This window comes from Pyxicephalus adspersus, chromosome 3, assembly GCF_032062135.1.
Source record: "Pyxicephalus adspersus chromosome 3, UCB_Pads_2.0, whole genome shotgun sequence".
Classification (NCBI taxonomy): Eukaryota; Metazoa; Chordata; class Amphibia; order Anura; family Pyxicephalidae; genus Pyxicephalus; species Pyxicephalus adspersus.
Genome location: NC_092860.1, coordinates 35924059 through 36068237, shown reverse-complemented (window position 1 = coordinate 36068237; position 144179 = coordinate 35924059). Strand labels below are relative to the sequence as shown.

The 144179-nt window shown below is 37.0% G+C and overlaps 4 protein-coding genes across 5 annotated transcripts in view; 2 read left to right on the top strand and 2 right to left on the bottom strand.

The window, feature by feature from the left end:
• Positions 1-723, bottom strand: part of RIC1 (RIC1 homolog, RAB6A GEF complex partner 1) — a 60239-nt gene extending 59516 nt beyond the window's left edge. Inside the window, exon 1 of one of the 2 annotated variants that reach the window (XM_072404225.1) lies at positions 415-723. In XM_072404225.1, coding sequence (XP_072260326.1) covers positions 415-555 — 141 coding nt within the window. In that variant the 5' untranslated portion in view covers positions 556-723. The remainder of the gene's footprint in view (positions 1-414) is intronic. The other variant, XM_072404224.1, reaches the window with a different exon arrangement.
• A 33385-nt stretch (positions 724-34108) lies between these two features.
• CD274 (CD274 molecule) lies at positions 34109-88452 on the bottom strand. Its single transcript, XM_072403234.1, has 12 exons — positions 88232-88452; positions 74874-74944; positions 74202-74561; positions 73150-73440; positions 72304-72399; positions 70728-70862; positions 65266-65281; positions 50206-50270; positions 49582-49938; positions 47289-47567; positions 41778-41888; positions 34109-34918 (listed from the first exon to the last, which is right to left on the bottom strand). The coding sequence occupies exons 1-12, from the start codon at positions 88300-88302 to the stop codon at positions 34896-34898; spliced, it is 1875 nt and encodes a 624-aa protein (XP_072259335.1). The 5' UTR covers positions 88303-88452; the 3' UTR covers positions 34109-34895.
• Positions 88453-98847: 10395 nt separating this feature from the next.
• Positions 98848-123180, top strand: PLGRKT (plasminogen receptor with a C-terminal lysine). Its single transcript, XM_072404223.1, has 5 exons — positions 98848-99014; positions 102035-102115; positions 116637-116767; positions 117386-117495; positions 121820-123180. Exons 2-5 carry the CDS (start codon positions 102035-102037, stop codon positions 121939-121941), a joined length of 444 nt encoding a protein of 147 aa, XP_072260324.1. The 5' UTR covers positions 98848-99014; the 3' UTR covers positions 121942-123180.
• A 14130-nt stretch (positions 123181-137310) lies between these two features.
• Positions 137311-141519, top strand: LOC140326030 (relaxin-3-like). The gene is made up of 2 exons (XM_072404222.1): positions 137311-137626; positions 140591-141519. Exons 1-2 carry the CDS (start codon positions 137389-137391, stop codon positions 140959-140961), a joined length of 609 nt encoding a protein of 202 aa, XP_072260323.1. The 5' UTR covers positions 137311-137388; the 3' UTR covers positions 140962-141519.
• Positions 141520-144179: the final 2660 nt, after the last annotated feature.

Sequence of the window (144179 nt, the reverse complement as noted above, 5' to 3'; positions counted from 1 at the left end):
AGGATACATATAGGAGGATCCATATATATAGCAGGATACCTATATCCAGGAAACATATATTTACCAGGACACACATATAGAAGGATATATATATATATATATATATACATATATAAATAAAAACCAGGACACACACACATATATATATCAGGATACGTATATAACAGGACACACATATAGAGGGTATATAACAGGACACACATATAGAAGGATATATATATATATATATATATATATATATATATATATATATATATATATATATATAGCAGGGCACACATATATAACAGGACATATATATCTATATAGAAGGCTCCAAGTTATATTAGTAGAGCACAGAATAGTTGCACAGTGTAAGCTGCCCCCCATTATACAGGACATTGTGTGCTGTGGGGTCATGGAGCGGACACTCACCCTGCTGTTCCATATACTGAGCTGGGTCTGGGATAACACTGCCAGGAAGAGGCGCTGCGGGTCCGGCTGGATGTGGAAAGGATCCTCCAGATTCTTCAGAGGACACAGCAGCCTCTTGGGCCAGCCGCTAAGAAAATACATGACGTCTGTCAGTGACTAGGCAGCTGTGACTGGCCGAACATAACTCCCGGCGACAACATAAGTCCACCCCTCTCCCGGTATACGACACCCGGGACCCAACAACTACGGTATGTACCGGAAGCAGAGAGAATGCCTGTACCGTAACCCTGCAATCCACTTCCCTGCCGATCCCCGCCCACCGCTCCGTTCCCGTCCAATTGAAGAGCGAAGAACGAGCAGCCAGTCACAGTACGGGTCACAGAATCAAGGACGGGATTCAGACGCCGAATGTGATTGGTTGGTAAAGTAACGCCCCCTTTACTTTGGACAGAATAGTTTCTGCATGGGCAGAAGTTGGGCATCGGAAACGTGACGTCATCATAGATGAAAAAAGTTGATGTTAACGGTTGTTATATGGAGATCGTGCTGTGATTGGTCATTATGGGGCTGTGTATTGCTAGAAAGTGATTACAGCTTGTTGTAACAATACCTGGCACTCAGAGTTCACTGCACAGAAGTTAGACTAGTGTATGGTACTTCCTGATGTCATTTATTTCTATTACATAAGAGGCAAATAGAAATCTTTGTCACTGCTGCCTAAACATTGGCCAGGTGGGGTGTAGTACCAATGACCCCAGAAGATACCATCAAAATGTGTGATCTAGGGCAGCGGTCGCCAACTTTTCAGACCTCACAAACCACTAAATTCATAATATTAAATCCCGTGGACCATTAATATAAATGTTTTTAAAAAGATAAATACATTTGTAAAATAATAATCTTCCTAATGGTGCCTGACAAGGACCGTGGCGGCTCTGATTCATTGATCAGCTCACGACTAATTGAAGTATTACTATTGTTAGTATTATCATTAGTTGCATTATCATTGGTATTACTAAAGAAATGCAAAATATTTGTTTGCTTTTTCTCACTCATTATGGGTTTATTTTATTTGAATCTAAGACCAAACAAGAAATGATAGTTATTAAAGTCAAAGTATTTGATGCCAATAAATATGAGTTAAAAAAATACTCAGTTAAGGTCATACTTACCTAAAAGAGCATCTGAGAAATAAATAAAACAATCGGTTGACAATCATTATTTGTGGAGCGGGGTGACTGTTATAATAGTGGAAACAATACTGAAGTATATGGCTTGGCAACGGTTGCCTCATACAATTTAAGATTACACTGACACCACGTTGCGCCTCCCTTGTTTTTCCATCTCTAGTACAGTTCATGAATTTAGTGCAATATAAAGGCGAAAGTTGTCATTCAGAATTTAAGAATTTATTAAATGATTATTTTTGTTTTATTGTTAATAATACATGAAAATTTCATATAATGTCCAAAAATTTCTGCGGACCACCAAAATTTTCTCACGGACCACCGGTTGGTGACTGCTGATCTAGGGGAATATTCTAAATTGGAATATTTGAATATGTTTCACAACTCGAATACACCATCATTTGTTATTAGCACACAGTAGAACATAAATATTAGGAAAATCAAGGCTACAACTACAAAGCAGTGATGCAATTACTTCCCTCAATTCTCTTAGATATTACCTTTTCATAAACCACATTCTAGGAGAATTTATTAAATATAAAATACATGAAAATTTAAAAAAATGTTAATGTGCTTCAATGTTAGAATCAGCTAGTGTCTTAAGTATATATAAATGCATTTTCAAACAAAGCCCAATATACATCTATGGAGCTGGGGTACAATCTTTAGGGCTTATTGCTGGTACCACTGGCTGCAAACAAAAAGGGATCTCTGCAAATGTGATTTTATGGAGGGGAATGGAAGGTTACTGTTGGTCATCTGAAGGGAAAGAGATAACTGTACTTTGTTCAAAAGAATCCTCTAAAGCTCAACTTAAAAATCAGTTTAATTCAGCTAAATACATTTCAGGGGCATCAAAACAAAAGATGATCAAAGTCCTATGTTTTTTGTCATTTTTTTCAAACAAAGCAGAAACAGGGTTCCAACATATCCCAAAGTCATATATTCTTTAGTCATTAAGGGACATGAGATTTGCTGACCGCACAGCTCTGATTCTGTAAAAGACAAGCCAGATTTAAATTTAAAAGTTCCATTAGGCTTTAGCGGATTACCATAATAATAATAAGGACTGAAAAAAAAAAAAAAACAAGCTACAACAAAAAAAAAGTACTTGTCCCACAGTTTATTGTACAAAAGCATCAAAAGTACTTTTTTGCTGTGCTTTAGGGGTATTTCAAAACATAGAAGACAAGACAATTGCTGATTACCTAACCCCTGACCTTATTTGCAGAGAGCCTGACTGAGATTTAAATAGGAGTTGGCTCCCATAGGAATGAATGTATTCATAATAACTGAATAAGGCTGTATGGAACAATGTTTGGATATGTTGAAGTATATAATTAGGTCTAAGCATACATAGTAATTTTACAAAATTTCGACCACAAGGGATTAGATGTGGTATTCAGGCACCTAGAGATGCATGCAATAAATGCAAGTAAAGCTATTGAAACAATCCTTACAGGTACATGGTAGTGCAAATAATTTTATGAATGTGCAGAAACATCTGTTTTTTTTTTTTTTGTTACTCTCTCTTTTCCGGGAATAGTTTTGTGCTGAATGTCTGAATTTGAATTTACAATAAGGAATGTGTGATTTGCAAACTTCTTCAACATACATCAAGTAACCTACAGTCTTCTTTTATTTTTGTAATCACTTTAAATGTAAAACAATGAACAAGTGTTTGCTTACTTCTCTTCCCAGCCATATACATTTGTTAAAATATGTTCTATAACTATATCTATAACTAAGTATGTGATTCTATACATAGTATTACTAAGTTTATGCATTAAAATGGTGTTGACATTTAAAGGTGTCTTGTCCCATATACAGACGCGTTTCACCCTAGGGGGCTCAGGGGATAAGGGAGACACAAAGGTTGGGATTGTCAGTATGTATCATAGGAGTGCAAAATTCAATCAGGGACTGGTGTAAGAATCCGTTATAGGGTAATAGCATCCGGGAATTGCCTGGGTATTTATTGCAATTGTATATTATACAGTATAAGAAATAAAATAAAGCTATAGTGATTTTCTTGTCTACGGTGTTGTTTCATTTTTTTGCCTTTGATTGCACTTGGCCAACTGCCTTATGTTTTCTTGAAGGCATTATTACAGGCCAGAAATTTGTAAAAGAGTCCAAAAAAAAATATGTAAAAATCTAAGCAAAAGGCACACTGTCACTGAGCAATACATACATAGATACATGCATACATGCAAATATACCTCTGACATATACCTCAGTGCTGTACAAAGATCAGCAGTGCACTCACATGAGTCTGAGTCATATGTCTTGCAAGTTTGGTTTAAATGTCTCAATGCGTTTCCTAGTGATGACATACAGACATACATACATATAAATAGAGCTCAGACATATAGCACAGCGCTGTACAAAGATGACTGGTGTACTCACCTGAGTCTCAGTCATATGTATAGCAAGTTTGGTTGGAATGTCTCCATACACACACACACATACACATACATACACACACACACACACACACACACACACACATACATACACACATACATACATACACACACACACACACACACACACATACACACATACATACATACACACACACACACACACACACATACATACACACATACATACATACATACACACACACACACACATACATACACACATATATACATACAATTTTATTAATATAAAGAAGATATTACATATATTAAATAGACAAGAGGAACAATACATTGTTAACTTGTCATATTTGCAAATTAAAATGTATGTTTAGCTATTTTTTGGAATGAAGAGTAGAATGATTAATACCCTTGCCAGGTTTGTAGTGTTTTCTGGGGATCTCTAATAAAGATTTTTCCACCTTCCTTTCTTTCATATTTTTAACTGAAAGTAAGAAATAGAAAATCTTAAGGTGGGAGGTGGCAATAAAACCTGAGTTTTAATCATTCCACATTTTGTCCAAAACTAAAGCAAAAAAATGTTAGCAGAACTTCCATCCTGGATTTAGTGAAACACTGTTATTGTGTTTGCCACTTTGTTATTCCTGCATCATCCTAACACATGGGCTCTATCAGCCTCAATTATTTATTAACACTATTTTTACTTATATTGTTTTAACCCCCCCCCCCCTTCCATCCCCATAGTCCACTTTACAACATCACAGCATTGTGATGCCATGAGTTTCTGATTGGACTGTCATACTATCATATATCATCCATATAATCCTAAAACACCTGCAATCACCCAGAAAATACTTGAAAAAAGAAGATAAGTGTGAAAAAGGGGTGGGTGTAGGTTTGAGTACATTACTTACTGTATAAAACTTACCTCTACAAATTTAATATGGACATTTCAATACACTAAAGCCTCTTAATCTATTATCCTATTTATTGTACAGCGCTGTGTAATATGTTAGCGCTATATAAATCCTATTTAATAATATTAATATGGCAGCTCAATACCTTCATGAAATGCTATTTTTTTATCTTGGCTTTTTCAGGTTAAGCCTTTGTTCATGTGAAAAGTCTTCAGTAATTGAAGCCTTCTGTATCAAGGCTGTTGTTACAGCATCCGATTTGCTTTGCTTGTACGCCTTCATGTTCATGGCATCAGTCAGATGCTTCAGGGATTAAGCTAGTCTTGAAACTTTGTTGTTGTGATGCTAATTTTGTCAAATCCTTATTTCTCATTTGCTATTCCTGGGTTGGTCACTATATTTGGTGGTGGATTTCATATCATTTTTATTATTTGACATGAATATGGTTCTCCAAAAAGTTCAGCAGGTTTGCAGCATCATGGGTCAAGCCCTTCTGTTAGCTGTATATCATAAAGCATGTTAAGGGCCTAATTCTAACCTTTAAATTATTTTTTTGAGAACTTGTAGGACCCTAAAATGTTGCTCTGTGTAAAGCTACATACACACATCCAATGGTTCTCCCCCGAGAATCTTGTGTGTTTACAGCTCCTGTCGTCCATCGCCAAAACGACCGTGCTGGCAGATCCATGGATGATGGACGACGAACAATCCTAATGCAAGGGAATGGCAAAAGCGCGCAGCGGCGTGCCACTCAGATGTTCTCCCCCTCCCCTCTCCATAGAGCTGAATAGCGCTATATGTACAGCACTCGTTCATGCATTGTGCATTCCCTAGTTGTTGGAAAGGATCGTGAAAGATCCTTTCCACTGACTATAATTGCACGTGTGTACGCAGCCTAAGGGGTGCTTTCCAGATAGGCTTTGACAAATTATTAGATGAGCTAGGTTGTACAGTTTTGATTAGTAAGAAAGCAGAGTCTGACAAAGTTTTCAACTTTATGGTAAGGAACACAAGAAAACTTCAATGGCTATCTTATATATGAGATTCTACTCATGCTTACTAGAGTACAATGCATACCAAGACAAGTTCAAACCATATAACTTTCCTGTTCACATTACCCCGAGGAAACTGATTGAGAAACAATGAGGGGAAGGATGTTTACTATCAGGCTAAGAAACTTATTATTCTCTGAGAAAAATACTGTTTTTTGTTTTTTTTTAGTCCAGTGACCTGAAACTAGGTATCTCCTGTAGCATTCACACCTGCAGATCCAATTAGGAGTTGTCTTCTTTCTTCTGTGTTCAAGTTTTTCTATTAAACTAGCTGTGTTGCAGTACATTTGCTGGTGGATATGCTGGAGCAGCCAGATGATTTTCCAAAAACCAAGTCTAAAGTTCAAAGAACTAGGCAGTAAGTTCAATAAAAAGGACGATCAATAGGATATAATGTGCTCTATTTCATGTCCCCATGTGCACCAAAGAAAGTACTGCAAGACAAATTCAATAGTTTTGGTGTTAGAGGAAAGGATGTGGGTTTTTTGTGGGTAGACTTGGTATTGTGCATAGTCTATATCATTTTTTCTCAACCTTTTTAACATGGGGGAACCCTTTTAATAACTTTCATGTCATCAGGGAACCCCTTCAATATTTACTATATCCACAGTTCACATTACATTGGTGTGGCAAACAGTGCCGAAAATGCAACTTACATTGTTGGCCAGTGGAACGAATGTCAACCCCTACAAATAATCAAAAACAATCATTGGTGTCAGTGGTAACTGTACAGGGAGCCACACAATGCTCATTGTTTAAGGAAATCCAAGCAACCACTGGAGGAACCCCAGGGTGAGAAACACTGATCTATATGATAGCAATGCACCTAAATCTATATGGTAATGTTTGCACATAAATGAAAAATCTGTGGTTTCAGGGGGTAAGGGTTATTGATTTTACAATATTTTTTTTTATCCCCAATACCAAACTAACACTGATAAAACAGGAAAAAAAGTTTACTTACATTTTTTTTAATGAAACCTTTTTTTTTCAACTGTTAGATTGCTTAGGGTGATGTAAAAGAGTCAAATGATGTTTGCTGGCTTCATTCACACAGGAACTACTGTCTGCATCCAGTGATCTTTTCTTTTGCATACAGTGATCAATAAGGGGAATATCAGGTAATAATAAATACCATTATACAAGGCTTAGTGATAGAGGCAGACTTACTGTGGGATGATACTCAGTGTCACAAATTATACTGAAAGAAGATGATCTAAGTATGGACTGGTGATGCTTCTCTCACCTACCTTTTGTTCACCTATTCATTTCCTTCCTAAATTCCCCGTAAAGCTGTGAGTATTCCCTGGAGTTCTGCTTCACCAGGATGATTAATAAATAAAAAATTCTCTTAATATAAGTTAAATGTGTAAGTGATGTCCTATCCAAGATAGAATGATATAAAAGTCCTTCAACCATCCATTTAACCATCCTTCTATCTGTGATACCACACATTTTAAAAAGGAAAACAATTTTAGTGTCTTGGCAGCCAGAAATGCATTCCTCAATGCCTACCAAGAAATAGTTCCAATCATCTAAACTGGCTATTTTCCCAGGGAATTGGAAAAACTTCTTGCTTCTATGCTTTATAAAAATGCAGAACCTCTCTATTCCACTTACCCGCTGTCTACTTTTTGAACAGAGGCAACAGGTTTATCTTTAGATCAAATATGCACAGTTAATGGTTTGTTAGGTCCTAAACAATTTACACTGCACTAACTAAACATAGGGCCTAATTTAATAATGATCTCCAAAGCTGGAGAAGATATACTTTCATCAGTTAACCAGGGTGATCCAGAAAACCCCGGATGAATTTCTTAAACATCAATTGCTAATTATTAGCAAATGTTTCGAATCTTGAACCAGATTTATTCCAGGTTTTCTGGATCAACCAGGTTCACTGATAAAAGTGTGTCTTATCCAGCCTTGGAGAGCTTTAATAAATCAAGCCCATAATTTCCAGGAAACAATTTGGTTTTGTCAGGATAGTCATTCAGAATGTGGTAGCACTATAGGTTACATCTGACTTCTTATGTTTTGCTGGAAAAATCAGAAAAACTGATGAGTCTTTTCACAACTTGATCACTGGAACAGGCCTTATTCCCTTCTCTGTTTTTCCCTGTCATCATTGTAACTTGTGTTTGAACTTTTCACACACTGAGCCAGCTATCAGTGTTCTCACTTTCATGGAAAATTCCTGGACAGTCATTAGCGATTTCTATGTTCAAAGTTTACATTGGATAATATTACAGTATGTATATTACAAGACATTTTCAGATCTTGCCATGCTTTCATGGATATTGGGTCTAGGAATGTTTTGTATTGCCATTTAAGTATGTATGTCTATATTTGTATTGGCTTCTAGGGAACATTTACATATATTGTTTGCGATTATTGTTTCTTACGACTTTCTTTTTGATATTGTTACTGTTATTGCAGCAGTTGTTAGCTCATACTTTGAGGTTTGTTTAACTTGAATTTGGGGAAAGCATGAATGGGCTTCAACTATATCCATTGTAATTTACATTAAATGTGATTAAATTAACTTGTTTTATGTTAAGACTTTCAAGCTTAAAAGATCAATGGCAAAAAAATCACTTTCATTCCCTGCAAACTTACATTTTGAAATCAGCATTTCTTAAGCTTTTTTAACCTTGATTTCCCCTTTAGAACTAATTTGTATGGAGTGAACTCATATATACATGACGTTTCTCATCCACATGTAGATCACACTTCCCCTGTTCCCACTTTGACAGCCAGCAGCTGACAAGTGGCCGCTATCAGTTAGACCTGACTGTCACTGACAGCTCCGGGCTCTGCTAACTTGAGGAATCAATCAGAGTCATTCCTGACCACTAAATCAGATCTGACACAGTTATCATGTTCAGGCTAGAGGCTTATTTAATAAAAAATATGGCAAATTACTTTCTGCACTCTGAAGATGACAACATGCTTCTATTCATTATTCTAATTTACAGACAACTGTACATAAAAAAAAACATTTTGTTTTAAACTTTAAACAATCGTATTCATTTGTGAGTGTGCAGTGTGTCAGTTAAAAGCTTTTTTTTAATCTATTAATATTATTAGATTTATGTAACGATAACATATTACGCAGCTTTGTACATTAACTAGGGGTTGCAAATGATAAGACAGATACTGACATTGACACAGGAGGAGAGGATCCTGCCCTAAAGAACTTACAATCTAAGGGGTGGGGGAAGCACACTATGTCAAATTTGGTTAACCAAGCTGAGGCGGCTAAATTTGATCTGGGCTTAAAGATTTCATTACCTATGCCCAACAAAAGGGGTCAAACAAGTGCTTTAGCCAGTGATTTAGTGCTATGTGTGCCTAATTTGTACAGATCTGCATGCTAAAATGGTAAGTACATACTGAAAGCTAATGTTTTAATGTTTTAATGTTATGGTCTTCTTAGGATTCCTAGAAATGTCATTTGCTGTTTATTTTGGTAAAATCCAAAATAAGCCAGCACATATACAGTATATGAACTCAAATGATTGAAAGAGCAACCAGCTATGGGGGTCTAAGTCAATGTCTCTCAGGGTTCATGGGTTCCATGGACCTTTTGGGTTCCTCCAGAGATTATTATGTTTTGTTTTTGAGCAATGAGCAGTTTGTGACTCTCAGGTCAATTCAACTGATACCAATAATCTTTTTGGATATCTGTAAGGGAGACATTCTTCCTGCTGCCAGCAGTTTTAATAAATTATGAGCTGTGGATGTAATAATTATAGCAGGAGTTCCTTAAGAAATGAAAGATTATTTCAAGGGTTCATCCATGTTAAAAAGGTTGACAAATACTGGTCTAAACATTTAGTAAGGAAGAGCGAGCAAGTTTTTAAAACTTGATCTCGTGGCGAATTCAGCCATTGGCCAGAATGGCCAGTGTCAAATTCGCTGATCGAGGTTGAATTAAAAAAAAAAAAAAAAAAAAAAAAAAATTGCAGGCTTCACTGAATAATGAATGCAGCACCGGCTGCATTCATTGATCAGCTTTGTGTGCGATCCCCAGCACTAGAGGTTAAATGGGTTACAAGTTTCCCCATTCAAAACCTCTAGTGCTCTCTGATTGGCTGGGGAAAGCTTTACTCAGCCAATCAGGGAGCACTAGAGCAATCAGGGAGCACTGGGATACTTGTCCCCATTTAACCTCTAGTGCCCCGGGATCGCAAACAGGATTCCCAAAGCTGCAAGAATAATTGCAGCTCTTCCACTGCGATCCCAAGGCACTGGAGGTTAATTAACCTCTATTGCACAGGGATCTTCTCAATGAATGTGGCTGTGGCCACATTCATTGAGAACAGTGTGCGATCCCCGGGGCATTAGAGGTTTATTAACCTCTAGTGCCCAGGAATCCTCTCAATGAATACAGCCGCATTCAATTTCCTGGATCTTCCAATGGTTTCGCGAAATCGGTTCGCTGAAATTTCGGGGAACCATCAGAAGTTCGAGGAAATTTTTGCGAGAATGTGGGAGGCATTGAGCATTGAGATATAAAGACCTATATTTTAGATGTAGGGATGTTAGGATGTAGGGAATATGAAAAGAATATGGATAATGATAATTTTTTTATGATATAAAAAAATATCAAAAAAGCAGTATATAAAAAAAAAAAAAAAACAATTCAACCAACAACAGTAAATATAGCTTGTATCAATACAGGTAGTCCCCGGATTAAGGACATCTGACATACAGACACCTCCTAGATACAAACAGGGCTTCCTTGCTTGCTCCTGTACAGGAGGGAAGCTTGGGCGGTTTGCATGACTTGCAGAAGAAATCTTTTGCTAAATACAGCAGAGACTGAGCTCTTTCTGCAGGTTCTTGTAACTCTTTTTTGACCAAGACAAACTCTGCAGTTTACTTCAGAAGTTAATAAATGTCTAGGCTCCATAAAGATTTTTTTTGCTTTGTTTGTTATTAGCTCACAGTGAGGATTTTATACAGTAACTGACACCACGCTGCCTAATAATATGTTGAGACAAATATCTGTCCTAATAGCATTTATTAAAATACAGTACCTGTTCTGACTTACATACAAATTCAACATAAGAACAAACCTACAGTCCCTTATATGTAACCTGGGGACTACCTGTATTCAAAAGAAAATGTCACAATTTCACTGTTGTATGAATATTATTCCTTACTTAGAAAGTATAAGGCATTAAAAAAAGAAAGAACATTATGTAAACTAATGAATGACTTCCACTGGATAAGCTTTACCTGACTTTAAAAAAACAAGTTACATGAAAACAAGAAAGAAAACCGCAACCCATTCCTTTTAGTGCCTAATGCTACTTCTAACAGAACATTTCTCCTTCTGTTAGGAGCACTAAAGAAACCAATAGAAAGAAAAAAAAGCTATTCACTTTTTGCCAGCATGTCATAAAACATATCTAAACCACCTGCCTAATATTTTGTGTGTCCCTTATTCTGCCAAAACAGCTCTGTCTTGGGGTATCTGGCACCAAGATGTTAGCAGCAGATCCTTTAAGTCACATTGCCTCCACCAGTCTGCCTTCTTCCCACAATACATCATGCCATTTCTTTCCTAGATAAATGGTTTATATACACCTAGCAATTCATTTTATCTATAAAACATGATTTATTAGATCAAGTCATCGTATTCTATTTCTCATTGGTCTACTTGTAAAGTTCATATACCGCTGGTATGCACTTTTAACGCTGTGTACAGGAAAGCTGTGATGCACTGGGCCTGATTTAGTAAAGTTCTCCAAGAACAGAGAGGATACACTTTCATCATTGAACCTGGGTGTGGAATAGAACTGGTCCAGGATTGAAAATATTTGCCAACAAATACTAAATAACTTTAAGAAATCCATTCCAGGTTTGATGGATCACCCAGGTTCACTGCTAAAACAGTATCCTCCCCAGCCTTGGGGAGCTTTAATTAATCAGGCTTACTGTGTACAACCTGTCGACGATTTACTGTTTTTCCTGCTTTGAGGAATTTTCGGTAGGTACTAACCATTGCATATGAGCAATACCCCACAAGACCTGCCATTTGATGCTCTGACCAAGTTATCTATATTAAAATCCTTATGCTTTTCCTTTTTTCTTTTTCCAACACATTACTTTCCGGAAATTACTGTTTTGATTATATATACTACCTCCTGCTTGAAGCCTTTGAAATGGGATAATCTATTTTATTTATTCACTAGTCAGTTGTTTTCATGCTTTGCTAGTGTATATCCAGTTTCTGAAGTGGTATCCACTTTCATTGCAATTGAATACATGACCCAACAGAAAGCATCAGGCATCTTACTGGGTTTTTTCTAAGAACTGGAAAAGAAAACAGTAATATGCTAAAGGAGCAATGAGTTGAATAACACTAGGGATCAATTTTGAACAAATTTTCTATGGACTTCAATTGTTAAGCTTATTTACACTAGTATAGGTATGCTGATTCTGAAAGTGCAGTTAGTTTTCTTCTATCACTGCAGGTTTTTTCTCTACCGCTTATAATAATGTGATTACTGTAGCGTGGATTTGTATAGGCTATTCATTTACACGCAAGACAGTGTGGTCAGAGGTTGTGCGCTGCTATACGTAGTGAATAAGCAAAATGTATTTTTCTACTTACACACGTATTTCCTTTCTTTCAGATCATGTCTGGCTCTGCTGTTTCCCACCGTAATTGCCTAAACAACTCTGATTCATTTTGTTATATCTGTGGCCGTTTCACCATTCCCAGTCAAAGGGCGAACATCAGCACATTTGCACAGAGCTCGTGAGAGGCATTGGGTGGAAAGGAATTGGCCTCCAAGATCTGTCCTAAAACCAGATGGTCCAAACATTCTACATGAGACACTTGTCGATAGAAAGAATATTATATTTCCGCATCTGCACATGAAACTGGGTCTGATGAAGCAGTTCGGTAAAGATTTGCCAACTGAAGGAGAATGACAGCCGGTCATTTGAAAAACTAAAGGCCGGTGTGTTTAATGGTCCACAGATTCCGCAGCTCATCAAAGATGAACATTTCATCAGGACTATGTCGGAAGTCGAAAAGAATGCTTGGTTATCATTCAAAGCCATTGACAAGGACTTTCTTGGAAATACACAAGCAAATAATTACACAAAAATTGTCCAGAAACTTCTGGAGAGCTACAAAATGCTTGGTTGCAATATGAGAATCAAGGTGCATTTTCTGCATAGCCATCTTTCTAACTTCCCGGAAAACCTTGGTACAGTCAGTGATGAGCAAGGTGAACGATTCCACCAAGATTTGAAGGTCAAAGAAGGACGGTATCAGGGTAGATGGGATGTACATATGATGGCTGACTATTGTTGGAGCATCTGGCGGGATTGTCCTAACACTGAACACTCCAGGAAAAGCTTAAGTTTAAATTTTTACTTTAACTGCTTACCTGGTTAATTTTTATGATTTTTAACAAATGTTTTACTATATAAAAAAGTCATAAAGTAACAATAAATCCTTTGTACGAACAAAAGAATATTAAATAAACAGTACATTCAACTTATTATTTCAATATTGTTTCATTGTATGTAAAATTTGGATGTTTTTTGACAAAAGTGGTACCCTGTATCGTAAAAACTGAATGTGATAGCAAAAAACTGGGGTCATTTCTGGATTGACCACCCAAAAATTAGTAAAAAAACAAGTGTAAGATCTAACTCAACAAAAAATGCATTCCCCAGTGTAATTGATTGTGATATTGTGACTTAGGAAAGGTATTTGGTTGAGCTATCTTATATACAGAAAGCATTTAAATAGAAAGGAGTAGAGAAAGCATTTAAATGTAGTAGAGTATGTATTTGGAGTGTGAACAGTGTATTCAGATCCCTCTGCTTTGTTAAAGTGTGATCTTTAACCTATACAGAAATGAATGTATGGGGTGACACCTGTTTAATAGGCACTCTGTTGAAATGATTTGAAGAATGACAAAAATGCTTATAAAATCTAAACAAGGCAATTGTGTTACATAGTTTAAACTGGCTATACAACTGTGACAAGCAGTTAGTCATATTGCAGGCATTTCTTTATAGATATGCAGGCTGCATGGCAATATGGTATACATTACTAAAATTTATAACATAATATTTGGAAAGTCACTAACTTTTGCTCCTCTTGGGGAGATGAACTTCTATAGGAATTTAGTAGGAAAGGGACTGTCACTTCCTTTCTTCATACCTCTACAGTAAAAAGTTTTAGTATGTGTTTTAACTCCTGCACATTGGAGGGCTACTCACACGAAATGGCTCAGGTCAAGAGTTTAGGTGCATAGCTTAGTGTTCTTGATTTTAAACTTCCTAGGTACTGTGCATTTCTGCTTTGTTGATGAAAAATAGTTTCTTGCTGCATTGTGTTACTACACCCAGGATGATGGCTGAGGAGTGTGTCAAGAATCATGTTAAGAGATGCCATGGTCATGCTATGCACTCTTTACATATTGCTTTACATATTGTAGTTACTTTGGGTTTTGTCAAGGAGATGCTTAGTATATGGATCACTTTCTTTTGCTGTAAACTTCGTTCCAAAATAATATACTAGGAATAGATGAAGCACTAGGGATTTACTGCCAGAGTCACAAGGATTATTTTCACAGGGACACACTGACTACAAAGCACTTTCCCTGGGGTGATGTCTTATGTTGAATACACTGGATTTTCCCTGGGACATGCTAAACTCAAATGTTACTTTGCCAGAAACATGCTAAACACAATGGCAAATTCTGTGGGCAAGAAGAAGCATAAAGGAGTGAATTTCATGCAATTTTCTAAATGCTTTATTATTAATAATATTATTATTATTAATAATAATAATAAATAGGGATGAGCGAGCAAGATTTTGTAAGTTCAATCTCACGGCAAATTGGGCCGTTCTCGCTTACTGAACATTTAAGCGAGAATAGTCTTGTAATTCGCCATGAGGTTGTGTTCTTGCCGAACAAACGAGGAAAAATGCAGGGGGCGTAGATGGCGACTATTTCCAGAGAATCATTTGCTCCCAGGATGCACAGAAAGGCCCAACAGCCCAATCAGGAGAGATCTGAGCACAGGTATATATACAGGGAAGAAAGGAGGGGTTAGTCACTCCATCTTGTGTTCTGTGTCAGAGAAAGAAGCAGGGAGAGAAGCGCATTGTGACAAGGACAGGTTAGGAGCCTTCTGTATATTTAGAAATACACAGATTGTGCAGTTTTTGATGCTACCTCTTGCTATCTAGCAAAAAAGCAGAAACATTTCTGCCCTACTCTCCAAAACAGATATTTCATTCTGATAGCACTTGCTATCTATCAAAAAAGCCAGAAAAATTTCCTCCTGCTGTTGCTGCTGCCGCCTGTCAGTACTCCATTCACTAAAATTGTACACTTCTGGGTGGTAATGGCGACGCACTACACCCAGCGCTCCATGACACTTACCAATGCAGTCCCCCTGGCGATAGCTGACCAGAGGCCACACACTGCTACTGCTCTTGCTGACCCACGCTCCGTCTCTGGTCCTCCATCTTTTTGGCTAATGTCCTTGCACTACTTGTCCATAACTTCATGGGTGGCATTCCTAACACATGACATGCAGGTCATGATGCCAGCTAGCAATTATTATTATTAATAAACATGATTTAAATAGCGTAAACAAATTATGCAGCTATGTAAATTCATTAAGGGTGTGTACAATAAATAGCAACGTGTTTTCCTGCTGTTTTGACAGCAGAGACTGTTGCTAGTGGGTTCAGTTCACCCTTTCCCAATGTCCTAATATTTATGCTGCCTTCTGGACGCTGTCCATCATGCAAAAATCCTATTTGCCAGCTGTCACTTTGCCTGCCATTTTCTGGAAAACCACAAGGTCTTTTTTTACCTTTTAACCTAACTGTATTTTTCCTTTGTTGCCACTGTTCTCTTACACTTACCTAGCCAATTTGGTGGTTCTAACATGTATAGGGGCTTTGCTAATAATGTTTAAAGTCGGCCTATTGACTTTAATGTAATTCGCAAAATCAATTTGCCTAAATTTCGCGAAAATTTTGGAAGTTTTCGGAAATTTTCGCAAGACTGTCAGAGGCCTTCTCGCTCATCCCTATTAGTAAACAGTATTTTTATATAGCACTAAGATATTAGGCAGCACTGTACATTTAATAGGGGTTGCAAATGACAGACAGACACAAACAGTGACACAGAGGGAGGAGAGGACCCTGCCCCGAAGAGCTTATAAAAAATATAGCGCATATATTTTATATATATAGCAATATAAAATGCATTAGGGTTGATTAGGGAAATTAGAATTTTCATTTACAAAAGTGAACTTAGAATTACCATACTGCAAGGAATTATTCACTTACCTTAGAGAATGAGGTGAAGCTCTATTAGCTTCAATTAATTAGCGATGCAGTCATGTGCATTCAATCATTTTATATTTTTACATTTTCCTGAGCATAATTAGGTATTGTTTGGATTTTTACCACATTCACTAAGCTACGTTACTATACCTTGCAAAGTAATAATTTACTTTGCTAAGAGAACAGACAAACTCATTTAGTAAATAAACTCTTATGTGTATGTAAACTACTCCAGAGCTTCTGTTTGAATGGATTTAGTATATAACAGCTGCCATCTAGTGGAAAGGATGGACTACAACATAAACAGTCATTGGTAATGCAGAACTTTTTCCAGATTTGCTATTATTTCGAATAATGTCTAAAGAAAGTAAATTAACATATATGCAATTCATTTTAAATGAAAGAAATAGATTAGGAGGTCTATTTATTAATGTGTGCAACTAAGATTTACACAAAATTTACACCCTATTAGCAATTCTTCCTCTTTTTATTAATATTATTATTAATAATATTATTATTATTATTATTATTATTATTATTATTATTATTAATATTAATAACAAAAAAATAATAACAAACATGATTTATATAGCTATAACATATTCTAATAAAATGTTATGTGAAAACTAGGTGGATGTTTATTAAATGTTGGGTAAAACTTTAGTGAAAATATTGATGAATAGACAGCTGAATGTGCTAATCTACTGCACACCCGAAGTACCTAAAGTACATGAGCATGTTTTGTTTTTGGGTATTTTCCACATTAGTTGTAACTTTTTTAAGATTAAACTACAGTTTTGCTAATAAAAAAGCCAATCACTAAAAGTAATAATTATTGCTAAGAGGTTGGATATTTTTTCTAGGGAGGATTCTGATTGATAGGGGTGGGAATGGGAGCATTTTGGTCCTAATATCCCCAGTTTTTCCTGGTTGCAATTAAAATATTTTTGGCAGTTTATAACAACACAACATGGTTTGTGTAGCGATGATTTATGCACTCCCTGGCTACTTTGTTAGGTAAAACTTGACAGTCTTTTGCACTAAAACTGCTGAAATTCTATGTGGCAAAGATTCACCAAGGTGCTAGAAAAATACTTAATTGATTTTGGTCTATATTGACATGATAGCATCATGTAGCAAATTTGATGGCTGCACATCCAAGACTGAATGATGGAGATCTGGTGGTTGTGGGAACCATTTGAGTACAGAGAGCCAGGAACTAGTTTGAGATGATTTAAGCTTTGTGATACGGCACCTTAGCCTAAGTAATCATAGGGACACTGCTGTCGTCAAGGAATAGACATGGTCAGCAACATTATAAAGAAAGGTTTGGAGAAAAACCCTCCTTTAATTTATACTTTGATGATGTTACTAACAATGAATAGGTAAAAAAAGAAAAAAAAGTTCAAGGCTTTGTTCCGACTAATAATTAAGATGGAAAGAATGCTAGAAGTCCAAAAAAAAACTGCTACAGTTTTTAAATGTCCAGCTGAACCTTACCATTCTATACTACATTTGGATGAAGGCATATACTTAGGGCTCCATTGGTTTCAGAAATGCTGGGTTAGCAATCTTCAAATGTACCCCTCTTTACAAGCTATAAAAAAACACTAATGCAGATGCCACATCCAGGAACTGCAATAAACCTAAATATTTGAAATGTGGATCTTAAGCACATTTCTTTTTTTATAATAATTTATAATTTACAATTCTGGATACTAGTAACTTAAAAATACAAAATCTTTGTTAGTGCACCATGAATAGCAACCATTGCATATGAACACCATGAATGATTTCTTGAAGTACCATGTAGAAAAAAATACGTTTTAAAGTGCTACTGTAGCACAAATGGCCCTCTTTCAATTAAAATTATTAAACCACTGAGGAAAATATGGAGTAAGAGGGCTGGATATAACCTAAAAAACATCAGTTTGGTATGCCTGCAATAAACACCTCTGGTTTTTATTTAGGCAGGTTATATTGGTGGAAGCATTGATGTATTTCTCCAGTTGACTATAACTCTCAGATCAGTATAACTTTCTCTCACTGCAAACACAGCGATCATTAGGCTGCTGGTTGGTGCACGTACAGCAGATGGCACTGCTGTGTAATTGTTACCCTTCAATATGTAATGAGCCTGATTTATGAAAGATCCCCAAGACTGGAGAGGATAAACTATCATGGGCAAACCTGGGTGATCCATCAACTCTGGAATGGATCTGGTCCAATATTAAAAACTTTTCCCTGCTAATAGCAAACTATTTGTAAGAAATACAATTCAAGTTTGTTGGATTATCCAGGTTCTCCCATGATAGTCTCGCTTCTTCACTACTGGGGGCCCTTAATAAATCATGCCCATTGCACAAAGCCTTTCTATAATGTGCACTAACTAAACTAAAGTCTAATTACATGACAGGGCAGCTTTTTATATAATTAGATCCCATAAAGCAACCCCCCAGACTAGATTGAAAAAACTCTGCCAGGTCCATTCCTGTTGGGAGTTAAGTGTTACTATGTGAGTAGGTATTCTTATGGTTTTACAAATAATATTGACTGTATAGATAAATTATAACTTATTGGTTTTTAGGGATTAGTGAAAATTTCCTCAAGCTTCCGATGGTTCTGCGAAATTTTGGCGAACCGATTTTGCGAATCCATCGGAAGATCAAGGAAATTATAACAGGAGGATTCACAGGATTCCCTGGGAATCCTCCTGTTTATATAATAAAGCTTTCCTCAGCCAATCAGAGAGACTTGTCCCCATTTAACCTCTAGTGCCGGGGATTGCACACTGAGCTGATCAATTAATGCAACCGGCGCTTCATACATTGATTAGCAAAGCCCACAATCTTTTTTTTTTTTTTTTTTTTTAATTTTCCTTTTATTTCATATTCAAACTCGATCTGTGAATTTACACCGGTTATTCTCGCTTACAATTTCGGTAAGCAAAAACGGCTGAATTTGTCGCAAGATTGAGTTTTAAGAACCGAACTCATACCTATTGGTTATATGGTGTTGTACTTTGTTATAGATCCCATGAATTATGTTCCTGATGAAACATATTGATCTACAATAATTGAATCATGGAGACTACTATGATATGTATTGTACTATAAATGTTTGTAAGCTTTTTAATGTTTGTATAATAAATGATGGTTTTACATATCAATTGTTGAAACTGTTAAACACACATTTACACATCATGGCAGTTTTTTGTCAGGTATGTAGATTTATTTCCCCTTTTTTACTTTTCCCACTATTTGCTGGTAATGAATGTACTCTTTTCTTGTCCCAATAAAATGCAATGGTCACCATGTTGTGAAGAAGCACCACCATTACCACATTCTCTTTTTTTTCTATTTTTTTTTAGACTGATGCAGTCAAAATGCTCTTCGGAAAGAATGATTTCTCTAGAATAAACCTATTTCATCAATGTAAACGTGAAAGTTACTTTCATGTTTACATTGAAAGTAACAAGGGGGACTTGTTGGCCTTAATTGTGATTCATTTTGGCAACCCCTAAAAAAAATGCCAGAAAAAAAGTAACTTTCACATTTACATTAATGAAATAGGCTTATTCCAGAGAAATTGTTCTTTTCGAAGAGCATTTTGACTGCATCAGCCTAAAAAAAAAAAAACTAGACCAAGAGAACGTGGTAATGGTGGTGCTACTTCACAACAGGTTGACATTGCATTTTATTGGGAAGGGAAAAGAGTACATTCATTATCAATAAATAGTGGGAAAAAGTAAAAAAGGGGAAATAAATCTTTATAACCTGTCAAAGAAAACTGCCATGATGTGTAAATGTGTGGACCTGATAGTCTCACATTATTGCTGGCTTGTCTACCTTCCTCCAGTGATGCCAAGTGCTGGTATTGCCCTCCTTATCAACACTTTGTCACTGCCATCTTGTTGGTTTTTAATGTTTTAATGCGTCTTCTTTATTAGACTGTTTGTGGGCCACTAATTATGTAAATCCCATACATAGGCTTGGGATGTACCTAGCTCTGACGTCCAGCTCTCGGCATGCACCACATTCAGGAATACATTTTTTTTTTAAAAAGTTGTTAGAATTGATTCTTTTTTGGCAGAGATATGCAGTCTTTTGCTGTATAACTTACCTGGTAATGACCTGAATGAGGAAATTTGTATGGATAGAGAATTAGATCTCTTAAAGGAAGGATAGTATAAAGAGATTATTCCACTTTCTAAAAGATAAAACACTATTCTAATAATGACATTACTGCTGTATTACTGGCATATGTTAGGACGCCTAAAATGTTAGGACTAATTTATAGGCGGTGAGGGGACAGAAATCAATTTTACTAGATGCCATGTTTTCATACTCAAATCAGTAATTGATAAGGGCTACCAATAGTCTTAAAAACCTAATAGCTTTTTAAAAAATCATCTTAAAAAATGGTAAAAATACCCCTCATTTTCCCAAATTCAAAAAAAAAAAAAAAATGCTTCCTAGCAAACATATAATATCGGTGTAATGATATACAGATAATTAAATAAGAATACAACTACATTTTCCTGTATTTTCTTTACTTAGTTTTGCCTTTACCATATGTATGTGTTTAATCAATAACTCCAGTAAGACAATGCCAACCACAGAAACAATGGCAAAGTTATTTTTTATCTCAATAAGTCAATAACTAAAATCCAGAAATGTATCAAGTCCAAGTGGGGTAACAGGCATAAGAGGCATAATGAGTGACCCTTTCCTGTTTCTATGCCCCCATCAATACCTGTCTATAGAGGATGATGTAGGCTGTTTCTTGCTCTATCTGACATATCTCTCTAGAAATTTCTAGACAGCTGTAAAACTTTTTGTAAGTAGAAACTTCAGTTTAAGGGCCTATTTTCACTTCTCCACTTTTGTGCATTACATTGATAAACATGCATTAGGCACGTCGTGTTTAGTGTGGAAAGCGTTCAGGCGAGCTCATTTCAGCATTTTATTCTGTTAAATTCAGCAATGTTGAAATTTCAGAGCGTCACATCACATGGTAATGAATTGCCACACATCGCAGTGCATGTCCCATGTACATTGGAGGTGCATTACCTGGGTGCCATTCAACATAAATAGAGTTATGGTATGGTGAAATGTGTGTTACCAAGGCACAATAACCGACCAAAAAAAAAAATGTGCAGACTTTTTTCTAAACCTCAACTAACCCCAATACATGGTAGTGCGTTGGTATTGTGCATTGTAATGTGCTGCAATTCATGAAATTGTGTTTCATGCGTGGGTTTCCTCCGGGTACTCCGGTTTCCTCCCACATCCCAAAAACATGCAGTTAGGTTAATTGGCTTCCCCCTAATTTGACCTTAGACTACATTAACCACATATGACTATAGTAGGGACATTAGATTGTGAGCTCCTTTGAGGGACAGTTAGTGACATGACTATGAACTTTGTACAGCGCTGCGTAATATGATGGCGCTATATAAAAACTGTATAATAATAATAATAATAATAAAAATAGGGTGTCATTTAAAACAATAGGGATTTGTGCTAGGGTGGCAAATGGGCCATCAATGCACAGGAATGGTTCAAAAAATGGTCTGCAGTATTTTTTTAACACATGTTTATTCTGTGTTGCTTTAGTGGTTTGCAGGAATTTAAAATAAATGACACAACACCCTCACCCTGAAAAGTGATAGAGAGTATGTTCCTGTGGTCTACTTTGCACATCATTATTGCTCTTTGCGATGATTTTAAAGGTCAGATATGATTGGAATGAGATGAATAAGGTACTATACAAAAAAATCCATGTTTTGCAGTTTTTATTGTATTTTTATTTAGACCAAAAGTAATTACATAAGGATTTTTTTTTATTACTGTTGTGACCACTTGTGTTGAGTATGCATGTTTCCCACAGCAGTTTCCACATTCCGGTATTTGCAGATTTCATATTTGTAGAAGTTACTTTTCATGGCAAGGCAAATGGTGAGACAACTGTCTGTATACCACAGACTTTTTCTGAGAAGGTGAATAGGGTCATGCTGCTAATATACTAGCATCATTGCAACTATGATTTGGCCTAGTTACACTGTTGTAATGTCCTGGTTTTTGTCCTGAGGTCCTGATTTTGTCCCAATGTATATGGTAAAAGCATGTATGCTAAACAATATTGGCACCTACCCCCATTGCAATATCTTTGGGATTGTATGAAAGGTGGTGTATCCACAAAAAAAAAAAACATCATAGCAAAAGTTAGGTAAGACCCTTGGTGACATGGTGTTATCATGAGTGACAATAATGGGTTTTTATGTAAGTTGTAGTAGAAAGAACAAATCAAACTGTTTGATTTCATTGCATAGATGTTAGTACTCCTCCACACAATTATTAAAAAATACAAACTTCTTTTTTTTTCAGAAATACAAAACTCAATTGTTTTATTAGTTTGCATATAAGGCAATACATCTACTAAGACAGGCTATTCATAGACATACAGAGATACAATATCAAAAGGAACCTCTCAAATTTCTAATGAATAAGGACAAAAGAAGATTTGTGTTATATTAATTTGCAGACAGATATTTTATGTTTAATATGCCTTAACCTCCTGATGGAGTCCCCCAGGCCACAGCTGTTATAGTTATAGTAAGCCAGTGTCTTTCAGAGTTCCAGTGATGGCAGTTGACTGGAACCCTACATATTTTGCCCTGATCCTTACTAATGTGAAATAGGAAGGAAGAGGTAAATGGCTTTTAGGCAACGAAACAGAAACACTTACTAATTTAATTAGTAAATATTGCATACAGCATATTTAACTATACATGGTTCTACTATGTTTGTTCTACAATAAACTAATTATCAATTATCACAGGGAGTGTTTAATTCCCATAGCTCATATGAATACAATATAATATCATATCACTACTGAAGTTCGTCCTGTTTTCCAGACGCGTTTTGCACTATGGCTTCCTCAGGGGATTCTGAGACTTATATTGGTGGTAGTTGCTGGTGTTACTCATAATGAGGAAGATATGGTTATTGGTTTTAGTAGTAGAAATTCAAGGTAGCTGAGGTTTCCTTGGAGCTATGGGATTATACATTCCCTGTGATAATTGATTATTGGTTTATCCAAACATAGTAGAACCATGTATAATTAAATATGTTGTATGTAATATTTACTAATTAAGTAAGTGTTTTTTTCTTATTAAGTATATAAGTGTTTCTGTTTCGTTGCCTAAAAGCCATCTACCTCTTTCTCTTGCTCTCACTGGATGCCTTTAAAGTTGACCTACATGTTAACATAAGTCTATGTTAACAGTATGGCAAGTATTTTTTTAATACACGTACAATTCATAGAGAAAATGCTATTTATTGTCCTCTTCAGCAATGGCAAATTTTTGAAGGTCTTGAAACTTGAACACGTCATTTCTGCTGAAAGGGTAGATTTAGACTTTAGACTAGTTGGTCTTCTACTTCTTAATAAATCATGTGCATGAGTACCCAGGCTTGCCAACATGCACTTGAAGGCAATCGGAAGGCAAACTGGAGTTTCTCCAGGTAAGATAAGCTGGTTAGACCTTCTTTTGCTCTGCTATACAGTATACAAATCAAACAATATTTTCAACATTGGCTGCGTTCTAATTTTAATATATGGTATAGTGTAACTAAAGCCATTTTGCTCTTTTGGTTTGCATTCTTTTTTTTATATTGAAAAGAATACTCCTAATTCCCACAGCAAAAACCCAAACGCCAACTGAAATCCTCTCATCCCAGGGATCTAATTGAATGGGTTTCTTCTAACCCTAAATCCTAGTAAAAGAAAATACATATTTTGCCCTAAGATACACTTTATATAAGCATTTTTCAAAAATTGAATACAAAGACATAAAATTAAAAGATTAGCTGTTTTTTGGATAAAATTTGCTTCCTAACTTCAGTGGTGGTTGAATAGTTTAAATATTATGATGGTAAGCCAATAGAACTGGTTTGCATGATTAAATGAGGAAGAACTTAAAAAAAATGGAAATACCCATCTAATTCTGTACTGTTATAAAATAAATATTGGGTAATACCCATCCAGAGTGTGGAAATAACTGCTCATGTTTTTATTACTGTGGAAGTAGGAGGGCTATCCAGGAAAATATCATTAATATTTACAGAAATATGCAAAGATCATTTAAAAGTCTGAGAAATAACTGAGGTAAAGCATCAACTTTTTAAATTAGTTTTAACTAAAATCTGGAATGGAATGGTTAGAGATTTTTTATTGCATGTCCCAATAGGAAGTTTCACCCTATATTATGGTTCTGGTAACCACTGTTGTAAATGAAGAAAAGTGAGTGAAGAAAATTCCAACTTTTTTAGTTGTCAGAGAAAAGGCTGATAAGGGAAAACTTTCAAGATGAAACCTGTTCCATAACAACCCACCTGAAGACAATTCCACTAACCATGAAAGGGTTTAGCCCTTTTTAGAAGGCATTTATAATTACACAGTAACTCAGGTTAAAAAAAGACATAAGTCCACCAAGTTCAACCATTATGAAAAGAAAGAAAAGAAAATAAAAAGGCAAATTTTAGAGATAAATCTATATACCAGATTTAATTTCTTGGTAAAGAAATATCCTGCTGCCATCAAAATGTGGGCAATGAGGGTGTTATTATGTGCTTCAGATATTTCACGTATGGGGAGTCCTAACAAATGAGTAAGAAGGTCTAATATGATAGATATATCCACCAAGGTACTCAACAGGTCATTAAAGGTGTCCTTCTCAATTTTTTTTTAAGCTGGGTGGGAAGAAGCTGTGGTGGGTGATCAAAAATGGAGCGGGTAACACATGACATGTTCCCAGTTGTCGTTGCCATAGGAATCCAGTATAATTCTTTCAGCTTTCTAACGCCTCCCCTACCATGCTTTGTTCTAACTTGCCCTCCTCCTTAGCCTTTCCTGTTTTTTTCCTGTCATGTATTGTGACCCACATTTCTTGGGTCAGGAAAAGGAGCCCGCTGGAGGAGGCGCACCAGCCAGAGCCACACACCATGTCTCCTGTATGGAATTGCAGGTTTAGTGCGGTTGATGGGTTGTCTCTCTGAACACAACACTCGCCCCCCCGCTCTCCCATCGCAGGCTCAGACCTTTGATAATAGAGTGGGCAGGTTCTGGTATCATGACGTCACTCTGGGGGAAGTTTCTTCCCCTTTGAGTGACACCTAGGCAGGGATGTAGTGGAGCGGGCAAGTTTACATAACAATGATGCACATGCGTGTTACTGTTCCCCTTATACATTGACAGTACTTTGCTTCTTTCACTGCTCATCTCATCAGTGCCCTTCCCACCCATGCACTGTTCCTCTCATTCATCTTAGAGACAACTTTTCTTTAAACTGCTTTTCCTTTTCAATTAAATATCCTGTATTTTGCTCCCATATAACTACTTCTACTGATCCTCACCTCATACAGTTCCTCTTATCTACTTCCAGTACCCCCTCTACTCTCACCAACCTCCAATGACCTCTTCTTTGTACTGTGTCTTCCAGTTCCCCTGTACTGCTTTTTTTTTGCTTTCATTGGTCCCCATCTCTGTACTAGTTTCTGTATCATTTTCATCCCATTTTTGCTATTTCTCTCATTTAATTTTGGTACCCCCATCCTGCTTTTTCCCACCACAATCTCTGTCCTGCAACTCTCCTCCTTATAAGGTGCCTACTGTTTTATTCCTCCCTTTCCCCTCCATTTTACTTCCTTTTTCCTCCAACATCCCCCAGATTTTTTTCTCCACCTACAGCTTCCCCCTTGCTTTACGCCCCTCATTTCTCTGGTAATTCTTCGTTTTTTTAATATTTCCGTAACTGCCAATGTGTTACAGACTTATTGAAATGATTGCTTGTGTGGTGCACACATGTTAGTATCTACCTTTATTCATCTACCAGAGATCTGATTCCAGTCTCAAAACTTCTGAGGAAGCAAAGGTTTAATTATCCGGGGCCAGTATCACACTGCAGAACTACATGGCCCGGATTTTCCAAGATTTTTTAAAAGTTAAAAGTCTGCTGTAAAGGCAGCACCCTCCTCTATAAAAACAGTTAGTGCAGTGGCCTCCTTGCCCCTGATTACTTCAGTTTCTCAAGAACACAAAGCACTTTTCTAGCCAAATTGGCTTTCCCAATGCTTCCAGCAGATGTATTTATTTTTTTTTCTTGTCAAAAATCTGCAAGAAGTTTGTGTGTTCTCCCCATGTGTGTGTGTGGATTTTCTCTGAGCACTCTGGTTTCCTCAAATATGCCAAAACCTTGGAATTAGGTTAATTGGCTTCCCCCAAAATTTGTCCTTAGACAGTGGTAATGGCATATGACTATGGTAGGGACATTAGATTGTGAGCCCCTTTGATGAACAGCTAGTGACATGACTATGGACTTTGTACAGTGATGTGTAAAATGTTGCCACTATGAATACAAGAAAATAAACCCGCCTTGCCCGCCTTTTCTACACATGTATTATCACAAATATATTAACCAAATAGTTACACAATGACCAGTGTGTTGACTGTGCACTGTCACATAAACTCACATATTATCACAGCTTACTGGTATATTCCCATCTCTGCGAGTGCGTAACTAAACATTGCTATTTGATTGTGGTCCACACTACCACAAATAAACTCCCCTGAATGCCCTACCAGACCAAAGTTCTAAAAACATCATTGTTGTGACCTTTCCTGAAATTGGTCAATGGATTTCTCCTCCCCTTGCACAGTTTTAGACTCAAATATTCCAATAATTCTTAAGTATGTTAATATGTCATCTTGTACCAACCCATGCATCATATGAAAAAAATATGCTGTCTGTAACTATTAATGGCTAGCCTATCCCCCACCAACCTGTTATTCTGTTCTCTTTTCCCTCCATCCACAAGGGTGGTTTCCTAACAATACTGTACAGGGTGTCCCAAAAGTGACAACACGCTTACCTTTTTTTATTTCATTTCAGGTATCATTTGGAGAGACTTGAGGCAATCAGCATATGACAACTTAGGCTTTGCTCTATCTGTACTGACTTCAGGTTGTTCAAAAACTTCAAGTGGAAGATTATGATGCTTGTGTGGAAATGTGTGAATCACTCTTACTCCATTACCAAAATGACCCTTAGCTCTTGGAAAACATATGATTCAGGGATGAGTCTTTCATCTCTCTGGTTGGGTTAACCAACACAACTGTGGAATTTGGGGAAAATCAAACCCAGCAGAAATTCTCAAGCATGAACGAGACTCTCTGAAGCGGGTGGTTTGGTGTGCAATGTATGGCACTGGGCTGGTTGGACCATTTTTCTTCCGTGATGCATCCAGTAACCCAACCACTATTACAGGGGAAAATTACCTTGAGATGCTGCAGGAGTTTGCTGTGCCACAACTTCAGGCAAGGAGTTACCTTGCTAATGTCTTTTTTCAACAAGATGGAGCCCCTCCTTACTTTGCCAGGTTAGTCAGAGATTTCCTGAACATAAAGTTTCCCGACGATGGATCGGTCAAAAGGCTCCCCTTGAAAGGCCCCTGCGCTACCCTGACCTTACACCTTCTGACTTTTTTGTGGGGCTATATTAAAAGTAAGGTGTATGCCACTAAGCCCTGTAACCTGTCTAGGCTTGAGGAAAGAATTTGCACGGCCTGCAGCAAGGTCCCGGAAGAGATGCTGCAAAACATTGAAGGCTTGGCTAAAAGTTGTCGAAAATGGAGGCGCTCATGTGGAGGTATACAACTAGTCTTCAAGGTGTTTGAACATGAAGGCAAGCCTAGCAAGGTAAACTGCTGCTCCTTTGTTGGTGCTAAAAATATGAATAAATTCTGTTTCTTGTGAATTTTTTGTCACCGTATAAAAGCCACATACAGAATTGTACAAAAACAAAACAAAGGAAAAAATGACTGACGATGACAGGTTTAATTTTTAGCATGCATGTGAAAAAAAGGTGTTGCTACACCTCCATTTTGTGTCTTTCAGACCATAAATAACGTAAGCTTTCTGCATTTATGTTAAAATTAGTCATAGACTACTACACCACCTTTGCTACGACCTCATAAATGGTTTTGATGATTTATGGGTTTTCATTCTCATAAGGTGGTGAGATAATTTTTTTTTCACCTGACACTTTATAAAATAAGTGGTATAATATGTCCAGTTTAGTCTTGGATGTAGTATGTGTAGATTGTCTATTACTACAAAAGTTTCACCGATTACCTGAGCAACAACTCTCTCCTTGACCCTCTCCAGTCTAGTTTTGGAGCTGCCCATTCCACTGAAACAGCCCTCACTAAAGTGGCCAATGACCTCATTGGAGCTAAGTCTCAAGGCAACTTTTCCCTGCTCCTTCTCTTTGATCTTTCCCCTGCTTTTGACACTGTTGATCATCCCTTCTAATACAAATCATGCACTCTATTGGTATAAGTGACACTGCTCTTTCTTGCTTTGCTTCCTATCTGACCGCTCCTTTCAAGTTTCTTTCAATTTCTTTGGTAATTCCTCCTCTCCCACTCTCCTCCCTGTTGGTGTTCCCCAAGGGTCAGTCCTTGGACCGGTTCTCTTTTCTCTGTACACCTCCTCTCTGTAGTCTCATATCCTCCTTTGGCTTACAGTACCAATTGTATGCTGATGACACTCAAATCTGTCTGTCCACCCCTGACCTGTCCCCCTCAGTCCTGGATAAGGTCCCATTCTGCCTGTCAGCCATCTCATCATGGATGTCTGACCGATTCCTGAAACTCAACCTGGATAAAACAGAACTTATCATCACCCCCAGAAATCAAATCTCCCCCTGACATATATCTACCTGTAAACAACACTGTTATTCGGCCCTCCTTCAGGCACATTGTCTTGGTGTCACCTTTTACTCGGCTCTCTCATTTACCCCCCATATTCAGAACATTTCCAGGTCCTGTCACTTTCACCTACACAACATCTCCAAAATCCACCCCTACCTGTCCCCTGAGACCACCAAACTCCTTGTACATGCTCTTATCATTTCTCGTCTGGACTACTGTAACATCCTCCTCTCTGGTATTCCACTAACCCGACTCTCTCCTCTACAATCTATTATGAATGCTGCAGCCAGACTCATCCATCCTTCCCACCGCTCCTCTTCCGCTGCATCTCTATGCAGTTCTATTCATTGGCTTCCATTTCACCTTAGAATCAAATTCAAGCTCCTGTGCTTTGCCTTCAAATCCCTCCACAGTTATTGTCCCACTTACATTTCTGACCTAGTAAAAAAGTACTCCCCCAGCCGCTCTCTCCGCTCCTCCAATGACCTACTAATGACTTCCTCACTCATAACCTCATCACACGCATGGATACAAGACTTCTCTAGAGCTGCCCTAACTCTCTGGAATGGTCTTCCTCGTCCTATTCGGCTTGCTCCTCCTTGCTTTCTGCTCATTTAAAAGAGCACTCAAATTCATTTTTTCACACTTGCCTACCCGTCTTCTTCTGTCTTTTGAAACCATCACTACTTCCCACCACTACATATCTCTCATCCTATTGTGTGTAAATCCCCCCACCTACTAGATTGTAAGCTCTTCGGGGCAGGGTCCTCTCCTCCTGTATCACTGTCTGTATTACTCATTGTCATTTGCAACCCCTATATAATGTACAGCGCTGTGTAATATGTTGGCACTATATAAATCCTGTTTATTAATAATAATAATAATAATAATAATAATAATAATAATAATAATAATAATATTACAGTGGTGTCCAACCTTTTTTCATCTGGGGGCTGCTGTTGACATTGTGAACAAATGTTACATACATTAAAGATGTATGTTTAAAACTAGACTTGTTTAAAATGAAATGAAATTGAAATGTTTCTAGTTACCATAACAAACATGCACCTAATAAAAGGAATGACAAACCAAGAATTTCTCCACTCACCTTTTGATGCTCATTTTATTATTGAAAAATACTAAACTAAAGCTATCATACAGTGTTGGCCAGTCATAAATTTCACCCCACTAACCATTCTTGTATCAAAAGGGCTGAAACTACACCAATGTGTTCTGTCAGGTATAGGGAGCCACTAACTGTCTTTGGATACTTCCAGTGAAAAGCAATTATTGTGACAGATAGCCAACGGGGACATGTTCTTACTACTATATCTTCAGGTCCCTACATCTCCAAAGGTAAGTGGCCAGATATGTGTGACAGGGTAGCAAGGTATGACAGGTATAGTTTTCCTTATCTTGTGCCATAGCAATACAATTTTAGGGGGTGTTACCCACAAGAGTCCCCACTTATCATAGATTGTAATATACTTACAGCTCCCCTTTCAGGAGTAATTTAAAGAACATTAGCAGACATGACAGGACACCATGTTATAGTAGGAGTGATACAATTTTAGTGGGGGGGGGGGTCTAGTCACAAGAGTCCCCCTCTTATCCTACATTTTAATATACCTACAGCTCCCCTTTCAGGAGAAATTGGGGTTCAAAGAACATAAGCGGACATTTATATGTGACAGGGCACTATGGTATGGTAGGAGTGATAAATTTTAGTGGAGGGGAGAGTCCCCCATTTATCCTATATTTTACTTTATCTACTGGTAAAAAGAAATTAGGGTTTACAGAAGGTAAATTGTCAGCTATGTGTGACAGGGTAGCACAGTGTGACAGGTATAGTTTTTTGTATCTTGTAATGACGCCATAGTGATGTAATTTTAGGAGGTTATAGTTACATTTTCCTTTTTTACAGAGAGATTGTGGTTCAAAGAGAGTAAGGGGATTGCTATGTGCGACAGGGTAGTGTGATATGATGGGTATACCATTTTATTGAGGAAGGGGGGGGGGGGGGCAAAAGGAGTTTCATACTGGCTTCCACATTTCCAGTTGCTGACATTCCTCTGTTCCAGAGAAATGTGGGATTAACAGGAGGTGAAGTGGCCAGCTTTGTGTAACAGTCACCCCAGCAGCTGCTCAGTCCCTCACACCTCAGTGTCTGCGGATTTGATTCCAGGCGGCAGTGAGCGATACTGAGCATCATCCCCGAGCCAAGGTTCCCTGGCATGAGGAAGTGGTAACCACACCTCAATTTCACTGACAACCTGAATGCAGCATTTTGTTTTGTGAACAAGCAAGTATATATTTGGGGCACCACAGCACAGAGTGAATTGATAGTACCCTAATGCTCGTTGCCTTGGAAGTGGCCCCCGGGGGTCCCTAACATGCAAACTCATTTTGGCGACTCAGGTCTTGAAATAGCCCCTCCTTGATTGTTATTAGGATTTTATGCTTGTGACCCCATATCTGGCAACTTGAAATATGGTTTAGTACCAGCTCTCAGGGTCCCCTGTGTACCCTGAAAATTTCACAATTTTATGACACTGGGTGTTGATTGGTGACATCATTAGTACACGCCCAATATTGAGCATGCTCAGGACTCTCTCTCTCTTGGTAGCACGATCTCATAGAGAAACACAGGACATGCGCGAGCCCCATCCCCACAGGACAACGAGCAGAGAGGGAACAAGAAGTGGGCCGGATCTGGTAGCTCCGTGGGCTGTATGATGGACACCCTTGGTCTATTATACCTGCATGAGTGCAGGACCAATAACATGTAAAATGTCCATGAAATGTTCCAATTTGTTTAGGTCATGGTATAGTGAGTTGGAGCTAGTCATCTTCAACTGAACTTGACATTTCGACACATCATAATTCCTCCCAGTGGATTATATTAACCCCCCTAGCGTTCTAATTCTGTCATTTTTTGATGCAAAAAGTGATCCTATTTTTTTTGCGTAGAAATGTTTGTTTATATTGTGGGCCTGTAATTCTTAGGATTAACTCCCGGGTACAATTATTATACTTATTTATTATATTAGAATCAGCATCTGCAGTTAGATGCGATGCACCAAGCAGAAATCCTGCATGGTGCATCGCATCTAACTGCAGATGCATGCATCGGGGTGGTGGGGACCCGGGCGGTATTTAAAAGCAGATTACTCTGTAATCTGCTTTTAAATTTCCCGCCCGGCCACGCCCCCCCCGACGTAGAAGCGCCCCGCCATCACAGCGGGATCGTGAGATCGCCGCTGGAGCGCGGGGATAAGGTAAGAGGGACCCTCAAAAGTACCCCGAGTGTGACTCAGGATTACCGCTTTTTGCAATTTTTTCCACCCCGAGTCACACTCGGGAATACCGCTAGGGGGGTCAATCCACAGTTATAATAGGTGAGTGTATGGAATTACATGCGTAACCCATTCATCTTTATGTGTATGTACTGTCAACGTTTTTTTTAGTTTTGGATAAAGTACGAAAGGTTTATAGTCTCTGTTTTTATTGTTATATGCATCCACTCCAGATAGCTCCCCTCTTTTTTTTGTCCAGGGTGACCATTGTCATTACCACAGTGTGCTAGGAAAGCCATTTTAAAGTTATCAGCGAAAAAGCTCCAACAGGAACACCTGTTTCTTTGGCAAAATGAAAATTTAGTCTACTTTGGAAAGATATCTTCTCATTTCCTGTTCTTTATAGAAATCCTTCCTAAATTGTACCCCATAAAACTGTTTTTAATCTAATCCTTCACACAGTGGAGAACACCTGCTTTGTCAATTAATAAAAGACAATCGTCCAATAATAAAGTAAACTCATCATGGGGAGGTGAATGCTGACCACTCCCAATAAAGAAAACTAGACAGCAACTGCCGTCTTGACTTCGGTCAATCTGAGCCGTTGATCCAGGATAAGTGTGCAGTTAAGGATTTTAGTGTTACTGACTGCACACGTTCAAGATCAGTGGCACAGAAATGTTTAAAGCCAAGGACAGCTGAAACTTGTATTTTCAAAATCAGCAACAGCTTCCTTATTTATTTTAAAACAGATGACTTCTACATTCATATCATATGTTCCTAAAGAAAAACAGAAAATTTGATTTTGTAAACCAGGATTAAAACAAATAACCACAAATAATGCTTTAGCACAATATTTATTATTTTATGTTTTTTTTTTCATAAAATTTAGTATAATATTTAATAAATATAAGATAAATACAAGTATATTATACTGCTAACTCAATTAACTAAATATAATGCATAAATACATAAAACATGCCAGCAGAATGATTATTTTTAGTGTATTTTCAGTCTCGCAGTATTTTACCACAAAGTTTACAGCCCCCAGGATTATGTCAAACACTAGGGGCTCTATTTATAAAACAGGGATCAGACATTCCCTCAAGGATTCCCTCATAGAAATCTTCCAGGTCTGTTTCAATGGCAGTAAATGATTCCCACCAAGGAATGTTTGGGGGAATGTCAGATTCCATGATTTATGAATAGAGCACTAGGTATCCATGATCAGTAACAGGCTTTCACTGCTAGGCTTTTTCAGGCATATGCAAGCGGCTGCAAAGCCTAGCAGTGCGGTTCCTTTATTCTCCACCAGAAAATGGCCAACATAATATGCAGCGTTGTACACAGTCCATAGTCATGTCACTAGCTGTCCCTTAAAGGGGCTCACAATCTCATCAACATTTTGACATTACAAGCATTACCCATATCTGACACAATGCTATTATATTGTATTGTTTGAGTTTTAAACAACAACAACATGGTATTGTCATGGACAAAGTGGTGGATTGCAGTCAGACTGTCTGTGTGGCTCAGATAAATCTAGCAAAGGGAAGAGCTGTTTATTCAATTTAGGTTGAATTAGGTTTAACCTTTGCTACAATTGTGCTGAGGAAAATCAGTATTTTTGTCTGCATGGTGCATCATTACAGCAAGTGAAAGTTTGTGCTGAAATCTAAAATCAGTCAACCACCAGGCTTCCTCTGGTACTCTAACTTGCCCCAAAATTCCTCCTGCATCCACCATTAAGACATAAGTGAACAACATCCTGATGGCTAATGTCTGGTGACAGCGCCCAAGCCTAGTGATTACACTCTGCCGGCCCTGCCACAATCCAGCAATACAGCAATAATTTGTAGCAAAGTAGGGAAAGCGTTGCATGTTCTCATCAAAAAGTTCCACAATTTTTTTCAATGATTGCAACAGGCATCAAGGTGGCAATTAAAATCAGGAAAGGTAAATTAAAAAGAATTTGTCACTTTGGCAAGCAAAAAGCACTTTTCCATGTTCTCTATTCTCAATTGCTTTGCCATCCTAACCCAGTTCAAGCTCCATAATAAATGGTGATGAAGCTCATACAGTGCTGAAGTTGTTTTTCGCACAAAGGGTAGGAATATGTAGATTCCTTTAAACACAATTTTACTTTGGGGTGCTACCATATAAAAGTTTATTATGTTAGTATTCATCTTATCCCTGAGCCACTGAGCTGATGATTAGTGGGAGACATTGTGATCCTCTTACTTAAGGTGCATTTTGGTAATGATTTTAATGACCATCTTCCATGCTTCATGTTGTACATCACAGTAAAACTATAAAGTTTAGTGGTTTAACGGTTACATTATATTTTGTTGTAACAAATTAAAAATTAAATATTTTAAAGTGCAGTGCAATCAGAATAAAATACAATACATTATTCCTAGTACTGAAAACAATGTGCATAAATCTTTGTTTGAAAACAATGACATATCTATATTCTTCCTTTTATTCAGCTGTCCATATATGACTGTATTTGCAGGTTCTATACAGGATAAGATTGTTCACCTAAAAAAAAAAAATTCAGTTAAATCTTTTCTAAAAAAGTTTTATTTACTTACAAATCAGTTTACTTACTTTTGAGTATTCTCTGATCTCATAAGTATTTATAGCATACCACATATAAAAACACATACCACTAAAAATAAAATGTTTGAGCAGTAAAGGCAAACAACAATGATTTTGGATCAGATTTATTCAATATCATTTATATGTTATTCATGTTTTTTTTCGTTATTTAATATTTCTTTTTAAGAATGTTAAATGCAGGTTACACCCTGGTATCTTTGAGTATTATAGGGGTTCCAAAAGCAGTACCTGATTGCTTATACAGTAGACTTTAGTCTTTATAAACTTCATAGCTTTTTTTCCTAAAAGGCCAACAGTAGTGATCAAAACAAGGAAGTGTTACCCATTTTCTTTTCCGTTCACTGCACTATTTTAAAGTCATGTAATGACTTATTGTAAAATACATGTATAATGTAATAAAGTACATCCACTCCTCCTAAATTATAGTGGAAAACTTGCCTTAATTTGTTTCTTGACTGGTGTAGACACCTTAAACAGGTCCTTTGACAGGTTTCTGGATCTTTAGCCATCTTAGCCAACTCCCATACATGTGCATAAGAGTTCATTCATTCCCACCACTTAGGAATATTCAGGAATATTTCAGTGTACATTCTGCAGGTTTGCCAACAGACAGGAAAGTATGTTTTATAGGAAACATAGCAGGTCCCGTCTATAAAGAGCTGCTAGCTTGCTTTTTTTCTTCTTCTACCTTAAAATATTACTACAACTGTATGTATCTATGTTACAGGAAGAAAAAAAAGCTCTTTTTCTCTGTACAAATATGAGCTTATTATCACTTAAGCAATTCCCCCTGGTTTCCTTGTAACAGCTGATTTACCCAGAATCATTTCACAGTTTAGACATTCACAAGTCACAATCTGAATGATATATCAATACACAAATCGGACAGTGTCTGCAGTAAGGAAACGATATGTTCCTGGTGAATTTGTGAGTCATTACTCTTAGGAATGCTAATTGTAAATACATTTCCAGGCATTAGTTCATTAGGGCAGCTATCTTATGACTTCCTAGAACAGTGAGCTTTCCACAGAAGTGAAAGTGAAACAGTTTCATTTTGTACTATATGGGTCATAAAGTTTAGCAAAAAAATGTATGACCTTCCTTTAATTTCCATTCCTATTTGTTTAGAAGAAGACCACTGAACAATGACAGTAAAATGAATCAGGGAAATGGCCTAGAAGTCCTGTAGCTTTGTTTATTGCATAAATGGTCATAAAGCTTTACTGTATAAAGTAAACATTATATTTAAAGATTAGTTGTATATAGTTTAAGGGTGCCTAAAGGACGTTTACAGTTCAGGACTCATTCTGTGGTCATCAGATAGCCCAGTTCTCTTTTTGTAGAGCAGCACCAGCTTTGTCTGCTTAGTAATAAAGGTGTACATTGCTAACAAAATTGTGCATGTTTATTGACTAAATTCCAAAACAGAATTGCCCCTTTTTAAGATTCTTTCCCTTGTTCCTGCACAGTAAAAAAGTACACTGACACATGCATAAAGTTATATGTCCCTCAAACAGATTCAGTAATATGCAAATCATTTGGCACTAATAAACAAACCGATGATTGATTTAATGTTTTAACTCTTTTGCTGCCAAGAATCAGGTAAGAGTTAGGTTGTAACTCTTGTAACGACTAGTAAACACAATCCTGGCCATTACAGTTGCAGAGAGTGTGTTTATTCCTTAGCAGACTGTCCATGTTTATGTCAATGTACTTTACAGTCATCCAATCACATTCACAAGCTATTTAACCCCCTTGTGATAGCAATAAAGTTAATCTAATATTTAAACTTTTTTTCATTATTGTTTTAGCTTTACTAAAATAAAAATCCCCAATGCATACGTAAACAAATGCCACAACTGTAAATGCTTACAAAAATTTACATGTGCAACAGGTTTAAGACTTTAGGTACCATTGCACATAAAATATATTTTGGGGATAGGTCTCTTGGTTAGTTGTAGCTGCTTATTAGCTGCTTACCAATAAAAACTTTGAAAGTCTTGACCATGGACAATTTTTTAAAAGTATTTTATCACTGTTTCACAAGCATGCGTAATCCTAAGATTAGTTGGTAACTGTTTACTCTCAGTGATCTTACCTTTCTTATTTTTAAAATGGCAATTATATTGTGCCAAAGAGTATGTGTCAAAAACAACATTTTAAGGATTTTAAGTAATCTTCAGGCATGACATTTGCATTTTTACTTTGTGTGCATAGAAATAGCAGCAAAAGGCCTAAAGTGTAATTTTAACTAAAACTTTTTTATTTTCTTACAGTATGTTGGGAATGTTTAAAAAAAATTAGTCTGGATTTTGTTGTTGTCTCCATATGGAAAGATTTAACCTGAAAACCCAGCTGTTATAAGGTGTACGGGAACTAAGGGGAAATCCTGCCAAAAACTGTAAACAGTAATTTCCCTTCATTGTTTGTCACTTTCTACTTTGTATCTGGTACAAATAGGGAAGAGATTCAATCTCTAACTTGAATCTTCCCCAATGTGGAATTAGAATCTGGGCCCACATTTCTGTGGAAACTTTGCATCACTACCGATTCTATTCTAGTTAGAAATCTATAGCCCCAGTGCTAATTTTGACAATTCCCCTAACATTCAGGACAAGCTCACATTGGGAGCGCCCCCCCATCACATTAGGAGCTTTTCATTACATCAGAATTTTCGCATCAGGACTCCCCTCTCTTTAACATCTTAAGTGTCCTAAATATACATCAGAGTTCACCTTTACATAAGAGAATCTGTTCACATCACTCCCTTCTTCACATTAGAATTCCCACCTTTTACATTGAAATCCCCTTACATCAGAATCCTACATTTACAATCAAGAGTCCCCCTGACCTGTTAGCATGGACCCCCAGTAGTGTTCAGTAGTTTCACTGGCTTTTATTATTTAGTCTATTGTAAAATGGAACCAGCAGAGGAGATCTACTACTACTGTCTTCCTATGCCAGTTTCTGACAGATGATATCTAATGCAGAGCTAGAATGAGGAAGCCAATGGTAAAAGATATTCCCTGTCAGCTCTGTATACAATTGTCAGATAGGAGTCAAGGAGATAGGAGTCAGGACTCATTCTGTGGTCATCAGATAGCCCAGTTCTCTTTTTGTAGAGCAGCACCAGCTTTGTCTGCTTAGTAATAAAGGTGTACATTGCTAACAAAATTGTGCATCCGCGGCTCTGTCCGATGCACCCCTGAGCAGGGTCAGAAGGACCCTGCTGCCAGGACGCACCGGCGAGAGCCGCGGACCATGTCCCTCGTATAAATCCTAGGATCAGCGAAACTCAGGAAACTCCCATCACAGGCTCAGATCTATCTGCAATTGGAGATTGGACGGGGTTATGTCATCATGACCTCACTATGGGGGAGGATTATCCCCCTTTTAGTGACATCCTGCTCCCGCACATGTGCGGTCAGGAGCCGGTAATTTTAGTGGTACGCAGGACCAAAAAGGTTGACGACCACTGGTATAAAACATGGTTACATATACATACATATAAATGTTTGGTTTTTAGAGTAACACATGAACACAGATTTTCTAAGTTTAAGTTGCTTCAAAAGACTCTTTTCCATCATCAAGTTTAATAGCTACCACATGAGCTGATTTTTCTATGGTTAGCACTACTTTATTTTTATAAATGTGGTATTTGCTACCCTATGCCTTCCTGTCCTGATGACAACCAAACCCCATTTTATGTAATGAAGTCACAGAGACAAGAGTTAAGGGAGAATCTCTCCAATGTGGTCATATAAATCATAAAATAAAATAAAATAATAAAAACCTGGCAGAGATTACAACTCTACCCTACTTTATCTAAAAATGAACATTTGGGATTTAAGAACAAAATCTCTATGTACCTAACCCTTATTTTAAAAACATTACAACAATAATCTTTAAAGAACATGTGGCACAGGTATATAAAAATCTTTTAATGCTAATCCTTCTGGTCTTACTGAGACAATTCCTGAGTTTTTCTTTATTTGATTTAGTAAATATCTGTGTAGCATGCTGGCATCAAACATATTGGTTACAGTCTTGTGATATATAGAGAAGGGAAAAAAACAAGCTTGTAACTGAGCTCAGATAGGATGTAAACTTCTCGTTTATATGCTTGGCTGTGCTTTTGATCATTCAGATGTGACCTAAAAAGCTTTTTTTTTTCAAATACATAATGATGCTTTAAACAAGTAGCATGCTGATTAAATCAGTTAATCTGATCTGGAGTCATCATTGCGAGGAAGGTTTACGGAAGTACTTATATTACTTTTAGAAAATGCTTGCTTCTTATGTCAGCATAATAGTTTAGCAGCTTGTACCTTTATATTTTGAGGACAGGAACTGTTGCATGAGTGCAAGGTAGTTCTATTAGTTTAAGAAAATGTAAGAATGTAACACAGATAAGTATTTCATTGTACAAATATATAAACCATAGTAGTTAGTTAATAACAGCAATTAGGAAAATTAAAAAATGTGAATAATATACACTGAGTAATAATCTGCAGCTAACACTAATGAACAATGGTACAAGAATGCTTTCACTTGCAAACCGATTCAACTAATATTTGTGCGATTAGGAAGGATATTTATTTTCCTAGTGCATCACAGACTGCAGACATTCAGTGGAATGTATTTTGAGTTCTGTTTGGCCAGATGCCAGATACAGATGTCTGAGTAAAATTGTGAATAATGGCTTTACTGTCGTTTTATACTTCTGTGCATTTTAGTGCTGCTGATCTTCTGCAGCCTTTTCAGTTACTCTCTCTCTCTCTCTACATGCACAGGGCCTGCAACAAAACCTTATCTGCCTGCTTGCAAATTGTGGAATGTACACTGAGCAGCACTTGCCCCACTATCTGGATAAATGAACTCCCACGTGCACAGGCGGGCATTACATCATCACTATTAGGCCAGTCACATTGGCCGAAAATGTTAAACCCAGGAGAAGACCAAGCAAAGATGTTGGCCCTGAAAAGAAGCTCATAGACATAGCATTCTTTAAGCAAAGTAACGCATACTGAGACTTTGGTTCTGCTTTACTATTAAACAGGGTTTTTTAGAGCGCCAACATAATACGCAGCGCTGTACATTAAATAGGGGTTGCAAATGACTGACAGATACAGACAGTGAAACAGGAGGAGGAGAGGACCCTGCCGTCTAACAGTTTACAATCTAGGAGGTGGGGGAAGTAACAAACAATAGGAGGGGAGATGCTATGTTGCTTTTATACATTTTAGTGATCTGGTTTATAGATACTACAATTTAATTTAGCTTTAATATATATTATGTAACTGTTATTTTACTAATTTATATTCTGTACTCTTATCACCCAAAAAATCACAAATAAAACAAAATAATAAATTACCACATTAAGTTTATTACTTATTTTATTATAACTTATTGCAACTTATTATAACTTATTACTTATCTTATTATAACTTATTGCATTACAATATTATTAGGGCCTTTGACAACATGCTTTAACCCTGTGTTGGTTGCATTTGTTTAGCATGACTGATTATTCAGAGTTCAGAGTAATTCAGTTCATTGAAAGGTGCATTTGACCTGTTTTAAGGGGGTGTTTCCATTCTCATAGACTTGTATAAAATTCAAAACACATTTAAAGTGAACAAAAGCTTATCAATACAAATCAACATTTGGATTGCACCAAACAATGTCTATTATATAGTCACTCCCAAGCAGGCACACAGAATGTCCCCATAATTAATTGGTACATTAAAGCTCTTTTACAACCCAGGCTACCAGTAGAGTATGAAAACAATTTATGGTGTGGCTGTGCTACAGCCAACTCAAGCCTGTTAAACTTAGGATAGCAAGGGACTTCCCTTTAGAACTTTGACACATAGATTTTGGAACAGTGCCTTCCAAGTACAGAATGTACTTGGACAACCTTAAAATAAGGGTGTATCTGCTACTGCAGCTGATTTAACCCTCCTGCTGCTCCTACCCTAAGAGAATAGGCAGCTAGAGGATTCTGCACATTGTTATGGTGTTTTTGCATAATTCTGATTTAGAGCATCAAAAGATGATTTCCCAATAAACAGAAAATTGTTGATCACAACGTTTGTAGCATAGGGTGATAATTTGCAGATGTGTGTCATCTCATGAAAGACTATTCTAAATTAAATTTAATGCTAGATTTCAATATTATTTTGAAGTAGCAAGAAAGCAAATGAGCAGTATCAAATAGCTACAGGTCAATAGGGTGGACATACAACTTTTACCATGGACAGTGAACTCATACACAGATATACATTAAGTGAAGTCGAGTACGCTGAGCATATACTATGCGAGTTTGTCTTGATATTACTGAAAAACTTGCTTGATCTAACAACCAGTCAGCGACCTCCTTTTAGTTGAGAGATACATGTAAGGGTTGAGAGAAATGGATCACCTGATCAGGTATAGGCAACCCAAAATTATTTTGTGGAGACAGAAACTCTTTCAAAACTTCTTTGTTGGTCTCACTCTGTCAAAGATAAAGTTGGGGGGTTTCAAAGTTTTAGGTTGCCACTGGAACAGGGGTAGATGACATATCTTCCAATAGAAGAACTTTTTGGATCAGTGGGATTTCTGCTCATTTTGTAATGATTTCTGCCTACTTTCTACCCTAGATCTTTCTTGGGACAGAATGTGTAGGGAATCTGCCTTGATTAGCTGACACAGATGACGGTACAAACAAAAATATGAGTAAATAAATTTGAATTTCAGATGATGTATGCAATAAATACAAATAGATATGACATACCTTTTTTCCTGAAACTCTGAAAGCAAGTAAATAATATGACAAACACAATAAATAAAGCCAAGCATGGAATTAAAATTTTCATTATAGTTGACGGACCGTAATTATCAAGATCTGGAGAAAAAGTGAAAGGAAATAAATAATTAACCAAGTGTATAAACCGAATAACTCAAACAATGTCATGAATTTAGCCAGTCAGAAAGTCATACTTTAAAATGTTGGTATCTTTCATTCCTTATTAGTCTTCCCTTTCATAGATTAACTATACTTAATTATACTTTATTAAAATACCATTCATGACTTGGTGAATACCGAGGCACATACCACATGAAAAGTGTGGGAGTATCCACACTCCTAGCTAAATAGACATTAGATAATTGACATTTTTAATGATAACTTCTCCAGAATGTTGCCAGAATGTTCAAACATTGGTGCATTGTAATCATACAATTACAGGCGGACAGCAGCCAGGCTCTTGAATTAAAGTTGCAAAGCTGTATGTGAACCAGTTATCCTGGCAATTACTAAGTGATGGCCAGCAGGGTGGATACAGTGGTATGGTTGGCTCATACAACACACTGACTCTAGGACCAACGCATTAATCATGATATCACTTCTCCACCAGCATCCAACTCCCAGCCAGCTCCAGTTTCATGGCCCTCATCCAAGGTGCCTCCGGTTACCCCCTGACATCAGAACATTGACAGGATGGCTTACGTCCTAACATTGCCATGCAACTGGCTGGGTACAATGGAAGTCCTTACACTGTGCTCACCCATAACAGAACCAAAGAGTTCAAATATGTACTTTTTATATGTTTTTTTAATGCTTGCTAAGGAAGGAAAATACTAAAAACTCTGGTTGGTGGCTGCTAATACCGACCACTGAAATATGGCAGGGGACAATTTGTTTGCTAAATGTGAACACTTTGTGTGTGGCTAAAACATTTTTTTATATAAATTTGTGTTGTACAGTAATGTATACAAATAATCATTATAACCAGTTGTGGCTGTTATTATCAACAGAATGTGAGCTGTTAAATCCAAATCAAAACATAAGGAAGTTGGCTATTTAAATATGAGCCTGGCTTTCCCCATATTATTGTCTGTTGCCTATGACTAACTAATTTACATATATTATGTGGATTGTGGAATACCATAAGTATGCAAACATTGAAAGACAAAAATTATTCCCATTCAATTTTCAATATTACGATCAAGATGAGCAGTTATTTTTTACAAATATATTGTGTTATGCTATTTAATTTGAAAACGTCTTCTAGTGTACTGTTTTGTATAACAATATTTACCATTTTCACATTCTGTTCTCAAAATTATAATGCTATTTAAAGTGCACTTATATTTGCCTCGGTTTGCCCTGCATAATATTGGTGTATCTGTATTGCTTGTCCATGAATGAGATGGGAGATACAAAAGTACCTTACATATTTTCCTCCTTGACAGATTCTTACATTGGGGGTACAGTGTAATGTCATTTATTTGAGGCCGGACTAAACTGGAAATTTAAAAAAAAAAAAATTACACCTTTAATTCTGCAGATCCCTCGTTTGCGCTGGAAAAGTCCTCGATTTGGTCCTGCGCCGTCCTGGAATTCCTCTGTAACCCAATGCGTAGGAAGCGCCGGGTGCCACCATCTACGTCACCCGATCTGCACATATGCAAGATTGGGTGACATAGCCTACTGTAAAGGGGGGAAAAAGGTGCCAATCTCACTGTGCATCCGTGGGATGGTCATCTCTTTCCCCTCAGTGTAGGAAAACGTCCGTTCATGCCCTGAGCATGTGCAGAAGGGGCAGCCAAGAGCATCCTGGGATGGGTAAAGTAGGTATCCATGGTGCGGCGATCAAGACAGGAAGGAGAGAAGCTTCACCACTAGTTTTGTTTTAAATGGTGTTGCAGTCAAAAAAAAAAAGAATAATATTCTTAATTTATATAAAAGGGTTGTCTTCCATTTTATGTAAAGTAAAAATTTTAATTTAGGTCCGCTGTAAAACATACTGTACATGAAGGCTTTGAGGTTAGTTTTCATTTCAATTCCCAGAAGATCACTGGACTTTAGAATGGTGAAAGTAACATATTCAACACTACAGAAAAAGATGATTAAGGGAGAGAGGAATGTTTTGGATACAAATAATTTTTTTTCCTTGTTTTATAAGTATCGTATAAGTATATGGTTTTGGTATAAAAATGGAACACAGTTCACAGTATGAACGTCAAAAGCATGTAGGGTGTCAGGATGAGCAGGATTACATTATAAAGAACAAACTGTAATAGAGCTTGTCATCAAGGCAGGGGTTATATTGAAAAAAGGCATGAAATAGAAGAACTTGGCAGCCCAAAGCAAATTGCTTTGGTTATTTTGCATTGGCCATGTGAGAACCTGGGTAATCAAGCAAACCTGTAATGGAACTGGTTCAAGATTAAAAATATTTGCCAACTAATAGCAAATAAAATCCATTCATTGTTTGTTGTATGGCCCACATTCTTCAATGATAGTCTATCTTTATTTTTTGTTACCAAATTTTTATTGATTATGTTGGATGGTCTATCTTTTTTTAGTTTTGGAAAGCTTTAAAAAAATAGGCCCAAAATATATCAAGAAAATAAACACTGTAAATGTTTTATCAAATTAATTTAATAAAATAATAATTTATTTAAATGTAAATTTTTAATGTAAATGTTACTAAAAAACCATTGGGGTCTATATATAATGTTCTCGACTAAGAAATAATTCCCTTACTCAAAATAAGTTTCCAGTTTTTTAGCCCCTACTCTATCATTAGTTTTCTGGGGTAAAATCTCAATCCTACAACATACTTTGCACCATTTATAACTATGTTCCTTCTTGCTTTTTATTTAATTCTTGATCCAGAGACACCAGATACACTGTAAACTGCAGAAATGTCACTAAAATTAAACCTTAAAAAAAGCATGTAAAGGTTTTTGTACATTTGTTTCTTGGTTGCTTACAGAGCTTAATAATTGAAGATGAAATTTACAGGTAACTAACTAAGAGATCTGAGAACATGACAGTCATCCCTGATCAGGCTGTTTCAGCTTTAGGGGCGAGTGGCTTTATATATATATATATTATTTATATATATATATATATTTTTTTTTACTTTTTGCAATAGTTTTTATCAGTCACACATCACCCACAATGGATTCTTCTAAATCAGTGTTTTTTGACCTTTTTAACATTCCTTTTTAACAAGGGAATTCCTTTAAATAACTTTCACGTCTACAGGGGACACCTACTATAGTCACTATATCCACAACTCACAATACATTAGTTTACATTGCAAGTCAGTGGGAAGATTGTCACCCTTACGGATAATAAAAGTATTCACTGGAATTTGTTGAACCTGTAGTAACCTCTGGTGGAACACTAGAGTTCCACGGAATCCTTCTTGGGAAACAGTGATGTAAATAAATATATCTCTAGGGGACTATGTTTATTTTTTTTAACTCTAAATGCAAAAATGTTATCTTTATTTCTCTAAAACAAACAAAACAAAAATAAAAGCAATTGAAATAACTTCCGGCATGACCCAAATATATATGATTTATTGTTATACTCATAACCTGACATGACTACCATGGGTTTTTGGGTACTGGTGTTTTTCAGTAGGAGCTCTGGGATGGTAAATGTTAGTCCGAATTTGCCTTTATAGGGGTTTGCAACTGTGCTGTGGGGTACATATGAGTGCAGTTCAATAGAATTGGGGTTAAAACTACTGCTTTGTTTCATGTAACGGGCCTAGTCTGATACACCCCTTCCCTCCAATACAAGTATGTAAGGGAGTAGGAAAGTATAACAGGTACAACAAGCAGAAACCACACAACTTAAAGAAGCAGCAATGGGAGGTATTTTAAGTAATTTCCTAAACAATAATCACTAATCATAATATGGTGAGAACACATTAAGCAAAAAAAGTAAAAGATTTTAACTGGTCTTGTAAAATGTAGATACTACTTCACTGTAACTATCCTATGTGTTCTCTAAGGCCGTCATCATGGAAACTGACAACTACTCGTAAGGTTCATCTATAAAATTAACAACTCTGAAAAACAACAGCTGAGCAGACCCACTGGTTATCATAGATGGACCACTGAAAATACGTCTTACTGCTCTGATCCTGACCAGTCTATCACTGGTTTGCCAACATCCCCATCTCTTCATAAGATCTCAATCTATTTGTAACATGTTGCATGTTGGTTGTAATCAATATACATATAAATAAATATATATATATATATATATATATATATATATATATACACATACAGTGTATATATATATATATATATATATATATATAACTACATTAACTACATAACTACAGTGTACACATACAGTATATATACTAATTCTTCAATTCCTTCATTTTTCAGAATTCAGATATTAGTGGTTGGTATATTAAGTGCTCTAATTTTTGTTTCCTTATTGGTCTTGTAAAACTGATAAATAAAAATGAGCCGACAGTGATTTAGTTGGTTAGGTTTCCATGCCTAATCTAACAATAGTGATAATATTCTAATATTCTGAGTGTGCAATAACTCTAGCTAACTCAATAAAAATTTCATAATGAAAGTCAATCCGGCAGAAAGCTGATATGGTTGTTTGGCTTGTATTATAATATAACAGTTTGAGGAAAGAAACCCCTGCATTGATCCCTCACATAAAGGTGTAAGTTAATAGTTTTTAGCTTGTAAGTTCTGTAGGACTTTTTTCACCTCTTAGATGTTTTTATTACTAATTATATTTCTGCCTCCAAACTGAGCCGTGTGTTGCTGTTATATAGAGATCATGTAATCAATGTAATATATGTGATACATTTGATACATGTAATAAAGACAGTTCAGTGGAATACAATAAAGAATAAACAAAACTTATAATTAAAGTTCAAAATCATGTTTTGTGCCATCACAAGGTAGCACTACATTGCATTACCAAACACACATTAACGCTTGTTGTTTCACATGTTCACAAGCTATGCATTAAGGAAGCCATAAATTGGCTGGCAACACACCACATTGCAACTTAAACTGGGCTTGAAGCAAAAGTTAAGACCTTTTTCAGTGGCTCCATGAAGTTTATATGAACTACAACAAACCAGGCAACAGTATATAACACGTTGGACAACTGACAGAAACTCAGTGTACAGCACTTTGCATGAAGTACACATAATAAATAAAAAATCCAGATTTTCCTTATTTACTTTGGTCTTCACATTTTCATGCAAATATTGTCTACACATGTAACTATAAACGCAATTGCAATAAAAAGGCAATTCTTGACATGCTATTTATGGATCATTTTTAATATTTTTTTCCTAAATGCCACTACTACATACATTACCAACTGTGCAACCAGACAGTGCTTTCTGGCCTTATAGGAGTCACAAGGCTTGCTATTGCTACAGTTGCCAAAATATAACGTAAAGTAGTATCAACTTCAAGGTAAACATTTTTTTTTGCTTTCAGAAAGTACCTGGATATCTAATAGAAGCTCCTGTTGTTTCATTAAGTGCTTTGTTCCAGAACAAACAGCTGTATATTTTTGTCCTATCCATTATTTTGATTGTGCTTGTTGTATTATAAAAGCCATCCTCTGTCTGAACATGAGAAATATTTGCTGGAGAGTTTATATTGACACCATTTGCTGTCCAGTAGACATCTGCCTTTGGAAATCCAAGTGAATAGCATGACAGATATATTTGATTGTCTGCCTCTGATACATGAGAGGACATCTGAATGTTTGTGTATGGTGCTACAATGAAAATCAAAGAAAACATTGCAATTAAAAGTTGAAGTATATATTAAACATTTCCTGCAGATTTTACGATCCTACAAAAATTGTATGCATGGACAGTTGGCAGCTGCTGCTTATATTTACCAGAGAAAAGTATCATATCCTTAATTCAGCGTGTAAATACCCTAGAAAGTGGAACTTCTAATTTCAAGAACTCTTTATTAAAAGTAAGATTTATACAGAGGATTTTACTGTGTCATATCGAACTACAAAATAAGCAGTTTATTATCTTAAGTGTGAAACATATTTAAAATGAAACTCACCCACTCCCATCCCTAGATGCACTTTTTTATATATTGCAAGGTTTTTTTTAAACTGTTTTATACTCTGCATGCTGTTTTCTGAATATACTACAATCATCCTTATCCCATAAATGGTTCAAATGTTTCTGAATGATTTGCATAAAGAATAAGTTTATTGATAAGCTTGTTCCAGTTTAGCAAAACCACACTACATGTCTGTTTCTCTCACTTGTATCTGTTCTATCCAGTACATGAGGGAGAAGAAACTTCTGTATAGAAACTTTAGGAGTTTTAAGACAGATTCCAACTCATTGATCGGCACATTTTTTTTTTCAAAAACATAAATGGCAGGTAATTTAAATTATAGCATAAATCTTTCCCCAATATTTGAATAATTCACTACATCAATGATAAATTAGTACATTTGCTGACTTTTTCATGACAGCTGAAATTCTAAGAAGATTTTTTTGCCCAGCAAAGTTTGTTTTTTTGTGATTAAATTATGTGTAGTATTTTTTTTTCCGATACAGTTTTTAATACATTTTCAAAATAGTAAACACATACAATAAACATGACACACAGATTTACCATATAAACAAACAAAAAGTGCACATTATAAAACCATTATCTGCAAAAGTGGAATTTCTAAGGCACATAAGTCGCAAGGAGGTACATACCAGATAATATAGCATCTAGGGTATCCGTGTAATAGAGAGAATAATATGTGCAATCAAACCCAATCCCAGTAGGAATTCGATAATAAACATTCCCTCTTAGTGCAAAATAGCTATCTATACCCCTAGTACAGGCACTTACACTAAAAAACAGGAAAGACAAGGACAAGACAAACAGGTGGGAGGAAGAGAGTGGGGGAAGGGGATTGGGAAGGACCGGGTACAACTCGATGTGGACATAAAATTACCAATTTTACATTGACACAGAAGCAAAACAAATGGGGATAAAAGAAGTCGACCTTCCGCCCACTCATATGGTAAGGAGAGAACTATCAAATTCTGCGGGCATATAGTGTTCAATCCACAGATCCCACACCTTTCTGAAAATATGCAGACTGTTCTGGAGTCTAGCCACCATATTTTTGTTGATTAGATACCACTCTTCTTTTTACTTGTGCCACAGTGGGCATGCCAGACCACCAAACTTTAGTCAGGGTCTGCTTGGCGGCAGTAAGTACAAAGGCCATAAGGCGAAACTGGCACTTGGTGGCACCCTGGGGGCGTAACATCAAAAGGGCTTCAAACGGGTCCTTGCGGATACCTCTGCCCACTATAGTATATATAATTTGATAGACACCTGTGTAGTATTTTTTTTAATATATTAGCATATCAGCCTTTTCTTATTTTGAATAGATTAGGGGAAGTCTGAGTGTATGTCGGTCTTTTACTTATTTGTTTGTATTTGCTGGAGGAATTTCCTAAACAATGAGACGACAGAATGCAATGAAAATCTGACAGATATTCTAAACCTTTCCAAATCTATCCAAAAATGTAAAAAATCATAAACAAGTATGCCAGTCTGGCTTAGTGGATGCCATCATTTGACATATCTACTGTCATATTATAGAGGAAATTTGTGACTTTAGGAATATAAACCTTTGCATCAAAGACAATAAACTTCCAATAGACAATGATAATTACCTGTGATTGTTTCATTACTACCATGCACTGTAACAGCTTGTTCCATGATTATTATTTACACTTTTAACAACTTACCTTGAACCTCTAGTGTAACTTTGTGGTAGTCAGATCCTTCAAATTGTAACATACAGAGATATGTTCCTGCATCAATAAGTTTTACATCCTTAATTTGAAGAATTGCCTCTCCTTTTATCAATTCTTCTGTTAACAAAGATGCTCTCCCTCTATATGGATTCTCCTGGTTTATCGGTTCCTCCTTTCCATTGGTAAACCTTACCACTTGTGTTTTGACGTGTGCCTCATGATGTTGCCAAGATACTTTCAGTTCATTGATATCTTCATCTTTTTTAAATGGAAAGTGGCATGACATATTTACTGTATCCCCATATTTTACTGTGTAAGTTGATTTGGGAACTGTTACTACAAATAAAGCTAAACAGATAAAACAGAATAGTTAATGAAAGTTAAACCCGTTTCAAGTCTTTCCCCCATCTCATACAACAGTGAAAATTCTAAGTTTCTGGACTTTTCATAACTTTCTGTGCACATGACCCTGATCAACAGGATATAAATAAATAACTATATATATATATATATATATATGTATATATATATATATATATATATATATATAAATAGTTTAGCTATATATACAATTTAAATGTAAACAACATTAAGAGACATTAAATGATGACTTACCAAATATTACTGTACAGAGTTCAGGCATGATAAGAAGAAAAAACAGTGGATAAATCATGTTTTCACTGAAAAACAAACAAAAGAAATCATATTTTGTGAATTGTTTGGAGATATGTATCATTTTTTTAGAAGTGCAGGTTTCTTTCTGTGCGTACATACAATATGTGATACAAGAAACACAGGCTCTAAAATTTCAATATGGACATAAGAAAAGGAAATTTGTAACATATGCAAAGCAGCTATGATTACATTCAGACACATTCTTTGTGTAACAATAATTAATGAATTTACATCTGTCCTCCTGCTTTTGTTAGTAATAAAAATAATAAATACCCAAAAAACTCTATTATTTTGACCAAGTAAGCATTTATTTAAAATCTAAACTGTACATCAAAGCACCTACAGGAATTTTAAAAGGCATTGCCACTTAAAAGCCCCCTAGGTGCTTTGATGTACAGTGCATAGCTATTTATAAGTCCCCTAGGTGCTTTATTGTACTGCATAGATTTCATTCTGTTAGGACATATTCTTTAAAGTTGCCATAAATCAATTAATAAAATTTATGTGCCAGTAAATGAAATGTGATGCCAGGTATCTGTGTATCAGCAATAGTGTTGGTCAAACAGCTGAGTGTTTGATTCACCAGCTATTCGATCGAATAGCCCAATATTTGGGTGATGGAACGCCTAATTCGAATACCATTAAAGTATATAGGGGGGAAATTCATTTTTTTCGGGACTATGTAGAACTGCAAAAACAATCAGGGGAGCGGAGCTGTCAGCTAGACTCTATATCTAGTAAAGTGGGCAGCACGGGGGCTCAGGGGTTAGCACTCTGGCCTTTGCAGCGCTGGGTCCCAGGTTTGAATCTCAGCCAGGACACTATCTGCATAGAGTTTGCAGGTTCTCCCTGTGTTTGTGTGGGTTTACTCTGGGTACTCCAGTTTCCTCCCACAATCCAAAAACAGGTTACAAAAACACAACACAATACAAAAAGTTTAACTGGCTTCCCTCACAAACTGACCTTAGACTGTATTAATAACATATGACTATGGTAGGGACATTAGATTGTGAGCTCCTTTGAGGGAAGCTAGTGACATGACTATGGACTTTGTAAAGTCCATACTACTGTGTATTATTGATAATAATATCTAGAATAGATAGTGTAAATATAACCGGCAGCAATATCACACAAATCTGTATATTTTAACAATCAACAATGATGTGGCATCTAAAATATATATAACATCATATATTACTCCAGATATACCATGCACCAACAGTATAGTACATCATTTGCTACATCATACAACAGCAGTATATACCATGTAATTGTATGTTATATGGCACTTACAGTACTTTATAAAACAGCATCTTAGTCATAAAGTGATATGTATCCCTTCCCCCATTAGATATTAATCATGTCAATTCTGCCTACCATCTTAAACAAGGGAGTAAGGGACTAAAAACAGCTTAATATTGGCATGCTAAGTTTGCTAAGCTTGCTAAGCATCATCTGACTTCTTACATGGAGTCAGATGACAACGTTTGTGAAATTTGTGTTACTGTAACCAACACAAAATTGACTTCTTTGCTTTTTGCAAACAGAAGAATATCACCTAATCTCCACGATTAAGGCCTGATTTAGTATTTTCTGCTTTGGGCCATCCAGAGATTTGTGTATAGCCCTTTTTGAAAGTTTTAAGATTATCTCTCTTTCTGTCACTGTCTAAATGATAAGATTTGAACTTGGTCTTAAAAAACTTTTCCAGTCAAAACATTTGTTTATAGTTTTGGCACAATTCAGGGTAAATTGGAACCCCTGTTGGGCTTTTTCCACATTTCTACTTTTATGTTTCTTTCAGCTTAGTTAAGGAGATCAAAAATTGTGGGGAGTTTTACCCCAAGAAAATAATTTTGCAATCAGTTAAGAGCATAAATTCATTTAGTTGTCATCTTGATAAGCTCAGGGATGTCATGGAAACAAACTATTAATAACCATTAAATGGAATAATGGCAAGACTTGCCAGGGAATGAAGATTTTAGGTCCTTTCCTCCATTTTTTATGAGAGGAAATGTAATCCCATTTATTCTGTTTACAAGAATGATGAAAAATGTAGATGTTTACAAGTGTTTTCTGTTTACAAGTAGATGAAAAATATTTTATTCAAGATTCTGAAACACAGGACTATACCTCAGCACAATAGTGTTTAGTTTCCCAACTTGCTTTTCAATAACTGCCAAATGTAATAGCAGAACATCTGTTTGTATTTTTATCTGAAATGCGTTAGCAAGCCAGGAATAGTACTTGAAAAGTTACTTTGGCCTAATAAACCAATAAATAAAAGTATTGATTGTAATGGTTGGAATAGGTGGACTCAACTGATTGGCCAGATTAAAGAGTATTTATTCTGGTAATTAATAAGAGATACAATGTCTACTGAGACTTCAGATTTATTCTTAAATGGTGGAACCAAACCCATTTATTTACATTGTCAAGGAAACCCCCATGACTGTCATCATATGCAGCTGTTGTGAAAGCTTGCCAAAAAGCTGAAAAAGAGATTATTTGTGCATGATTTAGCTTCTGTAAAAGTTTGTAGTTCTTCAAAAAAGCCACCTCCAGATGTTTGCATTTGGGTACAGAGTAATTTGGGGACAAACACTAACATGTATGCCATTATATACAATTACATTAAGAACAATATAATTATCTTCCCCTCCACATTCTCCCTACTGTCCTAACCCCCCCCCCCCCCCCCCCCCCCCATACCCTCTTGTTTTCTTTTTATCTAAGTGTTCTCTAGCACTTTTATATACCAAATTATTTTCATTCTGTTGTACCAAGATTGTACTAATTTGTTTGGAGTATTATATTTACGGATGTCATGTTTCTATATTTATTTTGCTTTATTAATTCCTTAAAATATTTATGTTTACCCCTCCCTGTTTTTTTCTGTACCCTATTGAAAGTTTAAAATAAAGAATGTTTTTTTTTTTTTTTAAAAAAAGAACAATATAATTATTGTTGGTATTATTTCTTCTTTGTTTACTGACCATGACGTTCAGGTTAAAATTAGCAGCAAAATCCTAATCCTAACATCTATTCCTAAATAGATCAAATGATGAGAAAAAATACTACCAAGAACAAAGTAGTTGGCTGAGATTGAGGTTTAAAATTACTTTCCTGCTCTTTTTTCCTCTCTTTGCTGGCAAACTATTGTTAGAACTGTACTCTATTATTTTTCATTTTATTATAATAGTCTCTGGTATATCCTCTGCTACCTGTCTGTAATTTAGGCTTACTCTTGGTTGTATGGGACCCATCAGAATTTTTCTATGGGGCCCCATTTTTTCTCTTTTTATGCCTTTAAAATGGAATCTACACATGGAGTGCATCTTGGAAATGGCAAACTGAGAGCTGTGAACCACAAATGGTGAAGTGTGCCAAATGGTGTACTGCCTTCTATAAGAAATATAATATCTTTTGTACTATAATATATTATGAACTGATATGTCCTTTTTACTGATATTGATGTACTATATAAAACTGCCTTTCTCCACCTTTTTTTAGGGGGTAACCCTTAAATATAACTTTCATGTCCTCAGGAAACCCTTTCTGTATATCCGCAGCTCACAGTACATTATCATGGAAGTCAGTGGGAAGAATGCTTCTTACATTTCTGGACAGCAAAAAAAATGTCACCCTTGTAGATAGCCAGAAAATGATTATTGGTGTCACTTACACTGACCTGAGAGGCACACATTTTTCATTGTGCAAGGAACCCCTAGAAACCTCTGGAGAACCCCACTTGAGAAACACTGCAGTTGCACATGGATATAATTCACATGTAACTGATTTGTGTGCGTCACCTGGCAAATAAAGGAGGCAGTAATACTTCAGAAATTTCTGTACTGTTCATGGCTTGTCCTGATATCTAAATGCTTTATATTCTCCAATCAGTGTATATGGACATACAAAGCAGTAATGGGAACTGTAGCTGAACCTAGTACTCATAGGCAAAGCTAATAAAAGATGATGCATTGTACACATGACCTACAGTTACAGCAAACAAACTAATCACTGCAAACAACATCCATGAATCAGCACACTGTATTTATTTAAATCTACGCCTACACTCAGACTGTAAAAAAAATTTGCCCTTTGCTTTCATTTTTGGGGCGCATTTTAGGCTGTTTCTGTTATATGTTTTTTGTTATATGCTTTTATCTCTATGGTCTATGTGTCCTACTGAAGCCCTTATATCTGGGAAAAACAAGCAAATGCTGTAAACACAACAAAAGCCCCAAATAACTTGTTTAACCCTCACTCACAGATAAGGGAAGAATTCAATGCTGTCCATGTCTCCACTGGAGACAGTCTGGAGACAAATTTCCCATATTAGTGGCTGAAAAAATCATATAGTCTTTTGTCTATCCAAATCAAATAGGAAATTTTGATTCAAGTTGCATTTTCAGTTATTAGGTCTTGCTACATCTTTACGGCATAACATAATGAAAATTCCACCGAGGCAGAAAAATCCTTCATTTATTTTATTCTACTTGGTATTATATTTTTCTTTCAATACGCAGCAAAATCCTTATGTAAAAGTAAAAGCTAGTGATATAATTTGCTTCTGAGAAATCCTGCAACAACTTGTTACCAGTAAACATGTCATATAGTGTTAATGAGTTTATTTTTGTAACCTCTTCTTTAGTGTTGCTTGATTTTTAAGAAATTGGAGCTTTCATTTCTCAGGATGCCATGGGCTATTCATAAAGGTTACAGAAGTCACCATTGCCTAATGGTAACAGAAGTTGCTTTCAGCTATCCTGGACTGGGTGCCTCAATAATCCCTTTGATAAAACACACATCCAAAAACAAAGGTAAAAAGACAAAAACATCAATGATTAAATACTCTAGAAAGGAAAGCTCATTATGAAAAAACCTGAACTACATTAACATTGCCCAACTTCTCCCAAAAATTCACATTTTTAATAAAGAAAGTAACAGTTTTAAAGCAATTTTTGCCTAAGCATCTCAATAAATAAGAGTTGCTTCTATGGCAAAATTCCCTGAAGTTTGTTTAATGCAATTATCTGCTAGTGAAGTTTGTGGCTTTAGTATCTGGGTCAGTCCTCATATGACTGGCATATTCCTGTAAGGACCAATAAAGCATTTCTTCACAGGGCACATATTTTTGGCTTTTTGTTCACTGAACTTTGCCATATCTGGCATGAGCATGCACATGTGGGCATTATAATGGATTTAGCTGGAGCAGAGCTCCTCCTAATGACTGTTCTCTGACCAGATTACCTAGCTGTTGCTGCCTATTGACTTTGATCCATTTTTTGTAACCTTTCACTGAGCTGCAATTGAGAAAAATCAACAAATATCACTTCACTCCATAAAAAGGGGTTTTCTATAGTTAAATGATTATTATGACAACAGACATGTAAAACTTTGCAGCAGAGGGTACGTGAGTTGAGGAGTAAATGGAATAATTTACTATGGGGTTTAGAAGAGTAATTAGGCGCTAATGAAGGTGGTGAAAATTCACTTTGCAAAGAACATCTACTCAGGAGTAGTAAGTAAATGTAAAACAAGTAATGATTTTAGTTTATACATGATTGGATTGCTGACATCAGTAGAGCTTTGCCTTTTTCTATAAATTGAGTGTATTTTCTTTGCAGAGTAATAATTCACTTTGCAAAATAACAACCTAAACCCACACAGACAGATAGATAGATAGATAGATAGATAGATGGACGGACGGACGGATAGATGATCAGTAATCCATGATTTGATTTACTCAAACAGAAACAGACACATGCTGTAAGAGAAATATACAGGCTAACCTATTTCTGAAATGTCGTAATAAAATTCCAGCTCAACAGAAGTCTAACATTGCGGGTTAGTGGCTGAAAAAAAACTGATGTTTGTATTTAGCTTTTTTTGGTATGAAGGTCAGCAATGTCAGCCTTTGTATTCCTCTGTGGGTATGCTTCCTCTATGTGAGCTTGGCTGGTTCTAAAAAAGTGTCTTTGTTTAGTTTAAAGGTTGTTTAAAGGTTGTGCTATGCAAGTTTTCACTATCATGATAGACAACATTGAGATTTTCGACCAAAGAGAATATAATAAGGAACAAGCCATGGATTTCCTAATGAGGTAATTACACAGCTTTGACTTATCCCTTCTGTAAAAAAGGTCTCCATGATTGCTTTTTGTTATATGTTGGGATTTAGTTCCAGTTTACAACTGCTCTTGGGGACTCATAGGATTAAAGTATACATATACCAAAACTTTTAATGTTGTTTTGGATAAAATGGGGAAAGGGTACAACCCCTGTCAGATTTTACAACTATCAGGGGCTCCAGTAGAGAGATTTCCCCTAATTCCTGTTCTTGTGACAGCCATTTACCAGACAAGAAGTGGGGGAAACTCTGCAACAGTGAACAGACATCAAAACAAAACTAACAGCCATTTCCCTGCTAAACCTTACCTTATTTTGTGTGTTTGTTAAATAGTTTTTTTTTCACTTCCTGTTCTGACTAGACAACCTTTCAGCAGACAGAAAGGAAAGTTATATAGAGTATAATTAACATTAACTACATTATAGATACTGATTAATATTACAAATAACAGTAATGACTGTTCATACAGTGAGATATAGTGTCTTACAATGCAGTTTGTACAAATGAACCAGTTGTCTGTACTCAATATTTACTGAACGTTGTACAAAGACAATTGGACTGCATACTGCAAGGATGCCCAACCTATGGCCCGCGGAGCTACCTGATGCGGCCCCCTGCTCATTTTCTGCTCTGCTTACTGTCTTGTGGGGGATGGCATGCGCACTTCTCCTATGTTTCTGTATTGAGATAGTGCTACCAGGAAAGCGAGGGAGTGGGCATGTACTATAGACCTGGTAATCAGCTGTGGCTGCTTCCCGCCAACCTTGTACTCCCAGCAGCAGCATGAGAGCTGTGTCATTATCCTCATGTATAAACCTTCATATCTCCTACACTGAGTGTCATAGAAATGTGATGATTTCAGGGTACACAGGGGACACTGAGAGCTGCTACTAAACCAAAAGCCCCTAAACATAACAAGTTGCCAGATACAGGGTCACAAGCATAACATCCTAATAACAAGCAGGGATATTTTCACACTAAAAGGGGCTATTTCAAGACCTTGATTCCTAAATTCAGTTTGCATGTTAGGGACCCCCGGGGGCCACTTCCACGGCATGATCATTAGGGTACTATCAATTCACCCCTTGCTCAGGTCCCTCAAATATATACTTGCTCGTTCACAAAATTTCCAGACTGGGTTTAAACTGGTGATGAGGTTGTGGTGAGGTTGCCCCTTCCCCATGCCATGGAACCCCACTTAGGAGGAGACGCTCAGTACTGCTCACTGCCGCCTGGAGTCAAATCTGCAGATGGACCGAGCAGCTGGTGGGGTGTCTGACCACTTACCATCTGTGACCCTCAATTTCTCTGAAACAGAGGGATGTTGGCACCTGGAAATGTGGGAGCCAGTAGCAAATGCCTTTTGTCCTCCCCCTGCAATAAAATATTATACCCATCATATCATGCTACCCTGTCACACATAGCTATCACCTTTATCTCTATGAACCCCAATTTCTCTGTAAGAAAAGGGAAATGTAACTGCAAGTGCAGGACTCTTGTGGCTGACGCCCCCTAAAATGTCATCATTACGGGGCCATCACAAGATATGAAAAATTAACCCTTTAATACCGTGCTACCCTGTCAAACATATCTGGCCACTTACCTTTAGTGAACCCCAATTTCTCAGAAACATGTCCTCCTTGGCTATCTCTCACATGAATAGCATTTCTCTGAAAGTATTCATTGCAGAGATTTTGGAGTACAAAGAAGGTTAGTGGCCCCTTTTAACTGACAAGCATTGTGTGGTGTAGTTTCTGCTCCTTGGTACAGGAATGGTGAGCGGGGAGCAGTATTTGACCGGCCAGCACTGTATGATAGAATTAGTTTTGTATTTTTCATTATTAACATGAGCATCAAATGGTGAGTGCAGAAATTATTGATTCATCATATCCATCATTTGGATTTACTTTCATTTTAAATTAAAACTTTTCTAGCTTTAAACATACATCTTCAGTGTTTGCATTGTGGCTTGTGAATTTTATCTCAATGTCAACAGCGGCACCCAGATGAAAAAAGGTTTGTCACCACTGGCATATTTCATTTGATAGTGTACATGTCCTTGCACAACATTGGAAACATTTCTTTAGGCACTGTAAACATAATCAAAGGGTAGTGTTCAATTAAAACATCATTGCAGATCAATGCTGGGGATGTAGAGTAAGAGGATTTTTAAGAAAATGCCTGAAAGTTGTGCTAAATACAATAGTCTTTCCATTATCTGTCATAAAGCATGATTATTGTTCTTATCAGTAAGTAAGCTCTTCCTCTTCAGATATTTCACAAGTTTCCTCTTAATATTATTCACAAGGGAGTTTTTTTTTACCTAATGATAACCATTTGTATTGTCATGTTGTAACAATGCAGCTTTATGTTCAGATATATTTAAGAGTTGTTTGAACATTCAGCCTTGTAAATGATGAGCCACAAAGATATTCCCCCTGATAATGATTCATTTAGCTTATTTTTCTCTGGAAAAAAATTCCATGGTTTGACAAACTAAAAACATCACATGAACTTCATATTGCCAAGAGAGGAAAAACATGGAATTGTGCTGAGTAAGGAATCTTTCAGACAATAAACTTACAAAGGTTTAGATACATATTAACCTAAAAAATTTGGCCCATGCCCATTTCCAATGTCCTGCTGGATTCAAATACTGCAGGATCTGGCATAATAGGATTTGTAATTTTGAGTCCTCCCTGCAAAATTCTGAGAATATAGAAGTATGGAATATTTTTTCTTGCACATTTTTTCTTGAGTTGTACCTGCACCACTTAAAACTTTAATAATTAGGTAGGATAAACTATTTCCTTGTATGCAGCAATAAAGCATACATTGCATAATAAAAATGTTATACATTTATTGCATAATATTTTATTACATACTGTATTACCTGTATATTGTAAATTAAACTGATATTTGCTGTGTGACCTGTCAGTGTTCAGTGCATACAGCAAAGCCAAAATTACAGTCATATTAAGGTTTATTCATCTTTGACTATCAGCTGCATATTAAATCACAGGTCAGTCCCGGTGTTTATAGCTCTATCACTTAAAAAAGCGATTGTAATTTTCCCTTTCATTAATATTAGTGTCAAAATGTGCAGCTCTCCCCATATCCTCTCACTGACCACAGTCGCTTGTCTTACAAGCCTATTATGTCTTCTTTACATTATTTTTGATTATATTCAAACTGAACATTATTCCAGTCTCTTTTGGCAATACTCCCTGCTGCATGTAGCACTAAACACTGTTTAATCTGCTCTGATTTGTACACTGTCACAATGACCCCTCTGCCATACAGAAAGTAAACTTTCAAGCAGACATTAGTTGCCACCTGTCCTATCATAAATATACTATTGTGTATAATATATTCAGAAAGATACCCTTGTCAGAAGGCACCACATCTTTGGCTACCTCCCAGCTTTCATCGCAAGTGGGTTGTTGCAGGTGCAAACAAAGGCACATTCTAATAAAACAGACCTTAGTGCTGCAAGACATTGTACATTGTCATAAGGCATGGAAGAAACTCAAAATATATGGTTAAATAAATCCATATAGTATAGAGACTCCATAGCACATGGGTCAGATGTATGTAATGTACAGAGTAAATGGGCTAGGTGTATGTAACATAAAGAGTGCAGGGGTCAGGTGTATGTAACATTCTAAGCTATTGGCCTAGTTTTCCTTCTCTGCCTCATTTATCCTCACTCTCCAGTCTACAAATAGTTCATCTACTGCATCCCCTGTGGTTTTGACTAGTTCCTTCTCTGCCTCATGTCTCTTTACCCTCCAGTCCATGACTTGTTTCTCATCTGCGTGATTTCTTTACCCTCCAGTCCATGACCAGTTCCTCTTCTCCCTGCTAATTATGAGGAGCATGATCGGCTACTGATCCCTTAACACAACACTAGAAGTCACAAAAATCTTCCCATTTGCCAGCCCACTATGCTCAGCCCCTCTTTACTTAATTTTAGTTATTTATTTAATTAACAGTCACTGATTAAATCATGTTCAGCTTTGCATGCTCTGCCTATAATCATACAGAGAGCTCTGCCCATCACCATCTGCCTTCTCTCTCTGCACAGACTGCACAATACTTTGATACCATTGTACCATGTAACATTGTATTATTTGCTGTTCTTGCTAATTAAACATCTCTAGGTGTATAAGTTTTTATGTAATGTTGGTATGGGACTGCAGTGCAGATGAAATACCTCTTATGTATGCCAAGCCCAATGTTTTAAGAGATATATATGGCTAGTGTTAATATATACACAGTAGAAATTATTCAGTAGCAATATTCTTCACTGGATTTATTAATGTTAAAAGAGTCTATACAACCTTAATATTAATGAGAATCTCCATTTATCAAAAAGGTAAAAAGAAATATGTTACTTACCTGTTATTTCTGTTCAGTTTCTATTCCTCTAGTTACAGATCAGCTGCAGACATGTCTGTAGTGAAAATGAAAGCTTTTACTTATGAAACACAGGAAGATGTAATTGTGATACATACTGTTTTGAGTCTAGAGGAGTCACAAAGTTTTTTTCTTTTTTAAATGGCTGATAGACAATTGTGTGGCATCCTTTTGTATGTAAGAATATATTATTATGGAGGCAATAGAAAGCTATAAAAACAAATACTTGACACTTTTAATATGTGGACCAGAAACAGAACTGTACTGTGCAGCCTATATAGACTACCAGTACATGGTAAGTACGTCAGTTGATGCAAAACGCTGTTTGACAACAGTTGTATTTGAGTATTTACGGGTATTTTAGATTTAGGTTTAGTCCAAAGTTAGGGTGCAGAAGCAGGTAATCTTCCTATCTTTTCCTCTTTTTTTTAACATGCCAAAATATTTGAAAAACAGCTGTTTTAGCTTTTTTTTCCCTTTATTGTTCATCTGCATCAGCAACATTCACCATGTCAATGTGTAGGTATGGCCATCTGACTCATCAATTTCAGTCATATTAGTTCAAGCATACCTGCACAAGTGCCTAGTCAAGCCTGAACAATTACCAGAACATTGTTTCATTTTCTTCAAAATTTTTTTCGATATTTAAAATCTGTGGTAAGTAATAATTATAAAGCCATTCAGGAGGAACAATGCTTTTGATATATTATGTTTTACTAGTTATCTGAATAGGGGAAACACAGAATTTCATTAATGGGTAGGTTAGGACTTGCTTCCCTCAGTAAGATTTTATTACAATTCTATGTATCTCTTTTGGCAGTATACAATTAAGTTGTTTTTTTCACATATAATCAAGTACCTAAGACAAAATGATTCACAATCCTTCTGAAGTTACAGACTACTCTGCAGTTTTATCTGAGAGGACTGAGAAGTGCTAGCAGAAAAATGTAAAACAAACAGTCGCATTATCCCACTTTGTTTAGAAAGTTAGTGTAGGGCAAATTCTTTGTTCCCGATACCCATGGCACCTAGGTTGTTGGCAATGTAATTACCTTCAGTGTGCTGCAATAAAATGATACAACATGCTCTGGATTTGAAAAGCTGTACAATAAAAACATGTACAGATGCTTAAAATTTGTCATCTAAAGGATTCTTAAACCCCGTACAGATGGCAGACAGATATCAAATGGTTGTTGCTGGAAACAATCTTTAGTGATTGTTTCCTGTGCCAAATGAATAAATGAATATTGTACACTTAATGCTGTTCTGTGGAGGGGGAGGACAAGCTAGCCACATCCCACTGTGCTGTCCTCCATAGAAATGCACAATTGTTGATTGAGATCAGTTGTTCACTGAAGGTTTTTATTTAATAACCCATGATATAAGTATTCATCTGGGCAGGATGTAGAGGAGATATGGCTTATAGAGGCATTAGAGGTGGAAAAGTGAGAGCTAGCTAAGAGTATCCCAGTTGGAGACTTTTAGAGATCAGTGCAACAGATTGCTTCTTGACTTTTGTTTGGACTTGGATAATTATGAAAATAGGTGCCTTAGAAATAATATAGTCAGAATACTCAGCCTGCTGAAGGCTACTAGTCAAGACGATCTGAAAGTTACCCTCACAACTATCTTCAAATGCTTGCTGGGGAAAATCTGCTACAGAGCTGGTCAAGGCCCATCAAGAGATAGCATTCAAGCCAACCGACCCTCAAAGGACAAATTATGTCATATAAAGGGTAGACTTTTTTTATGCTTGGGAACAGAGCCCTAGAGACTTTGACAGAGTAGGTTTCTCTACTCCCAAATGTATCTAGACAGAATGTTCAGACGTGTAGACGTTAAAACCATTTCTGGACAAGCTGTGAAAAATTTTCCTTCCACCAGATTATCAAACACCAAGGATTTTACTTCATTTTGAAAATTCTGCTAGGTAACAGTATTTCTAGAATGTTTTGGGAGTTGTGCATTTGGATAGAGTAGATTGTATTTTGTCAAAGGGCTTATAAATAATCAACTGGTCACTCTCTTGTTTATTTTCTGAATATGGACTAAGTGACATTGTTAATATAGAATATTGGAGTATATTCTGGACCACCTTTCCAATTTTAGTTAGGGTATGATTATTCTTGGTGGAGATTTTAACTTTTTACTGGAACGTGGGGTCTGATACGTCATATAATGTTTGCCCTTTGTCTTTTTCTCCCCTTAAAAGGGTCAGAAAGTCTTTCATAGTCACCGGTTAGTAGACACATGGGACTGCTCCATCCATCCAAGAAAATACCTTTTACTCACCTCCCCTTTTAAACTTATTCTTGTATTGACTACTTTAGGAGTAAGCACTCTGAAATTTCTATTGTGTCCTTTGCAAATAATGAATATGTTATGTATTTGGATCAGGCACCTGTGTGCATGTAACTTACTGTTAGTCAAGTGTTTCATTGATCCTATCAGTGGCAGCTCAGTGAAAATCTAGTCAAAGCTCCCTCTTTTGAGGAGGAGCTCAGTTGTGAACTAGAAACCTTTTTCTCCCATAAAGGGACCGAGGACCATAATCCTTTGTATGGTTGTGAATCCTACAAGGTTTACAATTTATTAAAAGGGACTTCCACAGCAAACATGGGTGACAAATGTGAAAGGTCTTTTATGGCAAATCCACCTCCAGAAACCCAATATAAATGGTCTTTATTGTCCCATTCGGAGTGCAAACACCTTCTGCTTTGGGAGTGAGTGAAGCCCTGGCCACACGCACAGCTGTTTGATGGTCTGTTTACACCATTATGGGGGTCCATGTGTGATATATCTGGTCGAGCCATACGCAACACAATCAGCTTTCATGTAGATAAAAGACTTTACCTCTGGCCTCAGAGATCCACCTTGTTCTGTACTACATGGTTCTGCTGGCAGAAATTTCACAATGCTGAAGAATGAAGGCCTATTGTGTACCCCAGAACACCTACTCCTTTTTTATTTTTTTCCGTCTAATTTCTTTATTTTTCTACTTGCCTCCCTTGTGCCCCTTTCTTCTCCTAAATAATGTTTTTATTTCTACTTTTCTGATTTATTCTTTATTACATATTGCTAGTAGTTTTGCTGCTTTAAACGTGCACATACTCTTGATCATTATTGGTCAGAGTTCCCTAAAAAGGCTTCCACAGAGTGGACTGGGGTCACTCTACATTTATTTGGTCTGTGTGGTATTGTACTTTGGGACTTTGTTGTAGGGGGCTGATTTTTTTACATTATCATGGGACATTGGTCTTGTGTGGTCTAGTTTTTCTCATCAGCTCTTTTTTCCACGTACAATGTTTTTGTTTCTACTATTTGAGTAAATATTAACAATGCTTGATGTTTGGGGATTTGTAAGTACCCAGTTAATACAAAAAGACATGAACCTTGGTTTTCAATGTTTTGAAACATTTATTTCACTTTTAAATTACACAAAGCAACATTTGTATATTTAATTTTTATTGTACTATGTCCCTTTTGTACTGTCTGTTATATACTTTGGTCTGGTTTTTGCTCCCTATTGTTAAAAAAAAGTTTAGATTCATGACATGTAGGGCAATCTTTACTCTCCACACTGTTAAAAATGCTTGTTTTTAGTTGAAGTGGAAACTTGCAATGTAGCATTAGTCTTTTTTTTTCCACAGCTTTATTAAAAAAAAACAAAAACAAAAAAAAAAACAGGTTTAAATTGTGTACGTCTGTAGCACATATATATATATATATATATATATATATATATATATATATATATAAAAGATCGTAACAATATCCATACAAATGTTGTTTCACAAAACAGTTACAAATTTTTTAACATGTAATTATAGTGCTACAAATAAAAAAAGAACAAACAAAAAAAACAATGCAATACAATTGTATTACGGTTATCATACAACAGATATCACATATTTAGTGTACAAAATGTTCTGTTAACTAATCCAAACCATTTATAAACACATAGAAAAAGTAGGGTATCAGACATTTCTAAATAACATTAGTCTTTTAGATGAGATGTATGATGTTAGATGATTACAGTGGGCCTTTGTCTATACTCCTAGTACAAAACAATGACTTTGGTTCTTGCTGTGCCACCCTTGGATTCATGCAGTCAGTAGTGGGAGTTGTCCCATTTGATTTGTGAAGGGGATCCAATCTCCTGCAACATGTTTACAATTACTGACCAAACTTTATTATTATGTGCTGTCTCTTGGCAAAGTCAGGGCCACTGTAAACCATATAAGTTGATCTTCACTGGTCTGTGCAGTAGAAAGTCTTTAAATTTGTCTCAATTACTCATTATCATATTTAAATAAGTACAAATTTATAGATGAGAAATTGTCAATGTTCTGGACTCGCCAGCAGTATTCTGGTAAAATAAAGTGCTTAGATGCAGGTTTAAACGTCTTCCATATTTTATTCCATTCCATCTTCAATGAGATCCCAGCTATGTATTCTCTACATCTGAAAAATAAATATTGTGTGTCATTATATATTGTAAAATTTCAATACATTTTCTGGTTATACACTACTTTTTAAGCAGTATTAATATTTTTTCCAGTCTTGTGACAGTGTCATTAAAAATAATGCCAAAAAACAGTATCTTGGTGCTAACACTTGAGTGGGTCCTGTAGGACCTGTCCAAGTTTTAGGTAGCAGTTTGTGTATTGAACATTTTAATATTGTTTAACTTAGGTCCCTTTAATGAAAGAAAAGAACAGATTTAGGCCTCAGAAGGAAGGTAAGAATGTGGTGAGTCATTTGTTTTGATAAGTTTACTTTTTAAATAAGGCTACATATCATTATATAGATTTAGATATTTACAGATCATTGCAAAAACTCCACCCTTTTACACAAGCTCTGGAAGTCCCCATCATCTTAAGTAACTATTCTTCTAAGTAATGGAAATTTGTGGATCTGAAAAAAAATTCCAGATGATTATTTCTGAGGGGAACGGTAAGATATTCCATCAAACGGACCTCCTGGACACAAGCATGTAAGTCCTCCAAAGAGGGGGGCTGTGTGGATTTCCACTTGGCCGGGATTAAAGTATGGGCCACTACCAAAATATGTGTGATAAGCTTAGATGTGGTTTTTGGGAGGCCCCTAAAGGGCAATCCCAGTATATGGTGGAGTAGGTCAATGGAGAACCGCTGCTGGGTCACTTCTGTGATTATCTTAATAACCTTGTCCCAATAGCTATAAATAGTGGGACAGAACCAAAAAATGAGTTCCCGCGTCCTACGCTGGGAAACACATCTCCAGCAAAGGGGATCTGCGGCTGGAAACAGCCTGTGCAGCATATGCAACGTGTGATACCATCGGAACAAAATTTTGTACAAGTTTTCTTTGTAAAGTATGCATATGGAGCTTTTATTTGCTGCCTCCCGGAGCTTGGACCACTCATCTCCATCTAGGGCACGGCCCAAAATGGCTTCCCAGGTGCCCATATAGGCCAATTTGTCAGAAGCTCCCTGTGCAAACACATGAAGGAGGTGATAAATAAATTCAAATTCCTCACAAATTCTTTCAAAAGTGGTGAGTGTAGTAAATTTGGACGATTGTTGAAGGGAAAGGACATAATGCCTTATCTGCAAGTATGCAAAAAAGGAGGTTTGTGGGAGGTCAAATTTGACTTGTAATTCCTGAAAGGAGAGTAGTCTTTTCTCCACCGGGTGTAGAATATGCCTAATATGAAACAGCCCCCTTTTTAGCGAAGGGGTGTGTATAATGGACGTAAGTATAGAGGCTTGGGAGGAAAGACCATACTTAGTCTTATGCGCTCTCCTCACAAACACCATCAAGGAAACATCGATTAGGGTGAAGTGGGGCAATCCAAGCTACCTCTAATTCTCGGAATACACTGGGAGAGGATAACATAGTCCACGGGGGCAAGTAGCAAAGGTGAGTTGCTACATAATATTTAACCAGATCTGGGGCCCCAGGACCCCCCAATTCCTTGGGTGTACAGACCACTTATCTGGATAATCTGTGTCGCTTGTGTGCCCAAAAAAAATTCAGAAAACCAGCCTGCAAAATCACGACCCGGACTGGGAGAGTTTCAAATAAATATAGAAGCTTGGGCAAGAGCAATGCGTCCTAAGAGCGACAGTGAGTGACCTTTCTATTTATTCAAATAATTGTATATCTCCTGAAACAGTGGGGGGAAATTATTAGCGTACAGTTGGTTATAGGAAGCTTTGATCTTAGTTTCCAAGTAACTTAGAGAATGTTCCCGCCACATGAAGGAATAACTATCCTGTAATGCTGAGAATTGCATGGGTGGTAAATGTAGAGGCATGGCTTCTGTCTTTGAGGAATTGACCTTAAAACCCGAAACAATGCTAAAAGCGTTTAGTTCGGTCCAGTAGGGAGAGTAATAAAGGGCTGTGTAAGTGTGAGGTCATCATCCGCATATAGCGAGATTTTATAGGGGAATCCCTTCCCTGGAACACCCTGAATATTGGGATAAGAGAGTACTCTTTCCCCCAGTGGTTCAAAACTGAGGGCGAAGAGCAACGGGAACAGGGGACATCCCTGTCACGTCCCATTTTTGATGGAAAACATTGTAGAGGAGGGGCAACTGTAAAGGAAGTGAAATGCTCCCACAAAGGGGCCTGAGAACCCCATTTTAGTAAGTGTAAAAAACATGAAAGGCCAGCTGAGACGGTCAAACGCCTTCTCCGCGTCCAAACTCAAGACAAGTGAAGGAGTTTTGTGTTTGTTGAGGATATCAAAAACATTAATTACTGTGCGCGTATTGTCACTGGCATGACGGTATGGGATGAAGCCTGTTTGGTCCCTGTGTACAAGGAATGGTAAAAATTTGGAGAGCCGGTTTGCTAAAATTTTAAGATTTGAGTTCAGTAACGCAATGGGTCTGTAGTTAGTACAATCCATCATTCCTTACCCGGCTTGGGGATAACAGTAATATGAGAGCCTGACATGGATGGCGGGATGGCTTTACCATGAAGAAAATCATTAAATAAGTCCATTAACCCCCCTAGCGTTCTAATTCTGTCATTTTTTGATGCAAAAAGTGATCCTATTTTTTTTGCGTAGAAATTTTTGTTTATATTGTGGGCGTGTAATTCTTAGGATTAACTCCCGGGTATAATTATTATATTTATTTATTATATTAGAATCATAATTTATAAAATAATACATAATTATAAATCATTATTATAAAAAATAATGAAATATTAGCCCAAAACAATGTAATTTATCCAAAATACCCCGAGTGTGACTCGGGATTACCGCTTTTTGCAATTTTTTCCACCCCGAGTCACACTCGGGAATACCGCTAGGGAGGTTAAATAAGTAAATTCGGCAAGAAGGTTTTGTAATATAAATACGACAAACCATCTGGGCCAGGAGCTTTATGTGAAGGGAGATGAGAAATAACCGTGGAGATTTCTTCTTCAGTAATGGTGAGAGGTGCTCCAAGTGTTCTGTCTTCAACTGGGGGAGCTTCAGTTCAGCTAAATAGGCATCTATGGTGGCTTGTAAAGTTGAGCCCATGGAGCTATGCGCCTGGTGCAACGTGTGATATAGTTGGGTGTAATATTGTTCAAACCAGGAAGCTATTTGGGACGGGTCATACCTTAATATCCCCTTCTGGTCTTTATTGACCATAGGGGAGGAACTAGATTTATCTCTCAGTTTGCGTGCCAGAGGTTATCTGCCTTGTTGCCTTTATGGTAATAAAGCTGTCTAGTATGCTGCATCATCCAGCTGAGATTCCTCAGCTCCAGGGCCCTCAATTTGGAGCGGAGGGAAGTCACCACCCGTAGGAGGCCCAGTGACGGTCTAGCAGAGAGCTTATTCGCCGCAGTCCATAGTGCCTGTACCGTTAAGACACCGTTAAGCTGCAAGTTGAAGTCCCTTTTAAGGCGGGAGCTCAAGGCCACACAATGGCCCCTAACGACCGTCTTGTGGGCCTCCCAGAGAGTGGAAGTGTGCGCCACTGAACCCTTGTTCTCAGCAAAATAGTTTTGTATTCCAGCAGTAAGGGACAGTTTGGTGTCCATGTTTTTAAGAAGAAAATCATTCAACGTCATCGGGGCATGGTCTGACCACAAAATAGGGTGAATAACAGCATAAACACTGTTCCTCAGGAGTGGTAAATTGATGAATAGGTAGTCAATGCAGGTATGGGTTTGATGAGGAGGGGAGTAAAAAGTAAATTGCTTACTTGTAGGGTGCTGAATTTGCCAGCTGTCATACAGTTGGTGACGACTAATACGCTGCCTAAAAAACTTGGAGCATTGCAGCACAGTAGGAGGTGGAGGGGATGTATACATAGACATCCTATCTTGGGTCAGAGAGAAAATTGAATTAAAGTCTCCACCAACAATCAAATAAGTATGTGTGAATTCTTCCAAAAGGGCTAGTGTTTTAGTGAGAAACATAAACTGCCCTGCATTAGGAGCGTAAATGTTGCACATGGTTAAAGGGACTCCATGTAGGGTACCATGTAGAATAATGTACCTGCCCTCTGGGTCAGTAATAGAACGTACGAGGGAGAATTTAAAAGAGTCTTTAATCAGAATTGCAACCCCTGCACCCCTGCATGAGCATCAGGGTAATATTTAGAGACAAAGTTAAAAGGTACCTGTGCTGTCAAAATGCGTCTCTTGCAGAAATATACCTCTGCAGACTGGCGTTTAAATTCTCTGAACGCCAATTTCCTCTTAATGTTAGAGTTTAGTCCCCACACATTGAGGGATAAAACTTTAATAGCCATTAAAGTATTTTACAAAAAGAATGTAGCAAAGGCTTCCCAGGTTGCCAGATAAGTGGGGGGGGGGGGGGGGTAGCTTTAGGCTCCTGAGTATACAATTGTGGACAATGGAGGCACCCCATAAAGGGGAGAAGGGGGTAAAGAGGGAACAGAGAAAAATACAAGAACATAAACAATAAACTAAACAGAAACAGTCGCTGGTCAGCGACCAGGGGGTGTTCAGCACCCGCCGGTCCCTATGCCTCTTCTAAGGCGGACAGGGAACAATTGTACCTTGCAAATGCACCAACACTCCCAAAGGGACTGGAAGCCCAACGGTCTCCAGAATGAACCAAAATAATCTTATTAAACATTGCAGTTGACACCGCCTGGTAAGCAAAAAATTGGCCCCAGTAAGAGATCCCCTACTACGCCCAGCAGAGCAAGGCACGGTGTAAGACTCCCCCCCCCCCAAAGGGTCTGCAAGGGAAATGTAACATATCAACTTGAGGATAAAAAGCACTACTGCACATTGAAAAAATACAGTGGTTAAAGTGTAAATAGGGTAATAACAATAAATTCCAGCATGTCAGCGTTAGATCTAGGCAAAACAGCAGATTGATATAACGAATATAATTAAGTATCGCAAAAACAGGCTACAGCAGTCCCTGAGATAGTCCACAGAATACTAACAGTATTGCCATTCAAATATTTCCTTAGAAGGAAAAATCTACTGTAGCGGGTAAATGCAAGAAAACAACTATAGTGCAATCACAGAAACCAGAAAAAAAACTGTTCTGTTGCAATAGACACACACCAAATCACGGCAGAAGTGCAGTCACAGAGAAAACAACATTTGTATTAGTTTTTTTAAAGTCAGCTTAAAAAAAAAAATCAAAGCACCATATTATAAAATATCCTGTGCAGTTTATGAAACTATATATGTGTCCATGCTCAGCCTTTCCAGTTTTCTACAGGAACACTGTGATATTGGCAGGATTCTCAGATATGTTACAAGAAAACAAAGAATACAACAATAAAAGGCGTCAGGAAAAACTAACATCAATACACAAAACACACATGCAATGTATCAAGGCAATGAAAGTACGGATAATAATTAAACCAAATATGCAAAACATATGAAACCATATATTTATATAATAAATACATATTTAAAGAATTACATACCAATAACATTATGCTTAGAATTGTGCCCAGAATTTTGGTTTGTAGTTGATACAGAAATGTCTAAACTGAGAGCCTCATCTGAGTGTTCCTCCTTGTAATCTGTAATTCTTTTTTTATAATGACCTTTGTGGTGACCTAGGAAGGCATAGAAATATATATATATTGCAATCACAGAAATATCTTCTAACATTACTCATGAAATATAGTACAAAATATTTTTTTATTTGGAAAATCTTCAGTATTAGCTGTAATTCAATTGCATCAACGAGGGGTAAACTAGTGCTCTGGGTATGCGTTTTCAAGAATAAATATGTAAATATTTCAAACCTAGGGAAACTGGACATATAAGCACTCTCTCCTGTTCACAACACATTCCCTCAACTCACACTGCAGCCTAATAACAGAGACAGTAACATTGGGAAAAGTAAGTGAAAGTTAAGGATCTGTTTATAAGTTAGTGAATCTGACATTCACCAAACATTCTTTGATGAAGAATCAATTACCGTCATAAAAAATTAATGTACCTGGAAGATTCAGGCAAATTACCTAGTAAAATTCAGTTTTACTACTTTATAAATAGACCACTTAGTCCTTTCTTGCAATTCACAGTTCTATTGTAAACAATATTGGAGATACAACCATCCTATGTAACTTTTAGGTAAATAGGGATTACCTTGCAAAGAGTAACCCGTTATATTTTTGTTACATAATTTCTTTTAAAAAAATATAATAAAATAAATATATTATAAAATAAAAATATATTTAGCAAAGATTTTCAAGAGTGAAAACATTGAGAATGTGCCCAGGTAAGATTTCACATGATTTACAGAGCATCTCTGTAAATCTTATTGCTTTGAATCTTGATAAAAACGTAATAGTATATTAAATGCTAATTTTCACTGGGTTAAACTTTGCGGAAATGTATGGATGAATCCTGTTATTAACTAGATTAAAAAGTCTATTCGTTCATTTGCTATCAATTGCCATCCATGGTGCTGAAACTCCAAGGCTGGAGAGGATACACTTTCATCAGTGAACCTAGGTGATTCAGAAAACCTAGAAAGGATTTGGTACATGATTGGAAACATTTGGTAACAAATAGCAAATAATGTTTAAGTAATCAATTCCAGGTTTTCTGGATCACCCAGGTTTACTTATGAAAGTGTATCCTCTCCAGTCTTGTAGAACGTTAAAAAAATCAGGCGCTATGTATGCTAGTTGCATGTTATTGGTTTGCTTCTTCTTAACTGTAAAAAAAACTTTTTTTGTTTGTTACAACTTTTCCCAGGCAAACCACCTAGATAAATAGAACAAATTAAACCTTGGTTGAAAAAGGGGCAATTATTGGACCAATTTTTCCCTAAATGCATATCTTCTTTTCTCATAGCATATTTAACTGTTAACTGAGCCAGAATATTATATGTTAATTCAATGAAATTTCTAAAATAAACAGAATCAAATGTCTGCATAATGTTGTGCACTTTCAATAAATGTATCAAGCAAAACTGTATAAATAAAATGCAGGTTTATAAGTAAATACAACACAGCCAAAAAAAAAAAAGGCAGATTATCTTACCATATATAAAGATCAAAAGTGGAATTGACAGAATTATTAGCACTATTATAACAACAGCAGATATCCATTCATGCTGTCTATAATTGCTGACCATTCCTGAAACAGAAATGCAAGAGATGTAAGACTCCATATATAGTATATAGACTGTATATGAAACAGATCAGGTAGAGCAGACAGGTATAAAGTAGAAGAATACTCAGAGTATGTTTTCCCTAATATGACTGTCAAAGAATAAAGGACAGCATAGCTTCAAAAAATGGTATGTCCTATCTAATTAAAATATTCACTTGTTATGGGTAAAATAGAACTAAACCTAAAAAGCAAATAATTGAGTGCAGGTGGGCTCTTTATTGTACAAGGGCCATGCTATGTCTATTCTACAATAAAACAAACTTACCTGCCTTTTCATATTCTTTTATAGAATGTACACTGAGATGTACATGCTCAGCTATGTGTACGATCCCAGCATACCTGGGTGTGAGGAATTAATGGGCTCCCAAGCACATGCACGGGAGTTATGTCATTCCAGACAGGACAATATGGTCAAAGATCCCAAACCATTAAATAAAATAAAATGTGAATGATGGAAACCTTGTTTTTTATATACAATTGTTGTGTACTGAAATGTTTATTTGCTCATCTTTATGTAAATTAATTATCCTAGTTGCTCCATCAAATAAAGACATGGTCTTTGCATGTTAATATATTTCCTGTTTAAGACTTTACCTACTTACTACTTTTTTTTTTTTTTTTTACAAATCACATGTACACTAGTGCAAGCATACAACGTTTGTAAGGCATGTCAAATACACAGACCACACATAGATTATGAAATGGCATTTATACCTGTGAAGGTAAAATTCTTGGCAGGTGAATTTTGAAGTGCATCATTCCAAAATACACAAGTGAATGTTCTGTTAGTTGCAGACAAGATTCTGATTACACTTGTAACATTAAATAGTCCTTCAGCAGTTAACACATGGCTATTATTACTGATCGCACTGATATTTCCACTGCTGCTCAGCCATTTGACCTCAGCCTTTGGATATCCCACAGATTGACAAGTGAGCTCCTTTACTGTCTGTCCTGAGGCTGTGACCACATCTGTGACCTTTGTATTGATTTGTTCATATGGAGCTGTACAGATCATAAAAAAGTTTGCATTAAAAAACAGTCTGGTAGCAAAACTACCAAATGAGTATATTATACATGAATGTAAATACAGTAAGAGGCAAATAAATAGAAACAGGGGGGCAGAAGTCTCAGTTTCAACCAGCCTCTAGGGCAGGGGTGTCAAACTCAAATACACAGAGGGCCAAAATTAAAAACATAGACAAAGTCGCGGGCCAACCTTGAAATGCCTTGCTTTAGGGTCTTGGTACAATTTAGGAAGTTCCTCTTCATAACACCAGTTGCCACCAAATTCAAGATTTTATATTGTTTTCACATAGGCATGTGCATAGATACTGGGCCTGATTTATTAATGTTCTCCAAGGCTGGAGAGGATACACTTTCACCAGTGAAGCTGAGTGATCTAGCAAACCTTGCTAGCAAATGTTTTGAATCCTGTACCAGACCCATACCAGGTTTGCTGGACCACCCAGCTTCACTGATGAAAGTGTATTCTCTCCAGCCTTGGAGAGCTTTCATAAATCAGGCCCACTGTATCCACTGTTTAGATTGTCCACACTAATACAAGGGTTTCTTCACATCTCTTTTACCTATCAAGATAACCTTCATGTAAAGAGTAGTGGTATAAAATGAAAGAGGCTACAAAAAGTCACATAGCAAACATTGTAGCAACCCCAGATGGGATTTGACCATTTCTTTGAAATTACCCTATACTTCAAAGGCTATCCTGTATACAGAAAATGAATATACAAAAAAATTGGCATTACCTTGTACTTCCAGGCTGACTAGTTTAAAGTCAGATCCTTGTGAAGCTATGATGCACAGATATTGTCCGGCATCAGTCATCTTTACACTACTGATCTTTAAAATGGCACGGCCATTGAATAGTTCATCTGATAAAAGTTTTACTCGATCTCTATAGTCCTTGTTTTGTGGAATTTCAGCTTCCTTGCCATTGGAATATTTTGCAACCTCAGAAGTGCTCCCTTTTGGTATGATGTGTTTCCATATAACAGTTATATCATCGAAATTTGTACTAGATGTTACTGTAAAATGACACTCCATGGTGATTTCACCTCCATATTCTGCTGTGTAACTGGATTTGATGGCTTCTACTGTAAGTAATCCTGAAACAGAAGTTGTGAGAGCTTGAAAATTTTATTTTAAATTGCTATTATTTATGTGACAATAATCAGCAACAAGATAATTTAGCTCCCCTCACTGATGGAGACAAACATTTTAGTCCTTTCCCACACTCTCCAGCGGGTAGTCAGATTGACAGTCAACCTCCTTGTTATGTCTAAGAAAACCCTAAGTATTAGCCCATACAGGAATTTTCATATACATTGGAAACATGCTATGTAAGAAAATAAAGATAGAATTACAATTTAAGCTATAACTTGCAGAATATCATGGAAAAGAAGTAGCCAATTCCTTACCAAAAATTGTAGTAAAATATCTGCATAAAATGAGGACACTCAGAAGGTACCAAGATTTATCCATCTGAATTCTAAAATAGGAAATAACACATTTAAGCACAGTATAACAAATATTTCATGTTTTTCCAGTAAAAAAAATACATAGATATTCCAATCATTCAAACCATAAGCATATGTCTAGCCAATGTTTGCTTTCTATAGAGCATTGTAGGGTAGAGGTATTTAGTTATTTTTTGCTGCCTGCACCCTGAGAGGGACATTACCCTTCATCACACTTAAGGATATAGAAGAAAATGAGAGGAACGTTTATCTAAAGTGAACAACATGTTTATCCCAGAGACTTCAAACCAGAGCATGTGTCCCCCATTGTGATATTTACCATCACCCATAATAGTCACCAGGACAAAATACAGGTGTGTTCCTCCCAGTGGATGCACAAAGAACAATAAAAACATGAAAGAGGTTACAACCCTGTCCAGTTTTATTCACAATGAAAAACCATGTAAACTACCTACTGAACCTAATGAAGTGATCATATTGTGTATAAAACATACAAATGACCATTAGGAAATATATAGCACAGATGTTAGCATGAAGGAAATATACTGTGGCTAGGGATCATTTCCACAATGTTTTCCAATGTACGACGCCACTTAACATCTACCCTCCACCTATTTTCAGTACCCTTATTGTTTGCAAGGTTTACAGATGGAGAGAAACAATACACAACCACAAAACCAATAAGTGACAGAAATGTCAACAGAAAAACTTAACCATAGGTGGTTTTGATGTAGCTATGGCTACAGGGTATGTACCCCAGTCCTGCCAAAATAGGCATGTGCTGTAAGAACAAATATTTTACATGCCTCTAGTCTTGCACACAGTTCCACTTTATTTACTTTTCAAAATATACATTCCCTTTGCTAGGTTAAAACTCTCCAGTCCTTAAATAAATCAATTAAATTACACTTTACAAAATGTTTCAGACATATACAACACTGACGAAAATTTTAGATTCCTACCTGCTACACTTTGCACACATAGTCAAGTCTTAGCACTTTGCAAGGAGTCATGTACCCACAATTACATCACATTTCCTCCAACTTGATTATGAATAATCCCTTAAATCGATTAAATGCAAAAACAAAGATTTTAGCTAACTCTTAAAGTTTCAAAACGCCCCCATGGCCTATAAGTATAATAAGAAACTTTTTCCACAGACAAAACAGATTATAACTAGCTGGTATGTGATTCATTAAAAAGTCTGGTTTACTTAACCTGTAGTTTAACCTTGTACCTTAACTTTTATGATGGTATAAACAAAAGTATAAAAAAACTATACTGAAATCTTGGATTGTTAAGTTAATAATGATATGTTTATTTTTATACAATTCCTTTACCCATAATATTGGGGCAACAATGGGCATGTAATTACTGGAAATGTTGATATTCATTGAAGTGGAACATAATAAACAGAGGTATGAAAGCCTACTCAAAGTATAAGAGGTTAGTGCTGGCGTTCCAACTTGGGTTGTCCTTATATTTGACCCAAATATGGCTGTTCGAATTCAGACCCGAAAAACACGAGATTCAACTTCACAAATTTGTGTAAAAAATGTGTAAAAAAAAAAGAGGCTTTAATGTTATTTACTGAATGTGTGTGATTTGTGTAACTAATTTTTATTTTTTTACAGGTTATCCCACAATGACAGAATGATTCCCACGGCTTCATTCATTCATGAGCACAGCCGTGGGAATCTTTCTGTCAGTGTGGGATCCTGGGCCCCATTCATCACCTCTAGTGCTTTGTGGTTGGCTGATGAAAGGTAAACCCTGATGACAGCTCAAGCGTCACCAGGGTTTACCTTTCCTCAGCTCCCCTTATTGCTCTTGCAGCTCCACAGAGTCCCAAAAAATAACCCGAATCCCCCCTCCCCCGATTGACTTCAATGGTGTTCGAATTCGATGTTCGATCACCCGAACAAAATCCGCCTATTCGATCAAATAGCCATCGAATCGAACACTGAGATTTTCAACCAACACTATAAAAGGTAACAGGTCTGTATTTAAGACTAGACTAGGTGCCACACTGTAGAGCACATTGATATAAAGGGTTGCACCTTGTCGGGAAAAAAAAGTTAGAAATTTGCCCTGTCTTATCATGGACCATGGCCTGTTTTATGTAAATTAAAGTAGAACTTCCACTAGAAAGGAAAGTCTGTGTACCCTGACCAGACCACTCCTCAAGTCACTTGCAATATGTATATATTGTGGCATAGCACAGGGGGATGGCTCATGGTAACGGGGTGCTTACAGGGCAGATTAGAGGCAGCAGACTCCAAAAGTCCAAAATAACAGCAGTTTTTATTTGTTTAGGCAAGTGTTACAGCACACCCTCCAGCACATCGCAACAAAACAATAAACAGTGCGCGGCTGGGCCTCTGGCTACCTCACCTAGGTGCCCTCCCTCACATTCACTATATCAGTACTGTTCCACTCACAGTTTTGTAGTACTAATTGGCTGCTGGCTTTCCTGGAACCATCTGGCTCTCTCTCAGCCTGGAACACTCTGGGGCTCTCTCAGCCTCTTGCTGATCAATTCCCTCAGCCTTTTGCTGATCACTCACTCCTCTTGCACCTGAGTGCAGGTGCATATATTCCAGTCAGGACTGGGTTGGGCCAAGAACCCACCCTTTCACTTATTTGGCCGGTTCCATGGCCCTAAAGAACCTGGTTTCTTTTCTAAAAACCTACACACACATAACTACTCACTATTCCTGGAGCCTTTCTAACATTTTCCCTGACATTTTAGGGATACTCTGTCACATACATACCTGTGAAGGAATAAATTAGGAAAAATATTAACCCTATACTTGACTTCTGTCTGTGGTGCCTAAGTAAGGATGATGTTACCATTCTCACAGGTATAGGCCTGTGAAATGTAAAGCAGGTAAATTGTCATAAGAAGATAGTCTTGCAGTGAGCTAGCGCAGCCTTTCTTGATCATTCTAAAATTAGGGAACCCTTGAAATAACTTTCAAGTCTTCAGGTATTCCCTGCTATAATTACTATATCCACAGTTTACAGTACATAGTGTGATGGTCAGCCCGAAGCAACCTTTGGAGGCACTCTGGTTGAGAAACATTGAGCTAGTGTCTTCTCATGAAAACAAACCTTTGCTGTGTTCCATACATCATGCACAGTAATGTGGATGATGGGTGTAAAGTAAGTATGATCATAACTTCATCCTTTATAGATACTTTATAGTTTCTTTGCATGCGATCTTTGGAGTGGACCCTGCCAGTGTTAGCAAAATGTCTATTTTGGTGGAGGGTATGCTTTAGGCAACTGCTTTGTGATGCAGAATCTTTCATTACAATGTATAGAGACAGGCAGGGTTTATCAGGGAAACATTGGCAAAGAACTTATGATGCAGAATTATTTTTTCAAATAATATTGTTTGTCCCCTAAAAATGGTGTGTTTCTTGATGAAACACACACAGTCAAGTTCCTTGAGACTAAAGCCAAGCTGCTTTTGAAGTCCTTAAAGTAAACATTTCATAAGAAAAGCATGTGTTGCTATTCATGATTTCTCTATAGGACGTTTTTTTTCAACCCTCTCTTTTGCTGGTCTGGTTCAGTCATGCAATCTTCTGCATATTTGCATTGGGCAAGTAACTCAAAATGAACTAAATTATGCAAGCATAACAGTCAGACAACTGGCATTTTCAAAATTAGGTTAGTAAATTTTTTTTTTTGTTGTCCACAAACCCAGCTTTCCCCAAACTCCTGAAAGCAGCCTAAATGTTGGCACAATATTATTTGCACATATATACAAGTATGCATTTTAGATATGCTTCCTAAAACTCACATGAAATATTAGGCCTGATTTATTAAAACTCTCCAAGGCTTACACTTTCATCAGTGAACCTGGTTGATCCAGCAAACCTGTAATATATCTGGTCCAGGCTTGAAACATCTGCTAACAAATAGCAAATGATTATTCAGCAATTCATTCCAGCTTTGCTAGATCACCCATCTTCTCTGATGAATGTGTATCCTCTCCAACCTTAGGGAGCTTTTATAAATCAGGTCTATTGCATTTACTGCTATTGCTTGCCCTCCTTTTAATATTGAGCTTATACTTTATAAATGCTAAGGAATCACTCTTTTTACTAGCAGTATAATACAAATTTATAATCTAACTTAATACTATTTGGTCATTTTGCTTTATTAAAATCCCACTTTTCACTTAAAGAGGAAGTAAACTCAAACCTCGCCCCAAAAAAAATTTACTTATCTTCAATCCCGCAGAGCAGTCGATCGGTCCCCGGAGGTCTCTTGCGTCGCCCTGGCATCTGTCTTCAGGCCGGCGAGCCAGGAGTTGCCATCTTTCTCTCTTCTTCCAGGTTTTCCTTCTTATGTCAACCGACACAGGGGCGAGATCGGGTGACATAGATGGGGAAAAAAACTTGCTGGTCTCACGCATTTTTCCCCTTTTGACGAAAGAAATCAGTCTGTGCATGCCTGAGATGCTTGGATAGGCGATCGAGAATTAGGGGGCGGTGCTGCACCCTTTTAAAAAGAAAAACTGTGTTGCACTTTTTTACCTTACATAAAAGGGTTGTTTAGGTACGCTTTAACAATATGCTTTTACTTTCTCCTCATTATAGTGCGAACAGTTTGGTATTTATGACTGCAACATACTTTTTAATACTGCTCTTTTGAAACTCTTCTAAGTTTTGAGTCTATTCAAACCTCTCTTCCTTACCCATGTCAGGAATAGTCTCCATGTAATGCCAGTGTAATCTTGGATTTAAATTATTATACTAATCCAGTAATTTATAAAAAGAATGCTAACCATAGCAGAAATAAATAAATGCATAAATATACCTGTGCCATAATATAATTATCTTCCAGAAGACTAGGTTAGTTCTTAATTGACATAAAGAATTGCACATATTAAACCTATTTGAGAAACATCAGTCACTGTGATATGCACTGAACTGCCTTTAAAGTCCTAGGAACACATACGTTTGTCTATGTACCTGAAATTTATTGGCTCAAGCTCAGACAACCAAATACCAAATACCTATATTCAACTATTAAATATAACTTTTAATAAGTCAGAATGAATAAAACTTAGCCTGCTTCATTGCTCTCTTAGCTCAGCACATTCTGCTAGAAAACCAACCCTCAATTATTATAGCTCCATTGTACAGCTGTTTTTTGAACTACATAAACAATTCTGAGAATGTTACTTTCTATATAAAGTTCCTAATTTTTTATATTGTTTACTGGAAAAAAAGCTTAGTCTGCACTGGGAAAGTACAAAAACATATTTAGGATTTGCAGATCAACATTATGAAATATGATTCAATAGATGTAAAACCAGTGTGATTTTTTGTGGTAAGCATGGTAAAAAGAGACAGGTTTTCATTAAACAGTCCAGGAACAGGTTAGAGCACAGGGAACCAATGAACATAAGGAGAGTGGTTGATATCCATTCCTGCAAGCGCAGCAGCAATTGTTTGTGATATGGGATTTAGGTTTATGCAAGAAAAAGAAAGAGCTAGAAGGCTTTTAGGCACAAAGACAATATTTTACTAACATTAGGCATTTAAGAGTCATTTTATACAGAACTGAGCTACAGGTAAATATAGCAGAGTATATATAGTTGTTCAGGAAGACAATTGTGGGGATAGGTCAGTTATAAAGCGCAGTTATCTCATTTTCCCGACGCATTTTGCTAAATAGCTTTCTCAGGGATGTATGCAGACTTGGAGAATAGGGTCAGCCTATCATACACAAGTTATTCCAAAATGAAGGATAGGTACTTTGGAATCTGCAATTGTCAAGTAGAGAACTATGCATAGGAAACTTCAGATACAACATCCAGGGAGTTGGATGCCTCTAAGGGTTTCAGATGCAAAGTACATTAGTGTTTTTAATGTAAAGCACATTAGAGTTGTCCTATAAGGAAATCAGCAGCAGAAGTTCAGGTGGAGTGGAGTATAGTATAGTATAGGCCTAGTGGAGTACATATTGATTATGACAGGGCTTGGTAATCAAAATAAGTAGGAGAGATTTGGGAAACCTACACTACCTTATCTTTGAATATATATTCATGTATAACTGTTGTTATATTTTGTTGCTGTTATAATGTAAAATTTTGTTTTATTTGGCTAATAGTAAAATTTAAAATGCATACAAATGGTAAAAAGAAAGAAAATATCAAAGGGTAAAAGGGTAAGTAGGTAGATAAATATGGTTAAATAAAGTTTAAGAGCGGTTATAGAAATACCTTCTATTTGTCTACATTGGTAGGTTGGTTGAAACTGTGATAAATGATAAATCTTTAATTTGCTTAATTCAGTTACAAGGGATTTGTGCATTAAGCTTGTCAATACTATTTGTAGGGATCATGCATAAAGCTCGAAACAAAAAATTTATTGTATATATTGTTGCAACATTTTTATGAATGAAGACTGCAATAACTGTTTTTAGGAAGCATTCATACAACCTAAAGTCCACATACATTGTAACAATATTGTTATAACAAATTTGTGAATAAAGCCTGTAATCTCAGTTTACACATTTCTTTTAAAGAGGAGTTATTGTTAGTGTTTCTGATGCAAAGAGAAAGCCCTGCCAAGTGAGGACAGAAGGGCCTCAACTGCCTCTTTCGTCTTGCTGGAGTGCCTGAGGTAGACCTTACATGTATTTGGCTTTGCAAACACAACAAAAAATCTAGCTAATTCCTAGGATATCAGACCAATTAAGTAAGTGACAGTTAAAGTAACCCTATCACCAGAGTAAGATAGTAATTGAAGACTGACAATGTGAATTGCCTGTTCATTATGCTTCCCTTCTATGTTTGATACTCCCAGTCATTGAACTGCAAAAAATGCTAATTAGAAAGTTGGAAAAAAAGTTAAGAGTCCTTAAGTGGATGTTTAGCCAGGATAGAAACTCCTGGTATTTGATCCAGAGCAGGTAGATGGTATTTTAGTTTAGCAAACACTTTTCTACTTATGCTGCACTTTTGAATATATGTAGGCAGTGTTAATGAGTATGCACTTTCAAATAACAGACTGAGCTTTCCCCTTAAAGTTCTGCTGTTTCTAGAAATGTTAGGCTAGGTACACACGTGCCATTGTTCTGCAATATTATACGAGAATCTTGTGTGTGTATAAGCGCTCGTCGTCCATCATCCGAACGACCGATCCTGGCAGATCCACGGACGATAGATGACGAACGATCGTAATGGAAGTAAAGGGGGAGAGAATGCAGCAGGGTGCCGTTCCGTTGTTCTCCCCCACCCCTCTCCATAGAGCAGAACGGTGCTGTATGTACAGCACTCGTTCATGCATCGTGCAGTCGTTAGTCGTTGGAAAGGGTCGTAAAAGATCCTTTCCAACGACAATGATTGCACGTGTGTACATAGCCTTAGTTGCATTGCAGTTCAAGATTATAACACAGACCCCAAATACAATGAATTTATATTGTTTGTAAACACTCTCCTTTTAGAATACAAGATCATACATGTATAACAATGTAAGAAAAACTGAAGCAAATATTTAATTTAATAAAAAGAAATGTTTACAGAACATTTACCAGTCACACAGTTTCAGACATTTGACAAGTTACCAGTCACATTTACCCTATTTTTATTTTTGTTATTTCCATATGTGGCTTCAAGAAAATATGTGTTCTCACACCAGAGATGCAGACTGGTTATAGCAAATAACATTTTTAGGATGCTTTAAAAAGCTCTGGAAAGACACCTTCCCAAAGAATATAACGATTATTTGCACATTATTTAAAGATTCCAAAAATCAAGGAAACACGAGGTAAATAAAATGAAATGTAATAAATGATTTTTTAAAAATGTGTGTGGATGTTTGGGTAGTTTAGTCATTTTTAAAGTAAACCAATTTACCAGGGAGTTGGTACGTACCTAAATACTTTCCATGGGTGGAAAGTAGGTGGCACATAAACCAAATGCTGGCCCCTTTTAAGGACCCGAATTCTGAGTTCATCAGTACTAGAAACATCCCTTTCAAAGTAGGTACACCCATCCCAACACACATTTCCTTAATAGCTAAATATCAGAGGGATACATTAATAACACAGATTCCACACTTCTCATAGGAAAATACTGTGCAGGGGAAATGTTACAGTAACCATAATTTCCCCAGTTTAAAACATACCTTACATACAGGATGGGCACCTAACATGCCTCAATACATATAAAACATACATTGCAGTGCACAACACTGTCTTAGACATCTGTGTGAAGGGATGTGCTGAAGGAAATGGTGGGTTTTGGTTTCTTGTTTCCATAGTTTAATCTTTTTGGGATAGTGTTTAGAAAAGGGGTGCCCACACTTTTTTTTGGCTCTAGAGCTACTTTTTAAATGACCAAGTCAAAATGATCTACTAACAATAAAAATGCTAAACATGCTTTTCTCAAACTGCCTTGCATCCCTAACCCCCTCCCTCTCCAAAATCACCTCCCCAGACGAAGCTGCCACCATGTTAAACCTCATTTGCAATCCCTATTTAATGTACAGCGCTGCGTAATATGTTGGCGCTATATAAATCCTGTTTAATAATAATAATAATAATAATAATAAACATATATTTATTCATATATATAATGAGTATGACACAGAAGTGACTGAAGCTAATGAGACATTGAATGGCAGAACATTGCACAGACATTGCTCCACAAGACTATAGTGACAGGAAAGATACAGTTCACCTGTCATAGGAGAATGACGTGCTGTACAAGAAAAAGAACTGCTGCACAAGAAAACACCCAGCACTGCTCACCTCACACTGCCCTCTTGCCCTCTCTGCTTCCCTCCCCACAGTGTTGGGAGCAGGGAGGGGTAAGGCAGGGCTCTGCAATTGACTTGGGTTGCCTTTGCAATCCACTGGTAGATCGCGATCGATGTTTTGGGCACCCCTGGTTTAGAATGTATAGCAATGCACTAAAACAAACCCATACCAAGTGAGTGGTGCATACTCCTTAAGTAGTGTGAATATAGTCTATTTTTTTCATATTCCAGCATGCATATTGGGCTACCAGCATTGCAATGATTACCACTAGTGTTATATCAGTATACCTCATTGAAAGTTTTGTGGAGCTTAGTTGTCACAAACTTGCTTCTAAACCCAAATAAACACTAGTTTTTTTGTAGGATTAGAACATTTTGATGTTTACAAGTAAAAGGCCATGCAGCACATTACCAATGGATTTACCCAGCTCTTCCTCGTCTGCATTTGCATATTGGTGGTTTAATAGTGCACTCTAATCAGTGGAGGCGGTAAGAGATAAACCTTTATATCTTCCACACCGACTGTTGACTGAATGTGAAATTTTCAGGGTACACAGGGGACCCTGAGAGATTAAAGTGAAAAATAAAAAGATGACATCTTTATTTGCACAGATTAGGTTTGCATGTTGGGGACCTCCAGGGGCCACTTCCATAGACTGCCAATTATTTGTGCGCTGTAGTGCCTTAAATATAAATTTGCCTGCTCACCAAAGTTTAAGACTGCGTTCAGACTGGCGTGAGGTGGCGATGCGGTTACCCCTTCCTCATGCCATGAAACCCTGGCTCAGGGGAGATGCTCAGTACCACTCACTGCCACCTGGAGCCAAATCTGCAGACACTGCGGTGCGAGGGACTAAGCGGCTGGCGGGGTGCCTGTTATACATAGATGGCCACTAGCCACTAATATTGGTATATTCATTTTTTAATATATATATATATATATATTTGTTTAAATTATATTCTGAATACTATACCAATATTGTTAATATCTTCTAATAAAATAATTAAAAAGTAATCTGTCCATGTTTTTCAACATATAGTATAGTTTACCAAGATGGGGGAGCTATGAAATCCTTCCTTGAAAAAGTGGGATCTGACACAAAAAAGGTTGGGAAACTATGGTTTAGAGTAAAGTTAGGGAAATATTACCATTGGTGGTTTTCCCCCTGACAAGAATCAGCCATTGGGGACACTGTTTACTGTGTACCTTTACAAAGCTGTGAGTAAATGGCTGTTTGTTTTTAGGGGTGGTTTTGCCCTGACAACCATAAACCAATGAAAATCTTGACACCTATGTACACCAAAAATGTAATTTTGAATGATAATAATGATATAATGATATGATAATGGTGTTTACTTTCTTCCCCATGGAATCAAAATGATTGTCAGATGAGGAATTATGCTAAATTAAATAGTTTTATATACACTACTTATTTCTAACATTAAACTTGAAATCTCACCTTTTTTCTTTCCGGACTGCATTATTCTTTACTTGCTAAGCTAACTGAACAGTATACAGTATATACCTGTGTGTGTGAAGGCAGGGAAATTCAAGAGAAAGTACAACTAGGAAGAAATGTGTGTTTGGCTTCAGGCAATTTTTATCCTTTCAGATTCAGTAAATTCAGTAAGCTAGTTTAATCATCTTATGACGAAACATGAAAGCACAAATATCAAAAAAATCCCACCTGGTCATATCTATGTAAAAAAAAACATACAACTTTGCCACTATAATCCAAGTTAGGTTATGTTCTACTGGAAGATCAACAAATTTTTCTCTGAGTAATTCAATGACTCATACAGCATAGAATTAACACCAACAGTTAGGTAAATGCATTTGATTTTTTTATCAGTAAACATTATAATGTACTATACCACTACACTACTATGGCGTGTGTCTTTTTGGCACACACATTAGACTTACAATATATATCAACTCAAACAACCATTACTCTTCATTTTTCTTTCTTATCCTCATTGACATACTACATGTATGACTAATAACACATATTTACAACTTTTAGTACTGAAATTGATGTGCCCCATCAATCACATGTGATTCTTACTCCCTAATATACTTCTAACTGTAAGTACTGGACCATATCAGACGATATGTTCATGATTCCTTCACGAATACCACCATCATCATAAGCTTTTGATATCTTACCTAGTGTATTAGTCTTTATAGCATAAAATGTACTTTGCAAAGATATTTCAATGTAATGTCATATTTCTAGCAATACCTCCACCTCCTTTTAATAATAGTGTATTGCAAATGATGTTTTATCTTTTAAAAGCCAACACATATTAATAAGAATTGTACAGTGTTTTTTGTGTATATTTAAGCTTTTTGCAAGCTTTACACTTATATATACACATTTTTTTTCTGTATACAGTCATTGTTGGATGTCCCAAAGTCCTCTGAGGAAGCCTCTATAGGCGAAACGCGTGAGGACGCGACATCTATCTTTTCTCCAACTCCTATATACCTAATTCTGTGTCTAAACGTAGGAGTCAATGTCTAGCCTTTTGCACCATCCTATGGCAGTTGGCCTAGGGTTTTAATGAGAGTCTGTAATTTATACACTTGCTGTGTGATTCAACATTGTATAACCTTGTCTAAATTTATGTTGTTTAATACACTGCTGCATCAAAAATACCCTACTCTTTCTCAGTCTTTTCATGTGTAAATGCATTTGATGACTGTCATAGATTTGAAAAGTACTCCCAAATGACAAGAATAAACCCACAAAATTATAAGTTAAACTTTCTTGTAAAGGGTATGGAAACAAATAACACAAAACAGTAAATAAAAATTACAATTATAATAAACTGATTGCCAAATTTTGTCAGCTATTAAAGAGAATATTAAACACAATTTCTTGCCAGTGATAAAATAAAACCCTAAAAAGGATCATAGCAAATTCCACAAAAGCACAATTTTTAAAATTAACACAGTATGATCCTATTTCACCACAACATGTATGACAATGCTTTCATTCACCTGAACACGTAAGGGAAAAACGTAGTATGGTGTGATAAGGCACCTTACAATTTATTCTCCTAATTTGGCCAGGTTGAGGTTTGGGGAAACCCAAATGTCTTCAGTCTTCTATATCTGGTTCTAAATATTTAAATCCAACTCCAGGGAAAACATTTTATTTTTGGAAAAGGTGGAGAGGTGTCAGGTTTTTATTGCTTACTGTATGGCAAGATTTTCTCTTACTTTCTATCAGGACATAAAGTATCTCTCCAACCCAGGCAAGCAGACACAACCTACATGAAAGTGTCAATGCTGCTCCTAATTCAGAAACAGTTTTAACATTTTTTATTTCTTTATTTATTTATTTGGGATTTTAGAAGCGAGAGATACATTAATTTCAAGGTACAAAGAAACTGTAAAAAGAGTCACAGAAGATTCCAAACAGGTTTAACCAATCGTAGTTGGTACTGAATTCAGGAAAAGTGTGCCATCATTTCTACACCAGCACAGCATGAGGTGGACTTCACTGGAAAGTGGTAATTTGGGGACTAAAGGGAACACTGTTATTGTGGATCTCTTTATAATTAAGTGCCGCAGCACACATTTTTTATAAGAGGCCATAGTGGCACTTTAACTGAACATGTATAAAGGTAGAAGCACAGATGCACAACTTGCATACCAAAAGATAGATTCCCTTACTAATGCCCACAGCCAGAATTTGACAGAGATCAGACCAACAAAAGCCAGGGGTTGCTCATGCATCCACAGTGTGGATGGGTAGGTGTGAGCTTTATGGCACTTGTAGTCCTGCAGCCTGAAAACAAAGCATGGCTTGCCCTGTTGCTGGTGATAGTAAGGATTAATATGTAGAATAAAGAGAGGTTGGAATAAAACACTGAATGGTACAGAGCACTGGAGAGCTTATTACTGTTACTGCAATTACTGCCATTAAAACATATTCTCCACCAAATAAGGTTTCAATAAATGCAGATAACAAATGGACCCCATACATCAATGAATTGTCCCTTACTCCTATAGATAGACTTTTAGGAATACTTTTCCCCTTTTCCCACTATGCAGGATCCAGTTCTTTAGGTGCTCAGTCAGTACCAAACTGTGTTAAATGATAATCCTTTTTACAGTTGGGACATTGACAGCTCCCACTTTGTACTTATGATCAAAAACCACTCAAAGCATGGTTTCGGATTAAGTGAGCTCACGTTTCAGAACAACTTTCTTTCTCCATGCAATCACTTTTCTCAAAGAAGAAAATATATATTTATTTTGGTACAAAACATTATGTGGTTAGTGACAAAAATCTTCCTTTACTTGTTTCAATTTTCACAGATACATGCAAAATATCAAACTTTCACATTTAGTTGCCTGGCTGTTTTACTTGCACAGCTAAATGTACAATCAAGCAGAAAATATTTGCATAAGGAAACATGAAGAAGAATGTTAAGCTTTTAACTATGACATTTACCAAGTGATATAACAGATTTTAGTTTTTGTTTTTGTTAACAACTTACCTTTTAAGCCTGAGACTGTCAGCCACGACACACACATGATCTGTTCTAGTCTTCTTCATAGTTAGAAGCATATAAGTATAAATAAAGGAAAATTTCTTGCGTAATATAACCTTACAGGAAGTTACTGTGTGCTGTGTTGATGGTAAATGAGAAGGAAGACATAGTGATTGGATGATACACAATGATACCTGGAGCTGCTTCTGACTTTCCCCATGACAAGGAAGCTCTCCAAATGAAGATAAGTAGGTTACCTAATAAAGCCTAAATCAGCCAATGTAATGTATTACTGTAATCAGTCAGGTATCCTGTACAGCAATAAATATGCTTTTTTTTTTTTTTTTTTTACTGCTATGTGCTGCAGCAAAGGATAAATACATTGTGGTGCTAGTTCATATGAGAGTCAGTGGCCCATCTCTCCAGTTTTCCAACACCTTTGGCTCCAAACACTGATGAAATAAACAGTTCTGCTCAGGGAGTACTGTTGATTAGAGCAGTGTTGTCCAACTCTCCTCTGTGCTGCCAGCACATTGTATTTTTACCATTTGTGCTACTGTCAGTACTCTGCTATTCTGTCACTCCAGTACTGCTTTCCAGCACACAGAATGATTTGCATCCATCTGGTCTTTTGCTAGTTTTGTGCAGGTTTGTGTGCATGCATGCTTCCTAAAAAAAACTTGCCCTGCACCTGACTTCTGCAATACATTTATTCCTATATACTAATGAGTATATGACTAGTTTTATTTTTCCAATCACTTGCTATCTGAGCCTTCTAGTTTGTTTCCTGCCCTGATCTCTGCTTGACTTAGACCTCTGTCTTCTTGGATACCATATTTGGCTTACCATCACCTGCATATAGCCCTTGCTTTTTCTCCTGACCATTCTCTCACCTTTTTCTGATCATTGATTGGTTCTAAAGCTAAGAACTGGGGAACAGAGACTGGGAAATTGGTGCCCAACCTACAATGATACTGCCCCAAGGCATGAAAGTTACACTTAACACTTAGAAAACAATTGGACAACAGATTTATAACTGTATATACAACTCAACTTCATTATAGTGATATACATGAGGGTTCCCTATAGTACAATTGCTGTGACATCACCACTGATATTCCTCTTTGGAATCCCTTGATCCTGAGAAATCTGCAGCACTGGACAGTCTATAAAAAGTGTCCATGTCATTGAGGTAGTGAACACTTGAAGAAGACACCTATCTCATTGACCAAGCATTTAGGTGACTATAAGGGACATTATATTAGTTTTTTAAAGGGCTAAGGTGGAGCCAGAAGATCATTTGAAAAAGTTTACTTTACTTTACATTAGGTAAATAAGATCAAGTCACATGGTGATGTGCACTTGTGACACATACCAAACACCATCTGTGCAGTCTGGAGCAGTGAAAATGTAAGTCACTAGGGAAATTCACTTTAGTAATAAGGGAGAAGGAACAAGCTATAAACCATGATAAACTTAAAATTACCTGGGCAATCAAGTAAACAAAATTTGACAATGACATACAGAAAGGTTACATTTCATAAAAATGCATGTCAAAATAAATTGTGGATCCAAAGGCACATACAAAAATATGTAGGCACATACAAATTTACATATGCATCTGTATATGTGTACAAAAGAATCTCATTAGCTTTTACATTCTCGAGATCTACCTCCAGTCCACACTATGTCACAGGTGCCTAAACATGATATGCAGCAAGCTAATTAAATAGCATTGTAGCAATAATTACCATTAAATACTATTTTGGAAGACAGATTAGGGTTACAAAGAAAAATTTTCCAAACTTTAGTGAAAGGTTTGTTTTAAATAATAATTGACAGTGTTTTCATATCTGGTATATTAGTGAAATGCTACTTTCTTTAGATACATTAAGTACTTTAGGAGAGTGTTGTCACCCTAGCACTGGAAGTGTGTTACTGGCAGACTCACTAGGAAAAAATAGAGAGAAATGATAAAAAACAAATGCAGTTACTACATTAAAGTGTAACTATAGACAACCAAGCAGGTTTTTTTACAGCAGAAGGGACAGGTGAATAAATCGAACTTATTGGTCTACTCGCTGCATTTTTAAAAAAAAGTACGGATACCTGGCACATCCTGTCATTGAGCGCTGAGCTCAACATGCACAGGAGTTTTTTCATCCTGGCTCAGCCAATCAAAATGGGCAAAGACTGGAGCCAATAGGAGGAAAATGAAGAAGATGGCAGTGCCAATGACGGAACAGGGACAAGTGATTGTATTTAAAAACATTGTGATCAGGCATATAAGGGTATTTTAGTGCTTAAGGGACTTTGCCAGTCCCTTCTGCAATGAAGGATCACAGTTTTTTTTTGGAAAAAGGGTTTAGTTCTGCTTTAAAGGACTGGCAAGCCATATACATTATTTCTGTTCCTGGTTTTATATACCATTACGTCAGTCAGATTAATTGTTTTTTTCGTGTATGCATAGAACCACAAACGCAGGTAGCCATATCTCTGTACTTTTCAATTCATTTCCAAGAATTAAGGTAACTACATGAAAAAATCCAGACTTTCGTGTGAAGCTGGGCTTACAAGCATCAACAGAGGAATTGAAAACAGCACTGGGGTTTTCTAAAATGACACAGCAAATAATTCTGTGTATGTATTACAAAAACAGTACTGGATAGTGTTGCATTTAAACCAAAAACCCAAGCGTACTGTTATTAGATATCCAGTTATTAATTATTGATGTGTAATATTGTATATGCAATGTGTAATATTATAAGTAAGCTGAAACATTTAAAACCGATCTCCAGGCAGATATAAAAATTTGACATAAGGATAGGCAGATGTGAAATGAATAGAGATGAATTCAACAATATCCTTATTCCTTCAATGTGCAGTCATAATGTGAGGGTGGTGAGGACTGTAAGTGAAAAAAACAGCAGAAAACACTCAGGTCTTCTCCACTGTTAGGGCTGTTCTGTGGGGCAAAACTTTGTAAATCTCACTTGATTAAAAGATATACAGACATAACAGTTTTGGCAAACAAAACAGTTCTAATATATTTATTTTTTCTGTGTATTTAGCTGTTTATCTGAAGTGCAGATTTAAAGATGATGACAAACTAAAGTAGTTTCTTTCAGCAATTTTACACCTGCTATCCTGTCAGATAAGAATTGTTCCCCTGAATGTGTTTCACATAATATGGTAAGCAGTCTGTGTACCACTTGCTTCTTTACGTACTAGTCTGGATATACCGTATGAATTCAACTGGATTCCATCAGTGGTTTCAAGGTGTTTGCAAGACAACTCCATTTTACATTCATAGAAATTACATCCCTTCCTATCTTTGTTCATTTAGATGCCCAAAATATGAATGGCTGATATTATAATCTTACCACTGTCGTTTCCAAGCATAATTAAATAGATCAAAAACAGGAGACACATTGGATTGGTTCTACGTTTTTTACTGTGACACTCCCTGCACTGATCCCACATAAAGTGAACAGAAAGAGGGGGAAGTGTAAGCATAAACATTTAGTTCTGAATAGAAAGCAGGTAAAAGTTTTAATCTGTTAAAGTTAAAAACTTCTTTGTTTTATTATAAAAAAAAAATATATAAAACAAAATTGCTAACAAACAATTGCTAGAAAACAATTGCTAACAAATAGCAGTCACCCAGGTTCACTGATAATGATCATGTCAGCTTGTAACTTTACACCTGTATAGCTTTGTACATTTTGTTTTAGCATAAAACACCTTTTTCAAAGCATCTTCCCTCTGCCTCCTTTATTTTTTCTAGGGAAGGTAAGTTTTTACTCTTGTATAGAACAACTTAACTTAATGATGTTGTTGCATTAATCCCCTTCTGTAACAGCTTTGTCCATGACACCCTAGGCTCTGAAAAAGTGACCTGAAGGATGCTGGACATCATTTAGCCCTTAAAAGCAAAACCAAAGCAAAATGTGTTCCAGGGCCCCACAATTTCTCCATTTAGTAAAATGCAGCTGCAGCCAATAGTGCATTATTTTTCTTTGCCACCAATTTAGCTCTTTTGAAGAATATAGCTTGCTGAAAAACATTCAGGATCTGGCATTTCTAGGGGTGTCGGATAGCCAGTACTACTCTGGATGCTGTGGCTTCACCCTTCAGGACACAACTGTGATATAGGGGATAGCAGATCACAGTGCAGTGTCCAGTGGGAGGCCAGGCCATTGACACACCCAAAGGATTTTGTAGCATGCTTAGCTGCTCAACAATGTAAAGATTAGCAGTGCAGAATGCAGAAATGTAAATACAAATTCTTACAATTTTTTTTCGTAGTTACAGATTTAATTACCATAATAAAAACAGACTTTTCTAATAGTAATAAAAAAAGCTAGGGATGTAACTATTACCCCCACAATATCAGTAAAAGCAAGAAGGGGATGGAGGGCCACAGGCTGCAATAGAACCATCAATTATCCCTTTTCTTCTGATTCTCCCAGAACTGTGGTGAACACTGTGTGTTAGCACCACACAACCACTTGCCATATTACTTTTGGGCAAGGAAATTTAGGACCAATCCCCCAGGTTTTCATGGACAACAAATGCCATTAGCTCCTCCTGAAGAGGATTTTGCTACGCTGTCAGTTCCCCTGTATGGTATCTGCTGTGAATCTGTTTATATTTTCTTACAAAACATGAGATTTTCAAAAGAGGACTTGCTTTTTCAGAGGACTGAGGCAGTGGTTTATTTTTTTCCAGGGTGTATTTAAGATAAGAGTTTACTTTGAAACCTTCCTTGAAAAAAACCTTTCCTTGATTTTTTTTTCAGTGGGTATCTAATTTGGGTGTACAGGGACTGTGGAATTAGTAAAAATCCTATGTAACTATATTAAATAACTCACTCTGCCCCAGGTCTTTCACAATCCAAGTAATACACCTGCTCTAAGCATTGTTACATAGGCCCTGATTTACTAAAGTTCTCCAAGGCTGGAGAGAATACACTTTCATCAGTGAAGCTGCGTGGAAAGGATTTCCTAAAAGTCATTACTTATTTGTTAGCAAATGATTTTAATTCCAGACCAGATCCATTCCAGGTTTGCTGGATTACCCAGCTTCACTGGTGAAAGTGTATTCTCTCCAGCCTTGGAGAACTTTTTTAAATCAGGGCCATAGAATCAGCAAACCCTCACTGCTTCCATGTATTAGGCCAGGGAGTCAGTTGTATTCTATTGTAGTTTCAGGTCACATGACAACCCCTAACCAATAGGATGGCCTCAGGCCATGTGACTCCGACTCAGATTGCAGCTGGATGTTTGACAAATTCACCCCTTTTTGCTTCCTTGCCCTGTTGTTTTGGAACTAATATCTATTTTACTTTTTTTTTACATTGTGACTGCTTTAACCTGATACCACTGATTCTGGGTGGGGGGAAGCCATGCACTATGCTTCCACTGTCTAGTTAATTATGTCTCATATGGCTATTTGAACTGAACTAATTGGGGACCTACAGATAGTCTCACCTCTCATTTCCCACCAAAATTGTTATTTTTCTCCAAATAGTTAAAGCAGAACCACAATATTGGAAGTCCTGTGGGAAGTACAAACTAGGAACCATAGAGGGAACCATAACCACAAATTTAACCACAAAATAACCAGGAAATAGTGGGGTTAGGCCATGTTGGGGAAAAACAAAATGATGGAGTAACATAACAATAACCAGCCTAACCATGAGAACATTTATTATTTTTGAGATGGAAATGTTGAAACCAACAAAGGACATGTGCTGCATTTACTCATGGGAAAAAAAACATTCTACTTTACTTATGTATAACCATGTGCATCTTCCAATGTGGCAATACAGGCTTATTGAACTTTATTTGTCAATGCACATGTGTCAGATTGGCATCTTCTTTTTTCAATGACAGAAAAGTCCCTCCTGTGCATGACTGTTCTCGGAGCCTAAACTGCCTAGGATGTGTGATGTATGTATCCCAGGAGGCTCTGCGCTCCCATTTAGTCTTTACTGCTACTTCTTCATTTCATGGAACTCTGGCTTGGGGGAGACCCTCAGTACTGCTTGCTGACACCTGAAGTCAAATCTGCAGACACTACGGTGCGAGGACTGAGTGGCTGGTGGGGTGCTTGTTACAAATAGCTGGCCACTTACCTTCTCTGAACCCCAATATCTCTTTAACAAAAAAGAAAACTAGGATAAGTGGGTGATTCTTGTGGCTAACCCCCCCCCCCCCCACCTAAATATCATCACTTCTATCATACCATGGTTCCCTGTCACATACTGTATAAATGTCTCATTATGTTCTTTGAACCCCAATTTCTCCTGAATGGGGAGCTGTAGGTATAATAAAATGTAAGTTCAAGTGGGGGACTTTTGTGGCTAACTACCCCTAAAAAAAAATTTTGCGGTGCCATCACATCACAGCGAGAGAGCCGGTGGCCCTCCTTACACTGCTCCATAGCTAGTGACAGTGTGACAGCAGAAGTACAACCGGCGGGAACACAGGCAGCTCTCCTCACACTGCTTACACAGGAGCTGCTGAGAATGGCAGAGCAATGTACTTACACTTCTTACACTTACAATTGACTTACACTTCTCTGCCATTCCCAGCAGCTCTGCCACCTGACAGCACACCAGCTCTCTTACACTACTCTATTCTCAGCTAGTGTGCTGACAGGTAGTGTAAGCTGCACATATACCAGGCAGTGCCAAAATTTCATGTACTGCACATCATTGCTCCATAACAGTTAGTCATTACTATTAGAACAGTACTGTTTCATTTATCACATCTACTGTATCTAGTAAAAGATACCCATCTAGTGGTAAACTCTAGAAACTAAAAAATGTAAATGAAACCAGTCAGGACCAAAATATACTGTACCTAACTAGTAATACTTCTCAAGCTTAACCAAAAACAAAGACTGTGATGTATAGGGAAATAGGGTCTGATGTAAAGGGGAGCTCCTGATGTGAAGGTGTGATGTAAATGTAAAGGGAGGCTCTGCCTTCTACATAGGGCTGTGGCTGATACTGTATCAGGAATGACTTCAGTGCAGCCCCCTATAAAAGACAGTGCAGAGTTAACCAAGATTTTAACCATGGCACACTTTTGTGTTAGTCAAGGACATATACATATTTTTAAAAAAAGGATGGAAAGCACTTACTTGGTTAAAAAGGGGAACAGTACATGAGAGGAAGTACTTTGGGGGAAGTGCTTTTTTAAAAATATTTTTGTAAAACTGCTTAGGAACAAAATGACAGGAAAGTTAAATCATAGCAATTATGTAAGTAAAATCACAAAAATATTTCCAGTTTTACACGTATATACAGTTATACAAAAGCAATGTTGTAAAAAAATTCAAAGGTTTTCTCATATTGTGACTGTCAACCCAGTGCAATCACAGAAATTATTTCCAGTCATACACAGGTAATGTTTTTCCCTTAAGTGTATCTTTGTTTTCTCATAATATGTGTGTAAGCATGTGGACTCACAAATGGTGGTAGTATATAAATGTTATCATCAGGTCAAAATAGGATTGGCAACAGAAAAAAAGACCTTCACAAAAGACTGGTCACTAGTGGACCTTTGGTTCAAACTAAACATCTTAGGTCTGCATCTATAATTGACCAATCTATGGGTAACAGGAAATCACCAGTAGTAGTAGCAGACAAAAAAAGGGCTCATTATGCATTTTTTCACAAAGTAGAAAGACGCAGATGTCTCCTGGCCAAGTTTCACCCCTTGTGGACTGGCTGGCTTATTGATCATCAGTCACAACACGGAGATTAGGACAGTCAACATGTTATATTACCCTGGAGCCGGGTACCTCTGCTTCCTCCACAGCACTCATAAACATTCTCTCAAAAGCACCATTTTCCCACAAATCACATTTTCTGTTTGCAGACAGTTTTCCTTTCTCTGAGGAAATTGAAACAAGTAATTTGTGTGAACTGCAGAAAAAAAGAGCTGATGAAAAAGGGGGCTGTTTGAAAATGCATAACATCTATTGAGTCAGGGGAAGCTACAAGACAGAAGTGAAAAAGAAAGGCAACATATAAAATGACACAATTGTTCTTCACTACCGTGGTTCTGCAGATGCTTCTGCTCGTGACAGTAGTAAAAGTACAGTATTAAAAAAAAAAACAGATCTTGGGAAACAGCAGGTAGACAAGTGGCACGTGGTGTCACATTTTTGGTATAGTATGGTCTAGGGTCAGACAACAATGATGTTTTTCTTGGCTAAAAATGCGATGAAGAGGAAGGTACATTGCAGCAATAGCCATACCAATAAAAAAAGAAACACATTTTTCAAAGGCAGGGCTTCTCATAAAAATTGCAAGTCCCTGCAGATAATTTTTTCTCTTGCCCAACCATGAGAACAGTAAGTCCCGGGGGTTTAGTTCATAGAGTATCTCCTGTATGGGCATTTTTTATTGACCAGTCCTGATGCTGTATTTTTTGCTGTGTGAAACATATGTAAACACAGGGTATGCCGTGGATGAGCAAGCACACATTATTCAACATCTCCTCTCATCGGCACATAAACATACATCATCTGCTTACTTGGAAGAAACACTGCTTATAACACTGTGAGCAGCTAATCCCACCTTGTCCTTCCCATCCTCCAGTTCTTAAAATGATATAAAATCAAATGTTGGTGATGCTATTCCTGATGCTGCTGTTCCACATGTTGTATGTAGTCTGTGAGGGTCAGTTGTCATCAGGGCAGGAATTTTTCACTATACAGAGAGGGCCATTTTCTTTTGCTCCTCTTCCTGTTGTCATCAGTAATCCACTGGAAAATTCTTGGCCAGGAAACAATGGTATGCTCTGCTAACCATACTGCTAGTGGTATAATTACTGCCATACAAGTTTTTGAAAGGCAGCCCATTTAAACTACTTATGAATGTGCTCAGCCCCATTACCATTGGTCACTATTGTTTTTCAATGTATTCTGTCCCTGCACTTTATTACCAAGTAGCCTGTAGTGTGTCTACTTCCCCAAAATGTGGTCACTGACAACAGGATCGATATTGTATTTGTTTATTTTAACAATTACATGCGTTTTTAAAAACGGGCGTGTAGACCGAGCCTTACTCATTTTTCAGCCATGTATTAGTAATTTTCAAAAAAACTTAGCTAAAACTAGCTGTGAGTTTTTTTAAGATAGTTATTCTACAGGTAGTCCCTGAGTTACGAACAAGATAAGGACTGTAGGTTTTGTTCTTAAGTTGAATTTGAATGAAGTTGGAACAGGTACAATATTTTAATGAATGCAATTAGGACAGATGTTTGTCTCAATATTATTAGGCAGCGTGGTGTCAATTACTTTATAAAATCCTCACTGTGAGCTAATTTCAACGTAAAAAAAAAAATTTTTGGAGCCTAGACATTCATTAACTTCTGATGCAAGCTCTGCTTTGATATGCAAAAAAGCAGAGTTTGTCTTGGTCATGATAGGGTTACAATAGGCTGCAGAAAGAGCTCAGTCCCCTAAGATCACCCACAACCTCAGCTGTGTTTAGCAAAAGATTTATTCTGCAAGTCATGCAAACCACCCCCTCCCCCCTTCCAGCCTCCGTCTTGCACAGAGTGAGCAGGGAAGCCCTGTTTGTATCTTGGAGTCGTCAGTATGTTGGATGTCCTTAACCCGGGGAATATCTGTACTATGTTAAAGCGGACGTACACTTGAAAAAAACTCACTTACCTTTACTTTTGCAGATCTGTCAATCCCTCCAGGGGTTTTACTGCATCAGGTCCCACATCGTTCTAGAATCATCCTTCTTCCCGGCACAGAGGAAGCCCTGGGCGCCACCACCTTCTTTGCCCTTCTTCCGCCTATGTCACCCAATTTCACACTGTCCAGGTGTGAGATTGGGTGACGCAGCCTGTGATAGATGGTGGAAAAAGAGTGCAGATCTCACTGCGCATGCGTGAGATCGGCATATTGAAGAAAAAAAAGAAAAAGCTCCTTCTGTGCATGCCCGATTGAGCCGCCAGAAGCTTCCTGGGATGTGTGACGTAGATATCCCCGGAAGCTCTGTGCTCCAATTCTGATAAAGACAAAGGGGTAAGGGCTTTACTTTTTTACCTTATATAAAAGGATTGTCTACCCTTTTATGTAAAGTAAAAATGTTGATTTAGGTCCGCTTTACACTGTGAATTGAGCCTTATGTCTCTTCTATAATAAGGGCTTTTTTATTTTCCTCCTGTTATTCTTTAAAAGGTGGATTTCTGGTGGAATTACTACTCCTAAACCCTTCTACATTGGTGTATGATGTAGGTAAATCTGACAGGGATTTACAGGTGTAATGCCAGCCCTCCCTATGACCCAGCACAGTAATATTTAGAAAACAAACAAACTATAAATGACTCCTCTGAAGGAAACCTAGTTTAATTAGTCACATGGTCCACAGCAGGGAAATCACATGACAGAAAAGAAAACGCCTTGCAAGTTTGTTACGTTGGGGTGCTGCAGTTTTGGCAAACGGCCCATAGATGGCGCTCCCGCTCTGACAGACTATATTCCGTTCACAACAAGAGCTCCGCAGCCTATAGGCGCGCTCAGTGAGTTACAGACCCACCCTTCCTGTACTGCCGGGAACGCCTTCCATTAACCATTTACTTGCCTGCACTGAAATGTGGTTTGTACGTAAGGCACAGCATTGTAGGCTCGGGATGGGACAGAAATAGTTAAGAATTGAAATGTCATTGAAAGCCCCGGGTTTGACCTCTCGTTGGTAACGTGTGGTACTTGTAGCAAGCGGTGCAGCAGTGTGTGGCCGCCTCACAGCTGAACGGTAAATGTTTTTCATGTCTACAAGCAGATTTATGTGAGGTGTGCAATGTGCTAATATCAGAGTAGCAGATAGGACAGGGCTTGGTGTGTTAGGTGACAGGTCCTCTTCTGTCCTCTCTGCATGGCTGTTACAAACATTATAGAATAAAGGACATTTTTCCTAATAGTACTAAAATAAAAACTTCTCCCACATTTCTGTGCATATGTATCAAGAGATTTTATTTGTGTCCAGGGATAAATACAGCTGACATTCACCAAAACATTCCTAATTCTTTGCACAGGAGCCACATTTTCACTGGCAATTCACTGACAACAAAGCGCTCTGTGATTGGCTAATAATAATAATTGGCTTCCCTGATACTGAGCCGCCACTGTCACAATCATGGCAGAGATATAGCAGAGCTCTACTAATTGCCGAGGGTGAACTATGTCTCCATATGCACAGCATACAGAAAAGTGGCGGGGTACTGGAGGAGGTCATTTTTACGGTTATATATCCTGTATATATGACTACCTGTACAGTCCTTTAAATAGATGCTTTAAATAAATGAGAAGGAATGAGCAGGAAAGCACATGCAAGCGAGACCCAATGGCTTATTCTAGAGTACAGCGCCATCAGAACATAAACTGTACCTCCAGAAAACACTGAAAATTTGAAAATGTGCTCCGAAATCCATGCTGGAAATCTGAAGGAACCGGAATATTGATGGCCGGATTTTTAAATATCAACGTGTACTATTAGGTTGGTTCAAGTGATCTCTTGTGGCTCCTTGGTTACTTGCGCATTTAACCCTTGAACCCCATTTATTCTCTATGAAGCTGCTGCAGCTAGAAGCTATATGTAACGTCTCCCCCAAACCAGTGGTTCACTGGCATGAAGAAGTGGTGTTGGCTGGGCTGATATCGGATGAGAATCTTGTGTGTATGTATAGTGCTTGTCGCCCATCATCAGAACGACCACCCTGGGGGATCCATGGACGATGTACGACAAACAATCGTAATGCAAGTGAAGGGGAGAGAGTGCAGCGGGTGCAGTGCATTGTTCTCCCCCTCCCCTGTCCATAGAGCAGAACGGTGCTCGTTCATGCATCGTGCAGTTGTTTGTCATTGGAAAGGATCGTGAAAGATCCTTTTCAGCGACAATTATTGCACGTGTGTATTTAAATGGAAGGTACACTGGCTGGACCACACCTACCTTTTAGCTCCTACACGTTGGTGATAAACGTACTCGGGTCGGACAAAGTTAGGATTATTCTTATTGAAAAATACTCACAACCAATGAGTCATTGGCGGCATGGCCCTCCTTGTTTGTGAATATTTTTCAGTTTAATGAGACTAAGCAAGTTGCCAAGAGTCAGTGGCATTGCTTGTGCTGAGCAGTGAACCCAATGTTTCTGTATGGGGGGGAAATGCAGAGCAGATAAAATCTGACAAGAAGTCACTCTTTGACCGGAATGTCCTCTTGCAAGATTTTGCCTGCATTTAGCAGGACTTTATCTGAAAGCATGGGGAAGCCATGCACAGTCATGCATTAAATGGGGGTAAGGAAAGTTTTTTTTTTTTTTCTTAAAACCTACCTATTTTCAGAATTTTTATTTTCAGAATGGTATTTTTTTTTCATTTTTTTCGCAACATTCTTTAACGTAACAACATAAGCAGCTGAGATTTTTACACTAAATGCTGATTAGTGAATGCTTATGGTAAGGAAAGTGCACTACTGAGCACAGCAGATTTTTCAGAGAAATTAAAAATAAATCATTGATGAAATCAGTCATTTGTTATTTACAAATTGGCCAAGGTATCATTTTATTATCATATGAAGAATAGAAAATTGTGATAGAAGAATCTCAGTTCAGTTATTGATCAGGCTAAAGTGATCATCAAATGCACTTCTTCAATGTAAACCTTAAAGTTGACCTATCACCAACATTTTTACTTTACAGTTGACAATCAAAAATTCGACATCCTGTGGATGTGAGGAGCGCCGGATTTCTAAAATTCTGGATTTTTTTTATACTTACCTCCACACACAGGCCAGCCCTTCTCTCGCGGCACTGCGGACATCTGGCACAGTTCCAGACAGGGAGCAGGCAGCAGGGACGTCTCAACGTGTATTTAGTTTTGCACGCAAGACCTAACAGCTGTTTCTGCAGAACAGCGCCATCAAAACATTATTGGCCAAACAGTGTACTGCAGTCCCTGTATTGAAAATGCGATCTGAAATTCATGCCAGAAAACTGAAGGATCCCGATTATTAATGGCCGAATTTTCGATTGTCAACTGTACATAAAAGAGTAGTAGTAGAAAAAAAAGTGAAGCCTTCTCGACTTCTGTCTTTATGACCACAGTGATACAGAATGGGAGCGCAGAGCCTCCTGGGATGCCGATCGGGCATGGCCTGAAGAATATAAGACAATACATTACAACAATAATATTGTTAGGATGTATTTTAAATTGCAAATCAAGTTAATTTAAAGAGGTTTAAACTGTTCACTTAGCAAAGAGAAATATTTACTGTTCACTCTGCAAACAAAAATTAATTTAGCTTTGTGAATGAGGTGAAGCATTGCTGAATTCAGCCATTTAATCACTTGCAAATAAAATTTTTTTTTCTTTGAATGCAATTAGGTATTATTCCCTAAAGTGAATTTTCACTACATTTAAGCAAACAAGTGAAAATTGGGTTATAATTCACTTTGCTTGGTGAACAGCATACATTTAGTAAGCCAATCCTATTTTCTGCAAGCTGTTCGGTGTCTCAGGCACAGAGGTGGATGCTCCTGTGTATAACACACAGGAGCCTCCACCTCTGTGCCTGAGACACTGAACAAAACTTGACTGTAAAGACAACAGCTGGTCTTGCCCGTTCATGCAGACATATTTGCTGGAGCAGAAGTTCATTCATGAAAATTTTTATGATGAACATAACAGCCCAAGGTTTTGATGGTATTTAGGACGAGTTGATGTAGTTACTAAACATTCAAGGTGTAGAATAAGTTTGTCATATTTTTTATTTTATAGATGGGATTCATCTTCTCTAAATCAATGGATCAAAATCTAAAGAAACAACAAGAATTTATGCTGTTGAATGCACAGCTTCAGGTAAAGTCGTATGTGTGTTTAAAACTGTCAATTGTCTTTCTTTTAAAAAAACAGGGAATCACACATTCCCTCAAAAATTCCCTTCTGGGAATCAGTTATAGCCATTGAAACATATTGACCTGGAAGATTCTCAGGAGCGAATGTTTGATTCCGTCTTTATTAAATAGAACCCAATGTGGGTCTTTCTTCCTCGGTGGAAGGCTAAGATCTTTCAGGCCTCTTTGGTTAGGTGCAGATTGATGTCAGCAAATGTGACAATACCATGTATGTTCAATGAACATACTTTGGCATTTCAATAATGTACTTCAAGGACATATCTAAAAGCCAATATGGTACATGAAAGTGTAACAAAGTTTTGTTTTGCACTTTATTTAGGGATATATGTCCATTATATGTCCATTATCTTCCACGCTTCCTATTTCTGAAATTGGGATTACAAACACTGAATTTAATGGGGAATAATTTTAATACTAACACATTAAAAGAAATTGCATACAAATTCTTCTATATAGCCATCTTCTCCTAGGTAGAACAACATATATGTTGCTTTTTCTAGAGAATGAGCTTGAGAAACTCATGAAGAGTAGAGTTTGTGACTTTTTTTTATTTTTTTTATTGCTTACTTTGTAGCATTTTAACTTTCCTTATGCCATTTTTTATTTACTGGCAATGTGCCCTTGCTCTTGCCATGAAATTAAACAATTGCTTGAAGAGGCAATTTTTTTTAGTACTGCCAGGGTTGCCTCTACCTGCTGCCACATATTAGTAATTTCCTTACCAGGGAAGGAGTGAAAGGGAAGGTGTTAGAAGATGGTTATCTTGTCGGTGATCCCATGCTGTGCGCCATCACAGTATCAAACCACGTTTTTTCTGTCCAGGGATGTCACTTGCAGCAGCAAAGAGAACTAAGAAATAGATGTACTTTATTGGCATCCCTTGCACACACTCAGGGCTGTGCACAGCTGAAGAGGATTTTAGAGGCAGATTAGCTCTTGATCTATTCTGCGCTGTCACTGGCTGCTGGGACTTTATAGCCTTTCTGCACATAGTCCCCAGTACCTGTTGTAGCGTTAAGATAGGCTGACTTGCTGCTGGATTGTAAATTCAAAAGATTTACTGTTGCTGGCCATTGCCGGTTTCTGACCCTGTGATCGGCGCTGTCTGCACTAACCTTTTGCCTGTGACCCCCGACTCTGATTTTGTCTTGCCCTCGTATTCCTCTTCTGGTGGACGGATTACCTGTGAATGACCTGGCTTTGTATTCTAGACTCGTCTCTGTTGTGTTGGAATCTTGGTACTGCATCTATGGGCTCCTAGTCCTCTGTCAGTTCTTTTCCAGACACCATCCCTTGCGCACAGAAGTCCCGGGGGGCAATCATGTGCTGGGAAATGCAATCAGTCTCCCGAGGCTGAGTGGGGACTCGCTATAGGTGAAAAGTGCGACGTTAGATTGGGGGACTGGCATCTGGCAAGTACTGGTGCTAGACCAGGGTCTTACAGATAGCTATAGAGTGTTACTTGGGTGAAAACTTTGAGATTGCTGGGGCTGCTGACATCACATCCAAGATGGAATCACCCAGAGCTTTTGGATATCTACACAGGAGAGATTTTTACAGGTAAATAATAGAAGTAAAATGTTACATTCATATATAAACCTATTGGAAGAGAACTGCTAAAATAAATGGCCTAGTTACAGAATCTCTTTTAGTTTTAGATTAGATGCTGTTCAAAAAAAAAACAGTAACATATACATGTAAAGATGTTTTTATTTCCTTTGCTTTTGGGTAAGCTGCTTGATTGAAAGTAGGTCTTAAGCTTGGACTAGAGAATTAGTTGTTGTGACAGGGTTCAACATTTAGTAGTGACATTTATTGCTGCAGCTAGACATACAACCAACATAGAGTACATGAGTGTATTTTATTGTGGCTGTAGCTATCTGGAAGACTCACTGCAGTCGGACACCGTCTGGCATTTGGATTTGTTGAGCTGTATTTGTTTTAACGAGACAACATTGAATTACTGTATCCTTAAGTATAGTAAATGGTATGCTTTATATTATCGGCTGTAAGATAATCCATTGCTAATATATGTTTACCTAAACGGCATATGTATTTCTATAAATATTAATAATTGAGGTTCTCTTAAGTTTAAAAATAGGAAAATTACTATATTTATCTTGTTTTGCAACTTTTCTCATTAGAAGTTTTGTTTTTTTGTGAAATTCATTAGGTAAAGGAAATGCAATTTTACTTATGACTCTTCATAGGGCAATTTTCTCCTTCCTCCACATACAGATTGTCATTTGTAGAATGTGCCCAGTGAATAATCTCTTCAAAATGCCTCCCTATCATCACTAATCGATTTCAGGAGCATGGCTGCTCCATCCAGCTGTTCATTAAGTTGGCTCTTCTGGCAACTAATGAGCTTGCCCTGCTTCTACCTACTAATTGATCTTTGCCTTTACGCAATCAATAGATTGTGTGTTTGCCATAAACTAGCAAGGTTTTTTCCTGAAATGTCAGACTGTATCAGTATCATTTAAGCAGAAATACCAAAAGAGATAAAAGAAGGGTCAAAAGTTCTGTTTTCAGGTGTTCAAAATGAAGGTATTTTTCAAATTAACAAGTCATTACCCAATTTGTTTTGCCTGTATGAGCTTTAGATGTGTAGCATAAAAATATGGCTTATAATAGGCCCTAAGAGAAACACGAACACTCGTGGACTGGCTAAACAATAGTGCTAAAAGTCATTGAACACACACACAAACCCACATATATCTGTTTTACTTTTAGCTGAGAATGGAAAGGTCACATGTTGATGTAAGAGTGACGAACAGAGGAGAGCCTGAAACCAGAGGTGACATTCTTCAGTTATTAGTGCTGGAAAGCTTAGTCTGCACAGGAAACTCAGCAAGTTTGTAGGTTCCCATAAATAGGAGAATTGTTCACTTTTTTGTGTCAACTTTCTGTGAAGCATAAAATAATTGCTTGTACTTGTGTGTCACAGAGATCGTTATCTAGGTCCTGCTAATTTGATCGAGTTTGGCAGTAATTGTCCACATTTTGTCTTCATTATCCCTGAACCACAGATGTCCATCCTACGTAGTCACTCATAATAGCCATCATTAGAGAGATAAGTGAGTTGAAATACAGACAACCTAAAAAGTAAATAAAAAGCTCTGTGTCAAAGAAGTTCTTCTAGTAACTGTCCTAGTGGAATGTTATAATAATAAAGAAAAGAAAACCAAATGCAGGCTCTGGAACACCAAGCACTTTAGGTATACTGATCCTAATTTCATTACATTATATTTGATATGTAGCTCTGCTTCTATCTGTGGGGGGATGTGGATGGGAGCCACCGTCTTTTCTAGGACAGTAAGTGTCTGCGCATTGCAGTGTTGTGACACTAAAATAGGCCTAAGCTAGTGGTATAGCTCCTGGTTCGCTGCAAAATTTGCCATATTCTATCCAAAATGAAACCTTTGTTTCCACCGTTATAACTCTAACTTGCTCCTATACAGGATTCAGGCATATTCAATTGTTCACGGGGGCACATGCAGAAATCTTTTATGCTGCAGTTCGGGCACTGTAAACCTATCAGCCTGTTTATAGAGCATTTCACTGATAAGCTTCACAGACAATTCATGCTGAAGAAATTTGATATTTTGAAAGTCTGTACTGACATAATAAAACTAAATATGTAACGGTCGATTTTTATGTTGCATTTTTGTTTCAGTTTCTTGACTTTTAGCATCAGAAAAATGTAATAACTTAAAAGAGGTTTTCTGTAAAGAGCATTTTGCTTCCAACTTTTAGGTGTTTATTACTATGCAAAGGTGAAATTTAATTGTGTTATAATTAGTAGTAAAAATCGAAATAATATGGTACAGTCTATAAACACAAACTTGCTGACCTTCTAGAAAAAGCCCAGGAGATTGTGACCAAACAACAGAATGCTAAAGCTAGTAGGCAGAAGGGATATTTTTTGATTGTTATATTAAATAATTACTAGTTTTATTAGTGAGACCAATACATTGAGTAACTATTGATTTCTTTTGAATGTTTGAACCGCTCTGTGAACTTTTTTCCGCCCTGGTTGTAATTACAAAATTACTAACGCATGTTGTTAATAAGTGATGGTAGTGGGTAGCCTGGAAAAGAGAGCACAGAAAACATTTATTGTGATATGTTTAAAAAATGCTTGTGTTGGGGGTCAGAAAACTTTTATATTTCATACCACTGTCCAGTATGTGTTATATAGGCAGTGTGAAGCTTTAGCTAAGCAAAATTGCAATATATATATATATATATATATATATATATATATACACACACATTTTTCAGCTAATTAAGATTTTTTTCCCCACTGTGTTTCGAAGATGGACTCGGCTAACGAATGCATTAGTACAGTGGTTTCCAAACTTTTGGGGCTGGCGGACCACTAAATGCACGGACTCCAGACGTGGTCTCGGCACACTAGTACGTGGAGACGTGGTCTCGGCACACTAGAGCCGCGGCACCCTAGTACCCCACTAGGACCCTTGTAGTAGTGGATGCGCAATAACAAACTGCAGTAGCGTTGACCTGAATTTTTACTTTGTTTGGGCTAACGAGCGCAATTTAGGAACAAATTATCATCGTTAGCTGAGGTATCACTGTATATGGGACAGAGGCAATAAAAAAAATTATCCAAGTGGGACTTATATGGATCCAATGGTAATCCAAAATACCATTCTAATAACCATACTGTTGCAGTAAAAAGCAAGATTGAGGTATTTTGTTTGACCAGGTATGTACTTTTTTATTCTTTTTTTTTATTTATTCAATCTGTATACAGGTATTCCTTGTGTTACGTCTTACCTGTTTACGGACTGCCCGTACATACGATCGGTTTCTTGGATGAGTACACTGTACAAAACTGTACAGTGTACATCAACACAGCATCTCCTCCTCTGTCTTTTGGCCCCCCTGTCTTCCTCCTCCGTGTTCCTCTCATTCCCCGGTCTGCAGTCTGTCAGTGAGCTTGTCACTGACAGGCGCTGCACGCTGGCAGTGCTGCAGACCGGGGCTATCCTATGGTCCTTGCTCAATGACCGGGTCTTAGGAATGGAAACTGGTAAGGAAAGCAAGGAGTATCTGTACATAGTTTTTCCAGAGGTCTATTAGCAGCACTGCGAAGCTACCAGCTCTTACTGCAAGCTTGTTTTTACATGGAGCCATCATCATGCTGAGAGAGCATTACAGAGCTGCCGTACAGATTACTATTTGCTGCCCACAGAGAGAGAGCCCTTGTGTACGAAAATTTAGGTTTACTGTATAATTCTTAGTTCACATTAATAGTTCAAATTATTAAAACTTTAAAAATGGGTAACTGTGGAACAAATGGTTCAGTTTTTGTCCTTTTTCTCACATGGCAGGAGGCAGCAGAATTGATGCACGTTTTTCTATATACTAAGGCTACATCTCCAGCCATCTCTATAGACTTGAATTGCAACTGCTTTTCACCACTATAAAAGTGTTTTAGGCATTTTCAAACTTAAAAAAAAGCCACTTAAAAATGCATGAAAAGGCCTAGCAGTTACCTCCTGTTACCACTCCCCGGCCTGGCGGTTGCTGGCACATTAGGATGGGTCACATTAAAAGGGCACTGAAGTTTGAACAAAGTATAGGGGGTGGAATACAGCAGCCACAATATTGGGATTTACTAAATAATTATGGCACAAGAAACTGCGATATTGTTGCATTGTGCTCCACCTAATTTTTGATCACCCGGCTTAAAAACAAATTTCTGGGGAGAACACTGCAGCTTACTTCCCAGTATTCATACTATGTGCACTTGAACTGTCTACCATTGGAAATCTAGGAATTTTAAAGGGAACTGCTTAAACTATTACCTAAACAGCCTTTACATGCCGGGACGACTTGTAGTTTGACATTATTAGGAGAGCAGAGAAGCTGTGCTGAGTAACAGACAAGGCTGGTTACCTCTGACTAATTTATTAACACTATCACTTTCAGAGCCATTGACCTTTTCACCTTCTACCTTATCTGTCACTTTACATTAATTTAGCATACATTCATTCTGATATGCTGCTGTTTTCAAAAATCTTTCCATTCAATACAGCACTTTTATATCGGTCTTTAACAAGTTTTTTTGGGGGGGCTAGTTTTATGTTGTTTGTTTAGGCATGGCTTTCACTGATGACTCATGGCAGCACTATAAACATGACACAAGACACAAGAATTCTCCTGTTTGTTACTAAAGTTGTTATTTTCTGTGTGCGTAATGTATTTATTATCCACATTAAGCATTAATGTTAGCAATACATTTCTAAATAATGTTTTGCATGAGCAGGCATACATTTTTCAGTTAGCTCTTGAATCTGTAAAATACATCCTTTCAGTAATATAATATCCAAGTTATCCAAACTTTAACTCAATTTTTTTGTCCAGACAGATCTGTAAAGTTTGTTTTTATTGCTCTCCTTGCTCTCCCTCCTCCAGTAACAGTGACACCTTTCACATATAAGGCAGATCTTAGCATAGACGAAGATACAATAAGTTAGTGGTGTGTTATCGTTCTTTTTTAGGCCCTAAAGTTATTTAATGCTATCAGTATTTTTATACAGTAAAATTCTGCAAATTTCCTATAACTTACTGTCCTAAAGACAAGTATCAATAATGTTCTAAGGGGAAATCGCCCCTGTAGGAATTTAAATAGCATTCGGTTTCACTACTCTTTTATTCCACACTTTGGAATAAAAAACTTATTTAGTTAAGCTGGCCTTAAAAAAAACTTAAAAAACATTAAAATTATTGATTATTATTTGTCTAATGTGGAATCAGAAATAGCTAATATTTGGCATTAGCAATGTTATTCTTCACAAGTTTACAATTACATGCAATTACCCCTGATTTAACCACACATTTGGTTGGGTTGTTTGAAGACATTTATCAAGTGGCAAGTGGAATTTGTATGAGCTAAAACTGGAGACATTAGAAAGACAAACAACAAAGATCAATGAAATCTCTATGGAGAGAATTAAAAAATTAAAGGAGACAATAATGAGCTAGTGAGTTATCAGAACACAGATAAAATTTGTAGAGATAGGTGAAAGTTGGAGAAGAGTCAATTTATGGAGATATGCAAATAATAAAGTATAATGAGCAGCACTAATTCAGGTGTTACTACATCAATAACACTGCAGGTAACTCTTGCAACAGTTGATGCCAAAGTGCGTGTATCTACAATCAGAAAATGTGTCAACGTTAATCACATGTGAGGTGTGCCAGGAAAAAAAAGCCCAAAAAGAAAATTAGACTGAGACTACAGTTGGCTATTTAACATAGAGGCAAGATTAGGACCTCTGGAACAGTGGTCCATGGGCTGATAAATCAAGGACAAAAAGGTCAGTTGCTTGGTTACAATAACAGTAAGAATGTTTGGTGCAAACTGAAGACGGCAGATCAAGAGAAGAACCTCATACCAACTGTGAAGCATAGTGTTGGAGATGCATGGGCAGCTTGCAGTCATTGAATTGACCAGGAATCCTGGATCTTATCAAAATGTGCTTGATGAGAATGTAAGGCTAGCTGTTTGAAAGGAAAAGATGAACTGAAAATGAGCCTTTCAACTTAGTAATAATCTAGGATAACATTTTAAATGGAAGAGTGGTAAAAGTTTCACTGAAGTGATGTCAGAGAGTGGTGGGTAGTTATTTTGGATTCCTTCAAGAAGTCATCGCTCCTAAATACCTATACCAGCTTTTGAAGTCAGTGATGTCTCCACAGCACATAATTTCATTTATTATGACTATTAAATAGTCAGAAAGGCAAATTGTCCTTGTGTTTTATAAAGTATGTCATCATTATCTGTAAAAAAAAAAAGTTTTAATGTATACTTATTCATATATGTTGAAAATGCAACAAATTCTGTTAGGTATACCTAATTTTTTTCTTTACTGTGCATTTCACACTGTAATTTTTAACATTCTGACAAAATGAATCAGTTTTAAATGACTTGTAATCTTTATGTTTTTTATTAATATTGAATCATTGCCATACCATATACTGAAGGTGAAAAATAAAAGCAGGTCCAATGAGTATTCAGACAGGTGAAAAGGATAACTATTCAAAAGCATGTTTGCAGTCTCAGCAGCTGATACCCTGAAACGTATTTAATGATGTTTAGTAAACTTTCTTTAAAGAACATTTTTCACTAAATTGTACCTGTGCAATTGTGCTAATGAAATAAATTTTGTTTAGCACACAATTGGATAGTTACTCCAACGGCAGAGAACAGAAAAAAACTTTGTACATAGGTCATATTGGTTATACTGCATAGAATTAAAATGAAGGAAAAATTAAAACAACAAATATTTTTACGGATTTTTTTCATTATTCCTAAATGGCAAAAAAATAGAGTTGCCTTTTTTGAATAGGGTGTACTTGACCATCCCACTCGTCATTCTTCCTTTTTTTCCCATTCTTACGACATTGGTATTAGTACTATTCCCCAGAGCAAGATTACCAGCATTTTATTAATGGCCATGAAGCTGATATAGATTTATTTTACTAAAAAGGTTCATTGTGAAGAATTTGTTTTTGACAGGAAATGGATAAATATGACAAATATATAGTAAATTGCATCAAATTCTCCATTTGCCTTTAGCACTGTGCTTTGTGTTCTACGTAACCTCACTTTCATTAAGACAAAACATATGGGGAAAAAAACTACAAAGCAAGGAATGTGAAGTAATGATGAGAATGAGTTCCTATTAGAGGAAACATGAAACATTTGCTTCCTGACAGTATTGATTAGGGCACAGAGAGGTCCAGCGTGTTTGTCTTTTGACAGGTAGGATGACCTGCTGCATTTCAATGCAGCCCTCACACATTTGTATCATTTATACAGATGCACAAAATTCAACCTCAAATTAGGTCCTCTGAGGTAAGATTTCCGAGCATTAGTTGCTGCCATACTTCATTATGACGCCACTGTGTGATGTCGTCAGTCTGGATGGATCAATTAGTGCAGGTTGCGTGTCTTATTCTTCTTAATTGGTAAAAGGTCTTGACAAACTTTCTGCTTGTGTTTACCAAGGACTTTCTGCTTGTGTTTACCAAGGAGTCTGTACATGTAAGTGTTATTACAGTGAATCTTGAAATTCACTGTAATAACACTTTGGTTAATTAAAAACAACACAAAAATATCATATGCATAAATGTTCTACTATTGATACAAAGCTTAAAAAAACCTGTGTGGCTACATTTTGGCAAAAATAATATGGTTGGAATCCAGCAAAACATTTATATTGTGTATCTGTATATTTGGATCTTTTCTTTTGACTAAACCACCTCTCTAGCCAAAAAGTTTTAGCTACCTTTGAATTAAGTAAAGGCGAGAATCGTAAACTACTATGTAAATTTGTATTTGTACTTTTTATCCCCAAGACCCTAGGTCAAATAAGGCAAATATGTGTAATTGTGGCAGGAACAATAAAAGCACCACAAAGATTGTAACTCTTCCTCACTCTAAAAATAACATGTTTTTTATGGCTGGTTATAGAGCCAATCTCTGTCCTCCATATAACATTGTCTCTTCTTACCTTAAACAAAGTTGTCTAAAGTTAGGAGTATAGAAAGGTTTACAAATAAACTCTAAAGCTTCCACAAGCTAACCTGTGTTTCAGTAAAAACATCCCTATGTTAGGTAGTCAGCTTAATATGCTGGAAAATAGACATCATAAAAAAAAAATACTTTAAGACCTCCATTGTTAAAGAAGGAAAACAATGCATTGTCTATAATCCCTGTCATTCCATTCTGCCACTGATACTGGGAACTAATAAATTACATGCAGATGGGGTCCCGTATAGTATATATTTTGTATGTATTTATTTCAACCCAGTGCATTAGAGTAAGACCAATGTTCCTATAACATGCCCTTGGTTCTTCTGCTATTATATATGCTATTGTTTTCCATACAATGGTCTGCAAAAAATTGCTTTTGGATTTAGAGGGAAGCCATGATGGCCAGTGAGTGCAAGCTTATAGATAACCATCAAACATCTTTTTCTTTTATAAACATAAAACATACTAAAAGTATTCTACCTAGCTGTTAAATGTGCTAATATATTGCACAATGTGTTGTTTTTGCAGTGTAATCTTTATTTTATGGTCCAGAACATATGCTAGTACACATATTTATTGGCACATTATTTTCTTTAACAGAAATATATGTTCATATTGTGCTATAATTACACAATTTATCTTTTCCAAGACCACACATTTAAATGTTTAACTCCTACACAAAGGTGTCAAATAAAAATGATTGAGCAGGTTTGGAGATTTGACTTATTAGGTGTGTACTGCTCCACCTGCTCCCTGCAGAAATAGAAGAAAATCTATGTTTCATCTCTGCACTATTAATAATAACCAAAGCATAATGAAGATTGTATGTTTATTTTTTATGTATATTAGTTAACAGCTCCTTTGTGAATATTGCACTGGATCAGAAAAATCGTTAAAGGATGATATTGATATAATGATTTTATGATGCTTTAAACATCATGACTCAGTCCTGTTATATCTCATCTATTTAGTAAAATGAATTCAATGTTCATTTACTATGAAATTACAACTTAAGGCGTCTGTATTATATTCTAAACAAGTACCAAATAAAGTCTTTATTACACTAGTCCAGGACTAGTGTGTGTGGTCAGGTGCTGATTGTCAAGCTACAGGCTTGAGAAGCAGCAATGACAATGATAAAATCCATGTTACCTGCAACAATTTTTTCCATCCTATTACAATGCAAGCAAGCACAATCTTCAGAAGAGTGTATTCCGAAACAGTACAGCATTGTTTCCACACCATGTTAGGTAGGGAGTTGTATTTTGTTGACGTCATTGGCAAGCCTAACAAGTATTTGTGGAACTTTGTAGGGAGACTGAAACTTGCAGCTAAAGCACATTTTAGGAGGCCATAGTTCTGTTTTAACTACTATAGGTAACCTAATGTATCTTGATAGTGTAAACAAAGCATTGTAGGACCAAGACAAAACTATGTTGTAATGCCTGCAAAAAAAAATCCTCTTCAACATTTGAATATATTTTGGGGGCTTTGTAATTGTTAATTCTTTGAGCAGTAAAATTCTTCGAAGAAATCACTCTCTCTACTTCTGCAACTGCCAAAAAACTCTGAAGTTACCTAGGCTTTAAGAATGGAATTCCATCTTTTTAAATTGGATAACAGAAGTTTAATCCCTCAACATTCTTGTGCCAATCACAAGTTTACAACTTTGAAAGAAAGTTGTAAAGAGTTGTTGCACAAAATACAATTAACTGTTACAGTAGTAATTCTGTTTACATTAGTCATTGTGACTGTCAAAGGGACTCTAGATGCACTTATCAGATCTCCCATGGACCATTGAATATCATAATTTTTTTGTATTTTTCAAAATCACTTTAATAAACCTGTTGTTGATAGCCACAGTTGGACTATATAGAGTACTCCCTGAAGGGACATTAAAACCCCTACTGCTACCTTTCATTTTGTAAGTGCATTTTATAAATGTTTTGGGAGTAATACATATTTTGATTTCTTTTGTAGTTTATTTTTTGAGTAGCTTGTACACACCACTCTACAGGTAATAGATGCAGTGTTTTGTTGAACTATTATTTTAGATCAATTAAGAAGAATCATTTTATAGTAGTATGGTTGACATATTAGGAACAGTTGCATAATTAGTTCATTTCTATTAAGGGAATAATTTAGTAAACTGATTTATTGTTAGTCTTATTCCTATTCCAGCAAATATCAAGCCAAGATGGATCAATAAATGAAAAGAAAAACATAAATTAACAATAAAACAAAAAACAAAAAAAAAATAGGCTACTGTAGCTTACCTTGTTTTAGATGCATGCAATTCTTTAGACCCTCTACCCCACTATCACTCTAGGAAGAAGCTACAACTACAATAAATATGAACAGTTTGCTTTGTTTTTTCTCCTTTGCTTAGCCGCATTTGCTTTCCTTGCACGTCACAGTCCTAAATTAGGAAAAAATGCTCCTGCAATGCAAAGAAAATATTTGCATTGTTTTTCTGCAATTGTCAGTCAAATATAATCAAGAACTGTAAAATATACAGTTATATATGATAAAATAATCCTACAACCTTAAACTAACAAAATCAATTATGTAACAATTTCAAGAGAATATATGTCAGGGTTCTTTAGAAGAGGTGATATAAGCAGTAATGTAATTATCTGGGTGGCTTGACCAGGTGGCTTGAACATTTCATAATATAAAATTATTATTTTGTTTTCATAGTTATACATCTAAAAAGAAGCTAATGTAATATTATAGAAAACAAATGCCACCTCTTAACCTTGCCAGATAATTTACCAATAGTATAAAAAGAAGAAAAAGATCCAAATCTGTGCAGTGGTTGTACACCAATTTCTTTACTAAATAATGAGCCACAAATAATAAAATTATTGACAAATACATTAAAATAATGAGCTCCCGAAATATAAGAAATCCTGGTCAAGTTTCAAGTTTAATTGAACAGTAAAAATCACATTACCAAAATAGACAAGTGTTTTCCTTTAAGTAGTTTTATTTGACATACTGTGTATGTCAAGAAAAAAACAAAACATAAAACTGTTTTAAAGCATTATAATTTTACCTATAATTTTTAGTTGTGCAGATAGAGCCTAACAGTATCTATTAGCCCTTTTGATTCATTCGATTCCAGTTCTTTCAATCTTGGAAACTCAGGATCTGGTGTTTCCACAGCTATGTACAAAACCTTACAGTGCCCCTCAATTTGCCTTGATGTGCCTGCAGCACATGGATAAGCTAAAAGATCTAGTGATAAAATCACTGGGTCTAAAATAGGATCATAATGAAACTAGTTTACTTTAGGGAAATCCTGAATTTCATTCTTGGGTTGCCTCCAATAAATTTCTTCATACCTATCTAAAGTAGCCTAACCTTAGTTGACAGTCCACAGATGCTCTCAAAAAAACTCTGAATTTCCTGACGTGTGTGCTACTATTTTCCTTTGTTTTCAGATACAGCTACATATACGTGTTATCTTTAATCATACATCTCTAATTTGGGATTATTTGGTTCTCAGGTAGAATTTAACAGTTTTTGCATATTTTTCACAGTGTTTGTAGGTGTTAAACTTGTTCAAATTGTTCCTCTCAGTATGAAGAACCAAAAACACACATAGAAAAAACCCATCAAATCTAAGCAGAAACTTTAAAGTGTATGCACTTATGTACATTTTAAAACTGAACTTCAGCAATACAAAGCAACTACTCTTGCAGTGCAGCTACCTTTGTCTTACATGAGTTTAAATGTTTTGATTTTGGTCTAGTGGGAAATCTAGTGGGGTCCTGCATTGTAGGCAACAACATCAGTGTCTGTGCAACTGCAGCACAAAGAGCCTTAAAGGGGAGGCTGCGTAAGATTGGTTGCACAGACAAGAATCCAACAGAAACAAGAAAATAGGAAAACAAAAAACAAGCATTTTAGGGATGAAATAAAAATTAAAGGTGCACCCTGGTCTGTGGTTCCTGTAATGTAAAAAGCATTTTTATGACCACCTATCATCAGATACACATACCATATGTACCAGCACTTAAATACATGTTGTGACATGTTCACTTTAAGGACATGTAGTAGCCTAAAAAGAAAGCCACAGGGACACTTATTCCTAATGAAGCCTGTTCCAAAAATGTTTCTAAGGGACTTACAAGAAGATTAGGACATTTTGGACATAGAACCTAACAATTTAGGCCTAAAAAATAAAATATTAATAAAAAACTACCTTTGTGGTTTGGAACAGTCCAGGTGCAAGGATTGTTTTTTTTCCTGATGTCAGGCTTTAATGTTTCATGCTTAATGTATGCATAGTTTTGAGCAGTAGATACCCTGCCCAAGCTCTGGGCTTGTTCCTTTTAGTTTAAAATTTGTATGTTAACACTATTATGGAATGGAAATCTCCTGGAGCCTTAGATAGCATGAAAAACCTGGCAGGGGCTCTCAATGTTCCCTACTCTTAGAACCTCATCTTGATATCATTGTCTAATTTATGTTTAATTTTGTCCCAGTGACCCTGGTGAGGAGAAATCACTCTGAATGTGAAAATGAATGCAATAAAAATGTGGCAGAGATTCTAAACCATCAAAAAAACTTAAGAAGCAGTTAACCTAGGCATTCTCAGCAAGATTAATATCTATGGCTATCCAACATATTGCCCACATTTATATAACTCCAATTCACCTGAAACTCAATAACATTAATATGTCTACATTTAGCTATTGATGTGAACACCAGTTGGACACCTTTGTAACCTTTTATTATGTGTATACATAAAATTCTCAGCTGACTGGAGAACAGTGTGTGCACTGATGGATGAGCAAATTTAACAAATAGTGTTGCAGACGCAGGAAAATTGCATTTTGTTTCTTATAACTAAGTTTGTCATTTATTATTTTTTCATATGCAGTTGGAGAGACAGATCCTGATGCAGAATCAGATGCGGGAAAAGCAGATGGCCATGCAGATTGCCTGGAGTCGGGAGTTTCTTAAATATTATGGAACTTTTTTCAGTTTGGCAGTAGTTGGACTTACAGCAGGGTTTGTACAATTTGACAGACATAAAACATCAGTGTTAGTGACACCAAACTACACAGCCAAATTCTTTTAGAGCTTTTAAAACAATGGATGAAGGATTATAAGGATAATCCAGTATCAGTACTATCAGAATCAGTTATGATTGGGTTTAAGCAAGGATTGTAATGACCAATCTGAGTACTGAGAATTGTGCAAGCTTACTTATGAATTGTTTATAATTGGCCCCAATTAAACTTTGTTTTAAGCCTTCAGCACACCACAAATATAAGATGTAAATAGTCAGTATAATTGTAGCATTGTTAGTGTTATGTTGTTTGGATAACAGCCTCAAGTGTTTTAAAGGATTTAGCTTTGTACAACGCTCCAAATGATGAATATGTTTGGAGTGCACCCTGTTTTTCCTAATATGTTATGATATTATCTTATTATATGTGCCTGAACAGACAAAATAACTTGTGTGTGTGTGTATATATGTGTGTATATATATATATATATATATATATATATATATATATATATATATATATGTGTTTGTGTACATATATTAAAAAATGAATGCTATGATAATTAGCTTGTAACTCATATTCTAAAATTAATAATGTGATTTTTGTTCACGTGCAGGGCCATCAAAAGAAAGAAACCAGCTTTAGTTATTCCTATTGTACCATTAGGATTTGTATGTGCATACCAATATGATATGGGCTACGGAACCTTAATTCGTAGGATGAAAGGTATCATTTCATTTTATTTATTGTACCCTACGCATTTGTCAACTCCTGGGATGAATAAACCATCCTCATTTTAAGGATTAGCAGTTTTAATTATTTTTTTTTTTTTTGTGGTAAATTATTTATATATGTAAACACATAAATAAATGTAGTTTGATCTTCTATATACCATTTTTAATGATCGCAAAAAACAGCCAAAACTGCAATAGTTGGAAACATAGCATAAACATAGATATGAGCACCATTGTCATTGCTTACAATGGCTCAGCCCCTTGCATGGTTGGCTTGATGACAGCTATAGTAAAGTTGAATCAGAATTCAAACTGCTATCATTTTGATTTTTGATCTGGTCAGCCAGCACCAGTGGCATTTTTGCACCTGTCATAGTCCAGCTCTTGGATTGGCTGCATATTGACACAAAGCATTATGTTCCAGTGCTAAGGGCCTTTTTTTTTTTTTTAAACTGACCTGAGCATAAACGGAGATTGGATTTTGACCATAATTTTCATGTCAAAAATAATGGTTTATACTTTAGTATATTGAAAATAATTATTTAGCACGCTAGAACCCACTTAGCTTAGGTTAAAGTGGAACTAAAGTTAACAAGAAATTGCAAACAGGCAGGTTCTTTATTGCAGATGGGACAGTCAATGTCTCTTCTGCAATAAAATAAACGTAACTTCCTGTTCGCATACTAAGCACAAGGAACAATTTACTTAGGGCATTTTTAGCATTTTTGCACACTCTACTAGGGATATGGTGTTTAGACTGAAAATATTAAGGGACATGCTGAACATTTTCAGCATAACAGTGGAGGTTATGCCAGGGACATTGTGCCAGGAAAGTACTGAGCATATAGAAATCTTTGCTAGACACATGAGTTCTAGAGGTTTATTGCTATGGACATTCTAAGCATTTGGTTCACTCCTCCAATGCATGCTGGGGACATTTCAACATTTTGACAAAGACATGCTTGACAATATTGGACACTATAGCTATATGCTTGCCTTAAGGGAAAATATTGAGAAAACATGGGCTTCCAGCAGGAATTATCTATGTACATTGAACATTCTGTCATACTACCTGGTAATGTTTTTTGACATATTCAAGCATCCGTACAATGTGGCCAGTGATGTCTTCCTTGATATGACATAGAAATGTGTGCTGAACATACTGTCTTCTGATATTCTATAAAACTATCATATTTGGACAGAGGACATTTTTTTTTAATACTGTGATTGCTGTATTTCAGTTTATTGATGCACAAGTATATTTTCTACCGTTTTGAATTATGTACATCAATTCTGAAATAAAGTCCAAAACTTTCCATGGTCTCACACTACTCAAGTTTGCCATGGACAAGTCACTTATTGCTGAAATCTTTGATTAAATATGACATCTGAAAGTGTACAAAAGTTAATTTAAATGGAAACTTGAACACGTGTGCAGTCCCCACTAATCATAAAAAAAAGTTTTTCTTGACAGGATTTTTTTTTCTCCACTCCAAAAAAGACCCAGTAGTCATTATATTTTGTTTAAATCATAGAGCAATATGACATAGTGACATAATAACTCCCAGTCAATTTATTTGGAAAGTCCTCAAACAGAGGGAAGAGATATGAAAGCTGTAGGAGGTAAATCTGTGGACAGTGAAAGGGGAGATCTCTTCTCCTCCGTTACTACCTCTGTTGCTAGAAAGTTGCTTCTTCTTTGTCACTGGACCTAATTTATTAAAGCTCTCCAAGGCTGGAGAGCATACACTTCTTCAGTGAAGCTGAGTGATCCAGCAAACCTGGAATGGACTTGCAAATGGCAGGCAAATGTTTTGAATTCTGACCAGATCCCTTTCCAGGTTTGCTGGATCACCCAGCTTCACTGACAAAAGTGTATCCTCTCCAGCCTTGGGGAGCTTTAATAAATCAGGCCCAGTGTCCCCACAGATTTACTTTCTTCCAGGGAGGCTGTACAAAGGGAGGTAAACTTGTGTTCCCCTGTTTTTTTAAAAAAAAAAAACAGTGTTTTTATACACACACATGTAGGATACACATGGGTTCAGGATGGACTATCAATAATTTGCAGGTTGTACATTTTGAGCCCTACTGGAAAATTTATGAATTGGTGGAGTAACACCTAAATCTTATTAACAATCAACTAATTTCCTACTGGCTCAAGTCATAAAGAGCTTAGCCGTAGGTAGGATAGGGCAGGGCAAACAGGAAATGACTATTTATTGTCTAAAATGACTATTACAAATTAGGAAAATGGATATACTGCCAAATTATAAGTTACTTTCATCAAAGCTAAAATTATCCATGCTAAAACATTATTGAAAGCTGCCAGTATATACAACACCACACATGTTGCTGAGACTAGATGACAAAAAGAATGCAAAGCAAATAGCTGAAACAGGAGGGCCAGGGACAGTGCTGAGCAGAAGGCTTGATGATACTTGTAGTCCATCACACAGAAAATCAACTGGGTTTAGGATACCTACTGCAGCTTCTAAGGTTTCCTGTGTAGAGGCTGAAATGTGCAGAGAAATGGGACTATTTGATTTCATGATAGGAGTAAAAAATGATAGATGAAAGGCAGCTTTAACTGTTTGCCATGTGGTATTGTAGTAAGTATATTTGGAGAACAGGTTTCTCTAATAACCAGTAATAAACCATGTTACATCTAAGTTGTCTGTTCAACATGTACATCACTGATATTAAAATTGATGCAATGGAAACTGTGATGCATATTACATTATGACTGTTAAAGTTTAAAAAGGGGATCATTTTTGACTATTGTAAAAAATCAGCATACATTGTTACTTGAAACACTGTATAAGACAGCTGTCAATGACATAACTAATCTTTGTAAAAGGATTATCTTAAAGGGCCTTTGATTATATTTTAGGGAAGTAATATATACTTTTTACTTAATTACAGTTTCAGAATACACAGTAATTTTATTGTGATCTTTACTTGGAATTGCTTTCACAGTAAAAATAAGATATATAATGTACATTTATAGCAAAAAACAATTTTGTATTGTAATCTATAGCCAACTTTGGTTTTCTGCAACAGGAGTTTCTCAGTGCTAAGAACAGAGTGGCATAAAACAAAGTTGTCTGGATGACATAAAAGAAAACTACATTCTAAATTCAGTTTTAGCCTTTCCTGCAGTCTGAACAGAATTGAATTATCAACCCTGATCTTAGGCGATGACATGACAGTATCAATGGAACCCTTATAATTTATTACTAAGCTTCCTTTTCTGCTCTGATAGGAAAAGAAAACAAGTCATGATGGTAATCTTTAAGTTGTATGTGTGTGGGTGCTCAACAACCTTGTTGCAATTCTGACTGTAATAACAAACTAAAACTGTTGATTCTGATTCCTTAAAATGGTTATTGTTGATCTATTCACTTTAGGGTGAAAGGAAAGGCATGTTTTGTAGTAAAACGTAGTGTTAATGGTCAACCATAAACAGAAAAATATACCCAAGAGAACAATGGACAGGGAAACATCTGCCATTTATTATTGGGCCCTCTTTCTGATTATTTGTGTAACTTGTAACTAATGGACAGAAATAGAGCATTTTTCGGTGAACACCATTCAGTGTTCACCTAGGAAGCCTTATAAACAGCGTGATGCTTAGGCTACATACACGCGTGGAATTGTTCTCGTCCGAAAATCATCTCAGGACTGATATCAGACGAGAATCTGCCGCGTGTACAGCGTTCGAAGTCTATGGATCTGTCCTGGAAGATCTGCGGACAATGAACAATCTTAATGCAAGTTAAGGGAAGAAAGCCCAGCGGGCTGCCGCCCTGTGGTTCTCCCCTCTTCTTAGAGCAGAATGCTGCTATATGTACAACACTCGTTCATGCATCGTTCAGTCTTTTGTCGTTCAAAAGGATCTTTCAGGTGTGTACGCAGTCTTACATAAGCATTTGGTCATTTAGAGCTTTCCTAAATAGCCCAATGCTTTTCAGGGCATACTAATGGGCAGCTTATGCATCTCCCCCACCACAAGACCAATACAGTGATTTTAATGAAGACTTTCTTTCCCAGTAAGAACTATGTCTATATCTGCAGAACAAAAATAACATAAGTATTTGTAATAGAGTTTACAAATCTGCGTGTATGCGAAATATATAAAATTAACCTGGGGGTGATTGCTTGTTTTTTATCAGTAAGACTGGAGGTTCACTTTTGGCATTCATTTTGTAATGCCCTTATGATTTTACCAAAACTCTCAAACTAGTGTAGCTTTATATTATTTGTGTTGTTGTATACTTTTTTTTTTACAAATATTCATTTGTTCTTTTTCATTCTAGATGGTGCTGAACAGATAATTGAAAATGAAAGTAATTTGCTTGAGTTGCCACAAGGAATGCCAACCTTTGAGTTGATCGAAAAAGCTAGAAAAGCCCAAAGAAAATTTTTTATAGATAAGTAGAATGAACATAAATCCATCCAAGAAAAAATAAAACCAGATCTTCTTCCTGCCAATTGTTTACACAAAGCTTGGGTAATGATTGTATGTTGTTCTGTAATGTTGTAAGTAACAGACATGCTGGATAAAATACAATACAAGCAAACCACAAGAACAACTTGAATTTTAGATATAATGTCAGGGGTAATTCTTTACTACAATTTATATAATACTATTATTTAAATATAATATTCAAAAAAATTATTAAACCAAGAATGTTTTCTTTAGTAACTTTTCTTTTATCATGTCTTGGGTTTTCATTATTGGCATATATGTCTTTAATTGTGTAGACCAACTTAACGTGGACCCTAGAGCTATTTCAAGTCATTTTAATTGCGTTACTGTGTATGCACTCCCTGTAAACATTTGTTGTGAACAAGGAGGTAGAAAAGTCAGATTAACTTTCATATCTCAAGCAGAGGTGGCTGCTTCTGGGTATACCTATCTGGGTAGTTTCTCTAATTCACAGCAAGGGTATTTGGGGTCTTGTGATATAGCAATACATCTTGGAGCTTGTATTGCTAAATGTTTGTACAAAAGGCTATTGCAAATCCCAGGTAAGCTATATCTAAGGGGGCTCAATTGCAATCATAATAGTTATTTTAACATTTACTGTATATTTACAGCACATGTAAAACCACTTGTGCCTGAATGTTTTATTTGCAGTTAATAGTAATAACTGGATTGTATAGAATTCCTATAATATAGCCACCAGTGTTCCCCCCTGCCCTTTTTAGCAGGGCGCACCACCCAGCACTTTTCAGTAACCACCCGGCTGTATTTTGGGTGGTTAATGATGAGTTGGGTGACAATACTGGGGGGCTGCCACCCGCTTACAATTTCTTCCCACCCGGCCCAAAAAAAAAATTCTGGGTTGAGCACTGGCCTTATAATGCATATGTAGTGTTGCACTATTTTGAGGTTTTTAGTTATGGGATATGTTTGTTTTATGAAATAAAAATTAGTTTAATTTAGGTACAATACTGTGGTATGACTATTTGAATTCCAGTGGTAACTGTAGTAAAGAAATTCAATTTTGTTCATGAGAATTGTAAACATATTCCTATTTTCTTATATGAATTGAAACCTAATTATTTGAACTAATAGAACATTTTATCATATAAAGGGAATTACAATCATTATAAAAAAGTAATGCTTAGGTTTTTTTTCAAAATAAACTATGGATTATGTATTCACAGTAAATATGTTTCTTTAATAAATTTTTTTAATGTTATTTAAATCATGTTTATGCAGTAAGCCACACAAGTTTAGGATCTACCCAAGGTCCCAAATCATAACACAAAATGTTCATAAAGAAAAGTTTAATATGGCCATTTATAGGCAAACACTAGCTTTCCCTTATCTACCATGTGCAGCTGGTGGTCCTCAATCTCTGGTTTGTTGTCAGTGCATTTTCCTTAGTTTCTAAACCATGTCTTGTATATTAAAAATAAAAACTCAACAAAACTCAACAATACCGCATATGTCAACGCGTGCCAAGCTGAAATACTGCACGGTGTGAGCTGCATTTATGAACGTTTTGTTAATTTTGCCAGCCTGTCTTAATCTTGGCTTCTTAGACCGGACTCACACAGGTTGAAAAAAAAGTATAATGCTTTTGGAAATTGGACATCTATCAAGCTACCTAACCACCATCAGGGGCTGGCCTCACTGGGCCTAAAACAGTATTATTTTGTTTTCAATATCATTTCATATATTGTCATTGTTACACTTATTCTACCACTTTAGTTATCCTGCTATGTGTGAAGGGGGAGGGGGGGGGGGTTCCTTGTTCTGTGATTTTGCAGATATTTTTATACTTTGCTGTAAACAGATTACCTTTGTATTTTTTTTTTTATCCAGCTATACCCAATCTGAACAACCCTAATCTCTGTCTACTGTTTACATTTCCTTTAGTGCCCAGTTTATTTTTTGTTTAAAATCCTCTGGTAGAAGATTTTGTGTTTTGTTTTGATTATTCTAATTAGGCAAGCCCAAGGATCTTAAAATGGCAGCATCTAATATATATAAAGGGGTATATATAATGGGGAAATAAGTATTGAACACATCAATGTTTTTCTCAGTAACTAGATTTCTAATGGGGCTATTGACATGAAATTTACATCAGATGTTGGTAACAACCCAAGTAATCCACACATACAAAGAAAGACAACAAATGATAAATCCATAAATTATGTGTAAAAAAGTGGAATGGTACAGAGAATAACTATTGAACACCCAAAGAAAAGGAGGTGCTAATAGGCATTGAAAGCCAGGAAAACCTGCTGAAACCTGTCACTATTTAGAAAGCAATCCTGCCCCCTATCAGTGCAAATTAATATCAGCTTGTTTAATACCAATGGATGGCCTATAAAAAGGTTTCTCATTACCATACTATCACACAAGAACCATCTCATGTATGGTAAAAGCAAATAGCTCTCTCAAAACCTTCACAACCTTATTGTAACAAAACATACTAATAACATTGGTTGCAGATGAATTTCTAAGCTTCTGAATGTTCCATTGAGCACCATTGGGGCCATAATCCGAAGGTGGAAAGAACATCATTTCACCACAAACTGGCCAAGACTAGGTGCTCTCCGCAAAATTTCTGGCAGAGGAGTCCAAAGAACCAAGCATCACCTGCAGAGAGCTTCAGTAACAAAATAAGTAATGCACTAAACCGACATGGGCTCTTTGCACGTTCACCACGCAAGACTTCACTGCTGAAGAAAAAGCATGTCGTAGCTCATTTTACGTTTGCTGAGCATCATTTAGACAAGCCAGTGAAATACTGGGAGAATATAGTCTAGTCAGCTGAGACCAAAATTGAACTCTGGATGTCAGATTTTCTCTGTTTTTTTGTGTTCTTTCGGTGCCAACAAAAGAAATAAACATTTGTATTTGCAACAATTTTCTTAGAGAAGTGGTGAATTTTCTGATATAAATGATGCAAGTGTGCCATGATTGTGTGTATGTGTGTGTAAAAAAAAAAAAAAAAAAAAAATATATATATATATATATATAATATATATATATATATATATATATACAGTTGACATTCAAAAATCTGTCAACCTCGGGATCTGAGGTGCGCCGGATTTTAGAAAATCACGGATTTTTTTTTTATACTTACCTCCACACACAGGTCAGCCTTCCTCTCGCAGCACTGCGGACATCTGGCACAGTTCCAGGGAGCAGGCAGCAGGGACGTCTTAACGTGGATTTAGTTTAGCAAGCAAGTGTTTCTGCAGAACAGCGCCAAAACATTAGTGGCCAACCACAGTACTGTAGTCCCTCAGTCACTGTATTGAATATGCTATCTGAAATTCATGCCAGGAAACTGAAGTAAACAGATTCACAATGGCTGGATTTTCGAATGTCAACTGTATATATATTTATTTGCATATACTTCTATCTAATTTTTTTATAAACATGCATCTTTACAGAATCAGTACAGTTTAATAGGCCATTTCACATTTGCTAATACTCCCTTCTCTTAGATTGTATACTCTCTCAAGCATCTCAAGAGATCTCCTCCTGTGTCATTGTTTGTGTCTGTCTTTTTATTTGTAACCCCAATTTAATGTGCAGTGCTGCATATTATGTTGGTGCTATATACCGTATTTTTCGCCGTATAAGACGCACTTTTTCTTCCCAAAAACTGGGGGAAAAGTGGGTGCGTCTTATACGGTGAATACAGTTTTAAAAAATAATTAAAAGAACATACCGGTACTCACCCGATACCGCGATCCGGTGCGCTTCTCCTCTTCTCTCTTCTCCTCCTGGCTGCAGCGCGTGTCTCCTCCTTCCTGCAGAGCCGAGCGAGGAGAAGCCTGCACACGTGCCCCCGCAATCCCGGAAGCAAGCTGATCCCTGCCCTAACGGAGTTCCCCTGGCGGAGAGAAACGCACGGTAACTGTAAGTGGGAAGGGGATAAATTGGCACAGAGTGATCAGCAGGGGCTAAATTGGCACAGAGTGATCAGCAGGGGCTAAATTGGCACAGAGTGATCAGCAGGGGCTAAATTGGCACAGAGTAATCAGCAGGGGATAAATTGGCACAGGGTGATCAGAAGGGGATAAATTGGCACAGGGTGATCAGAAGGGGATAAATTGGCACAGGGTGATCAGAAGGGGATAAATTGGCACAGGGTGATCAGAAGGGGATGAATTGGCACAGGGTGATCAGAAGGGGATAAATTGGCACAGGGTGATCAGAAGGGGATAAATTGGCACAGAGTGATCAGAAGGGGATGAATTGGCACAGGGTGATCAGAAGAGGATGAAAAATATGGTACATACACTTTATTAATAATAAATAACAAGAAAAACATTACATGCAACTGTTGAACATTGTTAAATCGAGCAAACTTCTCTACCACCAAGATATATAGATATTATCGTAATACCCTACGTGCTACTGTCTGCAAACGCCTTGTATCAAGCTAGATCAACTAATCAGAATTAGGGTATATGAAAGAAATCAAATGGAAACCACACGAATGCATGCAAAAGTAACTACCTCTGTACAGGGAAATTCCTATAGTAAATCCAATGATTTCAGAGTACTCAGTGTTTCTAACTATGTTGGAAGGTTTACATTAGATCAACTAATTGTTATCCAGCCAATTCTTTTATCAGAAAAAGAGACCATGTTTTGAAAAACTGATGGGTATTAGAGTCTCTATTTGAAAAGGTATTTAGTTTATCTATTAGCAGCAAATCGAGTAGTGTAAATTTGACTTGGATGGTATAGAATGCATAGGCTAATAAACATAAGATTTTTGGTCAAACTCATCATGTCAGAGAGCACTCCTTTATTGCTCCTATGTAATAGTCCCACAGTTGAGCTCATTTCTAAGAACATTCCCTGATATCCCTGACATATATCTCAATATGTTTTTCCAGTAACGTATTACTTTAAATGTTTTCACCCATCTGGACTGTATTAATTGCCATATGTCCTGTAACAACAGTTGGACCAGAGCATAAGATTGGGTAAGGGAAAATATGTTATCAATTCAATTCAAAGTTCTACGGGGAGTTATATATTACACACTCAATAAAAAAAATTCACTTGCCAAGGATCTTTTAAAATATTTAGTGTATTTCAGGTCTGCCTAATACAGAAATTTCATCAATTTCATTGAATTGGCTCTAGTTCCTGTGATGCAGGAATAGGGATAGATGATTTTACCAACAACAAATGGTAACACAGCATAATATTGTCATTCTTTATTTACACCGATGTTTTGCATTTTATGTATTAAATGTAGCATTATTTTCATGAAACTTTCATTTGCCTTCGTTTTATTTGTACATTTTATTTTTTTACAGAAATATTCTTCAGGAAGAAGTTGCTTAAATGACCTTAATGTATTTTGCTACATTTGTGGTGAATATTCTCAGCAAAAACAGAGAAGAAACATTACAGAATTTGTGAAAAAAATGTGTCCAGTGACACAGGAGGAGGAGAGGAACCTGCCCCAAAGAGCTTACAATCTAGGAGGTGGGGGAAGTATCACACTATAGGAGGGGATTTATGAAATTTGGCCTATGTATTTATTTACAATGGCTTATGTGCTGCACCTTTCTGAAGAGAGTGTCTTTTATTGAAAAATGTTTGTCAAGGTTACTTGTATAAAATATATGTTTCGTAGGCTGCCCGGAGCAAAGTAGCACCATTTACTGGTGAAATGGGTCCACTTTTGTCATGTTTGTGCATTTAAATATAAATACAATTTTTTTTTATTTTTTTTTTTTTTTTTTTTTTACTGTTGCTGTTTTCTGCGTGAACTGCATGGACCAACCAACTAAAAATAGGCTGGAAAATTTCCATCATGTTCAAATTTGTCTAATTGTCTAATATAAGCCTTAACTTGCACTCTGACGTATAGTAACATAGTTATAAATACATTCCAGACAATTGCTTGTAAGCACATGGAATCATAATTTTGAATTAAAGATGAATAAATGAAATTAAATGTCATCTTTAACACATCAGATGGCCAAACAGGTATCCATTTTTGAGTAATTACAGTAATAGGATCTATAAATATCTTGTAGATTTTAAAATATTTTGACTTATTCCTGTATAGCGCAGTTTAAAGTACATGTTCACTGTTCAGTAAGGCCTATACCTTTTAAGATTTTAGCTTTCCTTCTGAAAGCACCACTAAGCAGAAATAAAAATGGCAAATCATTAAATAATTGCAATGCTTCCAGGACAAACTCCCTACTACTGCTCTGGAGGATGATTGAAATATACCAGTTCCTTACAAAATACTTCAAAAGGGCAGCACTGCTGCCACGTATCCTACTCATCTTCCTTTTGATCCTAAAAGTGGAAGCTATACCCAACAGTTCTGCAAAATTATACACCACAATTAACAGGAGAAAAATATTTTTTTGTGAGTAAAAATATTTTTCTTCTTAATCCAGTCACAAAGAGTGCATGTGTGTCTTTTATAGTAACCATAAGGTTTATATGCAGTTTGCCTAAAATGGGCATTGCAGCTAACTTTACAGTATGTATCCTCTGATTGCTTGTTCACTGCTCTTTTATGTCATCAGCACCCAAAAATAATCCAACTATTATTTACTCTGCAAGATAAAATTTACACTGGTTGGAGGTGGATCGGAGCAGGAGTAGGGTGAGAGCCATACACAAATAAATTGCATATTCTAGATAAGGTCTTATTACTACTTTGCATATTTACTTTTTTTCTGTTTCAATACATTTTTATTGGTTTTTCAAGTAAAAGAGTCTCTGATACATGATGAGGTAATCTCCAATCATAAAAAGGTAAAACATAGTGGTGGTCCATCAGTCTGAGCATATAACCTGGGGCATATTCGACTATGCCTGACATTATACTCCAACAAACACAAAGACATCACACAGAGGGGAGGGGGAGGGGGGTTGGGCTTGGGTGAGGCAAAGAAAAACTGCCATATTGCAGCCTACTCTGCAAAACCGCAGCTCTTTCTCACTTGTGATGGTGCAAATCCTTGATAGGACCAATCAAAAAACGGTGGCATTTACCATTTAGTAAAACAATCTTAGGGTCTATTAGTATGGATCTTCCCAGCACCGTGTATACAAGCTGAAACACAACTATCCAAAATCTGCGTATCTTTGGGCATTCCCACCAGATGTGGAACAGTATACCCTCTAAAACACATTCCGGAGGAAGTGGACAAAAACCTGTAGAGCCTGGCTGGTACCATGTACCAACTCAATAATAATTTATAGTTAGCCTCTGTGAAATTACTATTGGGAGAGCACCTAGCTGTGGTATCCCGTATTTGGCACCACATCTCATGGTCAAGTTTCGCTTGTAGATCTGTTTCCCGATCAGACATTTAGGCATTTGGTTGACATGTTGTACCTGCCAAAAGAGGACCATAGATTATTGTTATGCTGCCATTAGGGTTGGGTAGTATTCTGCAAATGCTTTCAAAGGTGGTTAACCTTAACGGGTTAGGGGGTTAATCTGCAGATATCGGAAAATCCGATTGGATGGAAAGTAAGCAAAGCTTCTGGTGCCATGTATAGACAGCATGTCAATAACCCTTTTTAAGTTATGTGCCCTCCACCATGTGAGTGGGGTGTGGGGGTATGTTTGGCCTGCCACGTTTGTGCTTATGTCATATACGTAACATATGTTCCAATGTTGGATTGGCAATGCTACCTCACAAAGGCCATCTATGGGAAGGGGAGACACCTCTGCTCCTCCTATAGCTACCCATAAGGGTGTGTCTGCTTCAGAATTGTACAATGAAAGATTAGCTAACTAGGCTGCTACACAATAATTATAAATATGAGGTACAGGGAGGCCACCTTCTTTTTGGAACGGAGTTTGTTTGGAAATGCAGGGTCCACTGTTCTCCTTGATAAAATTGAGAATCATTCTCTGTATTATCTGTAGGTAGGGGGAATTGAAATTGGGAGTACCCAAAAAGAATTTAGGCAGGAGTGTCATCTTCACCACCGATATATGCCCCAATCAAAAAAACTGGTACCACTTCCAGGTTGGCCTGGCGTATCAAGGCAAGATAGTTTGCAGCAAAGAGCGTATCATAAGAAGCTGTGATATATTCAACCAAATACAATATTTTGACTGTTCCCATTGAAATAGAAAAAAATTCCTGGAGGTGGGTAACAAGTGCGTTTGAGAGGTTAATATTCAGTGCCGAACATTTGTATGGTTAATTTGGAGGCCCGATATCTCACTGAAAGTGGCTAGGATAGATAAAAGGTTTGACAGGGATACCACTGAATTGGATCAAATCAATAGGGCGTTTTGGGCAAACAGGCTAATTTTATGATGGTAACCTGCATATTCCAAACTGCTAATGTCCAGGTAAATATGTATTGCCAGGGCTAATGGTTCTATGATTAAAGCAAACAAGAGGGGCAAAAGGGGACACCCCTGCCTAGTACCTCTGGAAATATGAAAGGGAGAGGACCGGGACCCCAGGCATTGTAGGAAAGCTTGAGGGGTAGTGTACAAAGCTTTAACCCAGCCGATGAAATTCAGTCCAAACCCCCATTTCTATAGTACATACATATAAGATAAGGCCAATGGATCGTGTCAAATGCCTTTTTAATGTCTAGTGCCAGTAGAATGCCTGGGCAACGTCAGCAAGATGAATGACGTGGATTAGTCTTCGGACACTATACCATGCCTGCCTATAGTACTATTGCATTTTTTATATTTCAACAGTAATTTGTGTACTTTCAAAACCACAAACTGATGTTGCATTATAATTAGAGATTTACCCTCACAAACCATGTTAGTTTAGTTTTGAACCTAAAAAACAGTAAATAATAGCAAAAAAATTAAAAAAGCAAAGAAAACAGTGTGCCAGAGTTCCCAGGTGTGACAAAATCAATTCAGTTTTCTTCAAACATACTGTAAGGTCCTGGTCCACCACCAGTGAAATGCCAAATGTCAGTCCCCCAATCTAACGCTGCAGTCTTCATCTATAGTAAGCTCAGTCTTGAGAGGCTATTTGCGCCACCCAGCACATGGTTGTCCTAGGGATTCCAAAGGAGGCATGTGCAGAATACTGAGCCAGAGGTCATGCACAAGTCATTAGTCCAGCAGACAAGATATTGAAGAGCAAAGACAAAAACAGCCACTCAGGGTCACAGGCAAAAGGTCGATCCACGCAGCATACACTCACAGGGTCAGAAACAGACATAGTCAGCAACAGTAAATCTAATGAAAACACAACAGCAGCAGGTGAGCTCAAGTTAAGCACTGATGATTGTGAGCAGAAAGGCTATAAAGCCCTAGCAGCCAATGTAGGGGCAGGATGAATCCAGGGTATAATCTGCTCCTAAAATCCTGTTGCACCGTCACAGCCTCAGAGTGTGTGCTGTGGATGCCAAAAAGGTACATTTCAGGCTGCACGGCTGATAAGCAGGAGAGGTGGCTTTTTCCTTGTCCTCCTGGCTGCTGTGAGCGACACCATCAGACAGAATGAACAGTGTGTGATATTGCAGTGGCGCAGAACACTGGATCAATTGCCGGATAATGTCCCCAACACATGCCCCGAAGGATGTAAAAGTTTTGTTGCTCATATAGATATGGGCGTACTGGCTGTGTAGTCTACAAAACAAACCTAATGCCATAATTTGGCTGAATTGGAAACCACGGGTTTCCAAAGCAACATTATGTACTCACAGACATTTGGGAGGCTTGGGTATCCCTAACCTGACAAAATAATATGCAGCTGGTCAGATAAAGCAGCTGTCTAGCAATCATATCTGGGAGAGACACAATATAAGGAGTAACCTAATTTGGTCAGCTGTCTCTCCTTGTGTATATGAATATGCTCATGTACAAATATATGCCTAAGGCAGTCAGGACATGTGTCAAGGGTTGTGGCGTGCCTGGAGACATGCTGCATATCTGGTGGTCTTGCAGTAAGCTCACAAAGTTTTGGATCTCTGTACATGACTTTTATTTTCTGTCATGAACCTATTGTTTTATGTCCATGGCATGTTTTGCTGCACTTCCCAGTCACTGACTACCCCTGAAAGGAAACTGTGCACCCTCTTTTAATTAGTTGCAAAACCGATGATTGCGTAGGTTTGGTGATTTCAATGTTTGTTATAAGGAGTCAGAATCTAGTTTAGATGGCTTCTTGATCAATGCAAAAGCTGTCTAGCACAGCGGTCACCAACTGGTGGTCTGGGAGAAAATTTTGGGGGTCTGCAGCTCTGGTCGGTGCACTCCCGAGCGGGGTCAGGAAAAGGACCATGCCGGGGGGACGCACCAGCCAGAGCTCCGGACCATGTCCCCCGAGCAATTTCCAGGCTCAGGGACGGGCTGTGTTCCTGGGCACAACCTGCCCATTCTCCCATTGCAGGCTCAGATCTGCAATAGCAGAGTTGGGGGGTTATGTTATAATGACGACACTCTGGGGGAGGTTTCTCCCCCTTTGAGTGACACCCGGCTCCCCGCACATGTGTGGTTGGGAGATGGTGATTTTAGTGATCCACGGACCTGAAAAGGTTGGCGACCGCTGGTCTAGCATCATGTAGAACACCCACAAGTTTCTAACAATTTGGGATTACAGATATTCTTTCCTTTTTTTTCTCCAGGCTGCAGCGACATCAGAGCTTTATTTTTTGGGATCTAGCTCCGCTACACCTGAAGCATATCTTTCACCTCTTCTTTCTTGTCTGTATCTCTCTTCAACTTCTTACTTAAACGTGTCTTTAAATCAGACCCTCTTAGCTATTACTGTGCATTTTCCACATGGATTTTGTGCATTTGCTCAGCTATGCTGTAGCCTATTTTTACTACTTCTCATGAGCCAGGCTTTTATTGATGCCTATACCAACATATAGAACTGCACAACTTTACATGACGGCCTCCCTACCTTGCAGCTTGTCAATATGTTAGCATCCATAAACTAGGATCTCTCCATCTAGCCTTTTAATGGTTACCTACTGGGGGCTGGCTTTGGTAAAGTATTGGTCCAGCACCACTACTCACCAGTTACCAGTCCCCCATTCTAACCCTCTACTCTTCTCCTATAGGAACCCAGCTAATTCAGAAACTACAGGAACCTTAGGAGGCTAGTTGCACCATCATAGCACACTGTTACCCCCAGAACTTCTGTTCACAAAAGGCATCTGGGAAGGACTGATAGAAGACCAGGAGCCCACAGATAATGCAGCACAGGAGAGTCTAACAGAGGCAAGTCAAAAAAAAAAAGAGTTGACAAAAGGGAAGCAGGAAATCATGCGAGCTGCTGACCAGAGGGCAGACAACTAACTCCTTGATCTCCTAACTGTACCCACCTCCTGAAGAGGGGCCTCCAGACTTTCCACCAGTGAATTGAAACTCTTCAGCATTAACATGGTGGGCTGGAACCTAGCTCCTCTCTTCTGTTCTGTAACCTTTAGAAGCTATTAAATAATAGAGGGATTTTTTTACCTAACAAGAATCTTAAAATTTCTCAACTTCATACCCAGGCTTACCCTCAGCATCAACTGGGGGAGGAAGCTCCAAGTGCTGGATTAGCAGCTGATTTTAAGAAAGAGACATGGAAGGTGTCCACACTACTGGTAGAACGAGGTAGAGTTACCATGTAAGTTACTTTACTTATTTTTTCAGCAATAGGGTACAGAACAATGAATTTTAGCCCAAGTTTAGGAGACAAAGGGCAATATTTCAGATAGGAACCCAAACTATATTCCCAGGAGAAAACTTCTGTTAATATTATTATTTGCAGCAATGACGAGCTGCAAACCTTTTCTGTTGCCCAGAAGCCTATTTTAAATCATTCTTGAGATCAGAATGGGTAGTGGATGGAGGGTTCTAGCTGGAGATGTGTGTGAAGCTTTTACATTTGAGCATCCTCAGAAAGGGATGACCACTAAACGTGGTGTACCAGTAGTGACAAAATTTTCTTTTACCTGACCATCCAGTGGCTTTAGCTTTATGGTACTGTAGGAAGACCTGCGGACAGAGGGACAATGGCACATACAAGCGAGGGTTTACCTTTAGGAGGGGCTTAGTAGTGGGGTGCTAAGACAATAGATAGGTCAAGTGAATGATAATTTGTAGACTGAACCCCAACCACACAGTTAATAGGGTGGATAGATTCAGGAATGGAACTTGAGCAAGATCTTGCTTGAGGTAAGTTACGAGGTAAGGGATCTGCTTTAACATTCTTAGTTGCACTGGCAACAGAGAGGCAATAGGCTTGCCAAGCACTTTTCAACATACATTGACAATCTGCCCCCATTCCAAATCAATCACTGGGTTTTAGTTATTTATCTATTATTTATCCAAAAATCTCTGAATGGGCAGCGCCCACCTTAACCAAAAGCCCAGAAGTTGTGGTAGTTGGGTTCCCCCTGCAGAATCATCTAAACTCAATACATATAATGGCTCAGGTAAGTTAACAACTGAAATTCCAACAGAGCAGGCCAGAAAAATATCCATTAAAATTGCTAGGAGCACTGCTATCCAGGAACCTGGCAATGCATAACTGAAGAATCCCCGCATTTTCAACAGGTAATAAGATGCAATAAAACTTTTGAGGAAATACCTGCTTTTCATAGGTGGGTTTCCATGGGCCCACCTAGGCGCTGAACTATATATACAATATAAACAGGGCCCTTCTGATCTTATCCTCAACCTCTCTGTAGCTGCCAGCCTGCAGGAGCCCAACTGCATGAGCTCCTCAGATGGAAAGGGAGAAGAACTATACTCAGAAGTGGTATGAGTTCTGGAGGATGCAGCAAGTGTAGAAAGCCTTTCCATGTAACTTTTGGATAGTCTCATTTAAAGAGTCTGGCAATGGTAATGGAAAAGGCCAGGCAAAATTGGCATGTGATTGACCCTGCAGAAGTCTATTAGGTTTTTCTTCTGCAGTTGAAGTCGGGTCTGCAAACACAACACCCATAGCCTTGAAAAAATGTCCACTGAGGGGAGAGATACGTCCCCATCAGGCAGGTTGAAGGTCATGTCTGGGAATCTCCTTGGAGAAGGTAGATGACTTAGCCACTTCTCTGAGACTCAGTGCCAGATGGGAGTCACCACAGCCAAAAAATAATTTGCAAGCATTGATGAAGTTTTCAAATGTGTGGTGTTCACCACACCAAAGAAATTTGTTTGACAAAAGGAATCTTTGGTTTTACATAAGGGGGCCTGAGTGTCCATGGGCTGTGCCAGTTGGGTTACAGTACCCACCAGTTGAACTCTTAATTTTGCATTCTTCACCTATACAAACCCCCACTATTTGCACAATTCCAGCCTTCAGGACTTCTGTGTGCAAATGACTTCCGGAAAAGGACTGACAGAGGACCATAAACCCAAGATAATCCAGTACAGGACAGTCAAACAGAGGCAAGTCCAAGAAAAAGCCAGGGGGTCACACACAGGCAATTCAGTTTGCAAAACAAGGTATTTATTGGAAAGACAAAGCAGAGTTGTGGTCACAGGCAAAGGTCAGTCCAGGCAGAATACAATTACAGGGTCAGGAGACAGGATTACAGGAGTCAGCAACAGAAGATCCAACAGATAGACACAAAAGCAGCAGGTCATCCAAACTTAATGCTACAATAGGCTACTCCTTGCTGTGAGCAGAAAGGCTATAAAGTCTTAGCAGCCAATGGCAGGGCAGGATTGAAACTAGGGACTAATCTGCTCCTAAAATCCCCTTAAACCCAGTGTATGCACTGGGGATGGTGAGAAAGGTACGTCTCAGATGGAAGCCGTACAGCTAAAGGGAAGCAGGAGATGTTCTGAGCTGTTAACCAGAGAGCAGACAACTAACTTCTTGATCTCCTAACAGCAGGTTATGTTTATGTCTCCTTGAGCGCTTACGGAAGACTTTTAGGATCCTGTTTAGAATGAACAGCGCTGTATTACAGGTTCACAAAACATGCCATTGGCTTGTTACAACTACTCATTGGTGGTTGATAAAACTCCTTTCATTTTGTTCACTGCTTGTTGAGTTTGACCTGTTTTCATAAAAATAGGTCCATTTCACTTAATCACCTCTCCTTTTCTTTGGAGCATCCTTGGATGACGTTGATAAAGATTTGGCGCCAATAATCTCTAAATTGGTTGATAATGCTTTAGTCATGGTGCTTCGTTGGCAATAGCTGATATCTAGTCAGCCTTCTGTCTTATATGCAGGTTATCTTGATGTTTTTTTACTTGGCCTCAATTTTCAGTAAGCACTATTTTGATTGCTGTATGACCATGGGCTTTTCTTTGTCTTGGTATTGTAATTTTTTTGATTATGACCATATCGGGGTGGTGGGGTATATTATTTGATTGACTGATTTTTTTTTTGTTTGAGTTCCTCCTTATGCACTAATTTGCTTGACAAGTTTTGTAAGTTTGTTAATCTATTTAGTATCCCACTAAACCACGTTGTACCAGATTTACATTTTTGGGTATAATTATGGATCCTGAAACTATGAAGTTTTGTTTATCAACTGCAAAAATTATGAAAATTAAGAAGTTAATTTCTTCATTACAAACACCTGGACATTTGGTCCATTTTGGGTCTATTAGCATTGTATGTGTTATAAGGTATTAGGTTTTCATCTATCAAAGAAAATGAATTACTTTGTTTTTTTTCGTGAGCAGATATCCAGATGTGTTAAGAATGATTTGGGAACTGTGTTTATATAACTGATATCTGTTGGCAGGATGACTTCATTATTACCAATTTACTTGGTTTGCCAATGCAGCTGGTCGGGATACTGATGCAGAGAAATGGCGTTCTTCTTGCCTTGCAGGTACACTCTGTTTTGCAATAAATAACCTGCCTGTTGACAATTTTCTTTATACCTTTAGTTCCACTTTAGAGTTAGGCAGTAGGATGGCAGGAAAACAGGAAAGAAAAATGTTATCTGTAGCATTTTTCATAGGTAAGTTTTATGGGTAGCAGTTTTTCATGAGGATGGAACTTTCTTTGTAAAGATATAAACAATTTTCATAAGAAAGTAAACTTTTGTTGCCAAACCTCAGGGTATCAAAGTACAGAAACTCTTTTCTGATTCTCAGGTCACATGATGGGCAGAGAACTTTAGGGAAGGTTAGTAAATGGAGACTTCCCTGGTCAGGAGCTGTGCCTGCTAATAGATATTGTTTGGATGTATATCCCTGCATCTATTCGCTTACATCACATATGGCGAATGTAAGACAGCGGATGCAGCGAGGTGGAAGGCGCTAACGAGAGAAGATCCAGGTGGGAGGGGGAAAGAGTCGGGTGAGTCACGGCTGTGTCTGATGGGGGATATAAAGCGGTGGTGCGGGTGATTCGGGACATCACTGACACACCGGGAACTGAAGTGACAAGAGGACTCAGCTCGTCCCGTTCATACAGAGCCCCCGGTGCCTCAGGTGACGGGCTGTCCCCAATGGCTCTCCTGAGAGGCACCGTGCTATTCGTGGCTGGTATGCTGATGCTTGTTGCCGCTCTGCCCGGTGAGCTGAGGGTACAGAGAAGCCCCGTGAGCGGCACGGAGTACGGGGTGAAGCTGTGCGGACGAGAGTTTATCCGTGCTGTCATCTTTACGTGCGGGGGGTCCCGCTGGAAGCGGTTGCCTGTGGAAACCCCTGAGGAAGAGCAGAAGCAGTCCGTTATCCTGAGGAGAGGTGAGCAGCCCGCCAATTTCCACCAATCCGCGCTGCTCTAGCCATCTCAGCGCGCGCCCCTCCTGCCCACCTGCTGCCCAGTGTCCTCTGAGGAGAATGTGTTAGATTCCATTGTATAGGTTCTCAGTGACTAAAAGCAAATCATAAAGTTCTGTAAAAAGAATTTAAATTAGTTCTAGAGTTTTCTGATGACATGTAAAATAGCAAAATTTAATAAAAATACACAATAATCCCTCAAATGCACTTAACAACTATTTTAGTTCATAAAGGGCCATCCTCAAGATATAGGTACCATCCAGTTCTTTTGTCTATGTATTAAACCAGCTGCTTCCTTGTTAAAGAGCATTTACAATAACTACATCTTTGAGCTGCTTATTGTTCAATCTGTATGGCCAGCATAAGGGTCAACATTGGAAATGAGAAATACATTCCAAGTTAGGTTTAGTTTGTGATGAGGAGGCATGGTAAATGTCCTATATATTACATATACAAACTTGGTCAGCCTGTGAGGTGAAAATTCACTTAAAAAATTCGATACATGTTAAGAGAACACATTTTTATCACTTATAGTCCTAAATTATGATTTTCTATGGGACTGATGTATGTATTGTAAGCTTAGCATGCCTAGGTTTTTTGGGCAGTATGTTGACCAGAATTTGGTCATGATCAGTTCCCTGGGTTGTAAAATGTTACGTGTAGGTTTAGCATATTTTGGACTGGCTATACCTGGCTCATTAAATACAAGAAACGCCACTCATGCAGCAAGGAAATTAATATTAAATTGCAGCAACAACTACTACATGACCGAAAACACCTGTTCTCAGTGAGACCTTTGTTTATCAGAGCTACTTAAAGGGATCAATTTATACATCCGTGAATCTGGCATTCATTGAAACACAATGGTGGAGAGTTTTCCAGGTCATTGTGTTTCAATGGCAAAAATCAATTTCTTCACCAGTGAATGTCAAATTCACTGTTTTATAAATAGATCCCATAGTGTTACTGTATTAGGTTCCACTACTCAATGTCTAATAATATTTTTTTTAATGAAATTGCAATACAATGAATCAGTTTTATATGTATTAGTTAGATAGAGATTGGTATGGACACATCTTCATCTTTGATCGTCAGTGTCCAGGCACCAATCAGTGTCAAAATTTTGCTATGGAATGATTTGTATAAATGAAAATGATAGCTTATAAAGTACAGTTTTTTTTTTTAGAAAAGAAAAGAGGCTTCTAAAAAAGCACCATAGGTTTACAGTAATTATGTATAAAAACAGTATAATGTTATTATTCTTTGAATACAAAAAGCTTTAAAACAACGATAAGATTATGAATACATTTTCATGATAGGGTACTCTATTCACACTATATTTTTCCCTTTTCTTCTTTCTATTTACATTATCTTTTCCCTTTTCTTCTAAATATAGTCCAATTTTGGACACCAAAGGCTTTGGCACCTAAACCAACTTATTTTGATATTATACCCCTACTAAGTAACTAATGTTCAGCTAGCTATAGACTATTACTAGTTTGGCTTTTTTTTTATTGCTTCAAAACAATTTAGAAAACTATTACCCATCTTCACAAACCAACTACATAACTTTAGGTATGTAATAAAACACAAATAGTGCAAATAAAAAAGTAATCACGGGCAGTATTAATTACATTGCAGTTTCCTACAACCTAACAGGTACAGTTTCAGGACAAATTTTTTTGTGGGTATACCCATGAAAGCTTGCGCCGTTAATGATGTGGTTCTTCCTCCAGAGTAAAAAAAAAAGCAACTGCATGGCCAGAAGCAACATTTCACTTTCAGGAATCCTACTTGAACTAGTAAAAGCTAGTAAAACAATATTTGGTTAGACATATTATTTGTTTTTTACCAGGTAGAATCCCATAACCATTTTTAATAATGCATACAATAATAACCAATGCAAAAAATGTTAAAAAAAATATTTGGATCATGTTAGACAGCCTTTTAACCGTCTAATTTCGGAGGAATCCTTAAAATATTTTTATAAGTATTAGTAACTTCTACTAAACATTTTATAACATGATCATGATCAGCAAGTTGGAAATATAGTAATAAAAGAATAAAGAGGTATGTAAAACAGAATGTCAGTTCTTTACTACCCTTCAATAGCAATCACAAAGTGAAGAATACTGAACAGAAGGAAAAGTTTAGTGGAGAAGTACATTTTCACCACTAGGGAAATGCCCCTTTACTTTGATGGTGTCCCCTTAGATGGGTGGTGAGTGACAGAATTGGTCCTCCTAAACTGGTATTTAGAATTCCACTTGTATTATTGGTCAATGCAAAGATTTACTCCCATTTAGGCAGATAAAAAGATCAGTAGCTACTTACCTGGGATAATATCTTCACTGGTCTCACATTGTTAGCTCTGCTGATTTAACAGTAATGAAACTGAATAGACGCAACTAGGAAGGAGCTTGTTTCACCACAGAAGAAACCCACGGTGACCTCTGGAAAAACCGTAATTGAAAAAAGATTGATTCAACATATCTTTATATAAGACACATACTATTGGGTTATCACTGTTTTATAACAACACATAATAGGTTATTTATTATTATTTTCATTTTTTAGTAGACTGTAAGAGCAATATGGCCAGACTGTAAATGATTGGTGTTATCTAATAAACCTGAACATATGTGTAGAGAGACAGTACATAGAGCAAAACTTATTGCACTTACTGCAATAAATTAGACTTTTTTACCAGGCTCAGAATAGTACAAACAAATTGTGATTGCCATGTACATTACTATTTCTATTTGTCTTTTCAGATGACTGAATATGTAGTGCTTTTACAAGATTGAAATATCTTCAGTAGATAATAGGTCCCTAATAAAGTTAAATAAAACTTTGAAAATAAACACAAGTAAATATTGAGATATTTACTTAATATGACATATTTTCATGTTTTTGTTTTTCCCTAAGATAACTTGCAGGATTCTACTAACAGAGAAGTAAACCAGTTGATGTTGCAGGCACTTTTAGAAAATAACCTTGAACAGCCTCATAAGCTTGATTTCCAATTACAACAGCAACAGTTATTGAAAGATCCCCTTATCGCCTATGATGATTTCAAAGACCACATACCCGCATCTGAGGATTTTAGTGAGTACATGCATCAAGTGGGAGATACAGACAGAAAAAGTCAGCGTGAATCTCAGAACAGCGGTACTCTATCTTCAAAATGGTTCCCCTGGACAACATTCTCTAGGACAAGAAGAGAAATGTCTATTGGAGTGGCAGGCATTTGTTGCAAATGGGGCTGCACAAAAGCCGAAATCAGTACCTTGTGCTAAGTGAACAGATTAATTATGTACATCTCATATACCGTTTGTTTGCATAGACTAAGCATTAATGTGAAATACAAAGGTATTTCATAAACACTGACTATATAGATTATTTGGTTGATCACTCTTTGTACTTTACCAAAGGCCTTTTTTGGCTTATTTATGTTAGAGTGGCCCTTTTTTATCAACATGTTATTTATTTGATGTTTTATACTAAATTAACATTCTATGTTGTTGAAACCTGACAAAAATCAAGTTGGTTTTGCAGTGTGAGTTTAAAGCTGGGAAACATGACTACAGAATGCAATGTTATAATTATGTTACTGAAGTGTTACAGAAATGCTGGATAGAGCACATGCAGTGTAATAGTTTGTGAACAATTATGCAGATAAACAGCAATTAAAGAAAAATACAGTAATTGAAATTTATTTATTATTTGAATTATTGTCATTAAAAATATTAGATAAAAAATGATTTCTAAAAACCTTTCCCTACTAGCCAGATTTAGTCCTACCCTTAATATTATTATTATTATTATTATTATACAGTATTTATATAGCGCCATCATATTACGCAGCGCTGTACAGAGTTCCTAGTTGTGTCACTAACTGTCCCTCAAAGGAGCTCACAATCTAATGTCCCTACTATAGTCATATGTCATTAATGTAGTCTAGGTCAATTTCGGGGGAGCCAATGAACCTAACTGCATGTTTTTGGAATGTGGGAGGAAACCGGAGTACCCGGAGGAAACCCACGCAGACACGGGGAGAACCTGCAAACTCCATGTAGATAGTGTCCTGGCTGGGATTCGAACCTAGGACCTAGCGCTGCAAAGGCCAGAGTGCTAACCCCTGAGCCACCGTGCTGCCCTAATATTATATATATTTATATATAATTATATTATATATATATATATATATATATATATATATATATATATATATATATATTATATATATATATATATATATATATATATATATATATATATATATATATATATATTATATATATATATATATTTATGATTTATATTTATGATGATACGTAGCTATGGTCAAAATATTCCAGATCTTAATAAGAACACATTAATATACAAGTTCCTTGCTGTTTAACTTTTATGTAATAGAAAATGTATTAAAAGAAACAGTGTTCATAGGCATTACACATGTATGCTCTTTACATTTGTGCATTTGTTTGAGTGTCCCATAATGTAAAAGAAATGCCCATTTTCAATCATGTGCAAATACCAGACAGCAAATAGTAAATCTCAATTTATTCAGCTGAGCTACCATGCCAAAGTATATATTCATACATCAGTCAGCATGTTCAGTGTTAAAAATTACTTTGCTATGTTTTTCTGTAGCAGACTGTGGTCCTGAAATCTAAGAACAATTGTGTCTGCATGTGAAAGACTATTGAATTCATCTCACAACACTTGTTTAAAAGGCTGCAGCTTTGCACAGTCTTTACAATCTTGTATATTTATTGATTCATTTATGTGCACAGTCTAAATATATATCTAGCAATGCACTTTCTGAAATATAAAAGTTGTTTTACCAAGCTACTCCATATAGTCATGTTTTCAGGATATAAATATGAAAGCTGCCATTGCGAAATAGTTTTTACAGGTGCATGCTTTGGAGCAACCAAGATCCTTTTTGCTTAATACCCTTGTGAGCTAGTGACCTGGTACAAGCACATGTCACGAGTCAGAAGACTTACTTGTCATGGGTCAGTGATTCAGTAAGCAGTGTAGCTTTATTATTCCTTGTCCTCATTTCAGGTTTTCAGCTGCACATATAATATTCAGCACCATAATTATGTAGGTTCAGTTCTGTGCTGGTAGATAAGTAGTAAAAACGTTTTTCAATGTCTTAAATTGGAAATCTAGTACACTCCACAAACTATTCAATTCCACGATTATCAAAATCCCACTCTGATTCAATGCAAGCAGAATTTTACTTGTATGAACTTACATGGGGCTGATGTAAACAGGTAAATATTTATTTTTACCCCTTATAGTTTATCCTTATTGAAGTAATAATTCTAAATGCACTGTTAAATTATTTGGGTATGGGTGGGGGGTAATGGGAAATCAACAGTAAAAAGTTTGTAGAACTTGTTTATCTAAAAATTTAGAAAATTCTTCATAAAAGTATGTAACTGTTGTATTCGTGGTAACTTGGTTGACAGCCAAACCAATTAAATGGTTAGAAAATAATTATTAAATTCACCACATGCCAACTCAAACTCAGATTAATACATATCTAATAAAGTTCTTTGAGCAAACAAATTCTGCCAACTTGAGTCTTACTTACATTTCCTTTCCATTTTTCAGCAATGTGTTTTTGTGAATTGTGCTTTGGTTTCAAAATAAAGTGAAAATTTTAAATCGGTGGCCCTTAGTAGTCAAAGTATTTGATTGAACATACAAGAAGAAATATTATCTGACTAATAAATTATTGTTCTTGTTAGTTTTTAAAGTTCATTGATAAACATTTTAAGCATAATAATTCATACAGTAATATACTGTAATGATCCATATTATTTTATATTTACAGTGATTTTTTTAAGTATTCAATACTTGTGCCACCTGTCAGTTTCTGTTCACCTGCAAAAGGAATGCAAACAAATATCCACATTTTGGCAGCAGTACAGGAGAGGCTTTAGACAACTAAAAGACCACAGATGCCTCCATAAAGCAGATTTCACATAGATGCTTCTGGGTCCCCTTGTAATACTACTAATGTTACCTGATTATAAACAAAAAATATTTTTTCAAAGGACTACCCCCACATGCATACACGTATGCACATATAGGATGTTTGTACAGCAATAGGATTACATATATTATTACTTTTGCTGTAAACACCTAAGTGAGGAATAATTCTCAGACCATTATTTATTTACATACCCTATCAAGACAAATATCCAAAACAAAATCAGTAAAACTTAGTAAAAAATGTAAAATACAGGTTTCTACAATCTCTTGAGGCTTTTCCTTTTATGCATTTGTCCACAGTTTTTCACTGAAGCCATCAGCAATAGTTAGCAATCTTGCTAATGTTTCTCTGTCCCTGGTACCTTTTCTTTGATATTCTGATGGAACCACTCACCTTGTTCTTTGCTCACAGCACCCAAGTTCTCTAGGAATTAGTCCAAATTAGAGTGGAGGAAATGCAGTTTGAGGCTTATTGAATAATTCATTCTTTTAATTTCAATCA

Excerpts from the sequence above, each read along its gene's own strand:
- LOC140326030 (XM_072404222.1), top strand. The coding sequence starts at position 137,389 with ATGGCTCTCCTGAGAGGCACCGTGCTATTCGTGGCTGGTATGCTGATG. Across the intron at positions 137,627-140,590 it reads GTCCGTTATCCTGAGGAGAG|ATAACTTGCAGGATTCTACT; the intron begins GTGAGCAGCCCG and ends TTTTTCCCTAAG.
- CD274 (XM_072403234.1), bottom strand. The coding sequence starts at position 88,302 with ATGCTTCTAACTATGAAGAAGACTAGAACAGATCATGTGTGTGTCGTG. Across the intron at positions 73,441-74,201 it reads AGTCAGCCTGGAAGTACAAG|CTCCATATGAACAAATCAAT; the intron begins GTAATGCCAATT and ends TGATCTGTACAG. Across the intron at positions 34,919-41,777 it reads TCAGAGTTTCAGGAAAAAAG|GTGAACAATCTTATCCTGTA; the intron begins GTATGTCATATC and ends TTTTTTTTTTAG.
- PLGRKT (XM_072404223.1), top strand. The coding sequence starts at position 102,035 with ATGGGATTCATCTTCTCTAAATCAATGGATCAAAATCTAAAGAAACAA. Across the intron at positions 102,116-116,636 it reads TGTTGAATGCACAGCTTCAG|TTGGAGAGACAGATCCTGAT; the intron begins GTAAAGTCGTAT and ends TTTCATATGCAG. Across the intron at positions 117,496-121,819 it reads CTTAATTCGTAGGATGAAAG|ATGGTGCTGAACAGATAATT; the intron begins GTATCATTTCAT and ends TTTTCATTCTAG.